Source organism: Cryptomeria japonica, chromosome 9 (genome assembly GCF_030272615.1).
Source record: "Cryptomeria japonica chromosome 9, Sugi_1.0, whole genome shotgun sequence".
Lineage (NCBI taxonomy): Eukaryota > Viridiplantae > Streptophyta > Pinopsida > Cupressales > Cupressaceae > Cryptomeria > Cryptomeria japonica.
The window spans coordinates 723,075,199-723,219,377 of NC_081413.1; the positions used below are offsets into that span (position 1 = coordinate 723,075,199).

At 35.8% G+C, this 144,179-nt stretch overlaps 1 protein-coding gene across 1 annotated transcript; it reads left to right on the forward strand.

Annotated features, from left to right (window-relative positions):
- Window positions 1-12,776: 12,776 nt before the first annotated feature.
- LOC131067434 (glutamate receptor 3.4) lies at window positions 12,777-83,018 on the forward strand. The gene is made up of 7 exons (XM_059211127.1): window positions 12,777-13,570; window positions 71,647-72,664; window positions 72,703-72,985; window positions 73,091-73,368; window positions 81,746-81,777; window positions 81,940-82,346; window positions 82,507-83,018. Exons 1-7 carry the CDS (start codon window positions 13,294-13,296, stop codon window positions 82,873-82,875), a joined length of 2,664 nt encoding a protein of 887 aa, XP_059067110.1. The 5' UTR covers window positions 12,777-13,293; the 3' UTR covers window positions 82,876-83,018.
- Window positions 83,019-144,179: the final 61,161 nt, after the last annotated feature.

The following is a 144,179-nucleotide window of genomic DNA, read 5'->3' on the forward strand; positions in this document are numbered from 1 at the left end:
CAGTATGTATAGTTGACTGATTCAATTTTCATACAATCTCAGAAAATTCATAGATACGTAGGATAGGGCCTGAAATAGCCCAAATGACTGACTCAATACTAGTCTAACACAATGATACATAAAAAATCACGGAATACAATCTTAGGCTGGAAAGTGGACACCATTCAATGAGGCCCTTACGAAATACGCAGACAAAACGAACAGATAGAGAGTCTGGCAGCACTGGCTCCACTCCACGACACACACTTCTCGGGCATGCCAGTCTCTCTTACCCCAAAGATCCGAAGATCTTATAGCCGAGGGATTTTTGTATCATAGTGTAAGGTACATGAAAATTTTCTATGGGGTACGATCCACAATCCTGGAATCATTGAATGTAGGATTTTTGGCAACTAAATTGGTTCGTAGTATTAGGTTTCGAGGGATCCTGATCCAATGATGGATTCTCAGAGCAAGCCACTTAAGACTTTAATTGAGCTTATCGGTGCAGGGAAGGCCCCCACATATGTCAAATTCACTCAATAATCTAGCCGCCTGACTAGTATGCTTATATAGAAGATCGAAAAACCTGCTCGAGAGTACACTGGGAGAGATGATATCCCCAACGCATCCCAATTCGAAGTACCTCTGTGGGGTGATGAAATCCCCAGTCAAAGATACCCCTCACTATGTAGAATAAAATAAAAATTGGATGTCGTTGTCACCTCTTTCCTTTCTCCCAAGACCCCGTAGGTGGGTGGAAAGTTAGTTAATGCAACAATAGGTCCACCCCAAACACGATAAAAATTCTTTACCTTAAGAAAAAGAAATATGATTTAATCTAATGCAGCCTGATTCACGTTCATTTTATAGCCCAAATTTAGGTGTTGAATATGCATGTGCATGTCCATTTTAAACACCAAATCGAAATATGAAGGCATACATGTCAATTTTAACCATTTATTGATTTTAAGCACTAGATACATGCATGTCAATTTTAGCCCATGTTTATTTTAAGCATCAAACAACGAAGTGTTAGATTATCCATGCATGTCCATTTTAACTGTTGTTGATTTTAAGCACCAAAAGATGAAGTGTTAGATGATGCATGCAAAAATACTAATCTAATCCTTTCTATAAATCTGCCATAGGCTGTAAACAAGAGATTAGTAGTAAAATCAAACCAACAGAAAACAAAAACTCAAAACTTGATAGAAGCGAATGTGTAACAATACTTGTGCGATTGCGTGATACATACAAATTGAATGCGTGAATCTGACAGAGCGTATGCGTAATTCTGATAGACCAAGTGCGTGATGATAACAGATCGATTGTGTAGCACTAATAGGTCGATTGCATGACAGACAGGCAAACAACAAAAAAATTAAAAATAAAAATAAAAATAAAAGAAAACTAAACCCGATCAGAAACCTGCAAAACCAATTGTGAGGCCCTAGCCAAATCTCTCATCATCCATTCAATATTGATTAGATCATATTTAACTTGATAAGAAAGAACTAAGCTGTTATATCTATCAAAGGCTAGTTGATCTTTTGAATCTTGTATCTGCTTTTCTGCCTGGAGAACCTTTTGATAGTGTTTGGCTTCTCTTCTTTGTTGTTTCGTCCTTCTTGCACTTGAAATCCTGAACTGTACTTTTCTTGCCATAAACTGTTATAATGAAATCATCAAATAGAAGTAATCTGTTTCCAGATTAACCCAATTTTGGACAAGAATTGGACATATCAAATAATAGACAGAATAAAAAATTAGACAGCAATTTTCCCCGCAAATGCGTGATCTGGACAGGGCGATTGTGTAACCCTATCAGAGCAAATGCGTAACCCCGAGGGGTCGAATGCATATCTCTATCTATGCGATTGTGTGACGATGTAAGCGCGATTGGGTGACGGAAAATCATGTCTCGAAATTCATGCAACCTGCAAAAAAATGAAAAAATTCGTAAGATTTGCAAAAATCACACAAAAAAGAAAGAAAGTTAATTAGCTGTTGTTTCACGTCGGGTTCACCAAAATGTCGTCTGTAAAATTCATCTTAATAACAATATATCAATTAAAAATCAAAGGGAAATCACAAATCCCTATCTAATCAAAGGATTCTAACAAACAAACAATGAAATAACACAATCAAGCAAAATAGGAATTATAAAGGAAATCAATTAAAAACTCCCTATTTCATGACTGCATATAACTTCCATTGCTCTTCTCTTCTCTGTGGTATGATGGCTCTCAGATATTGCGCTGGTAACCTGCAAGTGACACAAAGATTCGAAGTTCGTGATTATTGAAAATGGAAATTGAATGCTCAATTTATAGATTTTTGGATGAGATTGATTGAAAAGTGGAACAGATTAATCAAGAGGTGGAACTCAAGTGAGCTCAAATGAAAATTGATAGTTGAACTACTGATTGTAGGAGTGAAACAAAATATATTGAATAGATTAATTGAGTCAACTGATTGAGAAAAAGCTGACTGAAGGAAGAAAAAGAATGGTTGGAGGAAATTAAGAGGATGACAAAGAAAGCTTAATTTAGAAAAAGCTAACTGAAAGATGGAAATAGAGATTGGAGATATAAATGATTTAATTAATTAATCGATTTAATTAATTAATTTAGCATGCGCTTGCACTTTGACTTAGATTTTCAATTTAATCTTTGCATGGAATTTATTCAAATAATTGAATTTATTTAATTCAATTTAGCATTTGAATATATTTAGAACTTGACTTTGATTTTCAATTTGGTTTTTGAAATCATGCACATGTATTTGAATTTAGAAGAAATAAGAAATTAAATGAAATTAGAATTTGAAAAACTAGAAGAAATAATTAGTTAATTAAATAATTTAAAGAAACTATTTAATTATTTAGAAATGGAATTTAATTAAATAATAAAGATTATTTAAATTAAAGGAATTAAATCACAATTAATTAAATAATAAATATTTAATTAATATTTAGAAAAGGGTTGAATGACTAAATGATTAGAGGTAGAAATTGAGAAATAATTTATTTAAATAATAAAGATTATTTAAATTGGGGAATTAATAATCACAATTAATTAAATAAGAAATATTTAATTAATATTTAGAAAATGGTTAAAATGATTAAATGATGATAGAATAGGAAATAGAATAATTAGTAAGATGATGAGGAAATATGAATTTAGAAGAATAAGATTAATTAAATTAATTAAATAATAAAGAATTATTTAATCAATTAGAGGAATAATTAGTACATGATCAATGAGACATTTTTTAGGTGTCTACACTTTACATAATCTATCAAAATCATTAGAGCAAAATTCATCGCCATTATCAATCTTCAAACATTTAAATTTCTTTCTAGTCTACAACTCAACTGTTGCTTTAAATTCTTTAAATCGATTGAAAACTAAAGATTTACTCTTTAAAATATCCACCCATGTTCTACTAAAATCATCAATAAATAAAACATAATATGTGGATTTTCCAATCAAAGGAACATCTATAAGACCAAACACATTAGAATTAAAAGATCCAAAACACCATAAGATTTATGAGAACTCGAGTAGAACTAAACACAATTTTATTTTCCATAAATACAATGTTCACAGAAATCAAAGTCAAGATTACGATCATTCAAACCTTCAATAAGGTTTTTATTTTTCAAGGTCTTTAGACCCTTTTATCTAATATGACCAAGTCTCTAGTTCCATAATATAGTCTTCTCTGTGGGTAAGTTTGGTTTAGAAGAAAGAGCACCATTAGGTACCCAAAATCCATGTCCATCCGTTGAAGGTGAAACCCTTAAGTCTTCCGACAAAGTACCATAGATTTACTTTTTTACAAAAGTGCTATTGCACTTAATAGTGTATGCCTCTATCATATACAGAGTGCTAAATCTGACACCTCTAGCAATCACCATAGCACTCTTAATCATTTTACATCCTGCATCAGAAAAGACTACCTGTACACCCACATCTATCAATTTGCTCACACATAATAAATTTTGTTTTAATCCAGGGATACACAACACACTGTTAATCCTTTTTATTCTACCATCAGGAAACCTTATTCTAACCTTATCCTGACTGACAATGTCTAAATGTGAACCCTCACCCAAGTACACCTTATCTCCATTAAATTATTCATATTCAAAAAACCAATTTTTATTGGAAGTTGTATAAAAAGATGCACCCGAGTCAATTAACAATGCATTATTACCTATATGAGTAGCCAAAGTTGCAATGAATATATCACCATCTTCCTTCTCAAACTCAGAATCAGAATCAAACTTCTTCTTTTTCTTCTTCTTTTCTTTTTTGCATTCCTTACAGATGTGACCTAATTTATCGCAATTCTAACATATGACTTTGGACTTTCCAAGAGATTTTGATCTCCCTCTAGATTTGGACTTATTACGCTTCTTATTCTTCTTTACTTTTCCCTTAGGTCTTCCATGGATAGTTAGGGATTCCTTTGAATTGATGGATACCTTCCTCCCCATCTCTTCACCAAGTAGGGCACCCACCACATCTTCAAACTTCAAAACAAGAGAAGTACTTTTGATAGCGATAACAAGAGAATCCCAAGAATCGTGCAATGAACAAAGCAAGATCTGGAATTTCTCCTCTTCATCCATCTTAACACCAAAAGATAACAATTGAGCCACCAACATATTAAATGATTCCATGTGGTCTGCAATTCATCCACCCTCTTCCATCTTCAAGGAATACATTTTTTTCCTCAAGAAAATCTGATTTAGTGAAGATTTCGCTTGATACATCTCACCAAGCTGAGTCCATAACTTCTTTGTAGAGATCTCCTCATGGACATTGATTAGAATAGAGTTTTCCAAACATAATCTAATTAGACCATTAACTCTTTGGTCCATGACATCATACTAAGCATTTGCAGTAGGATCTGTAGGTCTTGAGACATTCACATCAACAACATCCCATAGATCTCGATCTATTAGCAAATCTTCCATCTTCAACTTTCACATCTCAAAATTACTTCCATTAAATTTCTCAACCTCTATTCTCCCTGATGAACCTACCATCTAAAAATTCCTACAACAAGATCAAAAACTCCCACTCAAATATAGATTAGTTCAAAAAACCCAACAACCCACAACTAAAACCAAAGGTGATTAGGCTCTGATACCACTTGTAAGGAAGTTAAGTAGCAGAACAACTTCCTACACTAACCTTGAGAGGAGGGTAATGTAAAATATTTTACAGATCGTTAAAACAGTTACAAAAACTTAACATAAATAGACATATAACATGCATACCACAACACATTGATTTACGTGGGGAAAACCCTTTCGAGAGAAAAACCCCACACTCCAAAAACAACTTAATATATTATTCAGCAATCAAAAATAGATTACAATATACTTGCAGAGAAAGCTCTTCATAGGAGTACTAGTAATCAGAGATTTAGAGGTAACTCAATAGCCATAAGACTCTTACGCACAACCTCTATCTCACAGACCTCATATATAGGAGATACAATACAAGAAATCATCAAACGGTATTACAAAACCATGGGTTAAAACCACCCAATAAAGTAGAGCCAACCTTATCTCCAATCTAGATACCCTATGACTTGTTAAAACACACATCAATATGTGTCCCTTCCTTTTACAACTCATTTATGTGTTCGATGCATTTTATATTTCCTATTTCAGGAGTCCAAACTTCCGAAGGCCATAACTTGTGAACCGTGTATTTGATTGACGAACCGTTTGAAGAATCGGAAAGCTCGCGAAGTGCTCTATCACCTCGTACATGACTACACAATTTACACCTATTTTTTAGGGTGTTTCAGAGCCTCTAAAGTGCTTAAAATTAAATTTAAACCTATCATCGCACCCCTCAAAAACAAAAGCTTTAATATCTTCAAAACTAGCTGTGATCTTGCGACAAGAATTTACCGGTATGGTTATCTGGCCAACCAGAAGCTTCAAGGAGAATTTTGCACCATTTTGTGCTGAAACAAAAACTTACTATAAATAGTAACCTCTTGTAAATGCAAGTTTGAGACACCATTTTCCCTACAATATGGATCCAAATTTGAAATCTGAATGTCACCTTTGGACCCTCAATAATTGTGGCCTTGTTGTTAGTCTCTCCTAAATAGTTGTTTCTGACAAGGTATAAGATGCAAATAAATGTGACTCCCTTTATTGTTGGAAAGTCCTAGTGAGAAAACTAATGGTTAATCTAGCAATTCAAGTGATCAAGATCTGTCAAGATGAGATGTTTGAACCTATCATCAAGCATACATCAATATGATATCAAGTACTATTTGTTTCTTATTGTTTTTGTACATAAGAATCATGGAAAACATCAAATCCATCAATTAGGTAACCACAAACCCTAATAAGATAAGAAATTAATCCTAATACACTCCATAGAAGCATGAAGACAAGATTCAAAAGAAATTAAATGCAAACCATAATGTTGAATCTCCTCCATGTGATTCCATTTTTATTCTTTCTCCTCCAAATTATGTTGGTGTCACCTACAAATGCAAAAGATTAGCAAGAAAGATGATTGCAAGTGATGGATTCAAAAATTGCAACATGTGGGTACTCAAATTGTGGTTGTTCAAATGATTAAAAAAGAGAAGCTCAATTTTATAGAAAAATTATCTCCAAAACTGGTGAGCATTTGAAAAGGGCAACAAATTGGAAATTTAGCATAATTATGATAAATTATGACAAATTATGATAAATTGAATGACAAATTTCATGACAAGTTGCTACGTGAGAATATGACAAATTGAGATCAATTTGTGCTCATCAAATTATGACATGATTGAGGGAAAATAGCCCTTTGATTTATGACAAATTGAGAGCAATAATTTCTCATCAATTATTACACGATCGAGAGATAAAATAGCCTCGAATTATATGATTGAGCACAAAAAGAGGGGCTAATTAGGAGGAGAAATTAGTGGGAAAAGTTAGGAGGGAAAATTAAAAGAAATTTGAAATTCAAAAAATTAGCTAATTAGGTGGAAATTGGAGAATTAGGAAATAGGAATTAGAAATGAAGAAAATTAGGTGAGATTAATTAATAAATTCTCATTCATAATTAACTCACAAAGAAGACATAATTAGCCAATTAAATGAGACATTTAATTGTGACAAGAGGGACCTAAGATAAATGGAATTAATCCATTTAACCTAAAGAGACAAGCTAGAAGGATTAAATGATTAAATCATTAAACCCTAGAAGAAAGATTAGAAATGAAAGGATGACAATTAGGTCATGACAGGATTGAATGATTGACGCAATTGATTCAAGGTCGATTCGATCATGATTAAATGATGAGAAGTGATAATTGATAAAGCGTCGACATTGGTTGACAAGAATCAATGACAAATTGATCAAAAATTAACAAAAGGACCAAGTTGATAGATGACAAGCGACGAAGGATTAATGACTAATCAATCGAAAATTGGCAAAGATTTGATTATTGATTAAGATCGATGACAAATCAATCAAAGATTGATAAAAGGTTAGTTTGATAAAGGTCGAATGACATGATACTGAGATTGACGAAGACTGATGATGAATCGAAAGCAAATTAACAAGATTGACAAATAATTGACAAAAAAAGAATCCAAAGTGATGATTGAAAAAGGATGATAATTGATCAAAGATTGATAAAATGGCCGACTTGGTGAAGGTTGCATGACAAAAGCCCAATGCTAAATTGGTTGCAAATTGATAAGGAATTGACAAATTGGTGACATAAGATGATTCAGAATGACTATGGATGATCAAAGATTGATTGAAATTGATAAAGACCAAGGAAAAAACCCTAATTCAGCATCGAGAAGGGTTGACGATGCCCCATTGACAAGATTGTATTGACAACGATAAAGAATGAGGACAAAACCCTAATTCGACATTGATTAGGATTGACGATGTCCAATTGACAAGACAAAACGATTGATAACAACCAAAGATTGAAAGTTATGATGATATCGACAAGACCTAATTGAAAACACGAGAAACACAATCGAAAGAGGAAGAAAGCACAAAAGGATTACAAAATATTGATAAATGATAAAGATCAAGTGCATGACATAGAATAAATTTTAATTGATGTGAAAACCCTAAAATAAGGTCACGCGAAGATGTTAGAGTACGACACCACAAGCGTTGACCATTTTTAGACACCTACAATTTTTAGTTATCAATATGCACTAACATCTTGTAGGACTTCATGAGACTAATTAATTATCATCTTACATGAGATTAAAGAAAGGGTTTCTTTCCTAAGGTAATCATTGTGGTTTATCTTATTTTTTTTCCTCCTCTCCCTCGAGAGCACATAATTGGTATGATCATCATCATTGTTGCTACAAAGGTAGGATCACCAACACATGTTTTGACTAAGGCAATCCCCTATACAACACAAAATATTACCCTCTTTCATGTGTGCAAGTGAAGATCCAAAGGTTTCAAACTATGACAATGGTACAAAAAAATAGAGCAGAATGTTACACTTAGTTCCAGACTTCAAATAGCCTAAAACCCTAAGACTATAGTGCCCAATGCTAGTTTCTATCTAAGTTGTCTCCTATTTTTTAGGACAATTGCCAAGATTCATGCTCAATTCATCTCCTACATTAGCTTCTGTCTACACAATAATTGGACACAAGCACCCAATGACTTTGTCTTCTCCAATCAATTCCATATTTTAGTCACAAGTTTCTCTTTGCACTTCATTTCTAAATCTACTTCCCCCTTCTAAACTTCTATTATGTATTCCAGACATCCTATTAATCTTGTTCAAATTAGCCTTCTTTAGCCTATTTCATTGCAAATATTCAACCAATCCCTATTATTAACAACATATAACAAAAACGTTGTGGATCTAGGATAGCTTGGCTCTCCCTTCAGGATTGTAGTCAAGCTGATTCAAACCTTTTCTGATGATGTCGCCCATGTGAAAAGGATTGATTCTAAGTAATACACATGTTAGTCTAGGATCACTTTTCACCCACATCATTTTGGCGAATCTGACTTAACTTACAATTGCAATCATTTTAATTTGTTTTGTATATATTTTCATATTTGATTAATTAGTTAATTAATTGCACAGTTTCCTTGAGTATCTTGATTGGCATTTATAAACACATTGTGTTTAGTTTAGAAAATAAAACTTTGAAATACTTTCTTCTAAATGTGGCTTTGCATTGCAAAAGGTTTGCAAGGTTATTCCCTGTCACTTTTCTTCCACTCAATAATCCTTTTGTGATCAATTTCTCTCTATTGCTAACCTCATAGAATCTATCCATACTGTAGCCAATGAAATTGCTTCTATTGTGATAGATTCCGCTATGAATTTTCATAAGACCCTTTGGGATTGTGTTGGTGAGAATTGTCATAAAGTTACAAACCATAAAAAGGATATCATTGGGTCTCTCCCCATTTTTTCATTGTTTTCACTTTGAATCAATAGTGGTATTTGTAGTCACCAATTTTTATCCAGCAATACAAATTCCACATCATTTGGTTGACAATTTTGAAACCGAAATTGGTCCACTTTACCTACCATATCCTTTTCAAAGGTCTTCACATTATCAATAGTTTATCCTGTAGGATTATTTGGGAGATCATTTGATTTGGTTATTCATTGCTGCTGCTAGGATATGTTGTTGTCATTGATGTCAATATATTCATGTGATTTATTCCGGTGTGTTTGGGAAATATTTTCTGATCCAGTTTACAGTTCTTTGTTTACCAACTGATATTTATGTCGGTATTCCCTCTGGTATATTCCAATGTGATCAGATCTTGTGCTGAGATTTTGGATTATTGTTTGGGATGATCTTATGTATCTTAATTTTAGATGGTTCATGATTTGGCTAATTGCAAGTTATCTTTCTTCGTGATAGTTGTTGATTGGTTGTGTTCTTGTGCTTTGAGACGTTGACCGATGAAGATTTGAAAAAAGATGATTGTGCAACTGTTCCGGATGACTCTAACATGCTTGATGGTGTTTCCTAGTCATGTCCTATTTTTTTTGGTGATCCACACTGATCGTTGAGCAAAGATTTGGTGATTTCTTTGGACCGGTGATAATTTGTGTTATGTGGTATTTCTGGTGGTGTAGCGTATTGCGGTTGATCTTGGCAGGAGTTTTGGTTGATGTAATTGTTTGGGAATTTGAATTAGGTCCATGCTATGTAATGTAAATCATAATATTACTCCGGTGGTCGATCTTTGTATCGTGTAATGTAATTTTTGTAATTATGAGTTAAGGGTTGAGGGTTTAGTTGACCTTGTTATCGAGGTTGATGATTTGTATATATAGGTGAGATGTTTATGTAATTTTGGTGTCGGTATTATGTTTGCATTATTAGAGAGAGGTAAATGTGTGAACAAGGACATATCATTCAGTGAAGTGTTGTGGCGAGTTTGGTATTGCAGGGCAGACAACTGTGCTTAACCGAAACTGTCATCAGACATTTGTAGATGCTATTATTGTAGTTTATTTCTTTCGGATTGTAGTTCAAATCATTTTTGTAAGTCAATGAGACTTCCCTGAGGGTTGTAGCCTTCTGAGCATATATCTTTTGAGCAGTGAGCTCTAGGCAGTGTGCCTAAATGCATGTGCATTCCCCATTGTAATATTTTCACATACTACTATAGAGTATCATCTTATTGTGGGTAGGTTACCACTGTGGTTTTTCCCTTAACCATGTTTTCCACGTCAAAATCTTGGTGTTATGTGTTGTGCTATTAATTTGCTTATCTATTATTGTTGTGGTTTATCAGTTTATGTTTGGGAAGTTTAATTTGTTGTGCATCTAGTGAAGACTGATTAAGCCCCCCCCCACTCCCCCCCCACCCCACTCAGTCTTCCTTCTTGATTGTTGCTAACATATCCTATTTGGGATTCCTCAACCTCCATTGTCCCTTTTATGAATATCAAGTGTCTCACAAACACCTTTTCTAGCTTTATCTTAGTGCTCATAATGTTTGGACTTGGATTCATGACTTTTTCAAGCCTTCCAGACTATAACTTTTTTTATGGCATATGGTTCTTTTAAGGGATTGGCCTTGTATCCTTCACAAATTTAACCAGATCTAGCATGCATTTTTAGGGTGGAGATTTTATTCAACATATGAAAAGATAAAAAAAAAATGGTTATTTTCGCTAATTGTTTGTAAATCATCGTGTTTCACTTTATATTAAAAAAATTAGTTGTTCTAATGTTTAACTATAGATTTAGGTGCAAGCTAACAAAGTTGCACTTGAGGTGGCCCATTTTTAGGTACTCATCAGCCATTGGCACAATACCCCTTGTGCAACTGTTAGAGTTCCTCCATATCCCTCTTCTTCCAAGGGTAATTGGTCTTCTCATTGACACCTTAATCCTAACACCTAACTCCATAAAAGTTCCCAACAAGAGAAGAACCAAACCTTGAAGAAACCTTCTCAACAAGCAAATCTAGAATCTACAAAAAAATGAGCCTCACCACCCTCAATTGATAACAAAGGAGGAGCCTTAAAGGGGTTCTACATAACTTAAATAGCTTCAAGGCACAATTTTGAAGAGACCAATGATTCCCCATCCCCTCCCACTTGTTGGGAGGAATATTGCACAAAGGGAGGTGTTTAAGGAGCCAACTCCTCATCCAAAGCAACATACACACTAGTTGCAAGATTGACAAAAACTAGAATTGCCCTATAACCTCCTAAACATAATCTATTTGCAATAGTAGGGGACAACTTCGGTGAAGAGCAACTAGTAGTGAAAAACCCTCATTTGAATCCTTGGAACATACCCTTTTTCATAATAGAAAGATTACTAATAGCTCACACATTTATATTATGACATTAATTTCCTTTTATATTTATTTTAAGCTTCATATATTTATTATGACAACATAATCAATCTCAATTCATTAATTTCAAGACAATTTATTTGTTCACTCAAATTTAATTAATTCATCTATAATATTTTAAACATTTATTTCCATACAATTATTACCTTCTTAATAACTTTACACCATCATCATACTTTAATTTACTGTTGAAGAACATTTAAGTTATTGACAGAATTCATATTGTACACATCTTTGTTGAATTTCAAATATTCTTCAATAGGAAAGATCACACTTTAATTCAATTTTACCTTCAATATTTCTTCACTCTTCACTTCTAAGTACTTTAATAATTCTACCATCATATCACAAATATCATGTAAAAGAATTAATCTAAAGAAAATGTCTCATACAAATTCCTCTACAATTCTACTGCAGATCACAAATATCATGTAAAAGATTTAATGTAAAGAAAATGTATAAACCTCTTGCTTTCAGTACAGGTTCCTCTCAATCAGAGAATATGTACCCATCACCCCGCCTCTTGTCAAAGTATTGGTTAATAAAAAGTAAATGCCCTCTGATATTTTATCAGGTAAAATGTCTGGAATGTTGCAGATTTGTGAAGGCACGGAAAGAGAAATGGGATGTTCTTATTCGAAGCGAACTTTCTCCTTTTCCTAGTACAGACAACTCAGAACTTTTTAAAACCAGCTGTAAGTGCATTCTCTTCCTCCTCGTTGGTTCTGGTTTTTGGTGAAAATGCCAATTCTGTGACACTTTTGTATGCAGCTAAAGGGCTTCTGATTCCAAGGCATTTTTCTTTTATCAAGGAATGGAAGAAAAAGGAAAAGAAAAAGAAAAATGCTTCAGGCCGGTAAGCCACCATTTCAGCCTCAAACTAGCCATTTAGCCATTTAGAGATTCAGGCATTTATTGAATTTATTTATGAGATAGGTCAAGCACAAAAAATGTTAACAAATAGGAGAATTTCCTCCATGGACTGAATTTGATTCTCACAGTAGTCTTGCTTCACCCTCAAGTTCCAAAAAGAAAGGAAAAAATCTCCATAATGGGTCCCTGCTAGTAATTTGATTTCGGGAGATTACTGAAGCCCCACCGCCAATAAAAAGTTAAAAAAATATCTCCATTATAAATCCGCTAGGGATTGTGTGGTGTCGGAGGAAATAATAAATAAATTTTAGTGAGGCTTAGCAAATAATTTTCAATTGGGTTACAATTTGTGGTATTGGGTTTTCCATCCTGAAATAGAAGCTCTTTCATTATTGTGTGGTTGCTGAGGAAACGATTAATTTTAGTGAACCCTATCAAATGATTCTCAATTGAATTCCAGATTTTGGCATTGGATTTTGCTTTCCAAACCAGTTGGTTCATTTTCTGCTGAATAGTGTGTGCGCGAAGAGAAATTAATAAGATTTGGTGTTCTTTCTCAATGATAAATTGGGTGGCATTTGTGGGATTGGGTTTTGCCTCCGTTGTGATTTTTCCTGATTGGATATGCTTCTGCTTAGGACAATATGGAGATAGACCTGCAACTGTGAATGCGGGTGCTCTTGTGGCCTATAATTCCACTATTGGGAGAGTGGCCAAAAAGGCCATTGAATTGGCACTGGAAGATGTTAAAAATGACAAAACCCTGCTTAGTGGAACGCAGCTTGTGATCACCATGATGGACTCCAATTGTAGTGCTTTCATTGGCACTTCAGCAGGTATGTTAAGTATCTCTAGCTTAGTTCATTTTAGAATTTTATATTTACAAACTTGGTCTAAAGTTGTTTCTTTTTGTTTAAAGGAATGTGGGGTTCAAAGATATTTTTCTAAATTTTTGTAAGCTAAACTCTTTGCCGATATGAAATGTTATAATTATTGCTTCAAAAAGAGCTGTAATTACTACTCCTGAATATTACCAGTCTCTCACTTACTCTGTGAAAGCAAAGAAAAATGATTATCATCTCAAAACTACTCTCCTCTCTCCACTTACCCAATTGCAAAAGATAAAAACAAGAGAAGGAAGTGTAAATGAAACAGTGGAAGACAAATGTGCCACAGACACTTTAGCATAAAATTTAGATCTCACATTCCTCCCTGCAGAGAAACAAGAACCTAGAAACTTTTTATTAGTATAGAACAGTTAGCATATCTTTCCATTTTATAAATATAAAATATAAATACTTTAAAATCTGAGAAAAAATAGATAATTTGCCAATGCTGCTTTTATTTTTGATTGACAGCATTATGGGACAAAACATATGTAACATCTAGCTTTAGAAGCTTTTTCATTGGCAGATATAGATTTTGAAAATGATGTTAGGAAAGAGCCAATCGGCTAAAAATAGACCATAAAGTTTTCCATAAACAAGACACGAAGATATATTCAGAAGTCAGTTTCAGCTGGACCACCATGATCTCAAGTCTTCTAGGGTTATCAGAAATTAGAATTTCAAAGGGAGTTTGATATAGGGAGAGGATCTAGTATCTGCACATCCTAACTTTGTGTATAGAAAGTTCATAAATGATACTTCTGATTCTCACAAAATTTGAACATATCTTTATATTTGAGTTAAGAGTTCAAAACTATTGTTTGGGGTTTTGGATATCAATGATGTAACTTAATCAAAAACTAGTGTTTGGTGTTTTGGATATCAATGATGTAGCATAAACAATTATATCTTTAATGTGTTGTCCAAAAGCATTACAAAAAAAGTTAAACCAAAACATGTACACCAAGGCATGCATTATGGATTGTCTTATGTCTCACCATTTGATTGGATGTTTCATTGATCTTATTTGTCAAGGATATGGTTACACATGTATATGTGCATATGTATTTGTTCCTTATTAGTTTTTACTGATATATTATTTTTTAATTACTATAACAGCTATTGGTACATGCTCATTTATTGGATTCTTTCCTTTAATAGATTCGCTTAGGAGCTCTCCATCCAAACATGTTAGAGGAAGTGTACCAGTAGTGGACATAGCTAACTTCGCGCACCAAGAACTCTCAATCCATACATCGGATTTTGAATTTTTTTTTGGTTGTCTCCGCATACGACTTAACTGCTTATAACTAAGGATCTAGCTTTTGGGTAGTAACGATGCACGGTGTGGAAATCGTTCTATGCGAAAAGGTAAAAAAGTGGTCATTTAAAAGTGTCATCCCATACACAAACACCTTTGCACCAATAGTACATAACTCAAAATTTGTTGTTTAGTGGACGAATGCCCCAGTAGTAGATCACCTTTTTTTTACTATAATTAGCCCACTTGTGCACTACTATTGGCCCATTTGTGCAAAATTATCCACTATTGGTACATGTGATATTCATTAATGAATTTTTTGTTATCAATTTTTGGGCTCCTTTACAATCTAGTAACGGTGGGTTGGGTTGACAAAAAGTTGTCCACTATTGGTACCCTTCCCCTAGTCTACCAAATAAGAAAGAAAAATTATTCATCATTTTTCATTAATAAATATATATTATATCATTTTAAAACAAATATATTACATTAGATTTTCTATTATATTATATTTCATTAAATATTTACATTAATAAGTATTTACTATATCATTTTAAAGGAAAAACAAGTCATGCTCTACTGTGTTTATTGAGAAATAAACAAGTTCAATACCAAAGATTGTGAAGATCAATCTCTATCCAATAAACCAATCAAAGGATGAGATATAACACTTGGACAACTACAACATGAAAATCTAAACTTGGATGCAAATCTAAAAATTAAATTGCCTTAATGCGGAAAACCATGCTTAGATCCTCCTTCTTAATGATGTAAAAAATCAGCCTACATATCATGATTAATAATCCCATCTTATGTGAACTTATAATAGAAAAGAATAAAGAATAATATGATCATAAGATAGCAGCAATGAGACACAAATTAGCAACATAAGATCACATAACACAAGATTTACATGGAGAAACCCTTGTAGGAAAAAACTCTACCAAGAAGAGAGGCCAAGTATGCATTATCAACAATAAATGTGATTACAATACACTCACTTCCATTCTCCTCTTTGCCTTCATCATAGAAGCACCTATTAACCTATAAACAACTTCCTTATACCTCCCACTTGTCCTTGTTCCTGCATATTAACTCTACATTCAGTTTTTCTTCATATCATTGTATTTTTTGCATCCAAAGAGATGGAATTATAGAATGACAAGAGCTCCAAAACTACCAATAAATGTGTACAAAGAAGGTTCTTGATTCCAAATGCCCACAACCCTTGGATTACCTCCACAGGAGTTAAAAGGACATCGGTTTTTAGTTCAATACTTTCTCTTCGACATGTGCACCAAATCTTGCAAGATAAACATTACATTAACTATAATAAATGACAAAATACCAAGAGACACTTATTGTCTCTTCCAAGCCCCCACTTGGAGAAGTCCAAAGGTCACTCATTTGCCCACTTCCTAAGTCATTAGTTATCTTATTCTAGGTGTCCGCGTGTGGGGAAAACAATATTAAATAATTGTGTTCATGACCCATCTTTACTGTTGCTAATGGAATCATCACCCTTTATGAATGTATTACAAACAATAATGAGAATAAATATTATGAAATATATTTTTCCAATACATCCTAAGTGCCTTAGGACACTTTCCAAGGATATTAGAACCATGTCATAGCATTTATAAGGTAGATTGCACCTTAATCTTAACAATATTGGTCATTTCCTTTATAAAAGGGGCACAATTATGAACTTTCACCCTACAAAAGAAGTAATGCACATAGAATCTAAAACAAATAACAGAATACAAAAATGCTATGTGGTATTTCACTTGAGAAGACTCTTGTGGATAGAAAATTCAAAACAGTAACCTTTTTCACTATTTCATTAAAAAAAAGTTGTTCACAATACAATAACAAAGTTTACTTACTCAACCCTTAAGCATTTGTAGATAGTAATAGGTACATAAAAAATGGTCCATGAATGCTTTAAAACTATTTTTAAACCATTGTAAAAATAGAAAATCTAATAAAGCACCCCAAAAATTTCTCAACCATTCACAATAAAATAATTATTTTTTCATACTCAACTTTTATGCATGTGTAGATATTAATAGGCACACCAAATGTGATTCATGAACACTTTAAAAGTACTTTAAAATCATGAGTAAAATTCCCATCTAGTCTCCATAGTGGTTGATGAGCACATGGGCAACAAAGCAATCAACACCACCAAAAACAATTGTCAAATTGTTTTCTAAGTCTTGTTTTGGGTTTGTTTGGGCACCTCTTTATTCATCATGGAAGGGTGATGATTTTGTAGCTCTTTTCCAGTTAGTTGTGATAAGAAAGTTAAATTTGGTCTCTACTCTATGGTGGTCGGTTTGTGTTAAGGCGAGAACTTTGGTTCAGGGCATGAACATCCATCAAATCATAAGGATACATAAATTTTGTTAGATGTCATAAGTTGCAACTACCTTGGCAGATATGTTTGCAAAAATGTGAAAGCATGTAGACAATGCCCATGAATTGTTTGATAAACACCTCAAAGAGATGAAGTTCAATAGACAAGAAAGGCACTTGACATGTGAAATCCAAAAGCTTCAGGTTGATGAAGAATCAAGAATTGAAAAGGGCATCACGACACTTGAATATCAGTGGTCAAAACAAAATATATTTATTTTCTCATTATGTAGTTTTGTAATGAAAGTAAGTAAATTATTTTTGTAAACCAAGCATAAAAGAAGTGGTTGTGTGGCTTTCCAGTTGCACTTAGCATAGGGAGGTGAAGAGTCATAAACAAGAATTTCAAGACAAAAATAGATTAAAATAATAAATGTATGCAAAATTGGAGGAGCAACATCAACTAGGAGGAAGTTAAAGGGTTTGAGGCATCAATAGAGGAAGAAGGTGAGTAGAATATTAATTAGTAACCAAATGAAGGTATTGTGTGTGGTGGATAAGAGGAGAAAAACCTTGCCATTGCATATTATTGGAGTTGTGCAAAACATTGCTATGCAAAAACTAATAATTGCAGTTTGAATGCATTTGATTTATGTGTAATAGATTGTAGCATCGTAAATTGTACACCCTTAATTGGGTGGTACAATTTCACACTTAGGTTAGCATTTGCCTTAGTGTGTTTGCATCTTGCATTTCAAATTTCCTTTAATCATTTAATTAATTAATATAATTAAATCTAAAGTCTTCTTTCTTCACTATACACATCATAAAATTGGGCCCTTAACCCTAAGTTTGCCCCTTTTTAGTTTATTTTTCCAATTAATTATTTCATCAAAAGCCCTAATTATGTCCTATTTTGACCTTCAAGGCCTGATTTCACATATCTAGACACCTTGAATTTTCACATACTCCTAGAATTGACTTTAGAATCACAATATCTTACTGTTGGCATTATACACTCAGATGAGAATGGTAGATGTTGTCATTGTTGGCAACAAGCTGGCAACATGGTTCAACAGGGTTTCATAGGTTATACCGGCAACAAACTTCACCTACCAGCATCGACAATCACTACAAGGTTTATTCACACCGGCATCCAGTTTACATCGGCATTAGATCATACCGATAGTCTAAGCCGACTTGGCAATAATACTGTTTTGTAATTGTTAGTGAACAGATTTGTCCTTCAAAGATAACTATACAAATAAACTCAAAATGCCCAGAATGAAGGACAAAAAGTACTAACAGTTGGATAGATTATCATTGAAGTGATAATCTTCCTCTAAATTGAGAGGTACAACTCCCTCTTAGAAGATTTACAAGAAATTAAATTGTTGATATGCTTTTAACCAGAAAGCAATAAAGGAAAATAACATTCATCCATAGCCATGAAAATGAATGCCAAAGACTTACAAAATAGATATAAATGAAGACCATTAAATCAAAGTTTAATTTTCTACACTTATGGATAGCATTTGGACTAAAAACTAAGAGAGAAAGTCGTTGCTCCAATATGGCTTACTTTCAAGCACACAGACTTGTAATAAATCCACATACACAATTGATTATAACAAAAAATACATTAATAAACAACTACAAAGGATCAAAGTCCAGCTATAGCCATGAGAAGAATATCAGCAACACAAAGATTGAAGATATCATCTGCATTCTATTCATGTCTGGAAATCAACTCAAAGATTGATATTTTTTGTACAAAGCATTGCTTAGAAAAGCTTCAACTCCTCCCTTACAAATAAAAATCTACTCTCCCCCACCCACAGGTTGCTGGAAGAAGAGAAAAAGAAGAAGAACCCTTGCTCTTTCAATCCTTTCACAATAAATAGCTACATGAGATCATTATTCGGTTTTATAAACAAATCTTGAAAAACCTTTTCACTTACGCTTTTCACTTTCCCCATTACTCTTTTTTTTATAACATCAAATAATTATAAACATTAGAAATATAATTCTCTAAAGTTTATGATAATATTTGGATAGGTGGCACTTGAATATTTTAACTCAAAATAAAAAATATTCATTATGTTGGGCGAACTGAAAATATTTGTGAGTCAAAATATGTCTCGGTGTGGGGGCCATAACTTTTGTTTTCACACCGTTGGATCTTTCTCAATTTTGGATATGTTGGCTGCAACCTATTCTTCTACATTATGACCAGAGCAATTTTAAAAATAATATCTAAGTAAAAAGATATTAGCTACTGTGTGTGGGTCTATATGACTGTCATAAAATCAGACCTACAGAGCTTGAACCTTGAACTTCATCGAACAGTTTGAATATCACTGAACTGTTTGAACTAGGTTCAAACGGTTCACAGTTTGGAGAAAGAATATATGAAATATCACTTGCGACCGTGAAATAGAGTTGCTGCAAAACACTTAAGTGAACGTTAGCTCGAAAATGTCTTAGACACCACTTAGAACCTGTGGTACCTAAATGAACACTACGAACTCTGTTCAAGATGGTTCAAGGGGTTCATGAGGTTCAAACAACTATTGAAACATAATGCTAAGGATTTAGAAATGATTTACAAGCGGATTAAGGATTGAACCAACACATTTTTAACAAGACAAAGACTCAACTAAAAATTTTGCAAGGCGACTCACTCTTGTTATGAGGGACGAATGACAAGATAACAGTAATGTAAATTATATTTGTGTGGTCGACATGATGTATTGTAAAGACTCATATATCTATGAGATCTTGTAGGTCATTTGAAATGTAAGTAGGTAATGAAATATGTGTATGCAAGCGGTATATGAGATGTTATAGGTTATGATACTGGCTAGTTGTTTATGCACTTTGATGTGTTTATCTTGAGAGCGAATAAGAGCAAAGCAGAGTGAAGACTATTCTATGAAAGTAGAATCAGGCAAAGCTTAAATCGGTACTCAATCCAGCATTGCAGATGCTATTTTGAAGCAGTACATTGTTATTGGATTTAACCATCCAATTGTAGTCAATGGGACTCCATTTTTGTTGTTGGGCAGTGAGCTCTAGGCAGTTGGCCTTCCTGCATGTGCAGGCCCCTATTTACTGAGTAATATTTATTCATATTGGCTAGTGAGTAAATATTGTGGGTCACAAATCCCACTAAGGTTTTTCCCTTACCGGGTTTCTTGGCCAAAATATATATGTTATGGTGTGCATTGATGTTGATTCTTTTGTCTCTGTTTACTGCATTATTATTTGTTTAGTGGTATATTAATTTCAGTTATAAAGTTGCAAATAAGTTTAAATCTTTCATCTATCGGTCAGACACTAATTCACCCCCCTCCCCCCCCCCCCCCCCCTCAATGTCTTTGGGGTTAACCAAGTATCTAACAAATTGCACCAAAGCTTGGTCCTCTATTTGCAGAAGCCTAACAGCTTGAGGAAGATTCTGAAACCGGTACTGATGGAAAGTTTGAGAAGTTGGAAGTGGCTCTTGAAGATTTTGATGCAAAAAAATTGAAGAATATCAGACTAGAAGAAGAACTCAGATCTGCTCAGGAATTCATCAAAGCACTTCAAGAAAACTTGGTCATGGCAAAGAATGAGAGAAAATAACTTCGTGAGCAACTACAAAAACAAGATGATGAAGAAAAAGAAACTCTCAGAGATATTGCAGAGAAACTGAGACAAGAGAACAGTAACATGAAGAATGAGATGCAAGATTTAACCATGAGACTATGTAAGGATATTGAAGATAGAAAGAAGAATGAGGAAGATTTGGTCAGAAGACTTAATGAAAGATTGGATGAATCTCTAAGGCTTAGTTATGATAATGATATGCTTAAAACAGAGTTGATTCAGATGCAACATGACAAAGAGGAACTTATGAGACAAGTTGGCACTTTGGAAAGTGAGTTGGTCGCTACAAATGAATACAAAGACAAATTCAAGAAGAGCTCAGACAAGCTTGATGATATGCTGAAGAGTTAAAGACCTGATGGAGAAATAGTTGGACTTGGATTTGAACATGGAGAAAGTTTTGGAACTGCAAACAATCATGATCGCAGCAAACCGGTATGACAACCTAATGCTTATAAATTCAATGACAAATGTTTTAATTGCAACAAATTTGGTCATAAAGCAAATCAAGGCAGATTTAGGAATAATCAGAATACAAACTCATCCATCGGTCAATGTTCCAAATGCAATAAATATGGTCATAACTCAGACAATTGCAGAAAGAATGTAAAATACTATGCTTGTGGTAGATTTGGACATCTATCTAATCAATGCAGAACTCAAACTGGGCAAGGTTATGGAAAAACTTTTCAGAGAGACAATGTAACTTGTTATGCATGTAATAAGATTTGGCATATTGCAAGATTTTGGAGAAGCAAGAATGTACCGGCAAACAACAAAGGATCTAATGACAAAGGCAAGGAAAAAGTGAATGAAATCAAGCAAGAATTCTCTAAACAATGGGTCAGGAAGAGAGATCAGAGGAATTTCGAATTTGTCTCTGCACCGACAAAACAAAGCAATACTACACCGGTAGGAGATTCTTCATCTAACGAAGGAATAATCCTTAGGGGTAAGACAACTAATTGAAGATCATGCATTTTACCCTCAGATGGTGGTAAGAAGTCATAATTCTTCTTTACCGACACCTATGTTCAGTATTCACTTAACCGGCGAAGCATTTATTGTGGTTGTAAGTTAACTTTTTGGTTATAGAGCACTATAATTTCTCATTTCGACTTACCAAGCATTCAAGTATTCGAAGAGCACAGAAGTTGAGCACCGACATTCTAGAAGCAAAGCAACAATGTTTTTCAGGGCATCCAAGGTTTTCAGTTAAAAGGTATTTATTTTATGACATGGCTTCTTCATCTTCCATTCCTGAATTCATTGCAAACCCTACTATTGTAGAAAATATCAAGCGTCCTAGACCAGTCTTTAAGATAATCCCTAAGATAGCTAAGCTGGATGACTCCATTGGTGCATTTTCAAAAATTTGAAGGGAGTTTCATTTGCTAAAGACCCTAGGGCATACATTCATTGTAACATTGAAGATTTAGGGTTCGAGGATATATAGAACATGTTCATAAATGTCATCACAAACAAACAAGGTGTAGTCAAACTAGAACACAAGATTGTGGAAGATTTAGGGTTCGTTGACATCCTTCACATGCCTGAATTTTCAGATGAGATTGTCAGTTATGTTCTTAGCAAAGTTCATGGTGGATTTTTATGGCTAGAATCAGTTTTCAAAATCACTAAGGAAGCAATTAGAGCCGTTACTAGTTTACCTTCTACTGACACAAGGCCCGAGAAGAAAAAGAATTCCAAACAAAGAGGTTATGAACTTAACCGACACATAGATAACAGATCACTTAGGGTTAGCGATATAACCGATAACAATGTCAAATATGCAAGCATGGTTATTGGATATAAAGTTGCACATACTAATAGACTGAATTTTGTTTGTAGTCTATGCATTCATAGTGCCTATGAGATGATAATGAACAATGCTAAAATTGATATTTGTGAATGGTTGAAAGATGAGCTATTAGAAAATTTGGATAAGATCAAAGGTGACAAAAAGGGAACTTTCAAATTTGGAAATTTACTTGTATGCTTAATGCTATATTTCTCAAAGGATATTCCTGGTATAGGCCACAAAGACTTTGCCTATGATATTTCTGTTGGAAAACAGATAAAGGAGGCAATTACCGGCATGGGCTCAGATGGTGACAAACGGGTAAAACGGTACTTTAAAGATTTTCAAGCTAAAATGAGACAAAGGGAAAGAATCCCTCAAAACATTGTTGACAAATATGACAAACATATATGCTTTGTAATTAAGAGAGATGAAGTATGGATGGAGGCAGTTAGACCTAGAATTGTCCGGGTAACCAAGATGGGTTATGAAGTAGATTCACACATCTTGGAATCGGATGCTAAGATACTCCTAGATGCTCCACCGGAACCGACTGAGAAGATCTTTGGAAATGCTGAAACTATTGAAAAAGATATTGAAATTCAGAAGCAGAGGAAGAAAAGAGACAAAATACTAAAAGATGCTTCGAAGTTTGTTGAAGATGTCACCAAGGGCTTATTGAAACTGGATTAGATGAGTGGTGTTGTTGCACAAGAAAGGAAATCAAAACAGCAACTGGTAGCACATATTTCTCCTGTGGCTACCTCATCCGATTCTGATAGTGACAAGGCTGCAAAATTCAAAAGGGTGGATAGGAAGAAAAGAAAACCCTCACTGACACCTGCTCCATCTCCAAAGAAAAGCGGGACTCTTAGAAAGAAATAACAAGTTGTGAGAGAGCCCAATGGTCCCAAGAAGAAAGTTACTCAGAAGAAACCGAAACAAAAGGAACCTGATACTCTTTCACCGGAAGAGCTTGTAAATGAAATAACTCAGGATGGCAATCTTAGTAATATTAGTAAGTTCTATCATTATTTTATTGATTTTGACAAGGATACTATTGAAGAGAGTATAATTTTGTATCTGGATATATATAAGAAGGTTCTTATTGAAGTTATAGATGTTCTTCCAAATGATTTATATTTGAGACTTGAAGCCAAGAGAATGTCTATTATGGAATTAGATAAGAAATTGAAAGTTGAGGCATTGTTAGCGGTTCATCCTATTAAATCTAGACAAGAAATTGATGATTTGATATCTGAACAGGACTGTTTTTGTGAGCGGTCACCGACAAGTAAGCCTCATGGCCGGCAAAATAAAAGAGATAGCAAATGAAACAACTGATAAATGGGACATATTATTTGTTTATAAAGAGAAAAGAGAAGAGAAATATAGACAGAAAGTTGATAAATCCTTCACTAAGGTATATTAGAAAGGGGATAAAGGTAAGAGTAAGGCTGGCAGTGTACCTGATTTCACAATTAAGGATAACTTACCTCTACCGGCACAGGACACCCCACCGACAGTAGTAGAGGCACCGACAGAAATGCAAAATTTGCCTGAAGAGAAGTAAGAGGAAGTGAAAATAGATGATATTGATCCCGAGTCAGACATTTTATTTACAATGAATGCTGACACTCAGGACATCAATATTGTATTAGATAGATAAATTGCCGAAGAGAAGAAATCTGAATCTGTAAATGTTAAAAAAGTTGACACTCAATTGAATATTGAGATACCGACAGAACAAGAACATACAAAATCTGAACCAATAGAGAATAAGTGTGAGAGTAAGGATGAAAATAAGGAAGTGGTATTTGGAGAAGAGAAGAAATTTATTGTAGAACCTAGCACTTCTCCTAGTACTTCTACTATGGATTTTAGATTGAAAACTGTAACAGATGTATTATTGGATTCTATTAAGAAGATAACTGAATGCAATGCCTCAACATTTAAGGCTATTGATGAATCTCTACCAATTTTGCATATGATTGCCCTCGTGCAAGGTAGATCACATTGTTGGTTCGATATGTAAATTGGACACATTGTCCAAATTCATTTCTTCTAACATTCAAACAGTAGATAAAATAAATGAGGAAACTATTCAGGAAAGAGTTAATAAGGAAAAGGAAGATTTCTTTGACAAAACAATAAAGGATTGTACATAACAAATTGATTCATTGCTACCAATATTGAATTCCACTATTTTGGAATACAAGGAATTGTACTAGGAAGCCTGCAAACCTCACAATTTAACAGAAGATATTGATGAACAAATAAAGAAAAATAAGAAAGAGATTGATGACATTGTGGATAACATGATTGGTTCTTTGGAACTAATATCAGTTTTGGATCAGGAAATGACAATTCATGAAGAGAAAATTGAAAATCTAGAAAGAGAGAAGGCAAGATTGAAGATGAAAATCCGCGAGTTGAAGACTAAACTTGGTCCTAGATTGGACAAACTACTTACACATTAGATTGAGCTATCCAAGGAAACTATTCAAGGAGACAGATCATCGGAGCAACAAATGCATTATCTCATCGGGATGATCAAGCAGACAGAGGCAATAATGTCAGATAGTACAAAGTTTTTGCAGGGTCTTAACCTAGTTTTGGCAGATATTTTTCAGATTGTAAATAACCGACTATAGGTATCTAGGTAAATTTTTGAATTTTTGATACTTTTGACATCCTTTGTTATTGATGTCAAAGGGGGAGTGGTATACTGAGAAAAATGTACAAAAGAAAAATGTACAGAGGCATTGAAATGTGAACAGAAAAGGAGATCATTTGCTAAGGGGGAGCACTCTCAGTTTTGGACTTCAGTTTTGGATATTTCTCATGAGTGTTGCCATCAATGCCAAAGGGGGAGATTGTTGGCATTATACACTCAGATGAGAATGGTAGATGTTGTCATTGCTGGCAACAAGCTGACAACTAGGTTCAATAGGGTTTCACAGGTTATACCGGCAACAGACTTCACCTACCGACACCGACAATCACTACAAGGTTTATTCACACCGGCAGCCAATTTACACTGACAAGAGATCATATCGATAATCTAAGCCGACTTGGCAATAATATTGTTTTGTAATGTAAATTATATTTGTGTGGTCGACATGATGTATTGTAAAGACTCATATATCTATGAGATCTTGTAGGTCATTTGAAATGTAAGTAGGTAATGAAATATGTGTATGCAAGCGGTATATGAGATGGTATAGGTTATGATATTGGCTAGTTGTTTATGCACTCTGATGTGTTTATCTTGAGAGCAAATAAGAGCAGAGCAGAGCGAAGACTATTCTGTGAAAGCAAAATCATTTACCGGCAAGGTTTTTGGCAGAGTTATCAGATAGTGCTTAAACCGGTACTGAATCCAGCATTGCAGATGCTATTTTGAAGCAGTACATTGTTATTGGATTTAACCATCCAATTGTAGTCAATGGGACTCCATTTTTGTTGTTGAGAAGTGAGCTCTAGGCAGTTGGCCTTCCTGCATGTGTAGGCCCCTATTGTACTAAGTAATATTTATTCATATTGGCCTGTGAGTAAATATTGTGGGTCACAAATCCCACCGAGGTTTTTCCCTTACCGGGTTTCCTCGCCAAAATATCCGTGTTATGGTGTGCATTGGTGCTGATTCTTTTGTTTCTATTTACTGCATTATTATTTGTTTATTGGTATATTAATTTTAGTTATAAAGTTGCAAATAAATTTAAATCTTTCATCTACTGGCCAGACACTGATTCACCCCCCCTCTCAGTGTCTTTGGGGTTAACCAAGTATCTAACACTTCCCCGAAAATTTGGAAAAAAGTTGGTTGGACCAAGAGGCAGCCTCTTGGTCCCGACTTTTTCTCCCTGAATTTTGGGAGCGTGTTTTGGCAGTATTTTAATGCTTGAATCTAGGAAATTGAGAAAAAAATATCATTTCTAGGTTGGCCTATGATCAAAAGAAAAGTTAGGGTTTCATACATATAGCCTTTCCTTTCCTCATTTGAAGGATCTGGATCTACAAGCAATTGAAGGAGCCTCTTATGAAGTCAAAGTGTAGGTTATGTGGAGTATACAATTAGAAAATCAAGCATTCTTTAATCATTTATCAAGCCTTCATCAATCATCTTCAACATCAATTAGGATCTTTGAAGACATTGGAGAATAATAGGAGATCACCGACTATTGATTGGCTTGTACCTCTCCCTTAGGGTTTGGTATGATTTCATGTTATTTTCGTGTCTTTGTATGAGCTTCATAAGATTCATTTTCATATTTACATTCATGCTTTAGATCCATTATTGCATTTGTGATTTGAAGCATTTTCATTTACATTTACAATCAATTAGGGTTTTTTCTCCAAAGTATAGGGTATAACTCTAGATCTACTTTCTTGCTCATTTAGGATCTTGCATACACACAAGGTTCTAGCACACATATTTTTAGTACATTGTCAGCTATTTGTGTAGGTGGAAATCATGAAAACAAGGGGTTTGACTAAGGCAAAGCCCTACATAGCTACCTAGATACCATTTTTCAAGTTGCACGTGCAGGTACAAGAATCCGGTGAACACACGAATTTCGGGACCGACGAAACACACATTTGCAGACTCAATCTCAAAGATAGATCTTAGTTTTTTGGGACTAGGGTGTGGAATCTTGGTCTAGGACTAGGGCGTGACGTCTTGGTCCTATGTGTTTTGTAGCATTTTTTGGCAGTTCAACATTTTAGATTCTCATGACCTAGATTCTAGAGGTTCAACTTCCTATGGTATCGGGGAATTATTTTTATGTTGGGTGGGATAATTGAAGGATTGGGTGGATGAGGAGGAGAGATGAAAGATTAGATGGATGGATATGTTGACGAAGGAGTAGGAAGGAAGATGGACTCCTCATACATTTATTTCTATGTTAAGATGATAGGAGCACATTTTTAATTGACTATTGGATTTTGGTAGAACATTGTTAGAATGGGTGGATTATGCAAATGAATGGATTTTTAAGAAAAAGGTGTCTTAACTTTATAATTACAAAAGGTTTCTATTTATACTAAGTTTACATTTGAGGACAGGTAAGTCTGAATTTTTTCCAAAGCTACAAAATTACCAAATAAACATGTTTTGAAAGTTTCAACCCAATATCGTGTCTATATTTTAAGACATTATTTTTTTATTTTTAAAAGTTTCAAAGTCAAGTTTGAAGCACTTAGGGAACTTCATAAGCTTTCCAATGGTTCAAACAATTCACCAATCTTGTATCAAAAGTTATAGCCTCTAGAAGTTGGGTCTCTCGAATTGAAAAAGTATGAAAAATGTGTTGGAAAGATAAAAGAGTTATAAGGGGGAGTTACATGTGTTTGTGTGTGTTTTGACAAATTATATGGTATCTTTGGTTGAAGATACATTGGGTGTCATTTTTTGGGTTGTTTTAGCTCATGATTTTGTTAATATCGCTTGATGTTTTTATGCATTGTATCTTCTATATATTAGGCGATTGAGATGGAGGTTGTGTTTGAAATTCTTGTAGATGTTGAATTGCCTTTAGATATTTCGTTGGTGATACTTCAGTGAAATCTTGCTCTGCAAGTATATTTGTAATCTTGTTGATTTTTTAATAATACATTGTGTGGCTTTTGGAGTGTGGAGTTTTTCTCCTGAAAGGGTTTTTCCCATGTGAATAACTATGGTGTGGTAGGAATGGTAATTATGTTTATTTATCTTTAGTTTTTGTAACTGTTGTAAAGATTTGAAAACTTTTGCATAACCCTTTTCTCAAAATGAGTGTAGGAATTTTTTTTGTTATCTTAGCTTCCTTACATGGATTAAAGGGATTTGGGGGATATAGGTGGGATAAGGAATGAGGTATTGGAAAGTGTATAGATAGAAGGATGAGATGCTAGTGGTATGGGAGAGTGTTGTCAAGAATATTAGCGCCACCATGATAGGTGTTGAAGGAATGGATTAGAAGTGGATGTAGAATTTGGGGAGGATGGTTTGCATATGATGGTTAATTTTGGGACGTAAGGAGCAAAAATGGACTTAAGATAGGAAGAATGATAATTCTTAGCTCTTGGATTAGAAACTTTGGATGCTATTTTGGATTTTTTTGATACAAATTACAACTTGTTCCTTTCAAATCCACATATTTTTATTTTTTATTGGGGGACTTTGTGGCATTAGGTATTTATGTGTATTTAGAATCAAATTTTCTTTTATTGCAACATGTCATTTTGAGGCACATGACAATGCTTATATTTTTGTGGATGTTTGGATTTATACATTGTTTATTTGACATTCAAAGTTATTTGAATAACAACGATATGGGTGTAAGAAGATGGGTGATGTTGAGAGAATATGAATGGAGTGATGGAGGTGGGATGTTGGATGAGGTAGATGAATGTTTTCCTTTGTGGACCCTAATTGGGGATTGTAGGAGCACAATGCTTATGATGGGTGATATGGAAATAGGATTGGAAGATGTAGGGATGAGTAGGATGAAATGGAAGTTGATATTTCAAGACATAAGAGCCCAAAGTGATTTAGTTGGTCGAGGATATGTGATAGTGGATGGTGGGACATAGAGACTTGTTGATGTTTAGATCTACAATATAGGATTTAGACCTATGCCAACAATTAGAAATCTTGCAAATGTGGGATGTGCTTTATAAGATGTCCTCCAAGATTTTTGAAGCCAACTCTTCTTAGTACTAGTTGTGAATTTCAAATTTTAGAGAAAAGGGACATACAATATTCTTTTAAATTATAAGTTTTTGCTAGAGTTGTTTTTATTTTTGCATTAGAATTCTAGTTTTTGCTCATTTGCAGGAAAAACAATTTTTGGGTCTTGTTCCTGGGGTTAAAAATCTTGATGGTTTTTGCATGCAAGCAACACATTGTGTAGAAATTTAGTTAGAATTAGACATGAGTCATTTTTTATAGGAGATTTAGTAACATTTTTTTAAAAAATGCATAACTTTTTCCTCATGTGTTATATTTTTGCAAACAAGTACTTGACGGAAAGATAGAAATTAGCACTTTCCATCCACACAAATATTATTAAAAATTTCTGTCATTTTCTATTAGATATTGCAGGTTGAAGTTGCTTCACTTTTTGTCTTCAACAAACCATATCTTTTGCCTCTAAACTCCATTTTTTAAAAATGAATAGGCATTGGAAAGGTATTAAAGAGTATTACACAATTGTAAGACATTTTAAAAATATTTTTAATCATATTTATTTGTATCAAAAGTTTGAATTTTGGTCATTTGAGGCCTAGAAAGCATTGGAATTTGATAAAAGGTCATGTAAATGCACTAATTATAAAATGCCAACCTTGTAAAAAAAAATTGGGGGAGAAGGTAGGGGTGGGGGGGGCGAGGAGAGGAGGGTGGTTATTTTTTGAGACTAGTGGAAAGGGAGATGGGGGGGCGGGGGTTAAGTCTCACGTGTCTTCTTTCTTGCACTTTTCCCCATTGTTTTCAATCGTCTTTTCTACTATCATGAATGCATCTACAATTCTTGTTGTAACACAATATAAATATTTTGAATAGAAATCCAAGATTGTAATATATCTAAAAAGACATCAATATCATCATGTTACAATGGGACTTAAAACTAAACCTCAAGATGATGCAAAAAAAGATAAAACAAATTAACAGATGCAATGAAACTTTTGGTACTCTATGTATGTCAGTCTCCCTTGACCTTCTTTTTCACATTGAATCTTCTACTGCATCAAATGGAGTGTGGAACCCCTTGGAAAGCCTCTTTGGTAAGCAAGATGAGTTAAGATGTCCTTAGTAAGAGAATAAACTCATAAGGTTGAGTCCAATCAATTTTGACACTATACAAGAATCAAATTTGTAAGATTGCAATTCGAACAATGTGGAATCAAGAAAGATGATAAGAAACTGATATTGAGAATTCTTTCTAATCTTGATTCTAACCATTCAGTGTTTGTTTCTACATTCTATGCTAAAAGTATGCCATAGGCTCCACATACAAATTGTCTTCTTTAGATAAATTTGTTGTAGAACTCAGTATGGAGTAAAACAAATTGGTTCTAATGGGTACAATCAAACCCTCTACATTGCATGCCTTAGTTGTAAATCAAGGCACACAATTATAAAATGGGTCTAGCAAGCAAGATAAGAAACAAAAAAACCAGATAGAGAAGAAGAAAGATAAGAAATCAGCTACTATAAAAGCAGATAATGAGACCTCTTCATCAAAAGGCAAACAACCTAAGAAGGAGAAGGTCAAGTGTTCTTACTATAAGAGGCTTTGACATTATGAACAAAAGTGTTTAAAGAAACAAATAGATCACCTTACACATCTTCTAGAAAAGAACAATATCAAGGTGCTTGATTTAGCTAAATAGAGTTCATCGAAAGGATCTTCTAAGGACATAGACAAAAGTAAGGAAAAAAGAAAGAGTAAGGCCCTAGTTGTCGTTGTTTCATAATCAAATTCTTGGATAACTGACTTGGGTGCTTCATACCACGTCTACTTTAGAAGATGATTTCACCTCTTTAGATGCATTTTATATACCTACCATACTAATTAGTGATGGCACTCCTATTGAAGTGCATGAGAGAGGGTCTATTGATGTGGGCAAAGGAACATTTGAGGATGTCTTTTGTGTCCCATCTTTATCAACTAATATCCTATCTCTTTATCAAATCATCCACACTAGTTCTAGCAAGCGAGTTGAGTTTACACAAGGTATAGTGGTAATTAGTGAAATATATAATGGGTCTACAATTTTTATGAGAAAAGTAAATCGTCAATCTAAACTATATATAAGTTTTCTCACTTTGTTAATGGCTCTCCTTCGATAGTCTTACTCACTCATACAAATGAGGCAAGTTGTTTGTGACATCAGCTGTTTGGCCACTTGAACTACTATTATTCAAATAGGCTATTAGTCAATGGGACATGGTTACAAGGTTGCCTTCTATTTGATTTTCTAATAGAGTTTGTCAAGGATGCATTCTTGGGAAGCATCTCAAGGATAAATATGATAAAGGCAAAGCATGGAAAGCTACACAACCATTGGAGTTAGTACATAGTTAATTGGCAAGACCATTTCCACAACCATCTTTTAGTTGGGCGAGATGTCATGACATTTATTGATGGTTTTTTTAGATACACATGGGTTTACTTTTTCAAACAGAAGTTTGAGGTCTTTGAGAATTTTCTAGATTTCAAAGCTTTTGCAGAGAAATAATTTGGGAAGTTCATCGATATTTTGCATACAGATATTTGGGGTGAATATATTAACAATCAGTTTGAACAATTTTGTTCTTTTGAAGGAATCAACATGCAACACACAATCCCATACAATCCTTAACATAATAGTGTTGCAGAACACAAGAACGGATCCTTGAAGGAGATGGCCAATTGTATGATTCACTCCAAGCCTTGAACACCTCAATATTGGGCAAAGGCCATTAACTATGCCTGTTACATTCAAATTAGATTCCTCACAAAGTTGTGAAGGAGGTAACTCCTTTTTAAGCTTGGACTGGTTAGAAACCCATAGTTAAGCACTTCAGAGTTTTTGGTTCCCTTGCACGGGGTCATATTTTGGCTGAGAAACTTGAGGGTATGTGCTCTTCGCCCTTGGTTGATGGCACTTTATATCAACAACTTGTTGGGAGTCTCATCTACTTTACTCATACAAGACCCAACATTTCATATGTTGTGGGCATGGTCTCTTGATTCATGTAGGAGCCACATGAGTTGCATTTGAAAGTAGCTAAGAGGATCCTCTAGTACATTCAGTGTACTCACAGTTATGGAATTCAATATGCAATTTGCATGGATATTAACTTGGTGAATTATACAAACTTAGATTGGGTAGGGGATTCTCAAGATCACAAATCTACTTCAGGATATTGCTTCTCACTTGGTTCTGGTCTAGTTTGTTTGTCGAGCAAGAAGCAGTTTGCAATCGTTCTTTCATTGGTAGAGGTTGAGTATCGAGGGGCATATAATGTCACCATTGAGGCTATCTGGCTTCAAAATATTCTCATTGAGTTTGGTATTCCAATCAAAAAGCCTACAATCATTTTTTGTGATAATCAAAGTGTTATATAGATCTCAATAAATCTAATTCATCACCAAAGGATGAAACACATTGAGATACATATGCACTACATTTGAGAGTTTATTCAACACGACATCATTGATCTTAAGTATTGTTCTACATCAAATTAGACTACAAACATATTACAAGTCATTGGCCCACAAGTAGGGTGTCATGAGAGGGCATTGAGAGTTCATAACTCTCTTTACACTAGTCTCTTTTTTTTTTTTCTATATAAACTCTACTTTGGCCCCCCACACGTTAAATGTGGAAGAAAATCACATTTCCTTCAAAAAGTTTCAAACTAAAGCTATGCATACAAGAAAAAAACACAACCTACAATCATATCATTACTATTGTTCACTTACATCATCATTCTATATGTTTTCATTATTAACATAACCTAGAGTTTTAATATCAAACATGTGGAGCTAAACTCCTAATCTAATAAAACCTAGGTATTTTGATGTACATATGATAAGCACTTTCCATATGTACTTGCAACTTTCCTTTTCTTTCCTCACTATGTATTAAAAAATATATACTTTGAACTAACTAGATTTATAATTCTTGTGTGGAATTAAAGGCTAGTAGGGAAAAAAAAAAAGAGAAGAAGAAGAAGAAGAAAAGAGAAGAGAGAAGGGAAGAATGATGGTGCCCTATGCCACTCTTCTTCCCTGCAAATACTTGTTTCTTCTCTCTTCTCTTTCGGTCTAGAATTAGCACACTTAGGCATGCCTATGCATTAATTCTTTCACATTCTTTCTACCCTTTATAGATGTTTGAGAGGGTGCTTAGGTTTTGTAAGGGAACTTTAATGGTCACTTTTGCAAAGCTCTAATACTAATTTAAAATTGGGTTCCTTTTTCTATTTGTTTTATTTATTGCTTGATAAGTGATTTGGGGAGGAAAGGAAAAAGTGAGATCATGGTCCAACCGTGCTCTCAACTAAACTTACCCACTTGTTCTTATCCACTTTGATATATAAATTTTTTTTTAAAAAAATTAGTATTTTGACCTTATCTTATTTTAAATCAATATATTATTACATGATAACATTGTACTATTTAATATTAAAGATCTTTTGAAAATAGTTATTGCATTATTGTTATCTTTGAAATTGATTAGGGGAAGCTCATGAGATTAAGTCCTTTCTTTATTGTCAGGGTGGGGTTGTGTAATTTAATTGAACACTTGTAAAAATGTATAGATGATGACATATACAAACATATATACAAAATTGCATTGTAAAATGATAGGTCATTTAAATGCATGTGAAATGAATCTACACTATTTAAAGAAATAGATAGAAAAGATACCCCTTATAGCATCCAAGTATAAGAAAATAAGAATGCACATGGGATAGAACATAGAATCAAATGACAATGACCAATTCCATTCACCATAAGAAAAAGTCGTAAATGAAAGAAAGAAAGAAAAAAATTATAATATTAAATGTAATTCCCACAAAATTAACCTCTCCAAGGCTTAAAAACATTACAAGATGTTAATTATATTGCTCCTATATGTTTATGAGATATCAAACTCTTTCAAAAGAATATCCCTTTACAAATGACAAACAATGACCTTTTATAATCACAATTGATAGGTATGAGTTATATAGCTAACTTGTAACTACCTCATAACCAACTTGCAAACCTTAAACCCTAAATTATCTTGAAAAACTTAAGTAATTATTCTAGGTCAATTCAAAATATAAAGTGGAACCCACAATTTAAATAATGACTTAAAGTATTTTACAATCATTTTTTATAATAATTAACACGATCTTAAAAGACTCAAATGTGAAATTTATAATATCACAATTAACACATTTTATATAACACGCTTCAAAAAGACCTAAACCAAACAACTCTATCACTAAACCATAATTTTCTAACAAAATGATTAGCACAATCTTAAAAGACCTGCAATATCAAACTTTAACACCCCAAAGTTGAAGATACACTCTTAATAAAAATAACTCTTAACACCAAGCTTTCATATTAATTTTTTGGTCAATGTTCATCTTCAATAGTCATGACCCATCTTGGTAAATTGAATTGCAGTATTTTATGATCATTATATCATCACCACATGAATATAACACAATGTGAGCCAATCGTGCTAAACCGCTAGAGGTTAGGAGTCCGCGAGAGAGGACCGTTGTAAGCCTCTCACGCTACACTTTAGAGGTTGAGGAAACCGCGAGAGAAGACCGCTGTGGGCCAATAGTGTTGAACCCATTTGCAGGAGAGCTCTACCTCCACTGTGGGAAGACAATAATCGTGCGATGGGAAACTTTAACGGGATAAACCTACGACTACGGCCACCCAAAACACCTCCTCTGCAACAACAATGCCGTCGAACCTTTACTTGGCTCGGTTAACCTGGTGTCTTATCCATGCTCATTCTTGTTCTGCCAACCTGTGGAAAGCACTATCATCTTCTCTTCATGTCGTATCCCTGTTTGGTTTTGAATTGTTATATGAGGGTAGTGAAACGAAAGAAGAAGCTGAAAAATGGCAAGGATACATAGGATGCGGGAGACAAGAAGAAAGCGAAGCATAGTCAGGGGAAAGCAGCTTGGGAGAAGTCTTTTGACTCCCTGACTGAGAACTCGAATTTCATATGTTGAGCTGTTATTTGCTCGTAGGTTTTGGTTAGACTCTCTTTCTTTTTCTTTTTTGGTTTCCTTTGTGTTGTTGTTTCTAGTAGGGTGGTTGTGTGGGCCTGGGTTCCTGCCTTTTGTATCTGTTATTCTTGAAGTTCTTTAGGTAATGAACTCTCTGAGATCAGGGTTGATTTTTTTATTTTATTTTTGTGGGGGTGAGGGTTATCTAATAAAAAATAATGAAAAATAATGACTAGTGAGGGTGAAAAAGTTTAGATTCAACAAAGATTTGATAGAGGTATCATTAGGTTTTTCTAATAATGAGAGTTTATCGTGACTTTAAGTTCAAATAACTAATTTGGACATCCTTTTAAGCTCTTCAAGATTAATGCGTGAGGCCTATTTCATCTTACAAACCTTTTTCACAATTTGCAAAAACAATAGACAAAGACAATAAAAACTTTAGAGAGGAGTAAAGAATGGTTATTTCATCTGTGCAACAAGGCTTATAGGAGTAGCTACAAAGATTTACTGACATTCTATGTGCATAAGTGGACATAAAATAAAATGTTATTGGTGCAGTCATGGCAGGAGTAAGTCCTCAAAGAGAACAGTCTGGACCATGCAACGAATGAAACACAACACAAATAACTCAGCACGATGGAGGCAATGCAAAATTTGAATTATATCATATCAGGAATTTGATTGCAACTAGTCAGCAACATGTGGGCTCAAGCAAGAATGCGAGCCAACTCCAGAACTCCTATCTCTATCTTCTTGCCTAAAACTTGTGTCTATATGCTTGATTACATTGATTTTTATGAATTCATAGCTCAAGGAAGATTTGCATCGGCCCAAGATGGAACAAATGTCGATGAAGATGATGTAACATGTAAAACAATCAAGTCAGCTTCTGCCAAAGGAATCCCTTCGAAAACAACATAGAATGATTTGCGGACCCAAGGGAAGGTCAGCCACACACCAAGGAACATTGGAATCAATGAAATTAGGCTTCGCAAACTACAAGATTCTCCATTAGCAAATAGGTTCAGACAGTTTTGGTGCTTTGAGCTAGAAAACTATCCCTGATTTCGGAGGTGATAACTTGCCAACAAAAGATCCAAACGTCCCGCAGACAAAGGATGAACATGCCCACAAGCAAAATCTAGCTCCGCAAGGTCCAGTGTGCAAATGCAAAGAAACACAAAAAGAAATGTTGCTACTGCAAAACAAAAAGAAAAATAGAAAGAAAATATTTTTGGTTGATGCAAGATTGCTAAGAACTAGAAAGTCTCCTGCACCAAACATTTGGGGTTAATGAAGAAGTGAGTCCCTCACTTTGCAGGAGTCGGAGGAAAACCAAGACGGTTTTCCTCTGCCTGAAAATTCCATGACGAGTCTTCAATTGGCCTGTCCTTCCACTTCACAAGAAACTCTTTGTATTGTTTGCTTCAGGTGTTGGGCCCAATCTTACTATCCAAAATGTCTTCAATCTGATCTGGTACCATTTGGGGCATCTGCTTCTCCAAGTGTGCTGCATTGTTTTCATTGAATTTTGCCTCATGATATTGATGAAGGTCTGCAATGTTGAATATAGTTGAAATACCCAAAGTATCCGGTAACTTCACTTCATATGTATTTTCAGAACTAAATTTCTTCAAGATCTTACAAGGTCAAAACTTCCTCATCTCCCAATTCAAATTCCTTGTGTCTCCTCTTTTCATCTTCTTTCTCCTTATACTTGATGTTCATGTCCTCCAAATGCTTCTTAACCTGAGTATGTATTGTTTTTATGTGTTCAGCAAATTCTTCTACTTCTGCACTCTTTTTAGCTTCAGTACTGATGTCCCTCAACTCTTATATGCCTCTAGGGTGTATTTCGGTAACAATCTCAAAGGGTGTTCTTATGGTACTCCCGTTCACTGAATTATTGTAGGTGAGCTCTACTTGTGCAAGGATCAAGTCCTAACTTCTAGTTTTCTCTCCAACTAAACATCTTAATAAGTTTCCCAAACTCCGGTTTACTACCTCTTCCTGTCCATCAATTTGTGGGTGAAAAGTAGAGCTGAATTGCAAATTTGTCTTCATCTTCTTCCAAAGCGTCCTTCAAAAATATCCAACAAACTTAGTATCTCTATCAAAAAGTATGCTCTTCCGTAATCCATGTAGTCTCACCACCTCCTTGTAAAATAGGTCAGTTATATGCACTGCAACTATTGTCTTCTTACAGGGTATGAAATGTGTCATTTTTTAGAATCTATCCACCACTACAAATCTAGAATCATTTCCTCTCCGTGTCCTAGGCAATCCAAGTATAAAATCCATTCTTATATCCTCCCAAGGTCTCTTTGGAACTATCAAAGGCTTATACAATCCAATATTTTGATTGCTACCTTTTGCAAGTTGACAAATTCTATAGCTCTGCACAAATTTCCTGACATCCTTATGAATCTGAGGCCAAAAGTGTATGGTTAATCCTCCACTATGCTTCTCTTTTATTAGATTGTCCCTCATAGAGCTCCTAGGTATACACAACTAAGTTCCTCTGAACAACATCTCATCTTGAATGAAGTAATACATCTACTTGCTCCTATCCACCATAACAGGTTCTTTACAAGCTTTCCAAGGTTCTGCAAAATCTGGGTCATCCTGATACAAATTCTTCAACTCTTGAAAACCTAATACCTCCACTCTCATCTCTATCAAAAAGTTCCTCCTTCTAGTCAAGGCATCAACAACTTTATTTGACTTTTCACTCCTATGTTTCAAAACAAAAGTATAACTTTGCCAGAGCTCAACCCATCTCATGTGTCTCTGATTCAACTTACCTTGATTGTTCAAGTACTGCAAAGCTTGATGATCAGTATACAACACAAACTCTTTAGGAAACAAATAATGTCTCCACTTCTTCAATGCTTGGATTATGGTATAAAACTCTTGATCATACACTGAATATCTCCTTTCGACATCATTCAATTTCTCACTGCAATATGCTACCAGTCATCCTTCTGGACTTAATACTGCTCCAGTTGCATTCCCACTTGCATCACAGTCCACTTGAAATACTTTTCTAAAATTTGTTAAATCCAACACAAGCTTCTCTGTCACCTTCTTCTTCAACACTTCAAAACTCCTATTTGACCCAGATGTCGACCTAAAATCCTTCCTGTCTCCCCCTCATTGCTTTTGTCATAGGGCTACAAATTGAACTAAAATATCTAATGAACTTTTGGTAGAAACTAGCCAATCCATGAAATAATCTTACCTCCCCAATGCTTTCTGGTGTAGGCCAATTGACAATTGCTCTTACCTTTTCAGGATCCATCTTAAATCCATCCACAGGTATCACAAATCCTAAATAGACTAGCTCTTCCTTCATGAAATTGCACTTCTTAATTCTTATCAATAACTTCTCTTCTCTCAATCTCTCATTCATTAAACTCATGAAAGTATTCAGTGCATTAATCAGTCCAAAGGCATACCAACCATTCATACAATCCTTCATTTGTCTTGAATGTTGTCTTCCACTCATCTTCCTCTATGATTTTAATATGATGGTATCCACTCTTCAAGTCTATCTTTGTGTAGTATCTGGCTCCATTCAAACAATCCATTATGTCGTCCATCCTAGGCAAGGGAAATTTGTACTTCACTATGCCTTTGTTTATTGCTCTAGAGTCAGTGCAAATCATCCATTCTCCATTCTTCTTAGGTGCTAATACTGCTGGAACTGTACAAGGGCTCAAACTTTCTCTGATCAAACCATTCTGCAATAACTCCTGCACATGTCTATTCAACTCATTTTCTGTAGGTGTCATCTGGTGTGTTGCTTTATTAGGCGAACTAGCTTCGGGAATCAAGTACATGGAATGACTGATACTTCTCATAGGCAGTAATCCATAGGTACATTATCTAAAATGATGTCTCCGTATTCTATTAGCAACTCTTTGATCTCTGCTGGTTCTTCTTCTTCATGCTCTGGATTCTCAGTCTTCTTAGGAACTAAAGCAAAACACACATTCTCATGTCTCATTCCCATCCAAGAATTTCCTTCCATCTACCAAATAAATCCTAGCACTAGTACAAACTTCACTCTTAAGAGGCTCCTTCAAGGGAAACAAGGTTTGTTTCATCCCATTTGCAACAATAGTGTATATGTTCTTCCTTCCATCACGTATTGCCTGTCTATCATACTGCCAAGGTCTACCCCACAAGATATGACATATCCATAGGCATAATATCACACAAAAATTCATCATGATAAGATCCAATCTTCAATTTTACCAAATATTGTTCACTTACTAGTATCTTATGATTATCCTGAATCCATGCTATCTGATATGGCTTAGGGTGCTTCAGTCTCTCCAAATTCAGCTTATTCACCATCTACTCTGAAACAAGAGTATCTAAACTACCACTATCAATAATAACTTTACAACACTTACTGGCTAGCTTAAATCTTGTCTTGAACAAATTCCTCCTTTGCAAAGGCTCCTGATCATCTCTGGTGTGGAACAATGCTCTCCTCATCACCAATAGTTCTCCATCTTTCGGTATGATAGTTGATCCGACAGGTTCTTCTTCCACCAATGTTGGTCGTCTATTGTTCTTTGCCTTCTTACATTCAAAAGCACGATCTCCTTCTCCTCCGCACTTAAAATAAGTTCCTCTAAACACTCTCTTATCCCGTCTTTTGTCTCCTTTTTCATAACCCTCATTCTGATAACCATCAAGTTCTCTTCTCCAGTAAATTTTTTTGTCATCCCTTCAGTACGAGCTACCATCTCTGTTAGCTTCCTTGTCTTTGTTCTGATCTGCATAGGGTCCTCTTCCTCTAATATAGGTCCTTTCTCCTTGAAATCTTCCTCCTTGAGATCTTCCTCTTCTACCTCTTTGCTTTTGCTCATGTCTTTTGTTCAACTTTTCTTCTGCCTTCAGGGCATATTGATAAGCTTCCTTAAAACTCAACAACCTGATTAGACTGAGCTCCTCCTGTATAGACGTCCACAACCCATTTAGGTATCTAGAACTTGTTCAATCTCATCATCAATGTGTCTGGATCTAATATTCAACTTGTAGAATGCTTCGGTATACTCTTTCACACTAGACTCCTACTTCAGGTTCTACAACTTTCGAAATAGATTTACTTGATAATAGACAGACATGAACTTCGATTTCAACTTGTTAACCATCTGCTCCCAAGATTTAATCTTCTCCTTACCTCTTCTTTATCTATATACCTGCAATTATTCCTACCAAAGAGACACATGTCCTTTCAACTTAGTGCAAACATATCTCACCCTCTTGTCTTCAACAGTGTTCTCAAAATCGAAATACTTCTCCATCTTTGTAATTCAATTAAGCAATTAATCTAAATTTAACTTGCCATCATAATCTGGTGGGTTAAAATGTGGCTTAGTATTTTCTCTTGTCAAGGCTCTTATGAACCTCTCTTTATCTAGATCGATTGCTAGTGGATTTGCTCCTACTTGTTCTGCTCCCACTTCTTCTTTATCTTTGCTCACATCCTCAATATGTCAACCTCTTCTCTGGGCCATTTCAACAACTTCCAATCGAGTTGCAATTCCTCTCAATATTTCCATCACAACAAGGTCTGCATTTCCACGCGCTCCACCACCTCTAACATTTCCTCTCCTTACGCAAATCCTTTGTAGTTGGAGGTTGGATCCATAATCCGCAACCCTAAAACAAAATTATTACAGGACTCCGCAATCTTCAGAACAAAAACTCACTCTGATACCAATTGGTGCAGTCACAACAAAACTCCTCAAAGAGAATAGTCTGGACCGTGCTTGATGAATGAAACACGACATAAACAACTAAATGCAATGGAGGCAATGCAAAATTTGAATTATATTATATCAAGAATTTGATTACAACTAGTCGGCAACATGTGGGCTTACAGATTCGACATGTAGGTCTGATTACAACATGCTCAAATGCAGTATCTGGGCTCAAGCAAGAATGCGAGTTAACTTCAAAAATCCTATCTCTATCTTCTTGCCTAAAACTTGTGTCTATTTGCTTGAATACATTGATTTATATGACATTCATAGCTCAAGGAAGATCCATGTCGTCCCAAGATGGAATAAATGTCGATGAAGACGATGCAACATGTAAAACAACTAGGTCGGCCTTCGCCAAAGGAATCCCTCCATAAACAACATAGAATGATGTGTGGACCCAAGGGAAGGTCGACCACACACCAAGGAGCATTGGAAGCAATGAAATTAGGTTGTGCAAGCTACGGGAAAGATCTGCAAGATCCTCCATTAGCAAATAGCTCCAGGAGGTTTTGGTGCTTTGAGCTAGAAAATTATGGAAGCGATAGCTTGCCGGAAAAATATCTAAACGTCCCGCGGACAAAGGATGAACACAACCACAACCAAAATCTAGCTCCGCGAGATCCAATGTGCAAATGCAAAGAAACGCAAAAAGAAATGCCGCAACTACAAAACAAAAAACAAAAAGAAAGAAAATGTTTTTGGTTGATGCAAGATTGCCAAGAACCAGGGATGCTCCTACATTAGTTATGGAAAAACAACGAAAATTGAGGAGGTCAAGGTAACTAGTTTGTATGCAAGGGTCTTTGGATGTCATATGTTTTTTGTTGCTCTTCTGGTTTTTTGTTGGGTCTTTGGCTGCCATATGTATTGTTCTAACTTTTGTAGCCTGTCTTGTTTTGAATTTTGTTATGATGTTTTGATTCTAATCCTTTTAGAATCTTCTTAGTAAAGGGTTTCAAGGCCCCTTCAAAACCTATTTTTTCCTTAATCCAAAACTAGTTTGTATGCAAGGGTGATGCAATACATAAGGGTATATCAGTAAAGACTACACAACCTAGCATAGTATTGTCTAGCCAAACTACATGTGTTGAGAGATAGATGAAAGGGTTATCTACTGAATGAAAGAGGAGGATTATTATTATTGTAGGGATGTTCAATATGTAATCATATGAAGTTGTTGTGTCTTCTATTGCTAAATTTTCATTGCCTATGTCAAATAATTTCATGTGGCACATTCTCCCTATTGCAAACAAATCCTTAAAGATGTAAAATTAATATAGTCCCTTTTTTGTTTTCTAAAAAACATAAACTACGTACCAACCTTCTTCATAAAGAGTATTGCAAGGTGAGTACATAGTAACTGAGAACATGATTTGAATTAGAACAAATTTCTCTATCATCAAGGATACATAGACTCATATTAGATATTAATCGACTACTCAATAATATCATTATCACTCGTTCAATTGACTTATTTTATTAGAACTATCTATTCTTTGAAGAAGTGAAAGGATGAAAACTTCCTAATTTCATAATTTTAAAGATGCTATAAAGGAGGTTGGGCCCTCAAATTCTTAGGATTGGGTGTGACATTCACCTTGCAAATCATAAGTCTTATAATTATAATTTAGTATAAAGACAACAAATAATGTTTAGTTTCCAAACATCATAAAATTAAGCCAAGTTGGATGATCATGTGAGAGGGGGGATCTATTTATTCTCTAAGATAAATTTAGAATATTATATTATATTATATTTAATAAGGAGGTTACAAATAATTGTTCATGATTGTAAGTTGTTAGAAGATATTTTCTATATGGTGTTGTGACAAGGTAATCAATTAGGCTCTCATGGAGTGCCTAAGATTGGGATATCAGTCAATTTGAGTTTAATAACAAAATCAATGACATTAGGTGTGTAAAAGGAGTCACATACTATTTTGATATTATAGCATCATAAAATTGTGACCCTTGCAATTTTAATCACGTTCCAGGTCCTCACCCTAGTGTATGCATCTGCCTACTCAATTAGGACCCCTCTCTGCATCTTTATTCCAAATCTTCTCCTGTTTTGGCCCCTGAATAACCTTGTGACCCTGTCCAAGCCCCAAAATAGGGCAGGACAGGGGTGTGGCGCCACGCCCCCCCTCAGGACAGGGGTGTGGTGCCCTTATCCCCCTTGGATAGGGGTGTGGCGCCCCTGTCCTCCATCTTTGGATGACCCTAAAATGGGTCCATCTGACCCTTGACCCTAATTTTCTCTTCGGGATTTAAATTCCCTCTATGTCGGCCTTCGGTGAGATGAAAATTAATTCTCCCAGGCAAGTATAAAAAGGGGTTTAGTCCTCTCACTTGTATATAAAAGGATAAGCGAAGATAAGCAAAATTGGGTAAACAAGTGGAAGGTCTCCATTATCAAGTTTTCAAGTGTTCAAGTATTCAAACAGTTTCTTCTTCATGTGTCTTCTTCATTCATCCATTGGAGCAACATTACAACATTCATTTGCAAGCATGTGTGTGTGTTAGGGTTTTGTCATGTTACATGCCATTTCATGCAACACTTGTGACTACATTCAAGAAGCAAAGTAACCATCATCAACAAATTGCAGATCTATAAGGTATACATTTCTATTATTCACATTTAAGAATTTGCAATTACTTTCTTTCAAGGTTGATTCCTCAACCGGGGTTTGACTAAGGCAAACCCCTATCCACAAACCTTCTTCCCTTCTTTTATGTGTGTTGGTTGCAAGTGTGTGGTTGTAATTGCAGGTTTACGCTTAATTTTCAGAGACGAAAAACCATTTTCGATGCACGGATTTTTCGGAGGACCGAGTGCAACTTCAACATGATCCCGAGGACTTTTCTCCAAATTTGCAGTGAAGATCCGTATCGGTCTAAATATCTCAGATCCAAAGATACAACGCGATCCAATATCAATAGCTCCTTATTTCATCCATTTTATCTTTATTTTCTGCATAGTCAACAAGTCAACATATCTATTGTAGCATCTTAAATTGTACGCACTTGCTAGGGTGGTACAATTTCACACCTAGTTTAGCACCCGCCTTGGCGCATTTTGCATTTTGCATTGCATTTCCCCTTTAGCACTTAATTAATTAAATTAATTAGGTCTAAGGTTCTATTTTATCATCTCCCATATCATAAAGTTGGGCCCTTTCATTAAAGTGTGCCCCTTTCATTTTATTCCTCCAATACATCATTTAATCAAAAACCCTAATTAGGTCCTATTTTGAACTTGGGGGCTTGATTTCGGGGATCAAAACATCTCGAAATCACCTGTAACTTCGGGATTCGCTCTAAAATCATCATATCCGACGGCCCTGAAAATTTGGTGAAAAGTTGTCGGGACCATGGCGCCCGGAGTGCACATGGTCCCAGACATTTTTCCCGAAATTTTAGGAGCGCAATCCAATCATAAAATAAAGCTTAACCCCAAGAAATTGGTGAGATATTCAATCTCTAAGTCGGCCTAAAGTTGAAATTAAGACCTAGGGTTTCATATATAAGAGCTCTCTTTCTTCATTTGAGAGGAGGATGAATTTTTGGTTTCAAGGACCTTCTATGCAGCGAAAGAGAAGATCTTTGAAGACTTCAACAACATTCAACATCCATCCATCAAGCATTCATCAATTTCATTCATCCATTTAGGGCTTTGAAGGCATTGAAGAACAATAAGGGATTACCGACTGAAGATTGGCTTGTACCCCTCCCTTGGGGTTGGGTATGATTTCATGTTGTTTTCATGTCTTTGCATAAGCTTCATCATATCATTTGTATTCATGCTTTAGATCACTTTGCATCTTGATTTGGAGCACTTACATTATCATGTACAAGCAATTAGGGTTTACTTTCTAGGTTGCTCTAGTTTGCTTACTTGCATTTTAGGATCTTGCACACACACAAGGTCTACACACACTACTTTTACAATACAACTTGGCTATTCGTGGAGGTGGAAACCACCAAAGCGGGGGTTTGACTAAGGCAAAACCCTATATAGCCGCCCACCATACCTTTTCAGATATAAGTGCAGGTTTCAGGATTCGGACGACGCCGCAAGTTGCAGATCCGATGGAAGCAGACCGAGACAGAACAACACACCAAATTGCAGAGAAAAAGACCAGGACAGGGGCATGGGGCGCCCTGGTCCTGCCAGGACAGGGGCACTGGGCGCCCTGGTCCTCCTGACAGACAATAGTTTTCAACATTTTTGATAGCTTTCCAGGTTGCAAAACAGCAGTTTCCTGAGCAATTTCAGGGGCAGAATCAGGACAGTGGCGCCCGTGCCCCCGTCCTGAACATTTTCACTCAGATTTTAACACCAGGTACGCATTTACATTCTTGTCTTGTCCTTGTGTTTACAGCTTTCCATTGTTTAAGTTCAATTCTGCAATCTTGTTATTAGTTCATACTTGCACTTTGGGGTTAGGAATTGAACTTGCATCATTCTATCTATCATTTGCAACAAAGGAATAGAAATCCTAAAAGGTAGCCCGTGGCTCTCTCTTCCACAAAAAGAAGTAGCCAATTGTGTGATACCTCTAGGCTCTTTCGTATTCCACAAATGTGTGATTGAAAGTGAGATTAGGGCATGTTTGCTTAGTGTCACTTTTTCCCCCACACATCTATTTACAAAAGAGGACAATTACATTCCAACCCTTGCAATCCACTTGGCATTCACATCCTTATTTCCCTTGGATTTGGATCTAGTGGATTCAACCCCTCTTTTGAATGTAAAGTATCTCCCAAGTGAAAATCATCCTAGTGGTTTCCTTTCTCTCTCCTAGATGGGGAACCATTAGTATCCAATTTTCCACTATACATTTTGGTGAACTCGATGTCTTACATCTTAATTATGATTCCTTATTGTTAGATCTGAATAATTGCAATTTGAATTTCAAATTTTCATTTCCAAGTTTAATCTTTTCGCAAATTTTAGAGGTTAATTGCATAAAAACCCTAATTTTTCACTTTAAGGAAATTAATTTTGTGAAAACCGACATTTTAGTTGCTTGTTCAGATCTGATTTCTTTTTCCCAAATTGCAATTTAAATTTGTCTTTTCATTCTACAAATTAAGTGGTTAAAAAGTAAAACCGTATTTTTTTAAGAATCTCCCATTTCGACCTTTGGCTGCTAATTTGACCTATCTAGACATCTCCAAATCAATTGTTTTATTTTATTCTGCAATAAAATCATAATTTCTATAATCCTTAAAAATTTTAGAAAAAGTTGGTCAGACCGGGTACAACTTGCACACAGTCCCTATCTTTTTTCCCGAAATTTCGAGAGTCGAAATTGACTGTATTTTTTTGCTTAAATCCAAGAAATTGGCGTACTTTATGTTGGCAATATTACATTATAAGGATATTGAGAAGATTGTTGATGATTATGGACATAACTAATTAAAGATGTTTTACTATCTTGATATTATTATTTTGTCATTGATGTCAAGAAATTGATTTCCTAATTCAGTATGATGTTGCCATATCTTGAGAAGTATGATATGAAGATTATAAAGAAGTCGATAAAGTCACAAGAAAGAATATGATGAATAAGGGGATAAGTTATTCAATGGGAAACTACTACCGAGTTAGACAATGATGAGATCTTGATGTTTTAGATTGTTTTAACATCATACATATGTTGTAAAATATAAAGGTTAATACTGCACTATGATATCAAGCAAAGAACCTAGTCGATAAACCCTAAGGTTATCGCTGTCGGTTAATGAAGACAGAATGTCTACCGAGTTAAGTTTAGTATTCATCGAGTTGTAACCGAGCTATAACATAATGCATTAAATGTTTACATGTGATATTTAATGAATGATGCTGATGAGATGGAGCGAATCAATGATTGGTAAGCCGTGGAAGAAGTTTGTTAAGCAAATCTAAGGCAATGGAAAGTCGGCAAGAAGATCTACAACTCAGATTGAACCACATTACCCTAACACAAGTTCCAAGGTGAATGTGCAAGTTCCAAGGCGGGGTAAAACATTTTTAGATCGAAAGATACAATGAACCTGGACAAGATTGAAGATCTGATGGCTATGATTGATCATGGGAAATGTGATCAAGGAGATTAAGCGGTTAGAAGATTGTTTATAAATAGGAAACTATTGATAAACAATGTATGCGGGCAAGTGTATGCACAGGGATGCTACATAGTGATTACCGAGCATAAAAGCTTGAAGACCTGTTAGAATAACAAAGTATTGATGCCCAACAGATAGACAAGATTAGTTCTATGTCTAGATTGTATTGAACAAATAGGAATCTGCTTTAGCATTTTAGATGTGAAGTTGCAGATAGCTTTTTATTACTGTTATTTTGTGAAAGTGACAGGAAATCTCTTAACCGAGTGGACTTAGCAGTCTTATATGTAAATCCTCTAACAAGGTGACATTCTGATTGAGTGTTTGAAATCCTTTGACAAGGTCACTTCTAACAAAGTGAAGATCCTAACAGATCTGAGGGAAATCCCTTAACCGGGTCACATCTAGCAATGTGTTTGTAATCTTTAACAGGATTTGCTTTTAACTGAGCATACTCTAGAAGAGTATATTTCTTAGTGGGTCTAAAATCCCACAGTGGTTTTTCCCTATTTGGGTTTCCACGTTAAATCTGGTGTTATGAGGTTTATATTGTTCATATGCTTTTGAGTTTGCATGTTTGACAATTTTTGGTTATATGACTGATATATATGTTACCGAGGTTGAATCTGATTTTTTTATGGATGATTAAGTTTGTATGATTCACCCCCCCACACCCCCCCCCCCCCCCCCCCCCTCTCATCTTGTTGGCTATTGGATCTATACTTATATTAAGTATCAGAACTATCACTTTATCAATTTTTACACCTCTTAAGGTCGAAAACAAATTCAAAATTCAACACTCTAACCTTTTAAATTAATAATAAGGTCCTAATGTTATATCTTCTTTTTCAACAAATTAAGATTTTAATTAAGAGACTTCAATGGCAATCAATGGACTAGATTTATTTGCTATTTCACATATGATTATATTATTTTTAACATATATTTATTACAATCATGTGTTGGATAATGGCTTCTTTCATTTCATGTTGCTTCTTTTCATTCATAGCACTTGGTCATATTGTGTTGTTAGGATTTCAAATTCATTTCCTTTTCAATTTGATCTCAAAGCCTTCATGTATCATTTATGTTGCATTATGGTGATGTTATTAACAAAATGCATTTCATATGTTAATCACCTTAAGGATTTTGTAGATCCCAATCTTAGAGATCCTAATCCTTGTACTTCTCCTAGTAATGAGATGAGAGATGATGTTTCAAACAATGATCTTTTTAAAAGAGAGCAAGCATTGGAAAACAACATGGGCCCATCATTTGCTCATACACATACCCTTGAGAAAGGGGGGCAACATCAAACTATTAACATTCTTACATCTTTAGACCCTCCTTATTCTCCTAGGACCTATCTTCAACATCAAAATATATGTAGAGAGGATGATGTTATGCATTTTATTCATGATTTTTCCCTTCACATAGAAATAAGTAAAAATGAGCCTTTATATGATGAAAATGTTCATCCCCAACCTCCCAAAAATGATAAGCATGATGAGAAAAGGAAGAGTATCCTTTCACATGATATTCCTTCTTCATCTACAAATCCTTTTATTCCCCCTTACACATCAGATTTCAAAGAAATTCATGATCCTATTCCACCACCTAGTCATCTGCAACATTCTTATAGTCATGGCTTCCATATAATAGAAAAACAAGGTTTTAGAGGACAAGGACTTGGGAAGTTTGAACAAGGAATTTGTGTCCCTATAAACCCTCCCACACACACTACTACAGAAGGCCTAGGAAACGATACTCCTCTCCTTATGGATGAACTCCTTAGGCTCCAAAACATTCAAAATCATCTCAAAAGACAACAAATCAAAAGAGCCCGCAAGAATGCTTCTTATTCAAAACATCTTTTTTGCTCATTTCATCAAACCCATGATCACCATGACGATGATTGCCTTGATTTTCAAAAACCTATTCAAGAAGGCATAGACAATGGAAAAATTAGAATCGTGGATAATGATCATTCTTCTTCTAACAATTTTTCTCCTCCATGTCAAGCAGATGAATTAAAACATATTTATCATCCTGAAAGACTACCTAAGAGAATCTATTGGAGATTGAAATATCTAAAGAACATTTCCTTTCCTCCTAAAAAGTAGAACAACAATCTTGAGCAAGTGAAAGGTGACGAATATTGCATTTTTCATGATTCATATTCACATTCTCTTGGAAAATGCCATGCATTTAAGAAATTTGTTCAAAAGCAATATGATCTTGCATGAATTTGTCTTACAATAGATCTAGTTGTATTTCTTGGTAAAATCACAATACCTTAGCACTTCTTTTCTCTTCATGTTTCTCTTTACCCTATGATATAAGTAGCCAACTTAATTGGGGGCTCACCCCATAGCCCATCAGGGGCTTATTTTTCTCATTTGCGAACACCTGAAGGAAAAAGATAGGGTTAGCAAGGATCATTACCTGGTAACTAATGCACATGTTTCTGAGAGTTGTAATGATGTTGAGTCTGATGATGACCTGTCTAATGCCCCTACCCATAAAAAAGGGAGAGTTGACATTGATAATGTGGACACAGAGGTGAATTATGATGTAGAGGAGGAAAAGGGGAAGGAGGTTGAGACTAAAATGGAGAGTGAGAATGAAAAGACGTTGAAGAAGAGGAGGAAGGGAAAAAAGATGCCAATTCTGAAAACCCTGATTCTAACCCTATGGGTTCGGATAGCAGGAATGTCGCCCCGAACTCAATGGAGGGAGACAACCCTAAATCCGTGAGCACTGAGAAGGGTAGGGATTCGGTGAATACTATTTTGAATACTGCCCAAAATTGCACACTGGAGTCTTTCAATCTCCAGAAGTGGGTTATTGACAACATAACAATTATTCAAAGCAAATAGAGGGACCTAGAAAATAAGATACACAATTTGATTAAGGAAACAAATTCAGGGAAAAAGAGTGAGGAGGTGGACACCAGTGAAGCTGAGGAGGAAATTGAGATGCAGGACTGGTCGGAAAAAGACCTGATAAAAGGGGATTTGAAACATCTGGAGGATATTATTAGAATTGTAAAAGAAAAGACTGAGGTAGATAACAATAACATCATCACTCGGGTTGCTCAAATTGAGAAGGCATTGAAAAGCTTCATGAACCACAGTCTTGAGGTCTTGACAATTTCTTCTCAAAACATTATTGCCTTGGTGGATCACTTAGAGAGGAAAAATTAGGATAAGGATTTGGTAATCATTGAAGATACACCGACCTCCAGCTCCTCTCATCAAATCTCCAGGCGAAGGACCAGGCAGACCACCACTGATTTGGAGACAAAAATGAAAGACATTCAACTGAAATAGGAGAACAATGATCTGAGAGAAGCCGGTAAGGCCATGATGCTTTTGGTTCAGAATGCTGAAGAGTCTATAAAAGTTTTCATTTAACTTGTAATGCTGGGTTTTGGATGCCAGTTTCTTGCTGGCTCTTTGTTGTTCTTTTGTCCTAGCTGCTAGTTTTTGTGCTAGTTTTTTGCAGTTGTTTTCTCTTGGTCTTATCTTCTCTTATTTCTTTCTTGTTCATCTATCGTAATGTAAGCGGGTTTCGGATCCCTTAAAACCTGATTTTCCTTAATCAAAAACTTAATTGGGGGCTCTTTATCATTTGTGGTGGTGTTATTTCAATTTACATACCTTGGGGTGGCAACATGAAGTTCACTTTCCTTATTCTTTCTATGGATTTATCTCTTTCTTTGTGCATTATTCATTATCAGATCTCCTTTCTTACATAGAGTTATCCTTATGTGAGCAAATAGTTGTTCCTTGGTTTTCCTCTTTGCTTGGAGAGGAGCATCTTTAATGAGTAATCCACTTCTTCTCTTGCCTTCATTCTCTTGGAAAACTTACCTCTTCTATGATTTCAGTTATTCACAAGTATGATATTCCCCCTAGCATGGAATGATCTCTTGTGAAGTACATTTCCCTTCCTTGAGAGGATTGTTCCATTAGGAAGGCATATCGCTTGAAAATAATCACCATTAGAAGATGTGTAACGCTTCTCCTTGTTCTTCTCACTTGGGGGGCAAGGATTTTGCTCCTTTCTATTTCTTTCTATCTCATTCATCATTATTTCCTTTAGGGGCTGCATTTTTTTGTATGTGATTATCATTTCTCACAATGGTATGTTCTTATGACTAATCCCCCTTGGGGAATATGTGATGCTCTCTCTCTTCTCTTATAACATTACCACTTCTTGAGACATGTATATTACATATACTAATGTCTTTTCTTGCATGTGTTCATGTAAGTACATTGTGCATTTGCTTATGTTTAATCTCTCTCTAGAAGATTGTGTAAGATCTTTGTCCCTACGCTTGGGGTGAAATGATCTCTCTCTCTCTCTAAGGATCCTCTCTTTCCTATTTTGCAGAGGGTGTGATTTTTATCACTTGATGTCATTCCTTGTGTGAAGTTGTTGTTTGCTCAAGGGTTCTCACTTATGCAAGAGGTGTAAGTCCTTGACTATAACCTCTTTCATATTCGGTAATGTACATCTATAATAAATTCACCCATCACCATTGGGATAAAATGGAGTCATCCTTCATCAAGAATCCCTTTCACCTAGCAATAGGAGGAAGGATTGAATTCTTGTTCTCTTTTGTGCTTCGTTCTAGAAGATGTTATATTTGTCTAAGACAACTCCTCTTGGAGGTAGATGTCTTTCAAGCAAAGATCTCTTCTCCTTCGAGGATCTCCTTTACTCTTATAGAAAGATATCTCTTTTCAACTATTTTATCCTTTCTTGAAGAGTATTCCCTCTCTTGCTTGGATTTATGACATTGTTGCATGATGGATATCTTCTTTGTGTTGAATGTAGGTATCCTTGTTCTACTTTCCTTAAGATATCAACATTAAACTACATTGACATCTTAAGGGGGGGAGGGGGCACTCACACTGCTCTTTTGTATTATATTTCTCTTGTGCATTGCATCTCTTATATAAAGGGTCAATATCGGAACCAGAGGGCATCCTCTTAGAGTGAGATGTCACCACTTTTCTCTTATACAGTGGGTCATTCTCAGAACCAGAGGGTAGCCTCTTAGAGAGAGATGTCACCACTTTTCTCTTATACAGTTGGTCATTCTCAGAACTAGAGGGCAACCTCTTAGAGCAAAATTTTTCCACTTTTCTGTTATACAGTGGGTCATTCTCGGAACCAAAGGGTAGCCTCTTAGAGCGATATGTTGCCACTTTATCTTATACAATGGGTCATTCTCGAAACTAGAGGGCATCCTCTTAGAGAGAGATGTCGTCACTTTTCTCTTATACATTGGGTCATTCTCAGAATCAGAGGGCAACCTCTTAGAGAAAGATGTCACCACTTTTCTCTTATACAACGGGTCATTCTTGGAACCAGAGGGCGGCCTCTTAGAGTGAGATGTCGCCACTTTTCTCTTATATAGTGGGATATTCTCAAAACCAGAGGATAGCCTCTTAGAGCAAGATGTCGTCACTTTCTTGACATTTGTACAATACATTTTATACAGGTCGTAGCATACTCAGACATAGACTCCTATGAGGTGCTTTTAACCTCACTTGCACACATGCGAACGAGGTTGAGTGGAACTAACACTATTCTCACTCTCCTCCCTTACATGGATCACCTAGATATAATCTAGGGGCTAGTTTTCCATGTCCTTTTTTCTCCATGGATCACCTGGTTCTAAGGGCGAGATGTCCATGGTTTCTCTTGTTCGCCTTTCTTCTCATGGATCACCAAAGTGTGTATTCATGTTCTCTCTCTTCTTCCTCTCATGAACTCATAGTTTTACTATTGATGGTTCATGGATGATGTCATCTTTTCTCTTTTATGTGATTATTCGTGTTTATGTGTGGCATTTGCCTTTGTGTTTCAAGTAGTTGTTGAGACATTTGAGTATCGAGGTCTCTTCGGTTAGTTGATTCGAGGTCTTGTGTTTTGTTTTTGTCGCATGTCTTTTATGCTCTGTCTTCTTCTGTTTGCCTTGTTTTTTTAATTTTGTGTGCTCTTGCATATGTTTGAGTGAGTTAAGATCCTAAGATTGGGGGCTTTTGTTCCTCAAGATTAGTGATGTCTTATACTCCTTGTGGTATTGCTCTGCATCTCTCATCTTCATCTCTCTCTTTCTTCTACTTTACTGGCAGTATTGGCGTAAGTCATACAACCGCTAAAGTGGGGGCTAAATGTAGCATCATAAAATTGTGACCCTTGCAATTTTGACCATGTTTTAGGTCCTTGCCCTAGCGTCTACATCTCCCTACTCAATTAGGACCCCTCTCTACATCATCATTCCAAATCTTCTCCTGTTTCGGTCCTTGCATCACCTTGTGACCCTGTCCAAGCCCCAAAATAGGGCAGGATAGGGGCGTGGCGCCCCTATCCCCCCTTAGGACAGGAGTGTGGTGCCCTTGTCACCCCTGGATAGAGCGTGGTGCCCCTATCCTCCCTCTTTAGGTGGCCCTAAAATGGGTCCATTTGACCCTTGACCCTAATTTGCTCTTTGGGATTTAAATTTCCCTTATGTCGACCTTTGGTGAGATGAAAATTAATTCTCCTAGGCAAGTATAAAAAGGAATTTAGTCCTCTCATTTGTATATACAAGGATAAGAGAAGATAAGCAAAATTGGGTAAACAAGTGGAAGGTCTCCATTATTAAGCGTTCAAGTCTTCATGTCTTCAAACATCTTCTTCTTTATGTGTTTTCTTCATTCATCCATTGGAGCAACATTACAACATTCATTTGCAAGCATGTGTGTGTGTGTTAGGGTTTTGTCATGTTACATGTCATTTCATGCAACAGTTGTGACTACATTCAAGAAGGAAAGCAACCATCATCAACAAATTGTAGATCTACAAGGTATACATTTCTATTATTCACATTCAAGCATTTGAAATTAATTTATTTCAAGGTTGATTCCTCAAACAAGGTTTGACTAAGAAAAACCCCTATCCACAACCCTTCTTCCCTTCTTTTATGTGTGTTGGTTGTAGGTGTGCGACTGTAATTGCAATTTTAAGCTTCATTTTTCAGAGATGGAAAAACCCTTTTCAGCGCACGGATTTTTCGGATGACCGAGTGCAACTTCAACATGGTCTCGACGACTTTTCTCCAAATTTGCAAGGCAGATTTGTATCAGTCTAAATATCTTAGAGATTTGAAGTTACATCGTGATCCAGAATCGATAGCTCCTTATTTAATCCATTTTATCTTCATTTTCTGCATAGTCAACAAATCAACATATTTATTTACAAAAGAGGGCAAATTGCATTCCAACCCTTGCAATCCACTTGGCATTCACATCCTTGTTCCCCTTGGATTTGGATCTAGTGGATTCAACCCCTCCATTGAATGTAAAGTATCTCCCAAGTGAAAATCATCCTAGTGGTTTCCTTTCTCTCTCCTAGGTGGGGAACCACTAGGATCCAATTTTCCACTTTACAGAGATTCTTGACCATGACCATACAGCCATTGATTTTTTTACATGGCTCATAGTTTTAACTCATAATTTTGGATACCACTTGATGGCCTCTTACTTTTAATTTGTTTTTATGTTAGAAGCATAGGATAGTGAATCATATGGTTCTTTGTAGGTACTATTATGCATCTAATCTATTGTCAGACTATACATAGATTCTATTATTATACTTCATATTTTGACAATAATAGTCTCCTTAGGGTGATTTTTTTTTCACAAGCATTTCTTCATGTATATCTAATGCAATAGTTTATATTTTATGGCTTTTCTGATTTTTAATATTTATTTTTTAATTATTTCATTTGTATAATTTCATTGCCTTAATCACATCATAATAATATTAAACTCTATATTTCTCATCATTTCCATCATATCATTTATCATGCATGTCAACAAAAAAATGTACAAGTGGTGACCAATTCAACTTATGAATGCAACTTAGTTGTCTCGATGGTGGAGGGTGCTTACCAACACATTTTTTGAGCCTATGTTATATTCATGCATTGAATAAAAATTTAAAGACATTGGAACTTGATAGATTGGGTGAAGGCAATGGTGGTAGAAGCTAGAGGCATACAAATGTTCACTTGTAACTATCATATCTCAATTGCTCTCTATAAGAGTTTTTTGAGAAAATAATTTCCCTTGCCCTTTTTAAATTTATTTTTTCTAATTTGTTTGCAAATATATTCCTCCATCTCGCTTGTTGTGTAGGCCACAAGATATGTTGATATGCTTTCCTAGTATTGGAGATATTTACAAGATATTTGACAATATTCTTGGGTAAATAAAGGAAACTACTCATGATAGGGATCCTAATTAGAAATTTCACGAGGAGCGTATTATATACAATTTCATACAATAATGGAAAGTTGTGGACACTTTGATTCATATGATGCTTTATACTCTAAATACCAAATGGTGTGTACAAGGTCCTAGGAGAGTGACTCTTTCTAGTGAAGAATGAATGAAAGAAAGGTTGTGTAGGCCTTTTGAAAGACATACACAAATAAGGAATCTATTTTACTTTGAAAATAGTGGATAACAAACTCTATAGTCTAGCATTTAACAAATTACAATGGAGAGAAACTAGAGCTACATTAGCTCAAATTAACCCTATGGGATGGTGGAAATAGTAGGCCAATTTGATACACTAGAGTTGAGAATACCCACCACTCACCTCCTTTCATAAAGGTGTTGATTCCTTTGCCACAAAGAGGACTTTATCCACATACAACTTCGTGTAATTAATCAAGAGGAATGGTCTTGACCCGATGGGATGAACTCACAAAGCTGGTTCCCACTTTTTGGTACATCCTGATTTTTGCTGAAATCATACATTTTTTGGAAATATAATTATTTAAGCTTTAAGAGGTCCCATTTGAAGTAATTAATTGAAGAGAGTTAGATCAAAGGCTCTTAGATCAAAATTTCTTGGATAGAACCTATCTACTTCTAAATCATACTTGCAATGGAGTCTCCTTTGCATCTATCAAATACTGATAAAAAACCAATTTTACATTAGCTTTTGAGGGGTCAAACGAATTCATTTAGAAGTTTTGTTTTCTTAAGGATTTAGTCCTTATTATAAGCTTTCCAAATAGTATAATTTTTAATATATTTAAGTTTATTAATATATTTTTATTTTATTTTTTATGAATGAAGGTTTTTCACCGAACATGAACTTCTTTGTTCAATGCATTGGGAAAAATAGCAAACTAATTCAAAAAAATTCTGAAAAATATCTATGCCCTAGGTATTGATATCTTCTTTCTAACAAAAAAAATAAAACTTAATTTTGATATATATAGAGCAAGTTATGTGTTCAAACGTACACCTATATCTAAATTATAATTAGTTGGACTTCAAAACTTAATAAAATAAAAAATATTCAACATATCACTATCAAACCAACTGCATGCCCTGGATATTGATGTTACAAACCAAAATTTAAAAGAGATAAGCTTTTATCATTTATAGAAAAAAATTTATACATTTCGGGATGCACATCACTCTTAAAAAATGTTGTTTCCTGTAAAAAACTACTTTTGAGGGAGATGGAAAAATCAATAAAATTTTATTCAAAAAAATTTGAAAAAAATATATTTAGAATCTACAAAAAGGATGTTACAAATCACTAGTTTACATCATCTACAAATTCTTAACGATTTAAAAGTTATAGGTGTCGGAAAGTGAAGGTTTTTTGCAAAATGTTCATCTAAGTGTCAAAGTTGGTCAAAAAGTGGGAACCAGTATTGTGAGTTCACCTGATGAGAAAACAAATTTATGGTCACACAAAGTGCCTTATGACTTCAGTGTCAAGAAAACTTTTGGATATTATCAAGATCTAGCCAGCGGTAATGATTCAGACATACTCTAACTTAGATGTAGGTATATTAGCAAATGCTAATTAGGAGCAACAACAATTTTTTTATATTTTTTATCATTTAATAGTTAAAACTTAGGGCATTTTGTTAGTTCTATATAATATATATGCACATTGACAAAGAATAATAAAATGTGTTAGCTTGAATGAGTTCTAGATTATTTTGTGAACTCTCAATTTATTATACTATATTTTAAGGTTTTCTAATATATAAGATGAAATTCCTTTCAATGTTGCAGTGTAGTAAATTGTACACCTTTATTAGTGTGTCCAATTTCACACTCCTAGCACCGATTTTAGTTGTTCCCTTTCCTGTATGCATTATAAGACCTCTATTGTAATTAATTATATTTAATTTAATATTATGGGTCTTATTCCACTACATCATCACACTCTTATTTGGCCCTTAATTTTAGGTGTGCCCTTTATTATTTTATCTCGATTTAATCCTAATCTACCTCAATTCAATCTTTAAATTATATTTCCCATATCTATACATCTTGGTTTGAGCCACCGAGCTAGATTCAACATATGAATCGTGCTATCTTTCATCCCTAGAAATTTGAAAAAAAAAATTGATAGGACTAGGTAGTATACTACCTGGTCCTGAACTTTTTTCCTCGAGTTCAAGGAAACCATTAAGGTAGTCTTAACCTAGCCAAATCCCACACCGTGTGAAAATATATCAATTCTAAGTCGGCCTAATGGTGATTTTAATTATGAAATCCCTATATAAGACATCCCTCTCAAATCATTTTCATCATCTAATCATATGCTAACATTATCATCAATTCAAGAACTTCCTCAAGAGAAGATATGATTCAAGGAGAAACAAACTACATCAAGGCATCTTCAATTTATGTTTTATCTATGATTTCATGATGGATTTTATGTGATTTATCGTATTATTGCATCAACATATGAAGGACTTATCCTAAGAGCATTGCATTACCTATTGAAGGTATAATAATCTACATTCAAGCATTTTAGCCTTGCCCTCAAAAGGTAAGCTTTTCCAATTCAGTTCAAGTTCAATTTCTATTTTACTTAGGGTTAATTCATGTTGGTGTAAATAAATATTTATCATGGCTATTATTACATTTTACTTAACTTAGGATAATGCATCTCTTCATAGTTTGGATATGAGACACTTAGGGAAGTGTGCACGTAGGGATATAGATTGTAGGAGAAATTCCACCTTATGTGGTCTTATTTTGCTGTTACACTCCACATTCAGTGGGTCATCCACCTCTTGTGGAATATTATATTATTTCGCATACCTACCCCTAGTATTTCTTACCTACCCTTGTTTCTCATTGAGCCACATGTCATGATTGTGTGTTCGTATATCCATATGGCCTTGCCTATATAAGAAGGCTCATATTCATTGTATTGGTGAATCCAGTTGATCATTTGCATATTGATGAGAATACAGTTTGTTCTTGTCATCTTATTGTCTCTCTTTATGCTTTTCATTATGCCCTTGATTTTGGCAAAATCTCACATGGTATCAGACCTATTGGGGCTTCATTAATTGGTTTTGGGAGACATCTTAGAAGGCTTCTATTTTCGGATTTGAGGTTCTGTGTGTTTTGGAGGCATCTGAGAGCGTTTTCAACCTCACCATTGCGTCCGAGAGGCCATTTCCATAAAAATCAAGTATAAACTTGACCTATTTTGGCGAAAGTCAAATTTTGGGTGTTGGAGAATTCTTTTTCCCAATTTGGAAGATACGATACAGAATTTTCAGATTTTTTCAAAAAAAAAAAAAAATTCTGAAAAATAATTTTCCAGTTGAAAATTTTTTTTTGAAAAAAAAAAAAATTGAATTTTTTTTTTGGGGGTCCGTACCTTATGCCCAGTCAGCAGCACACAGTCAGCCTGGTTCAATGGTGCAACAACCATTTTGATAGTCAAACGATTGTCAAATTTAGCACAGTGTTTTGCTGACATCAACATTTTTTGAAAATTTTAGACCCCTCTCTGTTGAAAAGTTTGGATTTTTGGGTCAATTTTGGAGGCTCATAACTTGCTCAATTTTGCTCCTTTTTTGGTGCAATTTTTTTTTATTTGGGCTACTTTTTCGTGCTCTTCGCAATGGTATTGTTATTTTATAATTTTGGTGCACATGTTTTTTGTAATTTTTGGATTCTCTTAGCTATACTTGTCCAATCCTCGATTTTGCAACTTCAAAGGCTTCGTTTGGGCTCATACGACCTCCTTTTCAGGTGTCGTTTGTTTTTAAAGTGCATATTTTTTCATCTAATTTCATAATCTATGATCAATTTTTAGATATTTTGAGTGTATATCGTACTTTTAGATATTGATCTTTTTTGGCCTATTTGGTACTTGTAATTTGCTTGGATTTTAGTTTAGATCTCTATTATTAGTTTGATTCTCCTTTGGCCTCATTGAGGTAGTTGTAAAGTTGAAATCAAAAGTCCACTTTGCCATTTTTTGTAAGTGGCCCATTGGACACGCACTAAATATAAAGTGTCAAATCATCATTTTTTTTGGGGGGTGGGGGGCGGGGTTCTTTGATTGAGTGAATTTGGGGGGGTGTCTTGTGTGATTGTGCTTCTCTTTCCTTGTGCTCTTTCATTTTTGTTGCAATGAGTCCTCATAAATTTCCACCTTTAACTCCACATAATTATGCATCTTGGAAAATTAAAGGATGGAGCAAATTAATGGAAAAAGGTCTCACGCATTACATAGATGGAACTATAGCAGCAACACTAGATCCTAAGACTAATCCTAATGCTCAGTTAGAATGGCTCACTAAAAATTGTATGGCTCTTGGAACTTTGAGCAAGTATGTATCAGATGACCTCATTTTTCACATTGAGAAGTGTACTACAATCAAAGAGGCTTGCGATATATTTCAAAAATTGTATGGTCAAGTTGATGAAATCAGAGGTTACAAGATTGATGACAATGAGCTCACCAACTTGGATCCCAAGAATTTTGATACAATCCAAGATTATGTCACCAAAGCAAATGAGCTAAGAGCAAATCTTAAGGATTGTGGAATTGACAAAAGGATGCTCAGTTGATATTCAACTTGTTGGACAAGCTTGCACCAGAATATGCAGCATTTGTTTCTAGCATCCAAACTCATTGTTTGACAGTGGGGAGTTCCTACACTATGCCTTCATTTGATGCTTTCACAGAAATGTTGATGCTGGAACAATCTAAGTTGTTGAACATGGGGCTTCTCAAGTCTTCAAAGTCCAAGGCTTTGGTGGCTAACCAAGGGAATCAAGAGGGTCAAGGCAAAGATTCCAACAAGCAGAAGAAGCAATCTAAGTCAAAGCTACAGTAGGAAAAAGGACAATCACCCTCTCCATCACAAGGTGATTTTTCATCCTCTTCCAAGAAGGGGACTCAACCTAAGAAGGATAAACCAACTTGTGCTTATTGCAAGAAGTATGGTCATGATGAGCATCGATGCCACACCAAGCAAGTTGATGAGTTGACAAATCTTCTTAAGAAAAATAACATCAACTTGCCATTCCCCTACACAAAGAAGGATTCAACTCCTTCCTCTTCCTCACAATCTAAGGGAAAAGAGAAAGCATTTGTGGCTACAACAGGTTCTTCACAACAATGAATACTTGACTCAGGTGCCTCTTATCACATAGGTTCTACAAAGGAGCAATTTTCTTCATTGGATCCATTAAAGGTACCTCACATTTATATAGGTGATGATACACAAGTTGAGGTTGAAGGGAAAGGTTCACTTGACATGGATGATGGAACATTTGAGAATGTTCTTTATGTTCCTAACTTGTCTACCAACCTTCTCTCTATCTATCAAATCACTCACTATGGGAATGGGAAAAAGGTCGAGTTTACACCTGATTCAGTTGTGGTCAAGGAACTTGATAATGATGCCTTAGTAGTAGTGGGACAAGTCAATGACAACTCAAGGCTTTATTCATTCTCTCACTTTGTGCCAAGTTCTCCTTCTAGGGCCTTGCTTACTCATTCAAATTCAAAAAGTAAGCTATGGCATGAGAGATTTGGTCACCTCAACTACCACTATCTTTAGCAGCTCAGCACTAAAGACATGGTCACAGGTCTACCTCGAATCGGTTTTTCAAAGGGTGTATGTTCAGGTTGTTCCATTGGCACACATCCCAAGGAGAAGTTTGATAAGGGGAAAGCTTGGAGAGCTTTGGAAGTTCTTCAACTTGTTCACAGTGATGTAGCAGGTCCATTTCCATCACCTTCATTTAGTAAGGTCTGCTATGTCCTCACCTTCATTGATGACTACTCCTGCTTCACTTGGATCTACTTTCTTATTCATAAGAGTGAAGTATTTGATAGATTTCAGAACTTCAAGAGTCGTGTGGAGAAGCAATCCGGGAAAGTGGTCAAGATTCTTCATATAGACAATGGAAGGGAATATGTGAACAAAAGACTTGAGGATTTTTGTACATTTGAGGGGATTGATCTTCAACATTCTGTTGCATACACTCCACAACAAAATGGAGTTGCAGAGCACAAGAATAGAACTCTCAAAGAAATGGCTAGTTGTATGTTACATGCACGTTCTCTTGATCCCGCCTTTTGGGCAGAGGCTATCAGTTGTGCCACACACATCTAGAATTGGGTTCCTCACAAAGCTTTGCAAGGTATTACTCCTTTTGAGGCTTGAGCTAGTAGGAAACTGATTATGAGACATTTTAGAGTCTTTGGGTGTCCAGCATGGGCTTGCATACCTCCACAGAAACGCAAGGCTTTGGAACCTCAGAGTAGGCCTTGTATTTTTGTTGGATATCTTGAGGATGTTAAGGCATATAGATTGATGGATCCTGAGACACATGAGGTGTTTATTGAGAGGAGTGTTCACTTTGAGGAAATCTCTCCTAGCTTAGCCTCTCTACCTCCTCCACCTTCCTCCATTGTGGATAGTGATTCCAATGATTCAGATGGTGAGACTCCTTCAACTATGACTTGCAAGGTTACACCACTATCGGGTCCACTTGCAGTTGAGGAGCCTCATTCTCCGCCTCCACCTAGACCTCGTTGGGCTCGACAGACACTTGAGTCAGCGGGTTCTCTTGTTGGGAATCCTTCAAATACACAGAGGACTCGATTGCAACATCCTTCCACATTCATTCATTGCTACCACTTCCGATCCACAGATGTTTTGGGAAACATCAAGGGTTCCTGAGTGGGACCAAGCTATGGAGGAAGAGTATAGTTCCTTGATGAGGAACAACACATAGGAGTTAGTCCCTCTTCCTAAGGGGAGAAAGATGGTTCGATGTAAGTGGATCTATCGGACCAAGTTTGCAGCCGATGGTAGTGTGGATAAGTATAAGGCTCGGTTTGTTGTGAAAGGTTTCTCTTAGGTTCCAGGTGTTGACTATATTGGGACCTTTGCACTCGTAGCCAAGATGAACTCCATTCACTTGACACTTGCTATTGCCGCAACTCATGGTCGGGTTGTACATCAGATGGATGTGAAGAGTTCTTTTCTTCATGGGCATCTTGATGAGGAGATTTATATTGAGTAGCCATAGGGTTTCATCCAGGATTCTTCCTTGGTTTGTAGACTAAGGAAATCTCTCTATGGCCTTAAGAAAGCCCCTAGGACTTGGTACACCAAGATGGATTCCTTTCTTCTCTCAGCAGGGTTCACCAGGTGTCGTTCTGATCCGAATGTCTACATTTTGCAACAGGATGACTCACACTTGATACTTGTGCTCTATGTTGATGATTTGATCATTACAAGGAGCACCACATCCATCATTAGCAATGTCAAATCTGCTTTGCATGATAGATTTGCTATGACTGACTTGGGTCTTTTGCACTACTTTCTCGGGATAGAGATTTCATAGTCATCTTCCGAGATCACTCTTTCGCAACCCAAGTATGCTCTTGATCTTCTTGCACACTTTCATATGGCTGATTGTAAGCCTGCACCGACTCCCTTTCTTTCAGGAGTCAAGCTTGAGGCTTGATGTTCTTCTCCACCAGTTGATGCCACATTGTATCGTCAGCTTGTGGGTAGTCTCATTTACTTGACTCACACACGCCATGATATTTCATTTGCTGTTGGCATGATTTCCCACTTCATGCAGGAACCACATGAGATTCATTGGAAAGCTGTCAAACGCATCCTTCATTACATCCAGGGTACACATCACTATGGGATTCACTATGCAACAGGCACAAGACTTCGCTTGGTTGGTTACACAGACTCCAATTGGGCTAGCAATCTTGAAGATCGTAAGTCTACTTCAGGTTACAACTTTCACCTTGGTTTGGGCCCCATTTGTTGGCAGAGAAAGAAGCAACATGCTATTTCTCTCTTCGACTGAGGTTGAGTATCGAGGAGCTGTCAATGCAGCGACTGAGACCATTTGGCTTTAGCAAATTCTCATAGAATTTGGGTTCACCACTTCACGGCCGACAATTCTACATTATGACAATCAGAGTGCTATTTCCATCTCCAAGAACCCAGTCCAACACCAGCGGACCAAACACATTGAGATCCATATGCACTACATCCGAGAGCTGATTCATGAGTAGGTCATTGATTTGTAGTATTGTCCTACAATGGAGCAGGTTGTTGACATCTTACCAAACCTTTCACTGAGAGTAAGTTCCAGCAGTTGTGAGCTCTCTTGGGGGTGTGGGATGTCTAATTAGGGGGGGTCAGCTGACTTCTCCTTCCTCTCTTATGGGGGGGACTTTTTCCTCTTTGAGGTTTTGTCCTTCTTCTTTGAGAGTCTTTTGTACATTCATCTCTCTTTTGGGGGGGAGTTTTTTCCCTCTGGGTTTTCTCCCTTTCTCCGTTTGTGAGAGATTGCATTGCATAGTTTTGCTTGTATTTGCATATTGTACATGGATACCTATCATGGCCTCGTAGCCGGGACCCATCTTGCATTGTTGACTTGAGTCTTCATTCCCCTAAGTTGCAATTAAGGGGAGGGGGAGGGTGTTGGTGTAAATAAATATTCATCATGGATATTATTACACTTTACTTAAGTAAACTTAGGATAATGCATCTCTTCGTAGTTTGGATATGAGACACTTAGGGAAGTGTGCACATAGGGATATAGCTTGTAGGATAAATCCCACCTTCTGTGGTCTTATTTTGTTGTTACACTCCACATTCGGTAGGTCATCCACCTCTTGTGGAATATTATATTATTTCTCATACCTACCCCTAGTATTTCTTACCTACCCTTGTTTCTCATTGAGCCACATGTCATGATTGTGTGCTTGTGTATCCATATGGCCTTGCCTATATAAGCAGTCTCATACTAATTGTATTGGTGAATCCAGTTGATCATTTGTATATTGATGAGAATATAGTTTGTTTTTGTCATTCTATTGACTCTAGTTTTCAGGGACCAGGGCGCTCCACGCCCTAGTTCTCCTTATTCTACTCCAAAGTTTTAGGACATTGCCCACACAATCTCAGAGTGCAAATTCCCAGTTTGTATCTTTTCACAGTCTCTCAGACCAAGGCATATAGTGCCTTAGTCATGCCAATTTAAGCTCATTTTTTTATCATAGGTGCACAACATAATTCCATTCTCATATCTATACTTGTTGTCTTAGCTCTTTTATAAATTAGCTTACTGTTTTTACTATTTTACTCACATTCTCACTATAGTTTTACATTACCTCTATATCTTTCACATTCCCTTTTTATAGCAACAAAGGAATAGGAACCCTAAAAGTGTCATTTGACTCTCTTCTACAAGATTTAATCAAAGAGGACTACCCCTTTAGGTGCTTTCATATTCTAATGTTTGGATCAAAGTGGAGTTGCCCTACTATCTAAGGGGAGCATAGGCTAGAAAACTAATTAATAAAAATGATAGTTGTCCAATCTATCTTGTGTCTTCTCCTAACCTTAGAGCGAGCTTCCCATCCAATGTGCATCCACGCAATCAATCAACCAACCCACTCAACCCCTTTACTACACTCTGAAAATGGTGGTACCCTAGCCTACCTATATAATAGAAAATATCTATATATAGTAGTGTGAAGGAGAGACAAAGACAAATGATCCCATGCCAGTTTATTCACTCTTGGGATCGACAATGGTAAAGATAGAGGCAAAGGTCTAGGTTAGAATACACTCCTAATACTAATCGATTCTATTTTCATCAATTATAGTTGTCATATGAATATTTAAAATTTTCTCTATTTTTAATAATTATCCCCTACCATCTTGTAAAATGACCTTCCAAAAAACCATCCCAAAACACATTACCTCATCCCCTATCATTCTCATCTTTAAGAAAAATTATGTAACTTAACTTTATAATGTTTAGACTTCCAAGTAAGCAAAAATGTAATACATCCCCTTTACAAGAGTGAATTCCTTTTTACCTATTAAATCTTTTTGAATATTTTAAAACCCTTCAAAGTTTCAAAGATCTTAAAAAATATGACCCCCCTTTATAATCTATAAATTTTTACAACAATATTCTTTTGTATCAATTTCAAATAAATAAATGGAATCCTTGGAATTATGAATGGTGAATTATTTTGATTGATGAAGAAATTGGGTGTAATTTGAGATGGGAATTAGGTATCAATTATGAAACAATTAACTTTGAATTTTTACATCCTCAACTTTATAAGGCTTTAGAATGAGAGTCATGATAGTAGGAGCCATGACATGGCACTATGGAACATTCAAATGACACCAAAACATGATGATACTATGCTAATTACCATGAATGCTTCTATAGTCAATTTGGCAAGTGGTATACAAAATTGGTTATCAATAATTTTATTATATTATATAACTTATGTGTCTATGTAAACTTCTTTATTTTATGTTCCACAAAGGTTCAAGATGGGGGGACGTAGGGACAAGGGGAAAAAGTGTTCAAGTTTGGGGACATGAAACTTTGGCAACTTAGTAAAATAGAAAATTTGCAATTACTAAATACCAAGATTTCTTGAATACTAAATAAAATTTGACAAATGAAATTGTCAAGTTGGAGATTTCTATTATATTGATATAAAGATGATTACAATGAGTAGCATGATATCAAAACAAGTAAAAAATGTAGTGAAGGGGGGCCTCTAATCATCCACAAACTCCTCACCATTGGAACTACTAGACTCCTCATGGTCAAGATCTGCAAAACTAACACCAACCAACCCTACATCTAAAGTTGTAGCATCTGAGCATCAACCTATGATGGCTCCTCTGACTCTACATCCCATTGTGCTACTTGACTCTCTTTGTACACTTGTGTTGCGGTCAATGAGATGCAAAGCACTATGTACAACCACACGCTTCTTTGCTCTCTTAGAGGTAAGTCTTCCTCTTAAGAGAGTGGATGAAGTTATAAGTAGACCAGTATCTCTCAACAATTGAAGAACTAGAAACTTGAGATAGCAAACAAATGGCTAGAGTGGTAGTCTAATATTTTTGTACATGACAAGTGCACCACAAAATTGAGTCCTCCTGTGCCATATTTTCTATATACATCTTAGCCGCATCTAACCCCTAAGAGTGGAAAATTTAGCCTACTCGATGTGAATCGTATCAACATTATTAGGATCATACATCTTATCAATGCACCTAAAGAACCATGCCTTCACCTCATCATCCCGAATCAATGTAACTCTATCAAGGCTAACCTTGTACCACTTAGAATTCAATGCATAGGCATCCATATGCAAGGGAGTGTTGAGTTTGTCCCATATACATTGAATGATTGGCCTAACGTGCTCATTGTAGAATTCTTAAGTGGGAACCTTGACTCGCACAACAACCCTCATTGGTCAAGCATGGAATCGATACACTCGTACACCTCTCCAAGGATAAGTACATTCTCATCCCAATATCTAATGACCTAGAAAACTGGAGCAATGATGTCCAGACTATGTATTTTGCATTAGTCCAAAATACATCACTCTTCACTATCTCCTTCACCCTCCTCTCCTACCTCGGTCCACCTATTCCAATTTGTTGTCATAACCATGATTTGTAGTGTCTCTTACAATTCAATCATTCTCTCCAAGATAATGACATATGATGCATATCTAGTCTCAATAGGTTTCAAGAACTCCTTTGAGAAGCTTCTAAAGAGTGCACGTGAAGTGTGGTGTTTGCAAATAAACATATGCACATTGCTCGCTTTGCTAACCACTCCTCTAGTCCACTCAATCTTCTCCATGTCCTTGAGTGCATTATTCATGGTATGCACACAACATGGAATTTACCAAATATGTCTATAGATTCTCAATAATTTTCCCTATAGCTTTGCACACATGTGCTACATTTGTCGCTACTTGGACCACATTTTGTGGCTCAAGCTCCTCAATAACCTCCCTGAGGACCTCAAATTGAAAATTGGCATCTTAATGATGCCCTGTACAATGAACTACCCTGAAAAAGTATGGGCCCTCTGCACATGTAACCATGATGTTGATGAGTGGACAATAGCTAATGTCCATCCACCCATCCATAACTATGTTACATCTAGAATCCACCCAAAATGCCTTCATCTTCTCCATCAAAACATTGATCTTGGAATAGTTGTTATCCAAGATTGTGGTCCTCAATTTGATCTCACCTGGTGGCATGTGTGATGGCCCTCCCCTCACCACCACCAATATCATCTCCTTATAATAAAGAGATCAAGCTACATGAAATGGAATGTCATTGGAAAAGAAAAACTTGCTAATGGAATCATCTATCTCATCCTTCAATTGCACATTGAACAATTCGATTATGGTTTTACTTTGCAACTTGCCTTTCCCCTTACTCTCTCGTGATTGGGCCACAACATTGGAAGTGGATGAAGGTCTTGACATCTCTCCTCTCATTTGCATTATATAACTAGAAGTATGTAGCTAGTTTTTCTAAAGTTGTGCCCTACCAGACAAAGTAGTAGGCATTACAACTACACTGTCATTAGGAACACCCCAAATCTTATTGATCTTAATTCTATATTGATGTTTGCGGGATCTTTCAAAAACAGACATGGGTCCACACCTTTTCGTCGAATAAAAAAGAACTGTGCATTAACTCTAGTTTTGTTGCCAAACCATTGTACACCACAAATGTTGCATTGCCACTTCCTTGTGCCACCACCTGTCCCTGATATGCTTGGTATTTTTTATGCAATCTGTTTGAGAGGAGACTTAGGATCAAAAGGACCCTTAGCATACCATGCCAACAATTTAGAAGGGCACTATATACTAGCTGCTACACTTCCCATGGAACTAGATTGTGCTCCAGGATCAACCCCATGGTCACCCCCCCTCAGCCTTAGGTTCATATTCTAATTCATTTTCACTGTGAGAATGAATTTCTATCTCATTCTCACTCATGTCATGAGAGCTCATTGTGACACTACATTTCACAAAATCAAATGAAAATAAATTCAATAAGAACCTAGTTTTAGCCTAGTTTAACAAATTTGAAAACAAAATTTAAATTGCTACAAATGAATATTCATATGTTCATTTCAACCTAACATTGGAATCACTCTTCATTTTGCCCTAAAGATTCAACATTAAATCTGATTTTGAAAAAAAAATTAAAAAAATGAAACAAACAAAAAACCTACCTTGTGCTTGAAAAATATCTCCAAGTTGTTGTAAAATCCTCCTCCTCTTCTTCTTTTTGCTCCTTGTCATTCCTCTTGCACTTGCACTCACTCAACCTATCTCTTTTCACTCCTTCAATCACTCTTTTCTCTCCTCTTCACCTAATTGTTGAAAAAATAAAAATAAAAAATGTGAGAAAAAGAGAGAATTTGAGGGAGTTTTCTAAGGCATAGAGGGCATGGATGGGGCCCACATCAAATTAGGGTAAACCCTAACCCTAAAAAGGAGAAAAAATGCACTTTTTAGACATCTAGGGACAAGAGACTTCCAAACATCCCCAAGATGTCCTGGAGACACTTGGTCATCTTCGGACGTCCTGGTCACAATATGATGGGGGACGCCCCATCTTAATCCCCACGACCCAGAGACATCCCCATCCCAGAAAGGCGACACTTGGGGGGTGGGAAATGTGTCCCCATGTTTCACTATGTTATATGTGTATGCATATGTATGTATATCTATATGTATATGTGTGCATATATGTATATATATATATGTGTGTGTATATATTATGTATGTATATATGTGTATACATATGTATATATGTGTGTGTATATATTATGTATGTATATATGTGTATACATATGTATATATGTGTGTGTATGTGTGTGTGTGTGTATATATAGGATTAATGTTTTAAAAAATTCTTTACTAAAATTATGTTTAAGGAACTTGGAAAGTAATATGATTTAATTAACCTACTTAAGGGCTAGGACAAATCATATGATAGAAAATTATAAATTAAGAAAAATATAGATAATTAATTTCAATATTGATTTTTTGATTGTAACATTTGAATCATAATTAATATTCTCTTATTCTTGGATGAATTGGAAGTAGAATAAATAAATAAATAAATTGTATCATTCTCATAAATTTGAATTTGAATTTCAAATGTTAGAGATCCATTTCTATAAATTGTGTAGTTGACTTAGGTAAATCCACAAATTGTAGATATGAATCTAGATAAGAAATGGATAAATTGACGATCAAGACTAGTCCCTAAGAATGAGTGAAATGGGATCAAGATAGACTCAAGTGATGTGTCATATTTTATGCTAGTTTTGTACTTGTCATTACATAAGAAATAGTTGGGTCACGATGAACACAAAATAAAAAGGGTAACGTGAAAATTATGTAAGTTTCACATGCACATGTTAATAAATTGGTATATATATGTTTCTATAGATACACAATAGATGTACATTAATACTTTTCCTAATATAAAATAATTGATCGAAGATAATACAAAGCAACCCCCTTTTGTACTAGCAAATATTATTTTAAGATTGCTAACCATGGGCAAAATGCAATCAATACCTTTTGTAGTAGACAATGTTTAGTTTAACATTCATTCCTAATTAATCGTTTCATTCAAGTGTTATCTTTGAAAACAAATCATATTTTAGAATTATTGATGGTTATGATGATTTGACCATGTTGATTAGTTGTAATGTGAATTTGATTGAGGATTGGATATGGATTTAAATAACAATCAAAATTAGAGTTTATCAAATCTAGAAATACAAACCAAATCAACAATAAATCAAATCACACACAATGGAGACATACATCAAACACATGATTGGTGCATGTGTATTAGTCTCCAACTAATTTTCCATTTCAACCTTATCTTGATGAACACCTCTCTCATGATACCTTTTTTATACATATACAAATTTAAAAAGACTAGAAAGAATGAGGTAGTACTAAAAAAAAAAAGTCATAATCATATTTTAAAATTAAATAAATTAATTGAATAACCTAAATAAATATATTAATCATCATAATCAAATCAAAATTATTTGAAGCAACTACTACAATAATCGTAATTATGTTAAAAATTTGAGAGACATAAGTATACTTCTAAAGTGCAGATAAAATTATCTCAGATGTATTGTAGTTTTGATTAGACTTTCTTACATTGCCTCCATACTATATTTCAAGAATTTTTTCCAGTTATTTCAAGTTTTCTCTTTAGAAATAGGTAGGTCACTCTTCATGTCTATTCTAATCTAATTACACTTTGCTAGTTCCTTAAGCATATTTTTCATTTCTCTATAAGGAGGCTAAACTACCATTGTACAGTCCCAAGTCTAAGATAACTCTGAAATTGAAACGACTAATTAATCAACATCAAAATATGAATATGTGTAGAGATTCATCTCAAATAATTTTTTAATGATTACTAATCATTTGCATTAAATTGTATAAATATCATTATATTTTGGAAAAATGTGGCTGGAAAAAGTCACATCTCATAGAATATATAAGATTCAGTCTTAGACGATACATTCAAAAAGGAGGTGGAGTACAATCATCCAGTTTTCAACCTATAAATGCCCTTCTTCATTAACTTATTCTATCATCTAGAATAGGTTTCCAACCTAACATTAATCTAATTTTAATGTCAACCAGCTTATTCGTCAAATGGCATTCGTGGGGCTCCTTGAATATCTAGTATCCTTCATGGAAGAGATTATACAAAAGTACATAATGTCATCTGAAGGAAGATGTTAAAGTCAGAATAACAGTTGTCTGATAACAGTTTTACCAAAAACACAGGATTATATCCTCTAAATGTGCTTTAAAATGACAAATCTAATAGAATCAACAATCATATTATCATTCATACCAAAATAAAAAATAACCAAAAACAACAGTCCATTGCTTCTTAACATAAGTGCACATAGTTTTGTATTTGGGTACTACCCCTAACGCTATATTCTGGTTTCTGATGGGGTTTTAGATTCTTAGTGCTGTGCAGAAATGTTTTTCATGTTTTTCATTGTCGCCTTATTAAAAAAATAGCAATGGCTAATTCTTGTTACTTGATGTATTTCCACTGCAGCTCTTGAGTTGTCGAAACGCAATGTAGTGGCAACTGTAGGACCACAATCCTCTGTGATTGCTCATGTTATTTCGCACATAGCAGAAGGACTCAAGGTACCACTTTTATCATTTGGAGCAACTGATCCGAGTCTCTCTTCACTTGAGTACCCTTATTTCCTTCGCTTCACGCATAATGATTTCTCGGAGATGACAGCAATTACTGCTGTATTTGGTTTCTTTAATTGGAGAGAAGTTATTGCAATTTATGTAGATGATGACTATGGGAGAAATGGAATAGCTGCTCTGGGTGATGCACTTGGGAAACAAGCTAAAATTGTTCATAAATTACGAATTCCTCCAGACATCACTAGAAGTAGCCTGGGTAATAGCTTGAAAGATTTGGCTTTGATGACAACTAGAGTTTTTGTCGTTCATATGAATCCAGATGTTGGTCTGAGGCTTTTCACCGAAGTGCACCGCCTTCAAATGTTAAGCAATGGCTATGTATGGATTGCCACAGATTGGCTATCCTCTGCTCTGGATTCCCTTGTTCTTGATTCAGATACAATGAAATCACTTCATGGTCTCATTACTGTGCGGAGGCATGCTCCCAACTCCCATCAGCTACATGATTTTTCTGTAAGATGGAAAAATCTGCAAAAAGCTGGAAAAGTTGATGCAGGGCTCAATGTGTTTGGGCTTTATGCTTATGATACAGTATGGGCACTTGCTTATGCTATTGATTCCTTTTTTAAAAAGGGGGGAAATTTATCCTTTACAGATTATCCTCACCTATCCTCTGAAAGTGGAAGTCAATCAGAGCTAGCAAAGTTCAAGGTCTTCACAGGAGGTCCACAGTTGCACACCATATTATTGCAAACTAACATGATGGGCTTAACAGGTCGAGTTCAACTGGATAGAAGAGGTGAGCTGCTGGGTTCGACTTTTGAGATAATTAATATAGTTGGAAAAGATTTCCGCACAGTGAGCTACTGGTCAAATGCATCGGGCTATCTGTTACTCCTCCCGAGAGTAGAATTGTAAGTTCAGACAAGAAACCAGGTATGATTAAAACAATGGAAGATCTGATATGGCCTGGTGATAGAAAACAGGTGCCACGAGGGTGGACAATTCCAAACAATGGCAGGCGGCTTAGGATTGGAGTTCCTTGGAAAGGAGGAGCATTTGATAAATTGGTAAAAATAGAAGGTTCAAAAGTGGGAGATTCTTACTGCACCGATGTGTTTGCTGCTGCAGTGAAGATGTTGACTTACCCTATTCCTTATGAATTTATAGTTTATGGAAGTAAAGAATCACCTCCCAATTATGATGAACTTGTAAAAAAGGTTGCTTCCAAGGTTTGTATCTCAATTTGTTTTAGTTTCTATATGCTATAATATTTCTGGGACTGCATGGATTCATGCAGAAATTCAGAGCAGGTACTAACAGATGAAATCCTACAGGAATTTGATGCAGCAATTGGGGACATAACAATTCTGAAAAACAGATCAAATTCTGTGGACTTCACCCAACCTTATCTGGACTCTGGCCTGGTAGTGACAGCTCCTGTCAAAAAGCAAATATCAAATCCTTGGGCTTTTTTGAAGCCATTTACACCAGAGATGTGGATTACAACTGGGGCATTCTTTCTTGTCGTAGGAGTAGTTGTCTGGATTTTAGAGCACAAGAAAAACGACGACTTCCGAGGAAAACCAAGAAAACAATTTGTTACCATCTTTTCGTATGTTAACTTCCTCCTCGCCTATATTTATAGAATTAACCAATGGATTTTTTCATTTTTCTTCTGCTTATAGAGTTTTTAATCAGCTTTGAGGTTTTCTGTATACTCTGACAAGTTACAACCAAACAAGCAATAAGTTGTGTTACTTATTTGTACAAATCTATGTTTCTATAAACGAGGAGACTAATTTCTGGGATGGAAGAAATTATCATGGATTATGTGAATGGCAGAGTGAGAGGCAGGAAGAAAGTGTTGAGAAAATGTGAGTTGAGATAATGAAGAAATAAAAGAAAAATAAAACAGAATAACATTCAATAAAACATAGATTTATTTGGTAAAACTTTGACAATATGTTAAGAATATAAGAAATAAAAGAAAAGATAAAATAGAATAACATTCAACAAGACACAAAATTTAATGTCAGAAAAACATCCTCCGCACAAAGTATCCTTATTCTTATAGATCAGAAAAAAATACACTTCACAAAGCTACTTCTATCAAAAATTGAATTTACTTTTCAAAGCTAAAAAGATATATCTTCTACATAATAACCACCATCAAACCTAATAAAAACTCTTTTAAGAAAATAGTAGTTTTTTCTTAAGAATTTTTTTTTAAAAAAAAAATTTACTTTACATCGTTGTCACAATCTAATAGAAATCAATATACAGAGAACAGTTGCATAATTACACTAATAAACATTCTAAAGAGCTAACATAACATCTATGACATTTAGTACTGAACAGTCCTACAAAAATATTCCAGTTTTGACTTACAATTAAGCTTTGGAAATTTTATTCTCATGAATGTAGCATGTTTCTGTATCCTCATTATGTGAATTGGACAAAGGCTGGAATTCATGAAGTGTAGGTTAGAACAATTACCTTCTAGCAATGGTGAGACTAAACAAACCAAGTAAATTTGAATCAGTAGAAGATTCAAGATTGTTTCTATTATTTTCCAATGAATTGGAAGAATGATTCTATCAAAATGTTGGATACGTAAAAACTAGTTTTGTGCTAAAACATCATATGGATCCAAAATGAAATGATAGTGAAATCACGAATAGAGAAATTTATATATATTGTACGACCAAATCCTGTCATACTGAATCCAAGGAAAAAATTGAGAAACCATCAAACCTGAACTAATAACATAGACATCGAAGTTGCAGAGAAATTCAACTGTTGCATCGGCAAAGCTACTAACAAAACCACAAAAGGTAAGTGTTGGCATCGGTGCATATATGTGCCCGTAAGTACCGTCGATCCTCGTTGAGATGTAACGGACCCCATTGGGTGCAACTTGCACTTCAATGTATCATTCTAGCTATTGTTTGGAAGGAACTTGACCTACCTGCACTTCTTGGAAGAGAAGGATTTCTTGTTGATCTGTTTGCTTAACACAAGCATTAACTATTGGATTAATTTCTATTGGTATGATATAATTTAGATTAATTTTAGCTAGAGGTAGTCATTGTAGTGTTAGCTTTTTCGAACAAAGGCAAATGATAGTGTCAGACGATTTGTTTCTTGAAAATAAGATAAAGAACAAGGAAAAGTCGGGACATTGAGTTCAATGCATTAGCTCATACATGTTTGATGATGGTGTAGAGGCAGCACTCACATAGAAGAAGCTTATGGTAAAGTCTCATGAGTCTTTCCTTCTACAAATGCAACCAAACTCAATCATCAATTTGAAACATGTGTGGTGTTTGTTATGGCATTGCCTGTACTTGGGATTTTTTTTGCTAAAGGATGGTTTCCACTTATTGCTATATTTGTTGAGTATGCTCAATGAATTGTTGTCTTAATCAAATTCCTTTTGAGTTGAAGGACATTTATATTGAGTCTGATTTCATGGGGTTGGCTATGTTAATGGGCACCAATGGCTAGTAATCCAAGAAAATCTAAAAGGGTTGTGCATTGTTTTTTATTAGAAAAGCAGCTTTAACTAGGGAGCTGACCCTTAACATAGTCAAAAACTATCAATAGAAAACAAGCAACATCAAGAGAGATGATGTTGGCAAAAAGAACAACAGCCCGAAGGCAGTTAGAAACAAACACAATCAAACAGGCAAGGAATCCTATCCAACCAGAAGGGACCCCTCAGGGTTACAAACAGTGGTGTCAACAGGGTGCTGCAACAAAACAGCAGGAGGCTACTATAGAGCAGCAGTAGGCTATGACGAAACAACAGCAGCAGAAGCAAAAACAACAGCAGGGGATGGCTGCAGAACAAGAGAAGCAGAAGTGGGGACCTCAGGGGATGAGGCCACAAAAGGAGCAACAAGAGCATCAGTAGTCATGAGGGGCAGGACATTGACATCATCCTCATGAGAGGAGCCAGTAGAAGTAGAGTCAAGGGCATTGACTCTTACGTTATCAGCAGTAGCATTCTTCCACCAGGTAGAAACCCCTTTGTGGCATGAAATAGAGCAATCTGAAGCAAGATGACCCGTAGAGAAGCATCTCCTGTAGTGGAAGGGGAGGCCTTCAAACTCCAGCAGTTCTGACCAAGGCCTATCCCCCACCATAAGAACCACATCTCTCGGGAGAGGAGAGGAGATGTCAATGTCCACAAGAATGCAGGCAAAGGTAGTGTGGTCCATTGAGGACGTAGCTTCATTGACCTTCAGGAAATGGCCAATAGAGTTACCAATAGCCTCATAACAAGAGTGCTCCCAAAAATGAAGAGGGAGATTGATGAGCCGGACCCAAACTGGACGCACATTAAGTGGTTCAGTGAGAGGGTTAAAAGAAGTTATCTAGGGCTTAATAGAGAGGAAGTGCACTCCCCAAGCCCACAGCATGCCCAAGATAAATCCCAATCAGCAGAAGATGTGAAGGAAGCAACAAAAAAACCTTTGGCATAGGGGAAAAACTCGATATTGAAAGCAACCAAGGGCCGCCAAGAGTCACTTACCCAATGATGAAAGTCCGGTAGAGAAGGCCAGAGCCCAGAGAATCTGCACACAAGAGCACAACATTGGTAGAACCCAATATTGTCCACAAACCACCACAGGGGAGGATTTAGCACAAGAAAGAAGACGGACCCCCTTCGAGGGTTGGGCAGAGGATCTGGCCACATGAGCAAAGCTACACTTGCCAACAAGTTTGGGCAAAAAACCAATAGCATTGCATTGTTGAGCTACATCAAGATCTTTGTTGTTGTTGTCTTGAATGAAAAGAAGACTCTCATCCCATGTGTGTCACTTCTTGGATTTGTACATCCAAAGAAGATGAAATATCATCTTGTTGACTATCTTTACCTATCCATTAATCTATATGTGGAAGTAGATTTGTACAATCTTATGTACATAAGTGACCGAATTCCTTTCCATAAATGACTTAGGAATCTTATGTCTCAATTATAGATAATGGTGGATGGTAACAAAAAATGAATCCATACAGTTTAAAAGTAAAATTGAGCTATTTCTAGAGATAAAATTGACTTCCTACAAGGCATGCACATTGCCATAATAGAGAATCAATCTACTAGTATTTACACATAATCATAAGCCCTTTTGATGGTGGGATATCAAAATAAAAATTCCATAGAATTACAATTCCAAGGCTTTGCCAATATTGGCAAAGGTATCTACATACCGTGTTTCTTAACTAGTTTGGTGATGGCTCGCATGTTGTCCATGGATGTACATGGAAAATGATTGGAGGTGTGGCTAGTAGAAATACTTCTAGAATACTGTGAGGGTTTTCTCAACTCCAAACTGTCTAACAACCTTTCTAAAATGAGATTGTAATATGAGTTTCTTTCACTCTTTCTTGTGTAGTATGCACAAATGTTTGAGGTAGTATTGGAGCCCATATTGCATATAGAAATTCATAATTGGCCTAGGTCATCATACAAGTTTTGATAGATATGAGAGAATTCTATGTCTATTATGTACAATTTTTCATGTATGCTGATCTCATGTCCACATGCATCAAGCACACTAGTGAGAGCTCGAACTAAAGGTCAACTAAAAAAATCTACAACTAGATTAGAACTGTTGGCAGGAACAAAGTTGACTAAGGACTCTGATGGATTTAATTGTAAACCCAAAATTATGGCTAAATCTACCTCTAATAGCTTTCTTGACCTTAGGTATATGATGCAGGGGCATCCATGTGGAAGAGGGGAAGCTTCAAGTTTGACCGGCTCATTAAAGACTCCCAAAATGGTAGCATTGGGATGGAACGGATTTGTAAAAAGTGGAGTCCCAAAATGGCTCGAAGATGGGAAACTCCAATCAGGGTGTATTTTTTGGCAATTAATGGTTTCTTTGGGTGCCTCTTTTATGCTGGCCGTAGCATTTCCTGGTAGAGTATTTTTTAGTCAAAGGGAGATTTTTGCAAGGAAAGAGCTGGGCAAAGTTTTTGGTTTTGGAGGGTTGAATAACTCATTTTTGTTGTAGGTGCAGTTTTGGAGGAGAGCTTGAAGGAAGGATTTTGAGAAGCCATTTGCTGCTGATAAAACACCATTGTTGCAGGTCTATGATCAGACCCAAATCAGATTTGAATATTGTATTGCGAAGCCAATAGACTTGGCTGATTGTTTTGTAAAACTTTTTCCAATTTCAATGAGAATTTCAATGAGTTTGTTTGCATAAGGTTGATGTTTGAATCCATCTAACTTTCTGCTATAGATCAGATTGCTTGAGTGTTTTGAAGTTAGTTTCAGGTGGTATTGAGGGGGATTCCATCCCCTTACATCAGTGGTATAAGAGCAAGGTGATTATGAGTGTATAGGTAGATTCACTAGAAGGAGGCAGTTTGCACTAGGATTGAGCTTGTGGGTATTGAGAAAAATGTATGCAAGAGGAACCCCACAAGGTCGGGGTATAGGTAGAGTTCGAAGTGGAGGTGGAAATCCTCCAAATGTTGTCCATGGTGAAAATTTCAGAACCTTGAGAAGGCAAGTTGAAGCAATACAAGAAGAAGTTAAAAGAGGTTTTTCTAAAAGGAGAGACCCTGGGAGTGAAGAGGATGAAGCTATAGAAAATGTCAATGATACAAGTGGTGAAGAAGATGAAGCAGCAACAATAGTTGTGAATAATCCTTTGTTGAGGGTATTGTCAAGAATAGGAAAGAGACCAAAAATTGATGTTCCTACATTCAATAGAAATTTGATTCCTGAAGAGTTAGTGGATTGGATCAATGACAAGGAATAATATTTTGAATTTGAAGAGGTTGAAGACCCTAATAGAGTGAGATTTGCAAAACCTAGATTGAAAGGACATGCTTCAATTTGGTGGAGAGGGGTTCAATTGGAAAGAGGAAGGAGAGGCAAGGAGGAAATTACTAAGTGGGATAGAATTGTGAAGAAGACGAAAAGACAATTCATCCTAGTGGATTATGAATTAGATTTGCTCAAGAAAATGCAAGGTTTAAAACAAGGAACCAAAACAGTGAAGGAGTATAGAGAGGAGTTTCATAGGATCTTGATAGAATAGGACATTTTAAAGCTACCAAGGAGAAGGTTGCAAGATACATTAATGGTTTGAGGCCATGCATACAAGAAGAGATGGTTTTGGTGAGAGTTTACACAATGGAAGATGCAAACCAGTTTGCCTTGAAGATTTAAGAAAGATTGAATAAGAGATTTGAGAACAAGCAAAGAGGAAGAGGCCAAGATGAAAAGAAAGAGGGAAGATCATGTGATGATTGAGATGAGGATTAAAATTTGAAAAGTGAAGACCGTGGCAACAATAAAAATCGAAGGAAAAATGATTCACACCCTCATGAACAAGATTCTATAGGAAGAGGAAGATTGAGTAGAGGGTTTGGAAGAGGAAATTACATAGCAACTTGTTTTGAGTGTGGAGGACACAAGCATATGAATGTCCAGAACATGGAAACTTAAGGAGAAGAAATGGGGGCAAAAAGCAAGAGTTGCAAATATTAATGAGGAGGTTGAATCTTCACAATCAAAGGATGCTGAAAATGGAGAAGTGCTAATCACCAAGAGAGTCCTATTGTATGAACTTGTTCAAAGAAAGAACCATTTAGAACAAGATGCAAGTGTCAAGACAAGGTATGTAATGTTATCATAGATGGTGGAAGCATGGACAATCTCATTTCCAAAGAGATGGTAAGTAAATTGCAGCTAGAGAGAAGGAACAACTTGCATCTGTATAGGATAGCCTAGCTACAAGATGATAAGAAGGTTTTGGTCAACAAACAAATCTTGTTAAAATTTAATATTGGAAAGTATTATGATGAGATAATGTGTGATATTATGCCTATGAATGTTTGTCATGTTTTTTTAGAGAGGCCTTGGGAATTTGATAGGAGAGCAGTGCACGATGGGCATGCTAATACACGCTCATTGATGAAAGATGGAATCAAACACAAGTTGAAGCCATTGTGAGTAATGGAAAAGGTATGCAGCAGTGCAAGGGTTTGTTTAGTAGATGACATCAAGTTTTTAAATGGTATGAAGCAAGAACATGTTTGTTTTGATAAAACTAACCAAGAAGAAGTGGAAAAAGATGATTTGTTAATTCAGTTTGAAGCAAAAGGGAATGAGTTGATTTCAGATAAAACAAAGGTTGCAATAGAATGTGAGGTCAGATCAGATTCTACTATTTCCTTTGATGAGAATGAGGATGAAGAAATAGAGAAATTTGTTGCAACAGTAGATATCTTTGATAAAATTGAATTTGAGGAACATGATGTAGAGCTAAATGAAGGGTTTTCTAATGAATCTTTATTTGAGAATAGTACAAATGAAAGCACCTTTATTAGTGATCTTGATTCCTTGTTAGGAAATGAGGAAATTGAATCTCTTGATTGTTGTACTAACACTGCTTTGAGTGAAAGAAACTAGGTGGCAGCAATAGTATGTCTTTCTGAAGCCATTGAAACAGTGAATTTTCGTAAAGGTGACAAGGTGGAAGGAGAGGGAAAAGCTAAAACAGCAAAAGCGGTAAAGGAAGACATTTGTTTTGTTGAAGAAGGTATGAATTCAATTATTTATTCTGGTTTTAATAGACTTCGTTGGTGGGAAGTAAATTTGATACTTTGAATGTTATGAATGTTAGAAGTGTTGGTAGGATGAAAGGGGATAAAATTGTGAGATTGCAGGAAGTAATGAATAGGAGAATTCTAGTGAACAAAGAAGAGAGATAGATCCAATATAGGCATAGGGTCTACAAATGTGTTTGAGTGCAACTCAAGAAACTTTTTTCTACCATGGTTGTGGGCATCCACATGGAGGAGGGGAAGCTTCAAGTTTGGCCGGCTCATTAAAGACTCCCAAAATGGTAGTAGTGGGATGGAATGGATTTGTGAGGAGTGGAGTCCCAAAATGGCTCGAAGATGGGAAACTCCAATTAGTTTTTTTTGGGGCAATTAATGATTTCTTTGGGTGCCTCTTTTATGCTGGGCGTACCATTTCCTGGCAGAGAATTTTTTGGTCAGAGAGTTGGGTGAAGTTTTTGGTTTTGGAGGGTTGAATAACTCGTTTTTGTTGCAGGTGCAGTTTTGGAGTAGACCTTGAAGGCAGGCTTTGAGAAGCCATTTGCGGATGATAAAACACCATTGTTGCAGGTCTATGATCAGACCCAAATCAGATTTGAATATTGTATTGAGAAGCCAATAGACTTGGCTAATTGTTTTGTAAAACATTTTTCCAATTTCAATGAGTTTGTTTGCATAGGTTTGATGTTTGAATCCATCTAATTGCTGCTATATATTGGATTGCTGGAGTGTTTTGACGATAGTTTCAGGTTGTATTGAGGTGGATTTCATCCCCTTACATCAGTATAGGTACAACATTAACTGCAAATTGCCATGAAGCAATTCATTCTGGTGGCTTTCTTCTTTCTTCTAAGATATTGTTCTGTCCTCGTCGTTTCCTTTCATCTTCCTGTTTGTCTGCAGTGGTTCATTTGACAATTCTTCTCCTTCCAAGTGTACAGTAAGTTTTGTGATTTAATGGCCTTGTCCTCCTCTCCATTCTGCCTTTTCTTTCCTTCGTTTTCTTCTTGGGCAAATTGATTAGCTTCTTATATAAGCTGCCTAACAGATTGAGAGTAGTGGTCATCTATCCAGATTAATTATCTACCCATCACCACTAGCTACCACAACATACATAATTAATGAGCATGTCATAAAAGATAAGCTTCATAGTTAGATGGGTTATTTACATCATATAGAAAATCTGTTATGTTTGGGCACATAGCAAAGCGACCTTCACACCATTCAGATTGTTTCTGAAAACCTATATTAGATTTTTTAAATCTTTAAGGTCTTACATTACATTTATATCTTTCAATGGAATGCCAAATTATTTATTAGGAATGCTTTTAATTTATATTATGAAATTATGAAAACTTGGACATCTTACCACATTGTGTAATGATTCTGCACAGGTTCTCCTTCTCAACAATGTTTTTTTCCCATAGTAAGTTTGGTAACTTTCTGCTTTAATTATTGTTTACTGAGCTTCTTTGTTCTACTAAGTACTAGAGGTGACAACCAAAATCGGTGCTTGTCTCCAAGTTTTCTACTTACAATGATTGATGAGGTATAAAATCTGAGAAAAAATAATATGGGACTGATGCAGGAGAACAAGTTGTGAGCTGCCTTGCACGGACGGTTTTAATCATATGGCTGTTTGTAGTTTTAATCATCAATTCAAGTTACACAGCAAGTTTGACCTCAATCCTTACCGTGCAACAGCTTTCACCCACAATCAAAGGAATTGATGATTTAATATCAAGCAATGTCCCAATAGGATATTTAAGTGGGTCCTTCGTTAAAATCTATTTGTCAGAGGAGCTTAATATAGCTCAATCCAGACTTATTGGTCTTGAATCTCCTGAAAGTTATGCTAATGCTTTGATGGAAGGACCAAGCAGAGGAGGTGTGGGAGCAGTTGTAGATGAGCTTCCAGCTATCAAAATCTTCTTAGAAAACCGGTGTGGTTTTAAAATAGCTGGTCAGCCATTCACCAAAGCGTCATGGGGATTTGTAAGTATTCACTTCCTTTTTGCCCACAACCATTGTTTTTTCTGGCAATGATCACAGTCTTTTATAAGTTGTGTTTTGCATTTCAGATACTAATTTTCCACTTTTCCTGAAAATTCTGAATTGTGGTTTTGTTCTTTTTTTGTTTTATGTTGTTTGACAGGTTTTCCAAAAGGGCTCTCCACTAGGAATGGACATATCAACTGCAATTCTGAACCTTTCAGAGACCGGAGAACTCCAGCGAATTCATGATAAATGGTTGGGTAAAAGTAGCTGTAATTCACATGCCGAGCAAGAAGGACCCAATCAGCTTGGTCTGACAAACTTTTGGGGTCTTTTCTTGATTATGGGCGTGACATCCTTTGCTGCTCTTCTTGCTTTCGTTTGTTATTCAGTTATTCAATTCAGGAATCGTCCAAGTACTCCTGATGGTTCACAGAACAGGAGTGTTCTGATAAGGTTTCTTTATTTCGTTTGTGTGGAAAAACAGATTAAGAAAAGTGATAGTACATCCTCACAGAGCAGTACTTGATAGTGGCTGCCATGGTCATAGATAATTCATGCTAACAAAACTCTGCAAAAAAATGGCGAGCTATTTGCACTTTTATGAATTGTACAGCATTTTGAAATTTCTCGAGCTTTTTCCAATTAATAGAAAGGATTTTTATCTGTTGATTCGCTAAGTTAATTTTAGTAAAGATTTTTGATACTATGATCACACTTATTGTCTTTGATAGTTTCTTTTTCATATGAGAATTTTATCTTTGATTGATTAATTAGGTCAGATACATATTAATAAAAAACTTCTGTCGGTAACATTTTTTTTTTATCCTTTTCATTATTATAATTTATAAAGGTAATATTTTTTGTTTTAAAAATAGAAAAATGGAAATTCTATTATATTTTTTAAAGACAATATGTTTTGTTTTAAAAACAAGAAAATAAAAAATGTAAATACATTTTTTGTTTGTTTTAGAAACAAAAATATTTAAAAGTTATTTAAAAAAAAAAATAGAAATATATCAATTATGTAGAAGATAAAATTCTATATAAAAGAAACCACGGCAATATCATCTATTATTTGAAAAGAGTTTGATAAATGCAAGGAGGCATTAGCAATTTAAAGAAATTCATTAGGTGTGTTATAAATATAATCTTAGAAAATTGAATATTATTAAGTGGGTGACACTATGTTGAGTATCACAAGTAGAGGCATACATTCTATATTTTGATTTGATCATGTTGAATTCTCTCAAAAGTTGAACATAATCATGTCCATTATATGTATTTTATAACATTGAAGTTGTATAAATTGGTCATGGCTACAATTGTATCTTACATTTTGCTTTGTATTTACAAATTAGATAGTTTCACAACATGTTCGTGATTGAGGTTTGTAGGTGGAGTGCATTATTTGAAAAACATTGAAGTGTTTATTTTTTCTTTTTGCCACAATTCATGGACATAAACCCTTAAAGAAATAGGTTTTTTCGTTTTGCCATTTGATCAAGAGGCTTTAATTTTTACTGACTTTTGACATTCCTGTGTTCCTTTCTTTTCTCATAGAAAGCCCACGCAATAAGATTTGTAATCATCACTTCATTTCATTCTTCTTTTCAAATTCAAATAAAAAATCATGGATTTTTGTAATCTCTTTCAAATTCTTCTTATTCCATGCATTACTACAAAATAAATGCAAGCTTTGAGGATATCATTCTCTATAGATTCATCATTCTTGATACTATAGATTGATCTAAAACTATTGATTGATCAAACAACATGCAGAATGCCTTTTTTATTTATAGAAATGATAGAAGCAAAAATTCTATCATTCATATATGATAAGCCCTTTATTTTAATTTATTTTTTGTTGTAATGAAATCTTGCATAAATGCGTGGAGTATTGATAGACATGGGATGTCTTCGTTATCTTTTTACCTTGAAGATATTCTTTATGAAGATCAATTATAATTTCTTCTATTTTAAGTGCACAATTTCTATCAAATTTTGAATTTTAGGTGGATTAATTGTTGCATATACAATAAGGGTAGAGTATGACAATTGCATATACATAAATAAATCATAATAAAGTTTGTATTAAATTTTAACAGCTACAATTGCTTGAATAGATTGATTGTTTTGGGCACCTTTCTCATTCATGTCCTTATGTTGAAACATTTCTTCTAAATGTTTTCTTTAATGATAAGAATTTAATACTTTATTAAAGGCACTTGATGGGGAATTACTTATGCATCTTTTTTAGGGATTTTGATTAATCTATCTTCTACCAATGCTATTTTCTTTTGTCATTCTTCCTTTCCCTAGTACAAGAGTTATATATTAAATATTTTTGTTTGTATTCAACATTTAACATAGATCATTTAAAAATGTTATAGTAAAAGTTAAAAATTAACTTTTAATTGTTCATTCTAGTGAAGCAAATACATCAATATTAGCTTATGAGAAATTAATCAAAATGAACACCTTTATATTATTTTACATAGATTTTTTTTTTAAAAAGGGGTGCTAGTAACATATGTCATTCACAAGCCAGACATTATAGATTGTGAAGTAGCGATTTTGATGAAATCTTTAACAAATAATATAAATAAAGTCTTAAATAATTTTAAAGTAAAATAAAATAATTCTTGAAGTAAATAATTTTATTTTTCAAATATAAACAAAATAAATTCATTGTAAAATCTTTAAAAATAAAAAAATGATATTTTTAAATGTTTTTAGATAAATGTATTTAAGATATTTATACTAATTAAAAATATTAGTTCATTTTAATTGATTTGAGAGTTGAATATGTCTTACTCTTAAACATACTATATGCATATATTAATCAACTTACACTAACGATATTTTAATTTAAAAGTTACATCTGCACCCATTCTAATTTTGTGTATATCAAGATCTTCCATAGTAAATTGAATTTTCATAAAAATTTCAACATATTTATATCTATTTATTTGATTTAATGTTTGAAGTTAGTGTCACTAATTCTTAAGTAATCATTTCAAAGTGCTAACTGGATGGCTTTAATAATTTTGCACTACAAACATTCACAAATCCACCAGAATCGTTTTGAATTGCTGAAGATTTCTAATAACAGGAGCTCTATTAGGCTGAGAAGAACATGCCAAACATGGATCGGAGGAGAAGAAACTCAAATATAAGCTCTAATATGACTCCTCTCTCTCTCCCAGGATCTCTCTGCCTTTAGGCTTTCCATGATCTCCTTAATCTGCACTGCTTCTTCCCCAGCGTTGGACACTTCTAGCAGCAGCATTGCACTCCCTCACACCTACATGCAGCCAGATAGCCTACTCACATAATCCTATGATATTGCTCTGATACCATGATAAAAACATAGATTGGAAGAGAAACTCAAACATGAGTTCCGATATGACTTTTATCTATTTTTCTGTTTCTCTGTTTCTTTTTGTTTCTTATAGTATTCTATTTTCACTTGTCACCATCATCATGGGAGAAGAAATCAGGTCAGCTTTAAACCACACACTAAGCAACATATTAAGTCTAGAGAATGTTAGTCAATTCTGAATGTTCAACACTTTTTAAGTATAGAAGTGTATTCTTAGTGTGACCACATTAAATAACATATTAAGCCTAGAAAATGTCAATCAACTTTGAATATCTAACATTTAAAAATATAAACTTAATGTATGTAATTTAAGCAGTTCCAATAAACCTAGAAAATGTCAATCAATTCTGAATGTCTAACATTTTAAGTTTAGAAATATAAACTTAATGTACATGATTTAAACCGTTCCAAGACACCATTCTCTACATCTGAAAGCAGCAAGTACACCATTCTCTACATCTGAAAGCAGCAAGTGACTACAAATTCCCTCTTGCGCATCGCCACAGATATTTAAAGTTGTGGATGCAGGAAGTGACCTTGTAAGAGTACCATACTCAACCCATTCTTCAAAATGTTCATTGGAATGTGTCATGTGCGAAGCCTTATGCATCCCCATATTCTCTTCATTTGATTGTAATTCAACGAGAGACGAATCATGCTCTGCCATTCATAACTCTCAGACAATCTGAATGATCTCTGCATACTGGCTGGATGCCCATTAGTTTCTCTAAACATGGAGACTCGCCAAAAACCCATGCCCCACATTCTATCATGCTTACGAGGATGACAGTTTATTGGGTGAACTGATTAGGGATATTCACTTTTTGGTGTGCAAGGATGCTAGATTTGGCAGGAAGAGCCTTCCCTTACCGCGACCCTATTAGGAGAAGTGGGGAGGAGAGGCTTTATTGGTTCGATGCAACATATTAAGTCTAGAGATTGTTAGTCAATTATGAGTGTTTAACACTTTAAAGTCTAGAATTGTATTTTTAGTGTGACCACACACATTAAGCAAAATATTAAGTTTAGAAAATGTCAGTCAACTTTAAGTGTTTAACACTTTTAAGCTTAGAAGTGTAAGCTTAGGGTGTGTAGTTTAAGCCATTCCGTCTCGATCCCTCTTACGTTTAGAGACTCTACACACCCATGATCAACAATTATAACCATATTTCTACTGCTTGGGTTTGGAAGAATCAGCATATGAGGACACCGGCTCAAGAACCCTTCAAGCCTGACTGCATTTGGTAATGGAGTGGGGGGTTGATCATCAACTTTGACACCACTTTCACCATGCTTCTTGAGTCCCTGCATAGAAAAATTTAAGTTAATCTCACGTCTACAATTTAGTGTTGGGTATGTGAAGTCCAATGGGCTTTGCCCCTCCACATTTCATGTCTCTTCAATTATGTTGTCTCTCAAATCATTTCTATATATTTGGGATTGTTAATCATAATCTGGAAGATGATTTGTATTTGCTCCTATTCAACAATAAAGATGTTGTGCCCACCTTTCCCATGCATGTAGCCAAATTGACAAATCATGTAATCTCTATATAATTTATTGTGTGTATTTTTTTTTTCTATTTGTGATCATTAATTCTTTTAGAATCCGTTCAATTATTTTACTACATTTAGATTTTCAAATTTGAGTAAATTCACAGAAAAATCTATTAAAATTAAAGAAATTGTAAACATTCAAATCTGCCTACAAAATTATTGTCTTCAACCCAACATTAATTCTAACTATTCTAGAGCGATTATTAAGATGCTACTTAAGAAATTGAGCATTTTTAGTCTAAATCTCTATCTATCCATATGTTGTTTGCCCTTGCTAAGTTTTTTTTGGTAATTTTTCATGGAATTTATTTTTTGAGACGTGTGTTTTATATTTCCATTTTTTAATGGATTGTTAGGATAGGAAAATTAAGGATTTAAATTAGATCTTTTTGTTTTCTTTATAAAGTTTAGATTTAATAGTCAATAGAAATAAAACCTTCAACAATATATATCATTGTAAAATTTTCAAGAGAGAACATCTTATTATATATGTAATAAAATTGTATATTAATTTTTACAGAAGCACATACAAGTGGATAATTTGTAAACATAAACATTGGATTTTTTTACATTTCTATATAGTTGATGAAAAATTTGTATAAAGTATATACAATTAAACAAATACCTATAAATATACAACTTGTAAACTATAGAAATATTAAGATTATACATTTAATTGTTAAACCTATTAGTCAAGAGATGCACATGACGAGTTTTGGAAATTACACAAGATATATTACAATGTTGGGATTTTTTACTCCTAACATTGATAATTAATTCAATTAATTATTTTGGTGCATATTTGTGTACCCTAAATTGTATATTTCTACCATTCATTTTGTGGATATTCTTGGAAAGGTGGCATCCTACATGGCAGGTGAAATCAATGGCATGTTTCCTATTGTGTAGGAAAGCAAATATGGTGTAATCCCTATATTTTAGAAAACGGTTGCCTACTTTAGAAGTCTATTATTTAAGGGATTGAAGTCAAAGATTTCCTATTAAAGATAAAAACAAATTTGACAATCTCCTATGTTTTGAAACCAGACCTGTTGTGTAGTTTTTATTTTTGAATAGGAAAAGCAAAGAAATTAGTTTTTTTCTTTTATCTTTTCTTCAATGCTATGTTAACTTTTAAGGATAGAAATTACTTTCTTGAATATTTACACCCAAGGAAGAGGATAGCTTTGTTTGGATATGCAAGGTGAAGTTAGAGTCATTGATGATGTGCTTATTCAACTTTTTTGCGTTGCTTTCTTTGACACCTAGCTAATAAAGCATTATATGTTTGAGTTGTATTTTATTAGTGGATGACAATTTGAAGAGAGCTATTGTTGCATGTTGTCTATGTATCTCTAAAGAAGAGCAAGATTTAAATTCCATGTTAAGGATGTGAGCTTGCAATTATATTTGTAACTTACTTGTTGTAGATTGGTACATCAATTCGACACTTTGGAGCGTGGGATTTTTTACTTAAAGTAACTTATTTGTTGTAAATTAATACATCGGTTTGATGCTTTGGAGTGTGGGATCTTTTACTTGAAAGGTTTTCCCCGCATATATTGGCGTTTCTTCTCTTCTATCTAGTTCTTCTTTCTTTCATGTTTTAAATTATTAATTTACATGTGGTTATGCTATTGAAATTGGCATAGATCTATGAGCTAAATTATCTTTCTTCAAAGGGTTAATGCAATGGGTAATTAACTATGTATGTTTCCACTTTAAAGGCATAGAAGTATGTTCTTGTATGACATTAAATATTTAATTAAAAGTGTGAGATTTTGCCAAGATCAAGAGCTCAATGAAAAGTACAAAATAGAGAAACAAAATATAGGACAAGAATAAACTATATTCTCGTCAATAGATGAATGATCAAAGTTGTTTCATACAATGAATATGAGCCTTCTTATATAGGCAAGGCTATATGGATATGTGAGCACACATACATGACATGTGGCTCAATGAGAAACAAGGGTAGGTAGGGATAAGTAGGGGTAGCTAGGAGAAACAATATTCCACATGAGGTGGGTCATCCACCGAATGTGGAATGTAACAACAAGATAAGACCACAAAAGGTGGAAATTCTCCTACACACACTATCCCAATGTGGTACAAACACCCGAGTGTCTCATACCCAAACTACTATGAAATGCATTATCCTAAGTAAACTTAAGTAAGGTGTAATAATATCCAACATGAATAAATAATTACACCAACAACAAGAAACTAAAGATACTAAAGGTTCATACTAATTCTCAAAGGTCTTTTTGGGGTATTCCTTTTCCTTTCAGCAAAGTACCCAATGTAAAAACAATAATGGACCGCCTTGTGAAATGGACATGTAAACAATTTCTCTGATAGAATCAATATTTTTAAAAAAATTTATGCAGTAAAAGAGATTTTTTATATTCGAATTTGAATTGTTAATATTATAAAGGATTAGAGCCATTATATTTGAATTTGAAATATGTGTATGAAATTTCAAACAATTTGTTCTGAATTATGCTGATTTGTTTTTAAGTTTGATAAAGAAGCCTTACGCCATCTAATTTGTGTAAGTATTTTTATTGATTGGAAGATGTCAAGTGAATGTGAGAGCAAGTATAGGAAAATGTGTAGTTGGCAATACATATAAATGACATGGACTTGTATTTATGGTAACTTAGGCACCAATGAGTAAGAATGAGGATGTATTACTGAAATCTATTTGACTTGTGTTCATTCTCAAAAAGGGTAGTTATTAGAAACATATGGACATGTAAGTAATTTAAATAGTATATATTTTATTTCAAAGAGTCCCTCAATTTCATCAAATTTTCTTATATTGCAACTAAAGTGAAAAATATTATGTTCACCTCGAATGGTAGAAGTACTCATATAGTTCTGAACATATATTGATATTTTAGAAAAAAATTGCTCAATTCTTATTTTGAGTAATATTTCTTACAATATATTTAATTGAAATACTATATATACTGCATCATAACAATTATTAAGACCTGTATCCATCTAACTTTAATATATAAACCAATAATAATATCTGAGGAGGACACCAGCCAATGAATATTAAGAAACCACTATAAGGAAAAAATTCAGAGTATGTATACCAATGCACAAAAATAATCCACCTCGTGATAAATAATAAAGGCTTTTATGACATGTTTCTTATATAACCCATTAAATAAATGAAAAAATAGGCCAACGCTGAGAAGGTAGCCATTGGAAAAATTGGTTTCACATAGCTGAATTTTGACCTTGGCATCCAGAGAAGTTGAGTTTTATATAAAAAGAGAATGGATTGATTATAATGAATTTCCTAAATAATTGTTTTCCCAATTACAAATCTTATATTAGATTAATAACCATACTTCTTTCGTATTTGGATTTAGTTAAATCTTATAAACTAAATTTTGAAGCATCAGAATTGGCCATAATATTAAAGATAATAACCATCATAGAGGGTCTCAGTTTTTTCTAATTTCATGATGAAATTGTACTGCCATGCTTTTCCAAATGTATATAGATAATATAACTTACATTCCATGAAGTCTATTGCACATTTAAAATCTTGTAAGGTGTATATGCATCCATATACATGGAGTGAATTATTTATATAGTGGTCTTTTTGAATGGGTATTGGAATTTTTATGGGTGGTTTTTATCTATGATTTTGTTTATTGGAATTAGCGTTATGCATTTTGTAAATTATCATATTTAATTTAGAATAATTATTTTGTATTTGGTAATTTGTAATCATCATAAGTTATTATGATAATTGTAAGGGTGTGTAAGAACTTTCAGAGTAGAAAAATATTAAAAAAGAGTCAAGTTTAGACTATGCAAGGATCAAGAAGAATTTTCAAGCAACTATGATGCATCCGCATCTTTCTAAAAGAATTAATCCAAAATGGTACAATCTAATTTGGTGGAGAAAATTTGATGTTTCTAATTTTATTTTTATTTTCACTGTGCTTTGCAAATGTTTTTTATTAGTAAAGCAACGTTAACTAGGGCGCTGACCCTTAACATAGTAAAAAATTATCAACTGAAAACATCAACACCAAGAAATGATGTTGGCAACAAAACAACAACCTAGAGGCAACAAGAACCATACCCCGTCAGATAGGCAAAGGAAAACCTATCCAACCGGAAAACAACTAAGACCCCCAATCAAGGAGCAGAGAGCCACACAAACCCTGAAAAGGTAGGGGGGCGAGGGGCAGCCAGGGATTTGTGGCAGGGGAGAAGACTTCCCCTTCCGCTTGTGAGAAACCATAGTCCAGGTGATGTTGTCATTGGGACCATCAAAGGAGAGATCAATTGGAAGGGACCCCGCAAGGTTACAATCAAAAGAGTCAATAGGGTGTTGCAACAAAATAGCAAGAGGTTGTTGAAGAGAAACAACAAGATGTGATGAAATAGCACCAGAAGCAAGTTCAACAATAGAAGATGGTTGCAGAACAAGAGAAGCTGTAGTGGGGACCTCAAGAAATGAGGCCACAAAAGGAGCCACAGGGGCAACAGTAGCCATGAGGGGCACGACCTCATCTTGAGAGGGGATATCATCCTCATGGGAGGAGTCAACAGGAGTAGAGTCCAGAGCATTGACTGTTAAGTGATCAATAGTAGCATTCCTCCACCAAGTAGAAACACCTTTGTGGTGTGAAATGGAGGAGTCTGAAGCAAGATGACCCGTAGAGAAGCATCTCCTACAACGAAAGGGGAGGCCTTCAAAATCCAACAGTTGTGTCCAAGGTCTATCTCCCACCATAAGAACTACATCTCCAGGGAGAGGTGAGGAGAAGTCAATATCCACAAGGATGCGGGAAAAGGTAGTGTGGTCCAATGAGGATGTAGCTTCATCGACCTTCAAGAAACAACCAATAGAGTTACCAATAGCCTCATAACAAGAGTGCTCCCAAAAGTGAAGAGGGATATTGATGAGGTGGACCCAAACTAGATGCACAATAAGCGGTTTAGTGAGAGGGTTCAAGGAGGTAAACCAAGGCTTAACAAAGAGGGAGTGCACTCCCCAAGTCCACACCATGCCCAAAACCAAATCTCAATCAACCAAAGATGTGAAGGAAGCAATAAAAAAGCCTTTATCACAGGGGAAAAGCTCAGTATTGTGAGCCACTAAAGGTCACCAAGAGTCACTTACCTAGTGATGTAGGTCCGGTAGAGAAGGCTAGAGCCCAGATAATCTACACACAAGAGCACAACATTGGTAGAACCCAATGTTGTTTACCATAGGGGAGGATTTGGCACAGGGAAGGGGAGGAACCCCCTTCAAGGGTTGGGTGGCAGTTCGAGCCACACGAGCAAAGAAACGCATGTCAGCAGGTTTGGGCAAACTAGCAGCAACAACAATAGTCGACTAAGAAGCATCGCTAGAAGCTAGAGAGCTGATGATAACAGGAGCCTCTGCAAGTGGTGGAGGGAACGAACTAGTGGCACCCAACACAAAGGATGGCAAGTCCTGGACAGGAGAGTTCCCCCAGGGAGCAGGCTCCATGTGGGGAGCACCCCCAAGAATGGCACCAACCACCCCAACACTGTGGGAGAGGGGCGAGAAAAAAGTAGCATCGAAGGCGACCATTGTAGGAGCAAACATAGAGGCCTTTGCGAGGGAGAGTCATTGGAGGAATTTGAAATTGCCTTGTGGGTGGGAGTTGTGGGAGTCATTGTTTTACGTAGCTTTCAATGTTCGAAACAAAATTATATCATTGTGTGTTTTGCAAATGTTATTAGGAAAGGTGTCTCAACCTTGCACCGTAATGTTAATAACAAAAATATATAATTTGTTGGCTTTAGGTGGTCAATCTTGGCCTCAAAACATGTCAAAACCAACCTTGGGACGTTTTGTTGTCAAAGTTTACTTTGATATCTTCAATTTTTTAAAAATGGCCCATTTGGCTTTCCAAACTAAAAATCCACTTGTTTACCAACTCATGGCACATTTTATGACATGTCATAAGACATGTTTGAATGAAGATAATGGATCCAAAACATAGTGTGTATGTGGGTGAGTGAATAATGATGATGCTATGAAAACTTATGACATGTAAGGAATACATCATTTTTAACTTGTGGACTCATCTTAGAAAATTTGGGTGTTGGATTTTGACTAGGAATTTGAGCACCAAATTTTGGGTGCTTTAGTTCATTATTTCATAATTACCATTTGATGGTTTTATGTACTACTACTACTATTTTTTGAGTGCTTGACATAGAGGTTTGATTGTTCAATTTTGTAGGTTATGTTATTCTATTGAAATATCTTCAAATATGTAGGTGTAATCTCATGCAATGGCTTGAACCTAGATTTGCATTGTATTCATTTTGTGTTAAGCTAATAATATAATTGATTCATAATATGGAGGAGGTTTTTTCAAAATGGTTTTCCTAGGGTATTGTAGAGGTATAAATCTGACCACCTAGTTAAATAATTTTTTAATATTTATTTAAACCACATCCCCCTATTAATTAATCTTATTTAATTAATTTCTCCATTTTTCATCTATTTGATTAAATGAATTCTTCAGTTTATTTAATTAAATTCATCTAACTCCTTTCTAGCCTTTAATTAAATAAATCACTATATTTAATTAAATCCCCTTTCTCCATTTTAATTAAGTTTGCATTTAATTAAAATCATCCTTGCATATAAATAAATCAAATTTATTTATAAACCCTCCCTTCACTTGGATTTTCTTACAAATGCAAGTTGCTTCTATTTTAGTTGAAATAAAACATTTTTATTTTAATTAAAATTCTATTTTCTCCCACTTGCACCTTCCTACATTTTCCACTTTCCTAAACATTCTTCTAGAACCTATCTAATCCCAATCAATTAGCCTTAACTCTTCCAATCATATCACATCCCTAAATTTGGGGAGGTCGCTTCTCAAATTTGAAAGAAAGTCTTCTAAATGCATTAAATACTTTATTCCTTCAACAAGTGAACTTGTTGAGTTCCCCAAATTTGTAAGGCTTGTTCCCAAAGTCTTTTTAACCATTAATGGTTAATCCAACCTTCCCTCATGGTTAGAGAATTTATCCCTAACTTAACCTTCATCTAACTCAGGGGTCTCATCAAAGCACTCATGACTTTGACCCTAGTTATCCCATCTAACCCTTGCATAAGAGTTTACCCTTTGGGTAAAATCTTTATCCAATGGATGACCCTAACCTATGATGAATATTGATGAGCTACTAAGGTCCTAACCGGTACTGAGAGGGGGGGAGGGGGGGCGTGTGAATCGGTACACACAAAAACTTGCTCTGACACCTTGACAAATCAAAACACATATAACCGGTTGTCTTCACCACTGTACTTAACCATAGCAATACTGGTTAAACAGAAATACTTCAGACAACATTCAACAGATCTCAAATCTTGATAGCTACTTCACCAATTTAATCATGCATGAGTTATACCAATAAAAACCACAACCATTTGACAATGCATGCATATCTAACTTAATCAAAAACCACTCAATCATCACATGAAAAACTCACAACCCATAACACACAGATTTTTCATGTGGAAACCCAAATGGGAAAAACCATGGTGGGGATGAATACCCACAAGATTGTTTGTGAACTCTTTTGAAGTTCACTCTGTTAGGAGCCTAGTCTGGTTAAAGACTTTACAATAAAGGTTTTGTTAGGAACCGATCCTGTTAGGGATCACCTAATTAAGGGATGGCTAAATACCCTGTTAAAAGTTGAAACCCTGTTAAAGGTTACCTCGCTAGAGGATTTAAAGAACTCAATAAACTTGAGTCACCTGGTTAGATGATTTACAACAAAGCCTGTTAAAGCTACCCAGTCAAGGGATTTACCTTCTATTGAAATGGTTAGAAGACAATAGGTAAAACTCCGATCTGATAACAACACTCCTTGCTAAGGCAGATCCTTTCTAGTTCGTCTCTTCTGCAATCACACTCTATAGATTCCTCACTCTGGTTTGGCAAGTATCAAATCTCCAACATGCGTACACAAACACAACTTTTGCCAACAACTACAATAACAAATCTCATCGACCTTATAGACAACAATTCGGTCGGTAGCATAAACCCTAAACCCTAAACATTTTAGGTTTACAATTACAAGCGGTCCAATCCTGACCGTCAAATATATTACATAGAATGAAACAATCTAAAACAGATCTCAAGTCATTCTGCATAGTCCAATCTTCACCGCATCTGGAAAACAGTAACCCATCACATGCTTTTTCACATACCGCTAAGAAAAACACACATTCCCGAGGTAGACATTCAATACATTCGATCTTCACGCACAAGATCCTCAAAGAAACCCTTCACATGCACACAACTGACGTGGCATCTTGGTCCTTATCCTTGTTCTTAACTAACTCATCAAAAAACATCATCGATTGCACCGCACAAGCCAAACCGGAAACCCTAGAGCTGAACTGAGACTACCAACTGGTAGTCACACTTAGTGAATCTCGACACCGATCCACTCATCTGGTTGACCATAACCACTTCTGATCTTCATACCAATGCATAATGTTTCACTTGCTTGAGCACTTATTGACATCAATGATAACATACATTATCACCGCTTCATCATATGCCAACAACCTAACCATAACCCAACCTCCTAAGGTGACCCTCATGTCTTCTTGGGAATTTAATGCTTCTTGCATCTCCTCTCAAGCCATCTCTTGTTGACAATTGTCACCATTTCATTGGTGAAAATTGTAAACATGGATTGAGTAACTTTCAATCCTAGCCATTATTAAGATTATTGAATATTAATCATCCATTGCCCTATTTTCTCTATAAATAGAGCTCACTTTCCTCATTTTCCATATCCAAGTTTTATGCATCTACATTATAGTCTAATTATATCAAGCATTTTAGCCTCTCTTTGTTAGAATAACATTTGAGCATTTAGGAACATTTCATATCATATCATATCCATGTTAGTATATCATGTTAGTGTAGTTTGTTAATATCTTTATCATATCATTATCTTCATCCTAGCTTAATATCATAGTTTGAACATATCATATACATCTTAGAATGCATTCATGCATATAGATCATAATATCACTCATTCTTAGAATTGTCATTCCTAAAGTCATTTGCTCAATGATCAGAGAGAAAAAAATTGGCTTTAGGGATCCTATGAGATAGAGAACAATGAGACACATCTTGGGAAGTTAGCTTGGTTAAACTAGTTTAAGTTAGTTAATCTTTGTACTCAAAAGTTTCATTGGTATGTTGGCCTTTTTGATCTAAATTTTAGTATTTTGATCACCACAAATTCCAGCACACATTTTTGGCACTCACCATGGGGCACGTCCCCAAATCTAATATCATTTTTATTGTAGGTTGAACATAAAGATCACGTCAAAATATCATAATAGTGTGTCTGAAAGTTTCGTCAGCACATCCATAGCTTACTTTAGTGCATACATGGTATTGTTTAGCGCATATAAACCATATTTCAGTGTATTGGATCATCTTATTAATGCTTAGATCTGTCTGATATTATAGCACATAAGAACACCAGCTTAGTGCATCCAGGTCCCAGAGTAGCGCATTTGCTTTATTTTCTAGCTTGTAGACATCATTTCCTAGCGCATCTGTCTCATAGTTTAGCGCATAGAGAAGATAGAGAGAAATATTTTTGTAAAAGAATCAGAATTTAGGCTTGTGAAGCCCACCATCAGGATTTGATTTTGGCTAACTGATTTGGTTGTAGGATCTAACAATTGTTTGCAGGAGGAGTTAGATTAGTTTTCTTTGCTTACTTTTAAAATTAGTAAAACGAACTCACCTTTCTTGCAAAATTTTAAAACAAACCTCACATTTCATTTGGAAGCTTCAAAAAAACCTCACATTGCTATCTTAAAAGCTTTCAAAGTTTGCAAATCGTTGTTGATTCATTTGGCGAATTTACTTTGGCTGACTAGGATCTCATTTGTTAAAAGTTTTTGTTATCTTCACACATTTCTATCTTGGGTTAAAAAGAATCACATGTCTTTTGGAGCAACATCTCCAAGGTAGATTTTAGAAAACAATTGTGATATTGGATAAAAAGAAAGCATGTATTCCATGTTTTGAAGGTGTTAGGTATATGCTCTCCCCTTAATTGGGTGATCAAAAATCCAAACACACCATTTTAAATCTTTCTTTCAATTTAGAAAATAAGAAATATCCTTTAGCACGCCTGCCCTCCTGAGAAGCCCATAAGACCGGTGAAAGGAGAATGACCTAAGTGGGGAATGATTTAATCACCAAGTATTCCAACCCACTATAATGAAATGTGGAGGCTTCTCAATGATTAGCCTTCCCCTAGTATCTTTAAGATACATAAAGCATTTGTTCTAAAGGTTGGGAAGCCTCCCGAGGGAGTTTATCATTGAAGACCGAATGGAAGCCTGATTATGAACTTTAGAACAAGAGGCCTCGCCATGTCAATTTTACCAAACATTTTTAATATCATAGTGCAAGGGTGGGGAAGAATCCGCCCCCAAGAAACTCACCATATATCTCCCAGGATAACGATTCAATTGATGAGCAATCCTCTTTGAGTTAATTTTTGGACAAAGGCAAAAAAATGGGCACACCCCTAGGGGGTGACATGGTTGTTTGAGCTGACGGGGTATTAAGTGTGGGCTATTGATATTTTAAATGACCCTTGAGAATAGAGAGGTCTATCTGATGTGTATTTTTATGGTATGATGAAAGAATAAGTATCTGATCAACTACTGAGAGGGGGGGTGAATCAGTAGATAGAAAAACTGATATTAAAATTCACCAATCAATATCTCAAAGTAAACTTAGAATAATAACTCTGTCAAGATAAAAACTCATAAGATAAAACCGGTTGTCTATTACAATAATTTAATAGTAAACAACTTCTTCATATCTTCAATACTTCCGGTTATCATGACTTATCAAAAATAGTTAAGTAGTTAAGTAAATCAACCATGAAAACATAAGCACAAAAACATTCACCACTTGACACAAATATTTTTGACATGGAAACCCAAATAGGTAAAAACCACGGTGAGATGAGACTCACAAGATAATATCTTAACTCTTCTAAAGTTTGCCCTGATAGGAGCCTAGCCTGTTAAAGCTTTACAAAAAGTCCTGTTAAGAACTAATCCTGTTAGGAATCACCTAGTTAAGGGATTGACTACAAATGCCTTGTTAGAAGCAATACCCTGTAAGGAGTAACCTTGGTAGAGGATTTGAAAATCCAATCTAATGGACTACCTTGTTAGAGGTTTTGAATAGCACCAAGCTTGTTAGAGCTTACCCAGTTAGGGGATTTCAATTCTGTTGTAATTGTTAAAAAACAACAAGAGTTTGTTGATCTGTCTGAATAGAACTACACTTGCTTGATCAGATCCATTTAAAGCTCCTATCTACCTTTACTCAAACTGCAGATACATCATTCGGTTCGGCAACCACACACTCAAATAAACTATGTCTATCTCTTTGCCAACTCTCCTTAAACTAAACAACTTCATCGACCTTAAATAAAAATCAATTAGGTCGGTAACACAACAAAAACCTAACTCTCATCAAGCTTACAAACAAGTTCGGTTCAAGTATGACCGTTGGATTACATAGCAATCTTTGCACATCAATCAAGAAAACCTTGATTGCTCCTTGATCACCACTTCATTGAACTTAGTAACTCATCACACACTTTTCATTAGATGCAATACATTTTCTCATTCCTTAGACAAAAAAAACATTAAAACAACTCGCCAAAATCTCTTGGAATTGTCTTCATACAATAATCATGCGTGTCATCATCATTACCACTCATCATCATATCATAAACCAATATAACCAATTCACCAAACTTAATCAGTTAGGGTTTATCAAAAACAATAGGTAGGGTTTACCGGTTACAACAATAGATAAGATTTACACCATTACACCAGTTACCGGTTCTCCTCACAAATTCTTCCTACCAATTACAATAACAATATTACAATAATATCAACAATATCATTACTGGTTCAATTGACATCAATGACAAAATAACATATCATTAATGCAATCTTCATGCAAATGCCAACAATATCCCCATTTGGCATTGATGGCAATACAAATATCAACACCATTGATTGTTGCATGATTGTGAATAGGACTCCTGGTTTACATTACCAAGTATTCACCATGCTCACTGTGTCTTCAACTTGTCGCTAGTTCTCCTTCCCATAATCACATAATTCTTCTCCCCCTTTGACAATAATGCCAAATTGAAAGTAAAACATGTCAAATTTCACTGTGTATCATCAACAATCTACAACTGGATGCTCCCCCTATGGAATACATTCACTTCTACACCAATCCTCCTGTAAAATTCTGCAAGTAGCTCTAGGATTGATGTAATCTACATCATACTTAACTGACTTCATGAAGAGGGACAACCCCTAACTGACATCTAAGATATTCAAAAGTAGTCTTAGGCAGAGGTTTAGTAAAAATATCTGCAAGCTTCTCCTTGGTAGAAACATGCTCCAAGATAACATCTTTACACTAAACTTTTTCCCTCAAGACATGATACTTCAATTCAATATGCTTGGTTCGTGTGTGCAAAACAAGGTTCTTGGAAATATTTATGGCACTTGTGTTATCACATAAAATCTTTATAGTTTCTGAAATATTCATCTTAAAACCTTCCAAAATGTGCCTCATCCATATAGCCTATGTGCAATTCATGTAAGCTGCAACATACTCATCTTCAGCAGAAGATTATGAAGTACAACTCTGCTTCTTACTACTCCATGAAACAACCCTTCCTCCAAGAAAAAATGCTCCACTGATTGTGCTTTTCCGGTCATCAACATTTCCTGCCCAATCTGCATTTGTGTACACCTTCAAGTCAAAATTTCCTCCATATGGATACCATAACCCATAATCAACAGTACCTTTCAAGTATCTAAAAATTCTTTTGGTTGCTATCAGATGTGTTTCCTTAGGATTCTTCTGAAATCTAGCAACTATGCCAATTGCATGAGCTATGTCCGGTCTGTTGTGAACAACATAGTGCAATTTTCCAATCATTGACCTGTATTCCTTCTCATCAACAGATTTGGACTCATCTTCCTTAGACAACTTACAACCTATAACCATACGTGTGCCAACTGGTTTACAATCACTCCTACCAAATGTCTTCAGGACCTGTGCTGAAAATACCATTCTTCATTTGTTGTATTTGCATGCCTATGAAATTTTTTATTTCTCCCACTAAAGACATTTCAAACTCATTTTTCATTTCATCTGCAAAATTGCTGCTCATGTCATCATTACCTCCAAATATGATATCATCAACAAATACTTCGCTGACTAGTATTTTATCTCCTTCATATTTGAGATATATGTTACTACCATCACTAGTTCTTAGAAATCCTATCTTCATCAGATGTGTATGAAGCCTTTCATACCATGCCCTAGGTGCTTGCTTTAATCCATATAAATATTTATGCAATCTGCATACCATGTCTTCCTTATCAGTCAGAGAATAACCATCTAGCTGCTCAATGTATACTTCTTCTTCAAGTATCCCATTCAAAAACGTTGACTTAACATCCATGTGGTATACCTTGAATTTCTTGTCTGCTACAAATGCCAGTAAAGTTCTGACACCTTCCAGTCTTGCCACTGGTGCAAAATTCTCACCATAGTCTTCTCCTTCTTCTTGTGCATAACCTTTGCAAACCAACGTAGCTTTATTGCGAACCACAATACCATCTTCATTCAATTTGTTCCTGAAAACCCACTTAGCTCCTATCACATTTTTATTTACCGGTCGGGGTACTAGGGTCCATGTGTTGTTCTTCTCAATTTGATCTAATTCCTCCTCCATAGCTTTAACCCAATGATCATTAGCAAATGCTTCCTTAGTAGTTCTTGGTTCAATAGTGGAGATCATGGAAGAATTTTCTCTGATTCTTCTTCTAGTTAGTACTCCATCATCCTTATCCCCAACAATCTGTTTAGGACTGTGATTTAGTCTCACATATCTTGGAATAACATGATCATTATCTTCAAGATCAACTTCTTCACTATCATCATCTTCTTCTGAATTTATTTGTTCTGGTTGGACTGGTACATCAATATTTGCTTTGCTGGTTTCAGATTTCACAGTTTTTGGTTCCAAAAAAAAATGCAAGGATCTTCATCCTTTTTCTCCAAACTAGTTTCCTCTAAGACTTCAGGAAATTCATCCACTCGAACATCAGCACTCTCAACAATTCTCTGTGTTCTATTGTTAAAACACTTGCTCTTGGTGGAATAGCCAAGAAATATACCTTCAGCAAATTTAGCCTCAAATTTGCTAATATAATCACCTCTCTTAATAAAAAATTTGCTTCCAAATATTCTAAAATAACTAACATCCGGTGATCTCCCATACCAATATTCATGAGGAGTCTTGTCCTTACCTCTCTTACCAGAATCTTGTTCATAGTGTAGACAGCTGTGCTGACAACTTCTCTCCAAAAGTTTTCGCTACACCTCCTTGTATCAACATCGTCCTAGCAGCTTCAACAACTGACTGGTTGTTCCTCTCTGCAATATCATTCTATTGTGGTGTCCTTGGTGCAGAAAGATGTCGCTTGATACCATTTCCTTCACAATACCTAATGAATTCCTCAGAAGTAAATTCACCACCCTGATCTGTCCTCAAGCACTTTCTCTTCTTACCGCTCTCTTTCTCAACTAAGGCCCTAAATGCCTTGAACTTACCAAAAGATTTAGTCTTATCCTTCAAGAATGTGACCCACATCATCCTTGACCAATCATCAGTGAAGATCATGAAATATCTGTCACCTTGAATACTTTTTGTTCTTATTGGTCCACAAAGATCTGTATGAACCAAATCTAACAGATGTTCCGCTGAAAAAGATTTCCTCTTGAAAGTTGAGGATGTCATCTTTTCCAATTGACATTCTTTGCACAAAAAATTATCCGGTTTGTCTAACTGAGGCAAACCTCTCACTGTCTTGGACTTAATCACTTTAACAAAATGATTGAAGTTTATATGACAAAATCTTTTATGCCAAAGTCAACTATCATCTATCTTTGCAATTAAAGAGTTGTTGACTTTAGGATTAAGATGAAATAAGTTACCTTTAGTTTGCTTCCCGGTTACAATCAGTTCACCTTTATTGTCATAGATCTTCCACATACCATTTTTAAATTCCAATGGGTATCCTTTGTCATTGAGTTGTGCCACACTCAAAAGATTGTTCTTTGGACCTTCAACCCAGTAGACATCATCTGCAATACTCTTTCCATTAAGAGAAATAGTTCCCTTTACCTTGAACCATGCAGGGTGAGTCATTACCAAAGCTTACAACTCCGTCATCAAATTCCTTCAGAGAAAGAAATTTGCTCTGATCACCGGTCATGTGATGTGAACAACTACTATCAATGATCCAATCATTAGAGTTATCCATCCTGGATACTAATGCTTTCTAGTCTGACATCTCTTCTTTAATGGCTACAAATACAATGTCTTCATTAGCATCACCATCAGATTCCTCATCAGTGATACCACCATCAACAATAATAAGACAATCTATTTTTCCTTTACCCTTGTACTTCTTGAATTTCTCTCGTTTGTGCTCATTATCACCATTAGGACAATTAGCAACAATGTGTCCAATCTTATTGCATGCAAAACATTTCAAAGGTAATTTGCCTCTATATTTACTTGTACTTGTAGGCAACCGCTTGGCCAACAATGCTTCAAGTTCAACTAAATTATCTTCATCATCAACTTCTCTATTGCATCTGGATTCATAACTGTGACTAGCATCTCTAATTTTAATTTATAGATGGGTTAGAAACAGAAGCTCTAAATGCAGACTCGGATTTATGTACACTACCATCATAACCATTTAATTCAAAAGCAGTAAGCTTGCCAATGATGGATTCAAGAATTACCTTAGTTTTGTCAATGGACTTCAACTTCTCAATCGCTACAACTCTGATAGCGTAGACCGGTAGTAGGGTTCTCAATACCTTATTGATCACTGTGGAATCTTCCACTTTGCCTCCTACACTCTTAATTTAACCAACTATCTCTTTTATCCTTTGACCATACTACTGGATATTCTCACCTTCAGCCATTTGCATGTCATCAAACTTTCCTCTTAGACTCTCCTCTTTAGCAATCTTAACATGAATCTATTCAAGTTTTTTCCATACCTCATATGCAGTTTCAAGACCATGAACATCTACATATTCTGCATCAAACAAAGAACTGATAATAGCCTCCAATGCTTGATGATTTTCTTGTTGCTCTTTCTTCTGATCATCAGTCAACATCCTAGTAGGTGCAACATACTTAGTATCAACATGTGTTGGTATTATGGATGTGTTGCATTGGTTTTGTCATTGATGTCAACACTTATCAACACTTATCCTTCTGGAGATCTTTGGTTATGTTCACCGACAAGTTCAGTGACTTATGCACAGTCACTGGTATATTATTCACTGACAGGTTATATTGTTCACCGACATTGAGGATGACTTGTTATCATCTGGAGATCACTTGGTTATGTCAAAGACATGGTTTGGACACTTGGTTTTGGTATTTTGGTTATTGGTATAATTGGGTTGACATATTTGTTGTTACCGACAAATTGGTCTAGGTTATGGACTGACATGCATTATCTATTCCAGATCAGCACAACACGTTATGGAGATGATTTAATCAATTGGATATTGTTATAATTGCATTGAGCCGACATGATGCATCACATATTGAGTTATCTATAATTGATTTAATAGTAATATTCTTTATTATCCGGCCTACACATTTGGTCTGAGGTTTTGGTATATATGTAAGATCTCAATTATGAGATGACATATGTGGTATGTAAGGTTATGACATTGTAACATGGTATGTGTGAATATTGAAGATCATATGAGCAGACCATAGAAAAGGATATTATCAGAGCTTAACCAGTACAGAATCCAAGATTGGAGATGCTACTTTGAGCAATACATTATCATTGGATTTAATATCCAATTGTAGTCAGTGTGACTCCTATTTTGTGATTGAGCAGTGAGCTCTAGGCGGTTGGCCTTTCTACATGTGCAAAACCCCATTTGTATACACATACTATCTTCAGTAGTATCATCTAATTGTGGGTAAGGTTTCCCATCATGGTTTTTCCCCTTACAGGGTTTCCACATACAAATCTTTGTGTTATGTGTTGTGGATGTTGTTTCTCTTTCTGTTATATGCATTGAGTTTCACTGATATTAATATTGACTGCTAATCTATCAACGACATTAAGTTTGGTTTACCGGTATTAAGTATCAAGTTTGATTAAGTTATATTTGGGTTGAAATTAATGGACAATTGATTCACCCCCCCTTTGGAGTTTCCTCTGGGTCCTAACAATTGGTATCAGAGCTAAGTCCTCTTTTTGCAGAAGTTTAACAACTTGAGGAGATTCTATGGCAACTAACTTTTTCAAGAAGGACAGTCTGAAACTTGATGGAACTAACTATGGTATATGGAAGATCAGAATGGAGACACATCTAAATTGCATTGAGACATATGGGATGTTACAAAGAATGACTATGTTGGTCCTACACCGAATCAACCTAATCCACCAACATTGGGTAAGGATCAAGAGAATGATTGCAAAGCAAGAGAAGCACTCTTGAGCGCCTTGTCAGATCAGAAAATCATGGCTTTATCAGTCTGATCTATTGCTAAAGCTATTTGGGATAAATTGGAGTCATTGAGTGAAGGAGATACCACTATCAAAATTGCAAAACTGAAATGCTTCTGGGTCAGGTATGAAAATCTGAAAAATGGAAGAAGATGAAAGAATTTTTTCTTTTATGGAAAGGGTTAATGAAATTATTTTGGGAATACAATGTTGTGGAGGTTCCTTAAGTGAAGATGAAATTGTTTCTAAAGTTTTGAGAGCATTTCCACCGGCATACAAAATGAAAGTAACTACTATTAATTAGTTAAGAACAATGCCTAATACATCAGTATCTAGAGATACCTTGGTTGGAAAACTTTCAACATTTGATCTTGAGGAATTTGGTCATATTGCTACAATTAAGACAAATCTAGCCTTCAAAGCATCATCATCTGCATCATCATCATCATCATCATCTAATAAATCTGATTGGAAAGCACTTTATGCAAGAGAAATTGAAGATATCAGGAAGGAAAATGAAGAACTAGAAGAACTTGAAGCACTATTTGCAAGGAAAATGCTTAAAGGTCCTATTGGAAGTAAGTATGAAGGTAAAGCAACATTTAAATATTTTAACTGCAATAAAGTTGGTCATATGACATCTAGATGTCCTGATAGACATGCAAGATTAAGAGAAGAAGCTAAAAATACATATAAGCCTAACCTTGAATATCAAAGATACAAATTTAAGAAGAATAGAGACAAATCATGTTACTATGTTGATGAAGGAGTTACTGATGATTCTAATGAAGAACTAACAGACAATGGATGGGCCTTTGTTGCAATAAAAGAAGATCAACTGACACCTATTGTTCCACCGGTAGAGCAGGCCCTAGCAGCTAAAATTGAAGAAAAGGATGAATGGATTATAGATTCTGGATGTTCACATCATATGACTGGTGATAAAAGTAAATTCTTATCTTTTTAGGAATACAATGGAGGTCTAGTAAGATGTGGAGATGATAAATCTTGTTTGATCAGAGGAAAAGACACAATATCTATTGATGGTAAGCACAATACTGACAATGTTTATTATGTTGAAGGTTTGAAGCATAATCTTTTGAGTGTTGGTCAATTAGTTGAAAAGGGATTTCAGTTACAATTCAAGAATGGTAAATGCAAAATCATGAATAGAACTGGTTTGGAGATTGCAACTGATAATCAGACTAGAGGTAATATATTTCATTTAAATAACAATGAAAAGACATGCTTGATTGCACATATTGATGAAAGTTGGTTATGGCATAAAAGACTCTGTCATGTGAATTTTGATTGCATTATAAATATTAGTTCATCTAAGGCAATAAGGGATTTACCTAAGATTGTAAAACCTCATAATCTGGTATGTAAGGAATGTCAAATGGAAAAGCAAGAACAAGAAGTCTATAAGGAGATAGATACTTTATGCTCATCATTGATGATTATTCTAGAATGTGTTGGGTTACTTTTCTCAGGGAGAAATCATAAGCTTTTGAGAAATTCAAATTATTCAAGGCACTAGTAGAGAATGAAACCGGTAAGAAAATCAAATGTTTAAGATCAGATCAAGGAGGTGAATTTACATCTAAGGAGTTCAATACATTTGGTGAAGTGAATGGAATTAAAAGACAACTATCAGCACCCCAGACACCTCAGTAAAATGGAGTTGTGGAAAGGAAGAACAAAACTATTCTAGATGCAGCTAGAAGCATGATATCAGAAGCAAATCTACCTCATGTGTATTGGAGAGAAGAAGTGAATACAACGGTTTACACTTTCAACGGAGTTCACATCAATGGTGAAACCGGTAAGACACCTTAAGAATTATGGTTTGGTAATATTCCTACTCTTAAATACTTCAAAATATCTAGAAGCAAATGTTACATTAGGAGAGATGAGTATATTGGTAAATTTGATTCTAGAAGTGATGAAGGAATATTTCTTGGTTATTCATCTAAGAGAAAAGCATATAGATGTTTTAATAAAAGATTGCAAAAAATCATTGAGAGTGCAAATGTGAAGATAGATGAACAATTTAGAGGAAATTCAAGGTCTATGGATTCTGAACTGCCAGTTGAGATGATCATAAATGAACCTATACAGAGTGCATTGGTGCAAAATGTGCATCCAGTCACACCGACATCATCAGAGAATTCCACAGTGACTGAAGAACAACAGCAAGTGAACACACCTAGGTATGTAAGTCTAAATCACTTTGAAAGTCAGATAATTAGAAATAAGTATCAAGGAGTTATGACAAGAGGAAGACTGGCAAATGAAGAGGTATGTTTAATTTCTCAAATTGAACCAACATCTGTTATTGAGGCATGTGAAGATAAACATTGGATTAAAGCTATGGAAGATGAATTAGAACAAATTGAAAAGAACAATACATGGGCATTGGTTCCCCAACCTAAAGATAAAAATGTAATTGGAACTAAATGGGTATTTAGAAATAAACTTAATGAAGATGGTAAGGTAATCAGAAACAAAGCAAGATTAGTGTGTAAGGGATATTCACAGAAAGAAGGAATTGATTACAATGAAACCTTTGCACCGGTAGCTAGAATTGAGGCAGTTAGATTATTTCTTGCATTTACAGCACACAAGAACTATAAAGTATATCAAATGGATGTAAAATGTAAATTTTTGAATGGTGATCTTGAAGAGGAAGTTTACATTGAACAACCTGATGGATTTTCATTGACAAATGATAAAGATATGGTTTTCAGATTAAGGAAAGCTTTATATGGATTGAAGTAAGCTCCTAGAGCTTGGTATGCTAGATTGGACAAATATCTTTTGAAGCTTGGTTACACTAAAGGTAATGCTGACATCAACTTATATTTCAAAGTGACTAATGTAGACATCTTGGTTATTGAAGTTTTTGTTGATGACATCATTTTTGGAGGAGAAGATGGATTGTGTAAAGACTTTGCTAATAAGATGCAGGAAGAATTTGAAATGTCTATGATTGGGGAGATAAAATTCTTTTTAGGATTGCAGATTTCACAGACTGATAAAGGTATATTCACATGTCAAACAAAGTACTTGAAGGAACTACTAAATAAATTTGGTATGTAAAACTCTAAACCAGTAAGTACTCCTATGACTACAACTGATAAATTGACATTGAAGGATGATTCAGCTCTTGTTAATCCGACAAGATACAAATCTATGATTGGAGGTTTACTGTATTTGACACAAACAAGACCTGATATAATGAATGCAGTGTGTATTGTTTCAAGATTTAAGATTAATCCTAGAGAAAATCATGAATCAGTAGTGAAAAGGATTTTCCAATATTTACAAGGCACAACAAATCTTGGTTTATGGTATCCTAAAGATGAAAATTTTGATTTATGTGCATACACCGATACAAATTGGGTAGGAGATGTAGATGACAGAAAGAGCACCACTGGTAGGGCATTCTTTCTTGGTAGCAAATTGATTTCATGGTTGAGCAAGAAACAAAGTTTTACATCATTATCAACAACAAAATCAGAATATGTTGCAGCAACAACTAACTGTACTCAGGTATTATGAATTAAGCAAATATTGAAGGACATAAAGATAAAATGCAAATAATCTATAATCATTTAATGTGATAATTCAATAGCAATTGATATATCTAAGAATCTGGTATTTCACTCTAAAACTAAACATGTTTCTATCAAATATAATTTTCTAAAAGAGAATGTTGAAGCAAAAGAAGTGAGATTGGTTTATGTGAATACTAAAGAGCAGATTGCAGATATCTTTACTAAGGCTTTGCCTAAGTGGTGCAGAGGCACTTAAGGGTGAGCAAATACCCTTTCCAATTTTGACAATTTTGGCATAAGGACTGGTTCTAGTCCATTAGGTTTTTTGTTTGGAGCTTGGAGTGCATTTTTGTCTTCTTTTGCAAATTTCATGTATCGGCTATACTTATCCCGATAAACTGATGAGGTGCCATCGGCTATCGGAGGGAGTGTTTTCTACGTACCCTGATAACCTGATGAAGTTGCCAGCGGTTGGAGTGAGTCAAAGTGGATCCATCGGGTATCAGTATAACATGTTTGATGCTAACTCGATAACCCGATGGAAAAGTCATACGGTTTGGAGCGCACCATCGACTATCAGTATAACATGTTTGATGCTAACCCGATAACCCGATGGGAAAGCATGCGGTTTGAAGCGAGCGGAGTGAGTTCGAAGCACACCATCGGCTATCGGCCTAACATGTTTAGGGCTACATTGATAACTCTATGGAACATCATGCTGTTGGTAGCGTGCCATTGGATATCGACGAGAGTGTTTTGATGCTATGCCGATAACCTGATAAGTAGGTGCGCACTTTGTAAATTATCATTGATCATCGGAGTGAGTATTTTGATGCTATTCTGATGACCCGATGGAAATTCAAAATTAGTTACAGTTAGAAACTGAATTGTGTCGAGTTCGATCTCGTCCGTTAGGGATGTTTCATGACATGTTGTAGAGGCTATAAAAGACCCAATGGGAATTTTATAAAGAGGTTAGAAGGAGGTTGGATAGGTGGAACAAAGAACATCTTTTGAATAACAATTTTAAGACAGTTTTTTGGTTTTTTTTTCACAGAGTTCAATTTGTGTTTGTAAATTGTAAACATGGCTTAAATCCTTGAGTGCTAATGTAGATAGGATAAGTTTTTCCTTATTTTCTGAATTCCAAGTTACATTTGTGCCAAGCTCAACTCTGTAAATAAAGTCACCTTTTGTGCTCTTGTTTTCTATTTGTATTTTACATTTGTGAACATGGCTCTGTCTTGACTCTCCATCGTGGGATCCACACAACCATTGGAGGTTATCAAGAAGAGTCAGTCATGTACAATAGAGTTCTATATGTAGCAGACCAAGGAATAGCATCGACCATTTTAGTAGACTGACCCTAGGTGAGCTTGATGATAGCTTGACTAGGTATCAGTGACCAGGAGGAATCACTTGCAGGGTAGACTGGAGTCTAGGTTGTTAGCCTCAGACCAAGGGAAGATGGGATCAAAGGGAGAGAAGATCCAAGCATGAGGAGGAAAACAACTTAGTAGAAGTTGTAGGTATAACCCATGGTAGAGAAAACCCTCCAAGGTGTCTCGTGAGATCTGATGGATTAGTGGGTTGGCGGACTTACGCAAGTGAATTCACAAAGAGCAAAATATCAAACCTCGGTAGTGAGGACCTAGAGTGGATTAGGGGAATAGAGAGGAGCATTCTTGGGTTAGGCTAGGAAAAAGGCCTTGGTGTGAGTCAAGCTGACTCAAGCAATCTAGGGTCCTCTCTATCATATTGGTATCAGAGCAAGTTAAAGATTTGGGGTGAAGAGTGTAAGACTGATCTAGTATCAGAAGGAGTAAAGATGGTGACCAATGCAAAATTGGCTAAGTAGGTCGTTGACCAAGAAGATGAAAACCGATTGCTCAAGGAAAGGTTGGAGTAGTTGGAGTAAAAACTAGGTGTAATGGAAGTCATGACAATAGAAGTGAGTGGGAAGATAGAAGAGAAGGGTAAAATGGTGGCAATAGAGGATGAAGTCCCTGCCCCAGACCCTATTATTGAACAAGAACCATTCTTGAAGGCTTTGAAGGCAATGAGTGGAAAGTATTTGGAAGGAGTACCACTGTTTAGTGGCAAGATGGATGTAGAGTCGGTAATGGAATGGATAGAGGGTATGAAAAATCATTTTGAGTGTGAAGGTGTGATAGAGGCCCAAAAGGTTAAGGTGGATAAGTTAAGAATGAGAGGTGTTGTCGTTAATTGGTAGAAGTTTATACAAAATGAGAGAGAAAAAGAAGGTAAGATCCCCATCTCTACCTAGAAAGGGATGGTAAGAAAAATCAGGTAGACTTATCTTACTGAGGATTATGAAGTGAAGTTGCATAGGAAAAGACAAAACCTAAGGCAAAAGGAGTTAGATGTAAGTACCTACACCGAAGAGTTCCAGAAGCTGTGTCTAAGGTCAAAAGTGATGGAGGATGAAAGCATTAGAGTAGCAAGATATCTTAATGGTCTGAGATGGAACATACAAGAGGAATTAAGTTTGTTGAGTCCAAATACCATTCACAAATGTTATCAATTGGCTTTGAAAGTAGAAGAAAAGAATAAGAAGAAACATGTAAGCACTAGTAGAGGCAAAGGTAGAGGCCGAGATTCAAAAGGTTATAGAGGAAGCTACAATGACAAAGAAAGTAAATTAAGATCACAAGGAGAGTCAAAATTGACTAAGCAGACTAATGAATCCAGTGGAAGAGGAAATTATGGTAGAGGAAGAGGTCATAACAGCAACAACAAAGGTAGATCTGGAAGTTCTGGCAGAGGTTCATACTTTGCAAACATGAAGTGTTACCATTGTAGTAATTTTGGTCATCCTTCCTATAGGTGTCCGGAGAAGGCAACCTCATCTTGTTTAGAGAAAATAATCAATTATGTGCAAGAGGATTCTAGTAGTGTGAAGTCTCCTAAGGTAAACCTTGACTTAGAGAATGGTGAGAATCAAATGGTTAGAAGGGTGCTAATTAGGGAACCGGTTAAGGAAGAGCCTAAACAGAGGAGGTCTCTTTTCAGAGTAAAGTGCAAGATACTTGGTAAGGTCTATAAGGCGATCATTGACTCAGGATCAATGGACAATATCATCTCCGAAGAAGCTACAAGTAAACTTGGGTTGAGTAGCATGCCACATAGTCATCCTTACAAGGTCACATGGTTGAATAAAGGACAACATGTGTTAGTAAATAAAAAAGTATGGGTTGAATTTGCAATTGGGAAATATTCTAACATAATTTTATTTGATGTTCTACCCATGGACGTCTATCATTTGTTGCTAGGTAGACCATGGCAATTTGACAGGAAAGCTATCCATGACGGAGAAAAGAACTCATGTGCATTCACAAAGGAAGGGGTGACATACAAGATTCAATCTTTGGTAGAGGATGAAGGAACCAAGACTAGTGGTCCTAATGTGTTGTTTTCCAGAGGAAAAGAATTTTTGAGAGGTCTCAAGAAAGGAGATGGAGAACATTATGCTCTCTTAGTGAAACCTAGTCAAGAAAAGAAGACTGAACAAGAAAGTTTACCTAAAGAGGTTCAACAGTTGTTAGAACAATTCAAGAACATTGTGAGTGATGGAACACCCACAATGCTACCTCCTCCTAGAACAGTAAGTCACCATATAGACTTTATACCTGGAGCATCACTGCCTAATAAGGCTGCATATAAGATGATGCCTTAACAAAACAAAGAAGTAGAAAGACAAGTACAAGAGCTGCTAGATCAAGGTCTAATCAGAAAAAGTATAAGCCCATGTGCTGTACCAGTGGTGTTAGCAACCAAAAAAGGAGGTAAATGAAGATTATGTACTGATTCTTGGGAAATAAACAGAATCACCATAAGATACAGATTTCCTATCCCCAGAATTGAGGATTTAATGGATTGTCTTGGAGAAGCAAAGTGTTTTACTAAGTTGGATTTAAAGAGTGGATATCACCAAATCCAGATTAAAGAAGGGGATGAATGGAAAAAAAATTTTAAGACTACATAGGGGTTATATGAGTGATTAGTTATGCCATTTGGGCTTACTAATGCCCTTAGTACCTTCATGAGGTTGATGAATGAGGTGTTGAAGGACTACATAGGTAGATTTGTAGTGGTATACCTTGATGATATCCTCATATTCAGCAAGACAAAGGAAGAGCATCTTGAACACTTGCACATTGTATTAAGGAAACTGCATGAGGAACAGTTGGCAATCAATCTTGAAAAATGTGAATTCAAGAAACAAGAACTCATTTATCTAGGTTTTGTTGTATGCACTTTGGAAATGGATCCTAGCAAGGAGGAAGCAATACAGAGTTGGCCTACATCGAAAATTGCTATAGAGGTAAGAAGTTTTCATGGACTTGCCCAATTTTATAGGAAGTTCGTTCGAGTTTTTAGTGAAATTTGTGCTCCTATTTTTGATACAATTAAGGGTGTGTTAAAAACTAAGTTTAGGTGGACTAAAGAAGTCGACTAGGGGTTTGAGTTTCTCAAAAAGAGGATAGCTACCCAACCCATCCTAGTTTTACCAAGTTTTGATAAGTTGTTTACCCTAGATTGTGATGCTAGTCATATAGCAGTAGGAGCTATTTTGAACCAAGAGGGAAGACCAGTAACATTCTTTAGTGAGAAATTGAATGACGCCAAGAAGAGATACTCATCCTATGACTTATAATTTTATGCCTTAGTGCAAGCTCTTAGGAAGTGGAGGCATTATCTTTTGCCCAAAGAATTTGTAGTGTTTATCGATAACCGAGCCTTGAGTTTTATCGATTCCCAAGAAAAGTTGAGCAATAGACACATCAAATGGATAGAATACCTATAGGCATACACTTTCACTATCAAGCACAAAAAGGGACAGTTGAACAAGGTAGCAGATGCCTTAAGTAGAAAACTTCTCACTGTCCAAGAAGTGAATTTGCAAAGCATAGGTGTGGAGAGTTTCAAGGAGCTTTACAGAGAAGATGAAGGCTTTTATGAGGTATACAAGGTATGCAGTGAGTTTAATAATCATTTCAATAGCCAGTATGCAGATTACACATTGCAGAGTGGTCCTTTGTTTAAGGGATTTCAGTTATGTGTGCCAAGAGGATCTATGAGGGAAAATCTCATACAGGAAAAACATAATGGAAGTCTTAGTGGACATTTTGGTTTGAATAAATTACTTGAGTTGGTGCAAAGATTTTATTATTGGCCGAAAATGCATAAAGATATCAGGAAGTATGTTGAGTAGTGTATTGTGTGTCAAAAAGCCAAGGGTACTAGTTCAAATGCTGGACTATACCAACCTTTACTAATTCCCCAAAGACCGTGGGAGTGCATCAACATGGATTTTATTATGGGTTTGCCAAAAACCAAGACTGGCCTGGATAGTATTTTTGTCATTGTTGACCGATTTAGTAAAATGAGTCATTTTGTTCCATGCAAGACTATGCATGATGCTAGTTACCTTGCACATTTATTTTTCAAAGAGGTGGTAAGAATTCATGGGCTGCCTCTCAATATAGTTTCAGATATAGATGTGAAGTTTATGGGACACTTTTGGAAAACTCTGTGGACAAGACTGGGAACTAACCTTTCTTTTGGTTTTATGTATCATCCACAAACATATGGTCAAACTGAGGTCATTAACCGAGTATTAGGTAATCTTTTGAGGTTCTTGACAAAACAATATGGACATATGTGGGATCAAGTGCTACCACAGGCAGAATTTGCCTATAATGACAGTGCCAACAGAACTACTGGCTATTGAATTGATTATTAAACTCACTCACTGCATGTCCACTGCAGTGAGGTATTGAAATCATTTCAAGATTTTGGAAGCTTGGAAGGAAGAAGTGGACATGCAGAGGATTTCACTCAGTCTATGAAAGAGGTGCATGAACAAGTGTAGAGAACCTTGATCGACACTACGCAGAGGATTAAGGCTAAAGTAGATGAGAGGAGAAAAGACATTCAATTTGTAGTGGGAGACATGGTTATGGTACATCTGAACAAGGCAAGATTGCAAAAGGGAGTCCCTAGTAAGCTTTAGATGAGGAGAATAGGTCCTTGCAAAATGTTGCCTAATTATGGCTCTAATGCTTATAAGGTAGAGTTACCTACAGATTTGGCATTATCCCCCATGTGTAATGTCGAAGACTTGGTTCAGTTTAAGGCTCTCGTAGCAGTGCCAGATGGACCGAATCTAGAAGGGGAAACTACTCTCAGTGATATTCCAGTACCACTCATTTCTAAACCACATGCATAACAGATTTTAGATTCTAGGGTGAAGAAGCAAATGAGGCATGGCGTGTATATGGAACACTTAATCAAGTGGCACAACTTACCTAAAGCCGAAGCCACTTGGGTTACAGAATCTGATTTCAAAAGACTGGGCATTGATGTCGCCTTGCCGCCCCCAGGGTGGACTTGATTTTTTCGTGTGCAGGGGCAGCTAAGGGTGAGCAAATACCCTTTCTAATTTTGGTAATTTTGGCATAAGGACTGGTTCTAGTCCATTAGGTTTTCTGTTTGGAGCTTAGAGTGCATTTTTTTCTTCTTTTGCAAATTTCATGTATCGGCTATACTTATCCCGATAACCCGATGAGGTGCCATTAGCTATCAGAGGGAGTATTTTCTACCTACCCTGATAACCCGATGAAGTCACCAGCGATTGGAGCGATTCAAAGTGGAGCCATCGGGTATCAATATAACATGTTTGATGCTAACCCGTTAACCCAATGGAAAAGGCATACGGTTTGGAGCACATCATCATCTATCGGTGTAACATGTTTGATGCTAACCCGATAACCCGATGGGAAAGCATGCGGTTTGGAGCGAGCAGAGTTTTCTCTACACTGGACACCTTATAGGATTTGCTCTACCATGGACTATATCTACAACTTCTACTAAGTTTTTTTCCTCCTCATGCTTGGATCTTCACTCCCTTTGATCCCATCTTCCTCTGGTCTAAGGCTAACAGCCTAGACTCCAGTCTACCTTGCAAGTGATTCCCCTTGGTCACTGATACCTAGCCGGGCTATCATCAAGCTTGCCTAGGGCCAGTCTGCTAAAACAGTTGATGTCATTCCTTGGTCTGCTACGTATAGAATACTACTGTACATGGCTGTCTCTTGTTGACAACCTCCAATGGTTGTGCGGATCCCACGATGGAGACTCAAGACAGAGCCATGTTCACAAATGTGAAACACAAACATAAAACAAAAACACAAAAGGTGACTTTATTTACAAAGCCAAGCTTGGCATGAATGCAACTTGGAATTCAGAAAATAGGGAAGAACCACATTTATCCTATCTACATTAGCACTCAAGGATTTAAGCCATGTTTATAATTTACAAACATAAATTGAACTCTTCGAAAAAGAAAACAGGAAACGGTCTTCAAATTGTTATTCAAAAGATGTTATTTTTTCCACCTATCCAACCTCCTTCTAACCTCTTTACAAAATGCCCATTGGGTCTTTTATAGCCTCTATGACATGTCATGAAACAATCCCTAACGGACAAGATCGAACTCGACACAATTTGGTTTCTGACTACAACTGATTTTGAATTTCCATTGGGTCATTGGAATAGAATCAAAACACTCACTCCAATGACTGATGACAGTTTACAAAGTGCGAGGCACCTAAGGGTGAGAAAATACCCTTTCCAATTTTGGCAATTTTGGCATAAGGACTAGTTCTAGTCCATTAGGTTTTCTGTGTGGAGCTTGGAGTGCATTTTTGTCTTCTTTTGTAAATTTCATGTATCGGCTATACTTATCCCGATAACTTGATGAGGTTCCATCAACTATCGGGGGGAGTGTTTTCTACCTACCCCGATAACCCGATGAAGTCACCAATGGTTGGAGCGAGTCAAAGTGGATCCATCAGGTATCAGTATAACATGTTTGATGCTAACCCAATAACCCGATGGAAAAGGCATACGGTTTGGAGCGCACCATCGGCTATCGGTATAACATGTTTGATGCTAACCTGATAACCCGATGGGAAAGCATGCGGTTTGGAGCAAGTGGAGTGAGTTCGGAGCGCACCATTGGCTATCAGGCTAACATGTTTAGGGCTACACCAATAACCCGATAGAACATCATGATGTTGGGAGCACGCCATCGGATATTGGCTGGAGTGTTTTGACGCAACACCGATAACCTTATAAGTAGGTGCACACTTTGTAAATTGTCATCGGTCATCGAAATGAGTGTTTTGACACTACTCCAATGACCCGATAGAAATTCAAAATTAGTTATAGTCAGAAACCAAATTGTGTCGAGTTTGATCTTGTCTGTTAGGGATGTTTCATGACATGTCATAGAGGGTATAAAAGACCCAATGGGCATTTTGTAAAGAGGTTAGAAGGAGGTTGGATAGGTGGAACAAAGAACATCTTTTGAATAACAATTTGATGACCATTTTCTGGTTTCTTTTTCACATAGTTCAATTTATGTTTGTAAATTGTAAACATGTCTTAAATCCTTGAGTGCTAATGTAGATAGGATAAATGTGGTTTTTCCTTGTTTTTTGAATTCCAAGTTGCATTCGTGCCAAGCTCGGCTCTGTAAATAAAGCCTTTTGTGCTCTTGTTTTCTGTTTGTGTTTCACATTTGTGAACATGTCTTTTTTTCGACTCTCCATCATGGGATCCACATGACCATTGGAGGTTATCAAGAAGAGCCAGCCATGTATAGTAGAGTTCTATATGTAGTAGACTAGGGAATGGTGTCAACCATTTCAGCAGACTGGCCCTAGGTGAGTTTGATGATAGCTCGACTAGGTATCAATGACCAAGAGGAATCACTTGCAAGGTAGACTGGAGTCTAGGCTATTAGCCTCAGACTAGGGGAAGATGGGATCAAAGGGAGAGAAGATCCAAGCATGAGGAGGAAAAAAACTTAGCAGAAGTTGTAGGTATAACCCATGGTAGAGAAAACCCTGCAAGGTGTCTGGTGAGATCCGATGGATTAGTGGGTTGGTGGATTTATGCAAGTGAATTCACAAAGAGAAGAGTATCAAACCTCGGTAGTGAGGACCTAGAGTGGATTAGGGGAATAGAGAGGAGCATTCCCAGGTTAGGCTAGGAAAACGGCCTTGGTGTGAGTCAAGCTGACTCAAGCAATCTAGGGTCCTCCCTATCACTAAGGAAACATTTGAATATCTCAGAGAGAAGCTTGGGGTTATACCCTCACCAGTAGAGACCTAGATATCTGATGATTGGCATCAAATCGATAGAATTAACAAAGAAACCTTTTTCCTGGCTTTGATGAAGGAGAGATACTTCTTAGGGGGAGTAGTTGGTTATAACAATTGGTTATTATAATTGGTTCTATGAATTGGTTTTATCTGGTATTTATATTGCTTTGGCATTTGATGTCAAAGGGGGAGAGATATCTATGGAAAAATGAACATTATCCTTTGGGCAGAGAGATTACTTATTGGGGGATTAATATATACTCTCTGCATTTGTATTTTGGTTTCTGGTATTGATCTATTCCAGAGATTGTTGGTTTTTGGTTTTTTGGCATTCTGTTTTGGCACTTAGATGTTTTTCCATCTTGTGTTGCCATCAATGCCAAAGGGGGAGATTGTTGGTATTATGGATGTTTTGCATTGGTTTTGTCATCGATGTCAACACTTATCAACACTTATCCTTCTGGAGATCTTTGGTTATGTTCACCGGCAATTTCAGTGACTTATGCACAGTCACGGGTATATTGTTCACCGACAGGTTATATTGCTCACCGACACTGAGGATGACTTATTATCATCTAGAGGTCACTTGGTTATGTCGAAGACATGGTTTGGACACTTGGCTTTGGTATTTTGGTTATTGGTCTAATCGGGTTGACATATTTGCTGTTATCGGCAAATTGGTCTAGGTTATGGACTGGCATGCATTATCTATTCCAGATCAACACAACATGTTATGGAGATGATTTAATCAATTGGATATTGTTATAATTGCATTGAGCTGACATGATGCATCACATCTTGACTTATCTGTAATTGATTTAATTTTAATATTCTTTATTATCCGACCTACACATTTGGTCTTAGGTTTTGGTATATATGTAAGATCTCAATTATGAGATGACATATGTGGTATGTAAGGTTATGACATTGTAACATGGTATGTGCGAATATTGAAGATCATATGAGAATACCATAGAGAAGGATATTATTAGAGCTTAACCGGTAAGGAATCTAGCATTGGAGATGCTACTTTGAGCAGTACATTATCATTGGATTTAATCATCCAATTATAGTTAGTGTGACTCCTATTTTGTGATTGAGCAGTGAGCTCTAGGTGGTTGGCCTTTTTGCATGTGAAAAACCCCATTTGTATACACATACTATCTATAGTAGTATCATCTAATTGTGGGTAAGGTTTCCCACCATGGTTTTTCCCCTTACAGGTTTTCCACATACAAATATTTGTGTTATGTGTTGTGGATGTTGTTTCTCTTTCTATTATATGCATTGAGTTTCACCGGTATTAATATTAACTGCTAATCTGTCAACCGGCATTAAGTTTGGTTTATCGATATTAAGTATCAAGTTTGATTAAGTTATGTTTGGGTTGAAATTAACTGACAACTGATTCACCCCCCCCCCCCCTCTCAGTTGCCTCTGGGTCCTAACAACATGTTCCCAATACTGACTTCTGAAACTCCTGATATAAATTTTCATTCTATCACTCCATATCCTGTAGTTCTCTCTATTAAACTTCGAACCTTCCTTCTTCATCATGATCAACAGATCTTTACCTCAAGATTTTAGGCTTAGACCTTAGAGGGCATGTAACTCTCTGATACCAATTGATGGTATGATGAAAGAATAAGTATTTGGTCAACTACTGAGATAGGGGGGGTGAATCAGTAGATAGAAAAACTGATATTTAACTTCACCAATCAATCTCTCAAAGTAAACTTAGAATAATAGCTCTGTCAAGATAAAAACTCATAAGATAAAACCGGTTGTCTGTTACAACAATTTAACAGTAAACAACTTATTCATATCTTCACTACTTCCGGTTATCATGACTTATCAGAAATAGTTAAGTAGTTAAGTAAATCAACCATGAAAACATAATCACAAAAACATTCACCACTTGACACAAATATTTTTGACGTGGAAACCCAAATAGGTAAAACCCATGGTGAGATGAGACTCACAAGATAATATTTAAACTCTTTTGAAGTTCGTCTTGTTAGGAGCCTAGCCTGTTAAAGCTTTACAAAAAGTCCTGTTAAGAACTGATCTTGTTAGGAATCACTTGGTTAAGGGATTGACTACAAATGCCTTGTTAGAAGCAATACCCTGTAAGGAGTAACCTCAGTAGAGGATTTGAAAATCCAATCTAATGGACTACCTTGTTAGAGGTTTTGAATAGTACCAAGCTTGTTAGAGATTACCCGATTAGGGGATTTCAATTTTGTTGTAATTATTAGAAAACAACGTGAGTTTTCTGATCTGTCTAAATAGCACTACACTTGCTTGATCAGATCCATTTGATGCTCCTATATGCCTTTACTCAAACTGTAGATACATCATCTGGTTCGGCAACCACACACTCGAATAAACTATGTCTATCTCTTTGCCAACTCTCCTTAAACTAAACAACTTCATCAACCTTAAACACAAATCAATCAAGTCGGTAACACAACAAAAACCTAACTCTCATCGAGATTACAAACAAATTCAGTTCAAGTATGGCCATTGGATTACATAGCAATCTTTGCACATCAATCAAGAAAACCTTGACCGCTCCTTGATCACAACTTCATTGAACTTAGTAACTCATCATGCACTTTTCATTAGATGCAATACATTTGCTCATTCCCTAGACAAAAAAACCATTACAACAACTCACCTAAATCTCTTGAAATTGTCTTCATACAATAATCATGTGTGTCATCATCATTAACGCTCATTATCATATCATAAACCAATATAACCAATTCACCAAACTTAATCAGTTAGGGTTTATAAAAAACAATAGGTAGGGTTTACCGGTTACAACAATAGATAAGATTTACACCATTTACCGACTCTCCTCACAAATTCTTCTTACCGGTTACAGTAACAATATTACAACAATATCAACAATATCACTACTGGTTCAATTGACATCAATAACAACATAACATATCATTAATGCAATCTTCATGCAAATGCCAACATATTTCTTGTGCAAACCCGTGAAAACAAACAAGGATTTGAAAAGATCCTATTGAAAATACACTATATGTTTAGCATAGACAAACTGTTATTGCTTCTATCTATTGTGTTTTCAAATCATCTTTTAGAGGATCATCCATTAAAAACATAGAGATTGTTTCAAAAAATTTACAAAATCATCAAACTAAGAAAATCAAGATAGTTTAGCACATTAGGCATCCAGAATAGCGCATCAAAACATCAGTATAGTGCATATCAATCATTCAATAGTGCATACAAGCCACACTTTGGCACGTCAACAGATCATATTAGCGCATAGTGAAAAACAACATTTGCAACTAAGAGACAAAAACCAGATAGTGCTTGTGAAGATCAGAATAGCACATCAGAACATCAGAGTAGTGCATATCCATCATCAAATAACACATACCAACCAATTTTTAGCGCTTAAGCAGACCAGATTAGTGCATTGCAAAACGACATCATTATTGTCAAACAAAACTAAATAGTGCATTCCAGGGGCATTATAGTGCATCTGATTAACCTTTTAGCACTTTGGAGTCATCCTTTAGTGCATAACCAAAACTATCCAAAACAAAGAGCAATCTATTAACTTTTCAAAAATTTCATCACCAGTTACAGATATACCCTTTTGGATCTTTTGTCAAATCCAACGTAGATGGCAAAAATTGTATCAACACAATATCAGTTAGTGATCACAAGTTTCAAGACAACTTGTTCCAAACATCAACATACCAAGTTAGCTTTCTAAGTTGGTCAAATCAACTTATTTTCCAATATTGGGAAGCTATTATCATAACATTTGACATACTTGGTCATATCAATAGAGGCATATCAAACCCTCTATTCGACTGAGTGGACTTAGAAATCAAAACAAAATATTCATCCAACCAATCTCTCAATTGAAACTTTGATCACTCGCATGAACACCCTTTAGCATATCAAGAAGAAGCATCCTTGTTTGAAAACTTATTTGAAAAGGAGACAACCTAGTCCTAGAGCACTTATCAAGAGGAAAAATTTTCTCTACATTAACCATCAAATTTTTGTATCACATCGTTCTTCCTGCGTCACATGTGATTATATCTTCAAGGAAAAACCAACAAGTTTGATGAAGAGCCTTTGAGAAGTAGGGCTTTCACTCAGAAATCTATTGGATATCATTGGCATATGATGAACCGGCATGTTGATATGATAATAATGTATGTTGTCATTGATGTCAAATAAGTGTAAGTGAACCGATGTGTAGATTGGAAGAAGTTGTTGAGTCGGTATGAAGAGGCATGAGGCGATTCAATGAACTGATGTCGAGGTTTCACTAAGTGTGATTACCGGTTGGTAGTCTCAGCTCTATGGTTATCAGTTTGGTGATCCAGCTTGTGTGATGAACCAATGATACTCTATGATGAGTTAGCTAAGAGATGTGATCAAGGTGCCATGTCATCTTTGTGCGCATGAAGGATTGAGGCATAAGAAGATCGAACACATTTGAAGTCTACCTCGGGAATGATCATTCTTCTTAGTGGTATGAGAAGAGAGCGTGATGGGTTACTGATTCCCATGTGCGGTGATGAATCAACGATGCAGATTGTCTTGTGCTCTATTTGAAATTGTAATGCTCTATGCAATATGTTTGGATGGTCAGGGTTGGACCGCCTGTGTTGTAAACCTAAGATGGTTAGGGTTTAGGTTTTATGTTAACGACCTATCTATTGTCTATAAGGTCGATGATGTTTATTATTGAAAATTTGTTGGCAAATGTTGTGTGTATGTATCTGAGTGAAGAGATACTTGATACTTGCAAGACCAGTAAGAGGGAAACTATAGAGTGTGAGTGCAGAGTAAGGGATATGAAAAGGATTTGCCTTGGCATGTATTGTTGTTATCAGATCATAGTTTTTCCTGTTGTCTTCTAATCATTTCAATAGATGGAAAATCCCTTTACCAGGTAGCTTTAACAGGCTTATTGTAAAACATGTAACCAGGTGACTCAAGATCATTGAGTTCTTTAAATCCTCTAGCGAGGTAACCTTTAATAGGGTATATAGCCATCCCTTAACCGAGTGATCTCTAACAGGATCGGTTTCTAGTAGAACCTTTTTGTAAAGTCTTTAACTATAATAGGCTCCTAACAGGGCGAGCTTCAAAAGAGTTCAAAACAAGCTTGTGGGTATTCATCCCCACCGTGGTTTTTCCCATTTGGGTTTCCAAGTGAAAAATCTGTGTGTTATGTGTTATGCATTTTTCATGTGATGTTTATGAAGTATTTGGTTGAAAGATTATGCATGCAATGTTAATAGGTTATGGTATTTTTAGTATACCGCATGCATATTTTTATGGGTGAAGTTGATGTTGCATAATTGATCGTATTTGAAGTATTCAGACCTATCAGTTTATGGTGTCTAGTGTCTTACTGTGTTTAACCGATATCCCCATGGTTAATTTCAATAATGGTGATAACCAGTTGGTTTTACTTTAGCTAGATAAGTTGTTAAGAGATTTTTTACCTATACTGATTCACCCCCCCCTCTCAGTACCAGTTGGGGTGTCTGTTGTTCATCATTATTCATCAATTGGTATCATAGTGCCTCCAGGTCCTCGATGATATAAGCTTAACCGCTTGAGGCAAAAGATCCTACTGTAATGATGAAGAGGGAAGGTCCTAAGTTCAATAGAGATAAATTTAAGATATGGAAGGACAAAATGAAGATTTACATCAAGAGTATGGGTGCTCAACATTGGAGCTATGTTGAGAATGCATTTGTGACTCCCACTGGCACTTTCACTGATGATCAAAAGAGAGAAATCCAGGAAAATGGGCAAGTCATGGAATCCCTTATCATCAACTTGTTAGACATTGAGTTTATTGATGTTCAAGACAAGGACACACATAAGGATGTATGGGATACACTGGAAAACATCTATGGTGGTGATGAGCATGTAAAGCAAGCTAAGGAAGAAAGCCTTAGAGGTAAATTTGAGGATATGAGGATGGTTGAAGGTGAAACCATTCAACAGTATGGCATTAGGATTAAGACTGTGGTTGGTGATATCAAAAGCACTGGTGGAACTATTGATGATACCACTGTTGTTAGTAAAGTCCTTAGATCATTATTACCGATCTATGCAATCAGAGTTCCTGCTATCCAGGAACTAAGGTCTATTGATAAGACCAAGGTATCCTTAGATTCTATTATTACAAAATTAACTGCATATGAGTTGAATAGATATGATGGTAGTGTTCAAAAGACTGAGTCAACCTTTAAAGCATCTACTATACCATCCAGAAAAGGAAAAGAAACTAGTACCAGTTATGAATATAGACAATGCAAAGATATGGATGATGAAGAGATTCTGATGGAATTTGAAGCTCTTCTTGCTAAAAGACTTCTGAAGGGAACTAGAAAATATAGAGGTAATCTTCCTTTGAAATGTTTTACCTACAATAAGATAGGACATATAGCTATAAATTGCCCTAACAATGACAATAAGGATAAACCAGAGAGGTTCAGAAAGTATAAAGGAGGAAACAGAAGAAATTGTCTAGTTGTTGTGGATGAAGGTGTCACTAATGAAGAATCAGAAGATGAAGAAAATGAAGACATAGTGTTTGTATTAGTAAAGGAAGAAGTGTCCGACAAGAAAGCTCTTGTCTCTCGCATTGACAAATCCAATGAGTGGACAATTAATAGTGGTTGTTCTCACCACATGACTGGCGACCGGAGAAATTTTCTGTCTCTGGAGGAAGATGATGGAGGTGTTGTCAGATTTGGCAACGATTCACTATGCTTGGTAAAAGGTAAAGGATCCATCTCACTGAATGGAAAGAGAAGTGTAGATGATGTCTACTGGGTAGAAGGTCTTAAGCATAACCTGTTGAGTGTTTCTTAGCTGAATGATAAAGGATTAATTCTAGAATTCAAAGGTGGAATTTGCAGTATAATTGGGAAGAGTGGTAAAGTTATTGCGACTGGTAAGTAGACAAGATGTAAATTATTTCAGTTGAATGCCAAGATAAGTCCGTGTCTAATGGCTAAGTTTGATGATAGTTGGATATGGCATAGGAGACTCTGTCATATGAACTTTGACAACATTGTTAAAGTTGGTAAGATCAAGGCTATAAGAGGATTACCATTGCTGGACAAACCTGAGAATTCTTTGTGCAAAGAATGTCAACTTGGGAAGATGTCTTCCTCAACTTTTAAAGGTAAGTCTTTCTCAGCAGAAAATTTACTTAACCTTATGCATACTGATTTGTGTGGTCCTATGAAAACTAGAAGTATTCACAAAGATAGGTATTTTATGATTCTTACTGATGATTGCTCAAGAATGATGTGGGTCACATTCTTGAAAGACAAGTCTGAAGCATTTGGAAAGTTCAAAGCTTTCAGAGCATTAGTAGAGAAAGAAAGTGGTAAAAATTTTAAGTGTCTGAGAACTGATCAAGGAGGAGAATTCACTTCTGATGAATTCAATAAGTACTATGAAGATAATGATATCAAGAGATAGTTGTCTGCCCCAAGGACACCACAATAGAATGGTGTAGCAGAAAGAAATAACAAGACTATAGTTGAAGTAGCTAGAACAATGCTGATCCAAGGAAAGGTTGCTCACACTTTTTGGAGAGAAGTGGTGAGCACTGCAGTCTATACTATGAACCAGGTACTTATCAAGAAAGGCAAATATAAAACCCCTTATGATTATTGGACTGGGAAAACTCCCACTATGAGTTACTTTAAAGTGTTTGGTAGTAAGTGCTATATCAAGAGAGGTGAGCATTTGAGCAAATTTGATGCAAAATGTGATGAAGGAATATTTCTGGGATATTCCACTAAGAGCAAAGCTCTCAAGTGTTACAATAATAGAACTCAAAAAATTGTCGAAAGTATCAATGTCAGGGTTGATGAATCCCCTAAGGAACCTGAGGTAACATGTAGTGAAGAAGTAGAAGATGAACCGGGTATTGCCTTCTAGGAACTAGTTAAGAAAGAAACTTCTTAAGATCTTAGTGTTCCTGTACTGGTAGAAGCCGCAGTAAGAGAAGAAGAAGAGGTTAGTGAAGAAGAAGAAGAAAAGCTAGTAGATCAGGATAGAGTCATTCCCAGATATGTGAAACTACACCATGATCCAAAGCAAATCATAGGAGATAAAGATGTAGGGATAATCACAAGAAGAAAAGTGAAGGAGAACTCCTACATGATTTTTGAATTTGAACCCAAGACTTCCAGAGAAGCTCTTGAAGATGAAGACTAGATTAAAGCAATGGAAGAGGAGCTATATCAGATAGAAAAGAATGCAACATGGTCTTTGGTGCCTAGACCGAGACATAAAAATGTCATAGGTACCAAATGGGTCTTCAGGAACAAGTTGAATGAAGAAGGCACAATTGTCAAGAACAAGGCTAGGCTTGTATGTAAGGGATACGCTCAAGAGGAGGGAGAAGATTATGGAGAAACCTTTTCTCCTGTGGCTAGACTAGAAGGTGTTTGAATGCTACTTGCATTTGTAGCATTTAAGGGATTTAAGGTCTATTAGATGGATGTGAAGTCTTCTTTTCTGAATGGAATCCTAGAAGAAGAAGTGCCTATAGAGCAACCAGAAGGGTTTGCCTTATCAAAAGATAGTGTTTTGGTGTGTACATTACACAAAGCCCTGTATGGATAGAAACAGGCACCTATGGCATGGTATGAAAGACTACACTCTCATCTTGTGAAGATTGGATTTCAAAGAACAAGTGAAGATAGCAACATCTACTTGAAATCAGAAGGTGATCAGATTCTGATCTGTGAAGTGTTTGTGGATGACATAATCTTTGGAGGAAATGATAAAATGAGTCATGCGTTTGTAGATGAAATGAAGAAAGAATTTGAGATGTCTTTAATAGGAAAGATAAAATTCTTCATTGGTTTACAGATTCAGGAAATGAAAGAGGCTATCTTTATTACCTAGTCCAAGTATGTCAAAGAGGTATTGAAGACTTTTGGCATGGAGGAAAGCAAACCGGTTGGTACACCGATGGTGATTGGCTGTAAACTGACCAAGGAAGATGATTCAGCACTAGTGAATGAAAAAGAGTATTAGTCAATGATCGGTAAACTGCACTATGTGGTGCACAGTAGACCAGATATTGCTCATGCAGTGGGCATAGTAGCTCATTTTCATAAATGTCTAAGAGAATTCCACTTGGTAGTTGTGAAGAGGATTCTTAGATATCGAAAAGGAATAGTTGATTATGGATTGTGGTATCCATATAATGGTGACTATAATCTCAAAGTATATATCGATGCCAATTGGGCAGGTAATGTGGACGACCGGAAGAGCACAACCAGTGGAGCGTTCTTTCTTGGTGGAAGATTAGTATCGTGGACAAGCAAGAAGTAGAGCTGTACTTCTCAATCTACAGCTAAAGCAAAATATGTGGCAACATTTATGAATTGCACTCAAGCAATTTGGATGAAGCATGTATTGGAAGGTTTCAAGGTTATCTGAACCGGTGAACATATTTTGTGATAACACAAAAGTGAAATAAACATTTCCAAGAATCCGGTATTGCATGCTAGAACCAAGCACATTGAGCTTAAATATCATTTCTTGAGAGAGAAAGTTCAGAATAAGGAGGTTGTATTACAACATGTTTCCAGTAAGGAGCAACTAGCAGATATATTCACTAAGCCCTTACCAAAGACTACATTTACCTATTGAGAGGTGAATTAGGGGTTCTACCCCTTCATGAAGTCAACTAAGGTTGTGTGCTCTGCATCAGTCAAGTACTATAGTGTCAAATCTTTCAGGATTGATGTGTTGATGGAAGCTACTCCTTAGGGGGAGCAGCATAGTAGATTTTGGAAGATTATGCCTCCACTTTGGCATTGTTTTCAAAGGGGGAGAAGATATAATATATCTAATGTATGGAGGAGAAGATATCTAATAATGCAAATACACTAGTCTATGAGGTTTTCAGTTGCAATACTACACTGAGTATTGCCATCAATGCCAAAGGGAGATATTATTGGATATCATTGGCATATGATGAACCGACATGTTGATATGATGATAATGTATGTTGTCATTGATGTCAAATAAGTGTAAGTTAACCGATGTGCAGATTGGAAGAAGTTGGTGAACCGGTATGAAGAGGCATGAGGAGATTCAATGAACCGGTGTTGGGGTTTCACTAAGTGTGATTACCGATTGGTAGTCTCAACTCTATGGTTATCAATTTGGTGATCCTTGTGTGATGAACTGATGATACTCTATGATGAGTTAGCTAAGAGATGTGATCGAGGTGCCATATCAGCTTTGTGCACGTGAAGGATTGAGGCATAAGAAGATCGACCGCATTTGAAGTCTACCTCAGGAATGATCATTCTTCTTAGTGGTATGAGAAGAGAGCATGATGGGTTACTAATTCCCATGTGTGGTGATGAATGAATGATGCAGATTGTCTTGTGATATGTTTGAAATTGTAATGCTCTATGCAATATGTTTGGATGGTCAGGATTGGACCGCCTGTGTTGTAAACCTAAGATGCTTAGGGTTTAGGGTTTATGTTACCAACCTATCTGTTGTCTATAATGTCAATGATTCTTGTTATTGAAAAGTTGTTAGAAAATGTTGTGTGTATGTATCTGAGTGAAGAGATACTTGATACTTGCCAGACCATTAAGAGGGAAACTGTAGAGTGTGATTGCAGAGTAGAGGATATGAAAAGGATTTGCCTTGGCATGTAGTGTTGTTATCAGATCATAGTTTTTCTTGTCGTCTTCTAATCATTTCAACAGATGGAAAATCCCTTTACCGAGTAGCTTTAACAGGCTTATTGTAAAACCTGTAACCAGGTGACTCAAGATCATTGAGCTCTTTAAATCCTCTAGCGAGGTAACCTTTAACAGGGTTTCAACCTTTAACAGGGTATATAGCCATCCCTTAACTGGGTGATCTTTAATATGATTAGTTCCTAGCAGAACCTTTTTGTAAAGTCTTTAACCAGACTAGGCTCCTAACAGGGCAAGCTTCAAAAGAGTTCAAAACAAGCTTGTGGGTATTCATCCCCACTGTGGTTTTTCCCATTTGGGTTTCCACGTGAAAAATCTATGTGTTATGTGTTATGCATTTTTTATGTGATGTTTATGAAGTATTTGGTTGAAATATTATGCATGCAGGGTTAATAGGTTATGGTATTTTTAGTATACCACATGCATATGTTTATGGGTGAAGTTGATGTTGCATAATTGATCGTATTTGAAGTATTTAGACCTATCAGTTTATGGTGTCTGGTGTCTTACTATTTTTAACCGGTATCCCCATGGTTAAGTTCAGTAATGGTGATAACCAGTTGGTTTTTCTTTAGCTAGATAAGTTGTTAAGAGAGTTTGTACCTGTACTGATTTACACCCCCCCTCTCAGTACCGGTTGGGGTATCTGTTGTTCACCATTATTCATCAAAATCAACATTTAGCCAACGTCTCAACAAAGGAGGAAAGATCAATCTTGCTTTCTTTCCAAAAATTTGCATCACTTACAACGAATCTCAACCCAAACCACCAACTCCACCAAGAACCCTGCTAGGAGAAGAAGAATTCACTTCTTTAGAAGTATATTGATTCCCAATGTCACTTGATCTCAAAAAAACAAAGAAAATGATCTACAACCAGAATCAAGCATGAGTCATAGGGAGTCTAGTCCTTTTGAAGAATACACACATATGGGGGAAGAGGAGATCACCGAGGAGCTCATCCAATAATGCCAAGAAAGTGCCACCTTCCAAAAACTAATGGAAAGGCTTATAGAATCAGACAAACAAAAATACCTCATCATGATAAATAGTAAAGGAGTCAACATTCCTGAGGATTTTGACATGGAGAATTCAAGGAATACCAATGAAAGAATCCCAAGAACAAGGGAAAGGACCTACACATTCAATATGCAAAATCAAGAACACTTAGGAGGAGATGACACCCATGATCAAGACAACACCCGCAACTGAGACGATACCTACAAGCATGACAACATTAGTGATCAAGGGGATGCCCATCATCAAAAGTTCAACAAAGAAAATGGTCCCTTAGCTAACATCACACAACAACTTCAAGTACTCCAACAATAGATGCATGATATGCAACAAGGGTCCACGACAAGGTACTCTTTGGAGGACATTTGTCCTTATCCTTTTGATATAAGTTTAAACATGGTGCCCTTCCCACAAAACTTGGATCACGTTAAGTTTAAACATGGTGCCCTTTTGATATAAGTTATCCTCGTGATCACGTTAAGGAATTTTTCACTATGAGGTTGGAGTTTGCCCACAGTGAAACTTACATGATGAGGCTATTCCCAAGAAGTCTAGGAGGATAAACAATGGAGTGGCTTTCAAGACTCACACCTCCTATTAGGTCATTTGATGAGTTAGTTAAGAAATTAATTTCACAATACTCCTACAATATCCAAAACGAGGTCACCATGATAGACATATCCAATACAAAACAAAAGAACAATGAAACCTTCATGGTGTTCTTACAAAGATGGAGGCGCATGGTCTCAAGGTACCCATGTGATGTGCTTGAGAAGGAAAAAAATGAAAAAATTTATAGACAATTTGAATGATGAAATGACTTATCAACTCAAAATACAATGTCTACCTACTTTCCAAAAGTTAATCAAGAAAGACAATCAAGTGGAAGAAGCCTCAATCAAGAAAGGAACTTTGGAGTTCTCTAAAGAGGGTATTATCTCATCAAACAACACCTATATAATAATAATTACTATAACAACTCAAGAAAGTCCAAATTTTTGACAAGAAATAAGAATGTTGTTAATGATGGTGTAGTGGACAATGTTAAACCAAAACAACCCGTGTTGAACTTATCTGGCATTACTCTACCAACCAATGCTCAAAGGAATAACAATCAAAGAACCAACAATCCAGGAACAAGCAATCAAGGAAGCATCAACCAAGGGAATAACAATAATGCTAACCCAAAACCAACACCATATCGATGTAAGTACCTACCTTTAGGACAAACCCTTAAATCCGCTTTTCGAGAACTATTGGCAAATAAACTCATCACATTGCCAAACACAAGGGATTTTGAGCCTCAAGTCAAACCACCATGATGAAATGATGCACACTATTGTGAATATCATAGAAACAAAGGGCATCGCATAAATGATTGCCTAAGGTTGAGGAACTTGGTGCAAGATTTAATCAATAATGGTGACATAACGGTAGATGGTCATAAGACCGACGATGATCATGAAGCCTTTAAGAATCCACTTCCAAATTATGAAAAAGGTGCATCATCATCCTCAAAAAACAAAGGAGTCCATATCAATCATGTATAAAACAATGTTATCAATCACATATCAACATCTAACAATCAGATTAACATCATTACAATAAAAAATAAACAAGAGCATGTCCCGGTCAATGTGACTACACGAGCACAAAAATATGTCTTGAATGGGAGCACATCTAAAGCAGCAACAACTCCAAACATTCAATACAACTTGGTAGACCAATTAAAGAAGACACCTGCTTACATATCCATATTAGAACTTCTCAATATCTCACCCGCACGCAAGGATATTCTGGAAAAGGTTATCATGGACACTACAGTTCCAAATGACTTGGATGTTAACCAATTCCAAGCCATGGTGGGACATTTAAATGTGCCTCACAATCTATCATTTTTAAGAGCATGATAATGTATCTCTTAATCATCCATATAATACCCCACTCCATATCAAAGTACTAGTCTACAAACATTGAGTGAAAAGAGTACTAATAGATGGAGGAGCTAGTCTAAATATTTGCACTCTAAATCTTATCTGTGCATTGGGTTTCTCAAAAACAACCATTGATCCTAAGAAAAAGATAACAATCAAGGCATATGATGATGAGGAAAGATCGTCAAAAGGGCTTGTGGTATTACCCATTCAAGTAGGGCCAGTTCAGAAAGATACTCTATGTCAAGTCTTGGACATGGACTTGTTTTACAACATACTTTTGGGTCGACCTTGGATCCATGAAATGCAAGTGGTGTCATCCACATATCATCAGAGCCTAAAATTTCCATATGATGAACGAGAAATTACTATCATAGAAGACACTAATCCTTTCCAATATTGCAATAATCTCAAAGAAGTTTAGAATGTTCTTGTACCCCATAACAGGGAAGCTCCCGCTTCCACATTAGCAAACAAAAAGGATCAACTCAAAGCTCTATCTATAGATTTTGAGAAAGGTATGAAGTTAAAAGACAAGGGCATGGGGGAATACCCTTTGAATCCCTATGTCTATCAAAAATGTCAATTTCACCAAGGCCTCATGGACAACCATCAACTTCCAAACAACAATATTCACAACCAATCAAAATTTTTGATGGTATGTTCATTCAAGCAAGAACACTAGCAAATGGAACAAAAGACAAAGATGTTTTGAGTTGTCTCCACAAAGATGAAGAAGAAATTAGAGCAACAACTCTTAACATCACTATTCTGACATAATAGTATGACAAATGATTTAAAATCATGCAATGGATGGGATATCAAGGAATGGGTCTGCTTGGCAAGCATCAAGAAGGCATCACAAAACCCATTCAACCCCATTCATAATTTACTAAAGATAAATCTGGACTTGGGTATGACCAACATATTCAACCTGTATAAAAACAAGATCATCATCAAAACCCCCGATGGAAAACATAGGTCACATACCAAGAGGAATCATAGCAAGAAGCACTACATCAAGCAGCTGCAAAGATAAGCAAAGAACAAAAATATGAAGAGTCTGAAAAGAAACAAGAGGAACTTGCTATTCAAAGAGAGGAAGCTTCTTATAAACAATTACATCACATGCAAACAATAACAAAATCTGTTCAAGCCAGTACGGAATCAGTCACAAAAGGAACAGTTAGAACACAATGAGAAGATGAATCTAAACCACAACAAGAAGAACTTGCCATTCAATAGGAGGAGTCTGTTTATGAACAAATCCAAAGAGTACAAGCAAGTATAGAACCTGAATCAATACAAGCCACACAACTTATATCAATTATCAGTGAACTCTTCTCGCCTTACAATATTCCTGTCAGATACAGTGGTATAGCCTTGGAAAGTGATTCTGAGATAGACTCAAAAGAATATGAATGGGATACTTCTTCAATGTTACTGAGTAAATTGAGGTAGATACAATCTACACATATACACCCATACCCTATGATGGACAAAACATGGGGGCTAGACTAGTTGAAGTTGGATCACAACATATCAATGTTTCCAGTGAGGATGATCAGGTTTCGAGCAAAATAGATTCTGAAGAGGATATCATCATAGACTTTGGCCTAAATAACACTAATTTTGACAACGTATCCATCATGATTCTCACTGTTGTGGACCTTAACCCGCAAAATGATTCCTTACCCCTCATACATCCTGAACTCATAGACTAGGAACGACCCGAACAACTTGCCATAATAACACTATTATCCAATACCTTTGTTCTGTAAACCCAAAAAAAATTTCCACCAATGACGCTCATAACAAAGTTCTCAACCAGGAGAGTGCCAAGCCTCTTAGTCACAAAAGCAAAATAAAAAATCAGTCTAATAGTGAAAACCATTTAATGGCAGTGTTAGATCATAAAAAAGTAAAAACAAAGGCCGTATCTGATGGTGAAAACCTCTTTGAGGTGCCTGAAGATGAGAGACTTGACACTCTTCCTAAACATTATCAGTAGAGATCACCAATTTTGATTGAACCAACTCAATCAATCAATATTGACACTGAAGCAACAACACAAATCATACACCTAGCAGAATCACTAACGAAACAAGAAAGGCTTGATTTCATCAAATTATTCAAGGAAAAGAAAATAAGTTTTGCTTGGTCTTATACAAATATGCCAGGGGTAGATCCAGATCTAATCATGCATCACTTATCTATAGCTCTTGGAGTTAAACCTGTCAAACAAAAACTAAGAAAGATGAACCCATATGTCGCCATATTGGTTAAAGTAGAGCTGAAGAAGTTACTTGATGTAGGATTCATATGACCCATCAATTATGTGGAATGGATCTCTAACATTGTGCTAGTAGCTAAACCAAATAAAAGCATCAGGATTTGTACAGACTTCAGGGATCTCAACAAGGATTGTCCGAAGGATGACTTTCCTTTACCCAACATCGATGCAATTGTAGATCTAACATCAAGACATGATATGTTATCCCTCATGGATGGTTTCTCTATCTACAATCAAATCAAAATAGCACCAGAGGACAAGATAAAATAGCATTTCCTTTTCCATGGGGTACTTATTGCTGGAATGTCATGCCTTTTGTCTTGAAGAATGCAGGAGTGGCCTATCAAAGAGAAATGACCACAATATTTCATGACATGATGCACATATTCATGGAAGACTATGTAGATGACTTATTGGCTAAATCATTCACACGAGAAGGACATCTAGTGTTGACCGTTTAGTGGAATTGATTATGTGTTGCATTGATGTTTTGTCATTGATGCCAACACTAGCTATTTGGATGCTTTACTGATACCCTTTTGGTCCCAATAGGTTGAGCGGTTTCTGGTTAGTTTAGATTTGACATGATCCGGTAGGCTCCGTATGATTTGGTTGTGGAATTGTCTTGTTCATGATACTCATGTTCATATTCAGTAAGTTAGTTTTGGTCTGGTGATCGGATGCTACCCTATTTTCTTAGAAGCCTAGGTTCTGGTTTCGGTGAGGGTTTCACCGACAGAGCTTTTGATGAAGATCCTTTATGAATTGCATAAGTGGTGTTGGTGCAGCTTCTGGTGAAGTTTAAGGATGTTGTTGGTGATCATGTTCGAGAATTGGCAGATGAAGATCATTTTTGTAGCATATGGACCTATATTGGGTCCTGGTTGATCTAGGTTATGGACCAACTTTAATGAATTGTGTAGATTGGACCTCTCGATATGTTTCTAAGATGTCTTATGTGTTGAATATTATTTGTTTGGTCTAAGGCCGACATGGTTTGTAATTATGTAATTGGTTTATTGTCTGGTGGCCGACCTAATTGTTTATGGTCGAGGGTTTGTATATATAATCTAAGTTCTCATTGTAGATCATCATGCTAATGGTCATAGGAATGGGAAATGGATATGTAATATGCGAATAATGTAATATCATTCAGGAAGAGGATATGGTCGATCATTGGAGACGAATTGGGTTTATGTAGAGGATTTAGTCCTCCAGTATTGAGCTTAACCGAAACTATACTCAGGCATAGGAGATGCTATCTTTTTCAATTCAACACTTCTCCAAATTGTAGTCTGGATTTCTATGTAGTCAGTGAGACTCCTTTTGTGATGAGCAGTGCGCTCTAGGATTTGGCCTTCCTATAAGTGCAAGCCCCTCAATTGTAATTCACATACTTACTGTAGAAGTATTATCTGACTGTGGGTAGGCTTCCCACCGTGGTTTTTCCCTTTACTAGGTTTTCCACATATAAATCTTGGTGTCATGTGGATGGTATTTATTCTTTGATTATTGTTTGTTCTTAATTGGTTTAACTACTATTCTTGTATTTGGTTTAAGCATTCTGGTATTAATGTTTTAGGTTTTGGTATTAAAGTTTTAATTACTAATGGTTCCAGTAATCTATGACAACTGATTCACCCTCCCCCTCTCAGTTGTCTTCTGATTATTTGAACTGTCTAACAATTGGTATCAAAGTTGTGGTCCTCTCTGCAGAAAGCTTAACCGCTTGAGGAAGATCCTATGGTGACTTACAGTTCAAGTTCATCCAGTTCTTCTGGAGCTATCTTTTGAACAGATATTCCAAGGCTTGATGGAACAAATTACACAGTATGGAAGATTCAGATGGAGACTCATCTGAGATGTCTTGGCAAGGAGATTTGGGAGATCACACAGAATGGTGTCATGCCTTATAATTTGGAATTTTGGCAATCCTCCTCTAGAAAATTTGGATAAGGATCTTGAGAATGATTGTAGAGAAAGAGAAGCCCTCTTGTGTGCACTTTCTGATCAGCAAATGATGGGATTAACTGAAAAATCATCTGGAAAGGCTATATGGGATAAGTTGGAGACTCTCAATGAAGGTGACCCTACAGTGAAGATTGCTAAACTTGATGGTTACCAAGTGAGATATGAAAACCCTGAAGATGGAAGAAGATGAAAGGATTACTACATTCATGGAAAGGGCAAATGAGATTGTTATGGTAATTCAATATTGTGGTGGAACTCTGAGCAAAGATGAAATTGTTTCTAAAGTTTTGAGGGCCCTACCACCGGCTTAAAAAATGAAGGCTACTACAATTAATGAGTTGAGAACAATGGCTAATACATATGTCAATAGAGATACCTTGGTTGGGAAATCATCTGCTTTTGATCTTGAAGAATTTGGACCTTCTGGAGTTGTGAAGACTGAACCTACTTTTCATGCATCTACACCATCAATCGGTAAGCCAGATTGGAAAGCTTTATATGCAAAGGAATTGGAAAATATGAAGAGAAGATGAATAATTTGAGCAACTGGAAGCACTATTTTCTAGAAGAGTGCCTAAAGGACTAGTAGGAAGTAAGTATGAAAGAAAAACACCTTTTAAATGTTTTGCCTGTAATAAGATTGGTCATTTTGCATCTAGATGTCCTGAAAGGAATTCAAGATTTGAAGAAAGATTTAAAAGATCATTTAAGCCTAACCTTGGATACCAGAACAAGTATAAGTACATGAAAAACAAAGACAAATCATGCTACATAGCGGATGAGGAAGGCATTATTGATTCCGATGGTGAACCAACAAAAGACTCTGCTAGTGGTTCTGACAAATGGGAAGGAATGGGTGTTCCTGGCTACTAAAATTCAAGACAAAGATGAATGGGTAATTGACAATGGTTGTTCACATCATATGACTAGAGATAAAGGGAAGTTTCTATCTTTGCAAGAATTTGATGGTGGTCTAGTTAGATTTGGAGATGATAAAGCATGTATGATCAAAGGAAAAGGAACTATATCATTGGATGGTAAGAACAATATTGACAATGTTTATTATTTTGAAGGTTTAAGGCATAATCTTTTGAGTGTAGGACAACTGGTAGATAAGGGATTTCAATTACAGTTCAAGGATGGAAAATGCACTAGAGATTGCAACCGGTACATAGACAAAAGGTAATATATTTCATTTGAACTCTGGTGAGAAGACATGTTTGATTACACAAATTGATGAGAGTTGGCTATGGCATAAAAGGTCGTGTCATGTGAATTTTGATTGCATTGTGAAGATTAGTTCAACTAAGGTAGTTAGAGATATACCTAAGATTATGAAGCCCTATAATCCAGTATATAAAGAATGTGAAAGGGTAAATAGGTTAGAACCTCTTTTAGGAGTATACAAGATAAATCTAATGATGTTCTTGATCTCATTCATACTAATTTGTGTGGCCCTGCTAGAGTTAAAAGTTTTCAAGGTGATAGATATTTCATGCTAATCATTGATGATTATTCTAGAATGATGTGGGTTACTTTACTAAAGGAAAAATTTGAGGCATTTGAAAACTTTAAGATCTTTAAGGCTAAACTAAAAACTGAGATAGGATTGAAGATTAAATGTTTGAGGTCAGATCATGGTGGAGAATTCACATCCGGTGAGTTTAATAACTTTTGTGAGAAGCATGGTATAAGAAGACAATTTTCAACTCCTCGGACATATCGGCAGAATGGAGTTGTGGAAAGGAAGAACAAAACTATCTTGGATGCTGCTAGAACAATGATGATGGAAGCTAGTCTACCTCATATCTACTGGAGAGAAGCAATAAGCACAACGGTTTATACATTCAACATAGTACATATCAAAGGAGAAATTGGTAAGACACCTTATGAATTATGGTTTGGCAATACACCTATAGTTAAGTATTTCAAAATATTTGGTAGTAAATGTTATATCAGGAGAGATGATATCATTAGCAAATTTGATCCTAGATGTGATGAAGGCATATTTATTGGTTATTCTAATGAAAGCAAGGCATATAGATGTTATAACAAGAGATTGCAAAGAATTATGGAGAGTGCTAATATCAAAGTGGATGAGCTAAATAGAGGTCAAATCAAAGTTTATGAGAAGGAACCGACAGTGGAAATGATTATATCTAAATCAGTAGCACTTTTATCGGAACAAAGTGTTAAGCCAGTTACTCCAGCAGTATCAGAGAATTCTATAGTAACAAAAGAATAGGGAAGAAGAACAGAGAGTTAGAGGACTCCTAGCTATGTGAAATTGAATCATTCAGAAGATCAAATCATTAGGGATAAGAACAATGGACTAATGACAAGAAGAAGACTGGAAACTAATGAGGTATGTTTAAGTTCACAAGTTGAACCAGTATCAGTAATTGAGGCATGTAAAGATGAATATTGGTTGAAAGCTGTGGAAGAAGAATTAGATCAGATTGAGAAAAATAACACATGGACTTTGGTTCCTCGGCCTAAAAATAAGAATTTTATTGGAACTAAATGGGTTTTTAGGAACAAATTGAACGAGGATGGTCAAGTTATAAGAAATAAGGCTAGATTGGTTTGTAAAGGATATTCTCAGAAGGAAGGAATTGATTATGGAGAGACTTTTGCATCAATATCTAGGATTGAAGTTGTAAGATTATTTCTTGTGTATGCTGCTTATAAGAACTACAAGGTTTATCAGATGGATGTTAAGTGTGCATTTTTGAATGGGGATCTTGATGAGGAAGTTTATATTGAGCAACCTGATGGTTTTTCACTATCAGATGATACAAACATGGTTTGCAGGTTAAATAAAGCTTTATATGGATTGAAACAAGCACCTAGAGCTTGGTATGCAAGGTTGGATAAATATCTTTTGAAGCTTGGTTTTACTAAGGGTAGTGTTGACAGTAATTTATATTATAAAATCACTGATGATGATATACTGATTATTGAAGTATTTTTTGATGACATTATTTTTGGAGATGAAGATAAGTTGTGCATAGATTTTTATAAGAATATGGAGAAAGAATTTGAAATGTCTGTGATTGGGGAAATGAAATTTTTCTTAGGTTTGTAGATTACTCAGACTGATAAAGGTATTTTCATCTGTCAAACTAAGTATGCTAAGGAATTGTTGAAGAAATTTGGTATTGGAAATTCTAAACTGATAAGTACTCCTATGGTTACAAGTGAAAAATTGACAAGGAAAGATGTTTCTGCACCAGTAAATCCTACAAGATACAAATATGCGATTAGAGGTCTTCTTTATTTGACTCAGACTAGGCCTAACATTATGAATGATGTTTGTATTGTATCAAGATTTCAAAGTGATCCTAGAGAAAATCATGAGTGTGGTGAAAAGGATTTTTAGATACTTGCAAGGTACATCAGAATATGATTTGTGGTACCCTAAGGATGATAACTTTACTTTATATGCATATACTGATGTTGATTGGACTGAAGATGTTGATGACCAAAAAAGTACTTCCAATGGAGCTTTCTTTCTTGGAAAGAAGTTGCTTTTATGGATCAGTAAGAAATAATCATGTACTTCTTTATCTACTGTTGAAGTTGAAAATGTTGTTGCTGCTACTAACTATACACAGGTTTTATGGATGAAACAAATGTTGAAGGATATAAAGGTGGATTATAATGGACCGGTAGTTACTCATTGTGATAACTATGTTGCTATTGATATATCAAAGAATTCGGTATTTCATTCTAAGACAAAGCACATATCTATCAAGTATAACTTTTTGAAGGAAAAGGTGGAAGCAAATGAAGTTAGACTGGTTTATGTAAACACTAAAGAGTAGATTGTAGATATTTTCACCAAACGTTTGCTTGAGGAATCATTTGAGTACTTCAAAGATAGACTGGGGGTTTTGGCCCCTCTAGTAGAGACTTGATTGATGTGGTTTGGCATCAGTTTGGTATGCATTATCAGAGATACTATTCATTTTGGTACTAATGTGGGGATGTTACTGCTCAGGGGGAGTAGTCAGGTTTGTGATTCAGTGGTTTATGTTTTTTCTTTGATATTTTTGTCAGATTTCTAGCATTGATGTCAAAGGGGGAGAGATATTGATGTGAAAAAGAAAAAGAAAAGGATAAAAAGAAAAAGGGAGAGATATATTTATAATTCAGATCTTTACAGATATATCATTCACAGGGGGAGTTTGGTCTTTGTTTCAGAACTTCATTATTGTTGGAGATTGTTGGTTGTCTTCCATAGGAGGAGACTTGTTTGGCATTTCTTGGTACTTAGATGTTTTTCACATTTAGTGTTTCCATCAATGCCAAAGGGGGAGATTGTTGACCATTTGGTGGAATTGATTATGTGTTGCATTGATGTTTTGTCATTAATGCCAACACTAGTTGTTTGGATGCTTTACCAGCACCCTTTTGGTCCCAGTAGGTTGAGTGGTTTCTGGTTAGTTTGGATTTGACATGATCTGGTAGGCTCTGATATGATTTGGTTATGGAATTGGCTTGTTCATGATACTCATGTTCATATTCAATAAGTTGGTTTTGGTATGGTGATCGGATGCTATCCTATTTGCTTTGAATCCTAGCTTTTAGTTCCAGTGAGGGTTTCACCGACAGAGATTTTGATGAAGATCCTTGATGAATTGCATAAGTGGTGTTGGTGAAGCTTTTGGTGAAGTTTCAGGATGCTATTGGTGATCATGTTTGAGACTGAGTGGATGAAGATCATTGTTGTAGCGTATGGACCTATATTGGGTCCCGATTGATCTAGGTTATGGACCGGCTTTAATGAAGCACGTGGATTGAACCTCTTGATACGTTCCTAGGATGTCTTATGTGTTGGATATTATTTGTTTGGTCTAAGGCTGACATGGTTTGTAATTATGTAATTGGTTTATTTTCTGGTGGCCGACCTAATTATTTATGGTTGAGGGTTTGTATATGTAATGTAAGATCTCATTGTAGATTATCATGTTAATGGTCAAAGGAATGGGAAATGGATATGTAATGTGCTAATAATGTCATATCATTAAGGCAGAGGATTTGGTTGATCATTGGAGATCGAATTGGGTTTATGTAGAGGAATTGTACTCGGGCATAGGAGATGCTACCTTTTGTATTTCAACACTTCTTTGGATTGTAGTCTGGATTTCTATGTAGTTAGTGAGACTCCTTTTGTGATGAGCAGTGTGCTCTAGGTTGTTGGCCTTCTTGCAAGTGCAGGCCCTTCAATTGTAATTCCCATACTTACTGTAGAAGTATTATCTGACTATGGGTAGACTTCCCACCATGGTTTTTCCCTTTACCGGGTTTTCCACGTATAAGTCTTGGTGTCATGTGGATGGTATTTATTCTTTGATTATTGTTTATGCTTAATTGGTTTAATTGCTATTCCGGTATTTGGTTTAAGCATTCTGGTATTAATGTTTTGGGTTCTGATATTAAAGTTTTAATTGCTAATGGTTCCGGTAATCTGTGACAACTGATTCACCCCCCCCCCCTCTCACTTGTCTTCCAGTTATTTGAACTGCCTAACATCTAGAGATTATAGATAAAATCTTTCAAAGGTTGGAGAAATTCAATGTACGACTCAATCCTAAGAAGTGTGCCTTCGATGTAACATCAGGTAATCTCTTAGGATACACAGTCTCAGAAAAAGGAATCTGGGTGGATCTTGCAAAGGTACAAGCAATCATGGAGATGTCACCTCTTAGAAATATCAGCCAATTAAGATCTCTATAAGGATGACTACAATCCATAAGAAAATTCCATTCTCAACTAGCTAATAAGTGTCTTCCATTCACGCATTTACTCCATAAGAATTTCCATTTCAGATGGGAAGATCGATGTGAAGAATCATTCCATCAACTTAAGCAATATCTGATGAATCCACCGATCTTGGTACCACCAATAGCCAGCAAGCCACTCATTCTCTACATATCAGCCACTGAAGTGTCACTAGGGGCATTACTAACACAAGAAGATCCAACAGGCAAAGAAAGGGAAATATACTACATCAGCATGACATTGAATGGATATGAGCTTAACTACACATTCATTGAAAAATCTTGTTTGGCAGTGGTGTTCATTTCTCAAAAAATTTGCCACTACATGCTATCCCACACAAACAAATTGGTAGCAAAGATTAATCCCTTAAAATATCTACTCAGCAAGGCCACTCTCACAGGAAGGTTAGCTAAATGGGTCATGATTCTAAGTGTCTTTGACATTCGCTACATAGACAGAAAGGCTATCAAAGGTCAAGCTATAGTTGATCAGCTAGAAGAGGCACCCCTACAAGACAGTCATCCAATCCATGTCGAATTTCCAGATATAGATATTCTCACAGTATCAACAAACCCATAGATCTTGTACTTTGATGGATCATACACACAACATGGATCAGGTGTTGGTTTTCTATTTATTACTCTAGAAGGAAACACTATCCCTAAATCTTATAGATTAATGTTTCCTTGTACAAATAACATTGTTGAGTACAAAGCTCTAGTCACAGGCATCAAGATGGTCGTAAAGTGGAAGATAATAGAATTGAAAGTCTTTGGAGACTCCCAATTGGTCATTAATCAGGTTAATGATGATTGTTAAACAAAGGACAACAAGTTGATGCCCTATAAATGCATGGTGGATGACTTCAAGAAATATTTTGTGGACATCAAATTTGAGCAGATTCCTAGGGTGAACAACAAAGTTGTGGATGCCATGACAACCATTGCCTCCCTCCTACAAATACCAGACAAATAGAATCGTTATGTGTTCCTGGTGGAACAATTGTTTTCCCTTGCTTACGAAAATTTTGAATCCCGTCATATGCCACATAGTCGGCTCTGATTTACCCCTCTATGGAAATATACACACCTAGCTAAAAGACAATATCCTTCCATTAGACCTATCCTGAAACTAGAAACACAACTTTATTCGTCAAGCAGCCTGCTATACCTTAACTGCTAACACGCTTTACCGTCGAGGTCTTGATGGTACTCTTCTTTGGTGTCTTGATTGTAGTGAATCTGAAACCGCCTTGTAGAAACTTCACGAAGGTATTTATGGCATGCATTCAAGTAGTCCTACTCTCGCCAAGAAACTTCTAAGGATAGGTTATTTTTGGCCAACCATGGAAAAAGAATCATATTAGTTCACCAGAAAATGACCAAAATGCCAAATTCATGGCAATCTTATACATGCACAAACTCAGGAGCTACAACCATTCACAACATCATGGCCTTTTTATCAATGGGGACTCGACCTAGTAGGCAATATTCATCCTTCCTCATCAAACGAACATAAGTTTATCATCACAGGAACTGAATATTTTTAAAAGTGGATAGAAGTTTTCCCATTGACTACTATTACCTGGCAAGAAAATATCCTCTTTTATCTTGAATTATCTCATTTGTCGGTATGCCATTCCTAGTTTTATTATCATAGATAATGGAAGAACTTTCAAGAATCAAGATGTGAAAGAACTATGCGAATGATTCCATATCCAACATCATTTCTCCGCACCATATTATCCATAAGGGAATGACCAAGCAGAGGCCTCAAACAAAACCATCCTAAAGATCCTCAAGAAGGCAGTGAATGATGTTGGTAAATATTGGCATGTCCAACTTAATCCTGCACTTTGGGCATATAGAACAAGCATCTGCATACCTACAAGAACTACACCATATTCATTGGTGTATGGATCAGGGGTTATCCTCCCTATTGAGGTAGAAATTCCATCACTCGAGTATCATTGAAAGGACTGATTCCAGATGAGGAGTATCGGGTAAATAGACTGCAAGAATTGGAACTGCTAGATGAGCGCCTACAACATTCCTTTGATCATCTCAAGGCATATCAAAAATGCATGTGCCGAAGTTGTAATCACAAGGTCATATCAAGGGCATTCAAAATTGGTGATCTAGTCCTAAAATAAAATCCCCGAAATCAACAAGATCGTAAAAAGGGGGAAATTTGAACCTAATTGGTTGGGACCCTTTGTCATCATATCAACTTATGGATTAGGGTCATATCAGTTATCAAATTCAGAAGGGGACATTCTTGATGAGCCAACCAACAACATCCATCTAAAGAAATTCTACACTTGAGTCATCCAATGCACGGATCAAGTGAAAAAAAAATATATATCAAAAAATTATCACTAGGGTGAAAACTTGGCAAACAGGCACCTTGTGGCATAAACAAATTTAAAAAAACAAGAAACATATAAAAAAATCAAAAACAAATCAAAAAGTGCAATAAAAACAAGTAGTGAAAACCTGGCAACAAGCACTATTTGTGATAGATCGGTTCTTCCATTTGTATGTACTCATATCATATCTTTTTGCACTAATCTTGTGGCCATCACAACTTTGGTAAACACATATCAAAATCTCAGACACACTTAGTGTGGTCACTTTCCTTGATTATCCA

Coding starts and splice junctions, on each gene's coding strand:
- LOC131067434 (XM_059211127.1), top strand. CDS start 13,294: ATGATAAATTGGGTGGCATTTGTGGGATTGGGTTTTGCCTCCGTTGTG. Junction 72,665..72,702: donor TTACTCCTCCCGAGAGTAGA/ATTGTAAGTTCA, acceptor TATGATTAAAAC/AATGGAAGATCTGATATGGC. Junction 81,778..81,939: donor AACAATGTTTTTTTCCCATA/GTAAGTTTGGTA, acceptor GGACTGATGCAG/GAGAACAAGTTGTGAGCTGC.